Below are 144,179 nucleotides of genomic sequence, written 5' to 3'. Positions count from 1 at the left end.
GGGTCGAGACCTTTCTTCAGACTGAGAGTCGGGGAGAGGGAAACGAGAGATATAGAACAGGTGAATGAAAGATATACAAAAAAGAACAATGATAAAGGGAACAGGCCATTGTTAAAAAGTCAAAGTCAATTTTATTTGTCACATGCACCCGAATGTGCAGTGAAATGAATTTGCCAGCAGCGATACACTCAAAAAGAACACACAATACACAATAAAATTTAACACAAACATCCACCACAGCATTCTTCACTGTGGTTGGAAGACAACAAAGTTCAGCCAGTCCTCCCCCTTGTTCACCCGTGGTCGGGGCCATGGACCCTCCGTAGTCGCCGCTACGGACAGCCCGATGTACAGGCCCTCTCGTCGGGATGATCCAAACTCCGACACTGGGACGGTCAAACACACTCCGCGGCTTAGAGGTCTCGAATCGGCACTTTCCTACCGGAGACCGCGGCTTGTTATAGGCCGCAAGCCGTCGGTCTGAGCTCTTCTCTGGCGATCCCCGCGAGGGATGGTAAGTCTGCGCCACGCCTGCGGGTAGAAGCTCCGCAGACTATAGCCCCATGTTGCCAGTCACCAGGCCAGCAATCGGAGCACTCCTCTCTGGCGACCCCCGGCAAGGGTTCGCCCGCTCCATGATGGAAAGGTCCACTCTGCGCCCGCTGCCGATGCTCCGGGCCCGACTCCGGGAGAGGCCGCTCCAATCCATGCCGTTAGGCCGCTAGGGAGGCGACATGGAAAAAGTCGCCTCTCCGTGGAGAAGGCGACCGAAAACGGTTTCCCCCCTTTTCCCCCCACCCCCCACACCGAGAGACACCCAAACCAACAGTGGACACACCAAAAATAACAAGAAAGTATAAATAACAAACATGCTGCTGGCAGGGCAGCCGACTCGCAGTACCCCCACCGACTAGTTAACTATGAGCTAGGTGAAAACGAGTTAGAAACAAAGAGACTCAACAAGACAACTTTGAAGCAGGTATGACGTGGGATTGAGAGAGAGAGGGGATGCAAGGGTTACGTGAAGTTAGAGAAATCAATATTCATAGCGCTTGGTTGCAAGTTTAGTTTATTGTCACGTGTACCGAGGTACAGTGAAAAGCTTTTTGTTGCGTGCTAACCAGTCAGCGGTAAGACAATACATAATTACAATCGAGCCGTCCACAGATTTATTAATAAAGGGAATAAAGTTTAGTGCAAGATAATGTCCAGTAAAGTCCGATTAAAGGTAGTTTGAAGGTCTCCAATGAGGTAGATAGCAGCTCAGGACCGCTCTCTAGTTGGTGATAGGATAATAATAATAATAATAATAAATTTTATTTATGGGCGCCTTTCAAGAGTCTCAAGGACACCTTACTAAAATTTAGCGATTAGAGGAAAAACATGTAAGCGGAATGAAATAAATAGTGGAGACATGACTAGTACACAAATTAAAGACAGAATTCAAATCAAAACACAATATGAGGCAATTCAAGCACAGATGAAAAGGGAGGGGGACGTGGGGCTAAGGATAGGCAGAGGTGAAGAGATGGGTCTTGAGGCGGGACTGGAAGATGGTGAGGGACACGGAATTGCGGATCAGTTGGGGGAGGGAGTTCCAGAGCCTGGGAGCTGCCCTGGAGAAGGATGGTTCAGTCGCCCGATAACAGCTGGGAAGAAACCGTCCCCGAGCCTAGAGGTGTGCGTTTAAAAAAAAAACTTCTGTACCTCTTGCCCGAGGGGCGAGGGGAGAAGGGGAGGGTGACTGGGGTGAGACTGGTCCTTGATTATGCTGCTGGTCTTGCCAAGTCAGTGAGAATGTAGAATAACATAGAATAGAACTAGTGCAAATGAGTAATGGCTGGTGATGACATACAGCAGGTATGCAAGCACAGTACCCCATAGTCATACAGTGTGGAAACAGGCCCTTTGGCCCAACTTCCCATGCCGGCCAACAGGTCCCAGTTACACCAGTCCCACCTACCTGCATTTGGCCCATACCCCTCAAACCTTCCTATCCATGTTCCTAAATGCTTCTTAAAACATTGGGATAGTTCCTGCCTCAACTACCTCCTCTACCACCCTCCGTGTGAAAATGTTACCTATCAGATTCCTATTAAATCTCCCCTCCCCCCCTTAAACCTATGTCCTCTGGTCCTCGATTCCTCTACTCTGGGCAAGAGACTGTGTGCATCAACCCGATCTATTCCTCTCATGATTGTATACACCTCTATAAGATCACCCCTCATCCTCCTGCGCTCCAGGGAATAGAGACCAAGCCTGCTCAACATCAGTACCCGGTACTAATAGCTAATGCAATTCCAACAGGAACAGATATACACAACTGGTATCATTACTTGGGTTTGGTTCTTTATTTTTAAATGCCAAGAGTCTGAGTAATTTTTTTTCTCTCTAAGTAGAGCTTTAAGGTTTAGTGTGTTGAATATTTGATTGTAGAATTAAAGCCACCTGTTGGGGCCACTCTGAGGTGACAGCAGGGTGGTGTTTGAATGGAGTCGGTGGAGCTGATCAGAATTCAAGCTGTTGCAGGTGTCTCATTCAACTGAAAGGATACTGTGTTTCATCAACACAGTCAGAGCCGGTGGTAATGGACCTCCACTTCTTTCAAGTGTAACTCAATAATGGAGCAATTTCAATTATTTCTGGAGAATCTAATTGTCCATCATGTAAATAGAGTTGTATTTTTAGAAAATCAGATGAGAAATTGGGGGGGGGGAGAGAATTCCATTGAGGTGCAGAGACTCAAATCTGCCAGATTTTGATTTTTTAACCATCGGTAAGCAATAATTACCAGAATGGGTTTAGGAATAAAAGTCCACTTCTGTATTGCTCTGGTAACACTGATCCCCGTTACAAAACTAATCGAGTTTTCTTGCTAGGAAGCTTAATAAGCTTCAAGTGGAATAATCAGACATCCCACTTGACCTTATTCTCCTGCGTGAATTTGGTTCCTCAAAAAAGTTAAACCGGAAAAATTTAAAGGAAATTCTAAAGAAGGATAGCCAAACGTATCGAATGCACTTAGGAAGGAACAAGAGTCGCTGGTTTAAACCGAAGATAGACGCAAAATGTTGGAGTAACTCGGCGGGACAGGCATCATCTCTGGAGCGAGGGAATGGGTGACGTTTCAGGTCAAGGGGGGAGGGGGGGGGGGGGGGGGGAAGCTGCCCATACAAAATATGAGACGCTGTTCCTCAAATTTGGATGAGTGGGGGTGGGGGAGAAGATTTAATAGGAATCAGAGGGGTAACTCTTTCACACAAAATGTGGTGGGCATATGGAACGAGCTGCAGGAGGAGGTACACATCTTTTGGGTATCATACAGCATGGAAACAGGCCCTTCTGCCCAACTTGCCCACGCCAACCAACACACCCTATCCACCTGGTTGCGTTCAGTCCATATAACTCCAAATCTGTCCTACCCACATACCTGTCTAAACTAGTCTTAATCATTGCAATAGATAGATAGATAGATAGATAAAGATAGATAAATAGATAGATAGATAAATACTTTATTAATCCCCTTATTCAGGGGAAATTCTGATGTCCTTACAGCACACTAATAAAAATACAACACAGTATTCATAAAGAAATTCAACACCAAAACATCCCCCCACAGTGATTCCCACTGTGGGGGAAGGCACAAAGTCCAGTCCCCATCCTCTTGTCCACCCATAGTCGGGCCTATTGAGGCCTCCACAGTCACCGCCACGGCGCCCGATGTTCTCGCCGGGTGATGGTACACCAGCGTCGGGAGAACCCCCAGCGGCTTGGGGTGCCAGGAACGGCCGATGGGGATTTGAATTCAATATGAAAGATTCAATAGTGATGGGGATTTGAATTCAAGATGAAAGATTTCACTGAAATTAAATAATCCTAGTCAGACTGTACTTGGGCACCTAACTAGAGCATAATGGTGAGAGGGGGTGTAACAAGGGCTCACGTTGATTGTTGGGGAGATGGCCTCCTTTGACAGTGTTAGGGAGGTAATGTCCCCCGTGTTAAACCACAGATCAGTATCAGGTACTGACCATTTAAAGCTGATGTGGGCAGCTGGTGAAAGAGGAAAAACTTAACCGGATAAAGGACTCGGTCGACATGTTTCGCATTTTCCACTCATGTAGGACAGTCCTACAGTCTTAAAGCTGCCTTAAAGAATTATTACTCACAGGAAACAAATAAATCATTTAAATTAGATTTTAAACATACAGTACACACAAGATTAATTATTAAAGGTGTAACTCAAATTAATCAAATATAGGTTTCAAAAACAAAATAAAAATCCTTTCACAAAGCCAAAGCCAAAGTCCATTTTATCCGTCACATCATACAGTCACAGCCATACAGCACAGAACCCAGCCCTTCGGCCCACCATGTCTATACTTGCCATATAAAGTGGCTGTCAACACTAACCAGGATGGGTCTCGATTCCTAACGGCACCTGTTCCTTCTCTCCAGAGATGCTGCCTGTCCCGCTGAGTTATTCTGTGTCCATATTCCAGACACCTATGAAATTCCGCGAGGGCTTTTGCCCACTGCTTTTTGAAACGCATTTGAAAATTACAACCTGCTGGGTGAATTTACGTCCAGTGTCATGGTCGCTAACTAATTGCAATTGTGTCACAAGATGCCACGCTACGCGAATACCCACGGTAGCAGGTACTGCAAAGAATTCTAACTTCCAAATTAACCCGGGTGCTTTTCCCCATCAGTTTACTAACTCCCTCGGCACATTCTTACGTGCACAAGGTCTTACTGATGATTAAATTATCGTTATTAATTGGCCTAATGAGATGGTTGGACCTTACTCGTCGATGTTCTGTACAAAAGGGTCGTTGCGAGCAGTTGACTTTAAGTTTAGTGAGCTGAATGTCCATCTTCGTGAGTGGTGGTGGTGTTCGTCGGTGTTAGATATGTGTTATTTCGCACAGCTCCGCCGTTATCTCTGGCTAGTGCCTTTGACCAGTTCTATCGCCCTCGCCACTCTCATCAGCTTTTCTGAACAAGAGGCAACTCAGAAGTATGAGAATTATGTTTTGCTTCCTCTACTGAATTCCCTGACCAACAAGGACTACCAGGGCCCCTCCAAGCCGGACATCAGGTACCTGAAGTATATGAAGAGGCTGTACACTGTCTCGGCGACGCAAGATGGGATACCGAAGCGATCCACAGAACACCCGTATAACACGGTGCGGCTACTCACGCCGCGGGCTCTGGCCCGCTCCACACAAGGTGAGATGGCACTTGGATTTTAGCTTTCAAAATTTAAAAAAAAAAATCTTTCACCAGTCAATCTATACTTCAAAGGTTAACACAAAATGTTGGGGTGATTCGGCGGGACAGGGCACATCTCTGGAGGGAAGGAATGGGTGATATTTCGGGTCCTTCTGCCTGAAGATTCTGACTAAGATGTTAAGTTTTAAAGTCTTTGAATGCATGAATGAATACTTTATTGTCACGTGTGACCAGTCGCAGTGAAATTCTGTAGATGGATGGAAATTTGGGTTCTGAATTTGCTGGAGGGAGGGAAGGTGATTGTGATTAGTTGAAGCATCTGGGAGCACTTGCTTGGGGCAAGTTTACATTGTGCCCGCGTGGGTTTACGCCGGGTGCTCTGGTTTCCTCCCACATCCTAAAGGTCCTGGGGGGGAATGGCGAAAACACGAGGGTTGGGGTTAGAGGGGGCAGGCGAGAGGACGGAGGTTAAGGCGAGGTAAGGGAGTAACATTTAAAATTACCAATGGGAGTACTTTAAAAATAAGATGGGCACAAAAAGCTGGAGTAACTCAGCGGGACGGGCAGCATCTCTGGAGAGAAGGAATGGGTGACTTTTCGGACCGAGACCCTTATAACAATTACAGCACGGAAACAGGCCATCTCGACCCTTCTAGTCCGTGCCGAACACGTATTCTCCCCTAGTCCCATATACCTGCGCTCAGACCATAACCCTCCATTCCTTTCCCGTCCATATAACTATCCAATTTATTTTCTGCATCCATTCCTTCAAACGCCTTGCAGCGCCAGAGACCCGGGTTCGATCCTGACTACGGGTGCTGCCTTTACGGAGTTTGTACGTTCTCCCTGTGATCTACGTGGGGTTTCTCCGGGTGCTCCGGTTTCCCCCCCCCCCCCCCACACTTTACAAACTTTTTCACCCAGAGACGACAGGTGCAGGAGTAGGCCATTCGGCCCTTCAAGTTGTGAATCTGTGGAATTCTCCACGGATGTAGAATTCCACAGATTCTCTGTAGAATTCCACAGATTCACAACTTGAAGGGGCCGAATGCAATAGATGCATTCAATAGAGAGTTGGATAGAGCTCTTGGGGCTAGCAGAATCGAGGGGTACGGGGAGAAACATAGAAAATAGGTGCAGGAGGAGACCATTCGGCCCTTCGAGCCAGCACCGTCATTCATTGTGACCATGGCTGATCGTCCCCAATCAATAACCCGTGCCTGCCTTCTCCCCATATCCCTTGACTCCACTAGCCCCTAGAGCTCTATCAAACTCTCTCTTAAAGCCATCCAGTGACTTGGCCTCCACTGCCCTCTGTGGCAGGGAATTCCATAAATTTGAAGGCAGGAACGGGGTACTGATTGTGGATTGTGGTGCTTGCTCGAAGGGCCGAATGGCCTACTTGTGTACCGATTTTCTGTATGTCTATGTACAATGTCTATAGCGGAGTGGGGGGATATGGGGAGAAGGCAGGAACGGGGTATTGATTGGGGATGATCAGCCATGATCACATTGAATGGCGGTGCTGGCTCGAAGGGCCGAATGGCCTACTCCTGCGTCTATTGTCTATTGTCTATTGACTCTTGTTTCCTGTATATCTCTCTCACACACACAGAAGCATTGGAGCAAGATGTGCTGTACGGGCTGAGTCCGGTCACGTCGAGGGAGCAGCTTCTACGCTCGGTGCTGCTGTACTCGGACACCCATTCTGCGTCCTTCCCCATCTTGTGTTCCTGCAATGTCACCGTGCGGAACCCCGACCCCACCTCGGACCAGATGTGCCCCGACGCTCTCCGCACTCACACCTTCCACGTCCAATTCGAGCGCAGGAAGAGGCACGCCTGGGTGGAGGTTGACTTGTCCTCCTTTCTCCAGCCCTATCTGGGGCCCCAGCGGGGGGACCTGCACATGGTCTTCAGCTACCTGTGCACCGGGGCTGGCCCGGCAGCGGCGACTCTGAACCCCAACCTTGTTCCACCCTCCCTGCTCCTCTTCCTCAACGACACCAGTGTCCGCCCTCGCCACTCCTGGCTCCCTCTCCACCTAGCCGGCCAGCCTGGCCCGGAGACGCCGAGGAAGGGCGTCCCCGGCGGGGTAGGTCTGTCGACTCGTCCCCGCCGCCGCCGCCGAGGTCCCAAGGGCGATGGAGAAGAAGAGGCGGACAGCTCCCTGGCTGCCCCTCGCCGTCTCCAGTACCACGACCAGGAGTGTCAGCTCCACGACTTCCGACTGTCCTTCAGCCAGCTCAGGTGGGACCGCTGGATCATCGCCCCCCACAACTACAACCCTCACTACTGCAAGGGCGGCTGCCCGCGGGCGCTGGGACACCGCTACGGCTCTCCAGTCCACACCCTGGTCCAGAACATCCTCTACGAGAAGGTCGACTCCACGGTCCCTCGACCCTCCTGTGTCCCGTCCAAGTACAACCCGCTCAGCGTCCTCACGCTGGAGAGCGATGGCTCCATTGTTTACAAGGAGTACGAGGACATGATCGCCACCACATGCACTTGCCGCTAGGGCCACGCGTCTTCAATGGCTCTTTGCATCTGAAGTTTGGGGCTGTCAAGGAAAAAACCCAACCCATTCTTCCTTGCAAAGCTAAGAAAAGCGCCATGTAAACTATTTTTCTTTCTTTTAAAAAAAAAAAAAAAGTCTTGTTTAATGAAAGTGTAATGTGAAATTCGCAACGTGGAGTACAGCACTCCCAGTTAAGTGTGTTTATTTATTTATTTGATTTTTTGTTTAAGTATCCTAGTTTTTTGACTTGTCTGGGCGCAATGAAGCTGTTTTTTAATGTTTGTATTCGCTGTGTCGAATGCAGAGACCCAAGTGACTGTTTTTTTTTTCTTGGTAGAATACGAGGTTTTGTACACAGAGCACACTTCCCAAATTCTGTAACGTTTTTTTTTAAAAAGGAAAGGAAAATCACACAAGAACGCAACTTATTTTTTTATTCGGGTGAGCTGCCGATGTAATAATTCAAGAATAGAATTCAATGAACGAAAACCCCGCTAGTACTGAGCTTAAACGATAAGTAAACTGCATCATGAGCGCACCATAGACTACATTGGAAGGGGGGAAATAGTTCACACTTGGACTGAAAAGTCCATTCACCTGAAAATATGGAATGATTTGGGGATAATGCTCCACTAGTGGGGAGGTTCTCTCATCGCGACAAGAGAACTTTTTTAAACCGTGTTTTTAAAGATGCATCGACTTTTGTTTTGTTTTTGCACGGGTGTAGTGTCTGTCTGCTTCAAGCCCTGGCGGTATGCTGTGATGTTGTTTTAGTGTATGAACTTTGTTGAACTAAGACTGAGCTTGCTTGGAGGGAAAAATAAATAAATAACAATAGCAAATGATCTTGGCTTGGCCTCGTTCTGTGAGGGGATTGGGAGAGGTAAATATCTGAAAATGCATGCCTTCAATTGTCTCCAGCCTCCTGCAGAAATTCTCCCCCCCCCCCCCCCCCCCCCCTGAGGGGTAGCTCGTCTTTTAAGAGGATGCTGCCAGGACACGAGGGCCTGAGCTTATAGGGAGAGGATGAGGGGTGGTCTTCTCGAGGTGTACAAAATCATGCGAGCATTAGATTGGGTGGATGTGCAGAGTCTTTCGCCCAGAGTTGGGGAATCCAAAAGCAGACATGGGGTTTTAGGTGATTGGGGGAAAAATTTAACAGGAATCTGAGGGGTAGCTTTTTCACACAAAAGGTGGTTGGTGTATTGAACGAGCTGCTGGAGGAAGTTGAGGCACATACTATCGTGACATTTGAGATATTAGAAACATAGAAAATAGGTGCCGGAGTAGGCCATTCGGCCCTTCGAGCCTGCACCGCCATTCAATATGATCATGGCTGATCATCCAACTCAGTATCCTGCACCTGCCTTCTCTCCATACCTCCTGATCCCTTTAGCCACAAGGGCCACATCTAACTCCCTCTTAAATATAGCCAATGAACTGGCCTCAACTACCTTCTGTGGCAGAGAGTTCCAGAGATTCATCCAGAGAAAAATGTTTTTCTCATCTCGGTCCTAAAAGACTTCCCCTTATCCTTAAACTGTGACCCCTTGTTCTGGACTGCCCCAACATCGGGAACAATCTTCCTGCATCTAGCCTGTCCAATCCCTTAAGAATGTTGTACATTTCTATAAGATCTCCCCTAAATCTTCTAGCGAGTACAAGCCGAGTCTATCCAGTCTTTCTTCATATGAAAGTCCTGCCATCCCAAGAATCAGTCTGGTGAACCTTCTCTGTACTCTCTATGGCAAGAATGTCTTTCCTCAGATTAGGAGACCAAAACTGTACGCAATACTCCAGGTGTGGTCTCACCAAGACCCTGTACAACTGCAGTAGAACCTCCCTGCTCCTATACTCAAATCCAGTTCCTTGTACCTCCTCCAACCACCCAACTTCCACCACTCCACAACTGCTTTCTTTCCCTTTCACCCACTATCCCTCTACTTTTACATTTCTCTCTCTATCTCTCTTCCCTCGCCTGACACCTTCCTTATCAGATTCCACCTCCACCCTTTTGTCTCCCCTTCACCTCCAGCATTTGTTACTGGTTTATTAGAACTGTCTCAAATTAATCCCATTAAAGTTAAGTTTCTTTGGTTCAACAATGAAGACTCTGCATTGCCAAATGTAATGTGCCAAAGAGCTTCAGATGAAGATTACTTGATCCACTTGATCATAGAAAACTAGGAGTAGGCCATTTGCCCCTTCGAGCCAGCGCTGCCATTCAATATGATCATGGCTGATCAGTACCCCGTTCCTGCTCCCCCCCCATATCCCTTGATTCCTTTATCCCTAATGGCTAAATCTAACTCTCTTAAACATCCAGTGAATTTGCCTCGTGTCTTCTGTGGCAGAAAATTCCACAGATTCACAGCTCTCTGGGTGAAAAAGTATCAAGGGTACACTCGATTAAAGATCCAGTTGATCGAGGAGATACTTGATTGATTAATGATAAACATAATCAAAGCTACTCTCTGAAGAAGGGTCTGAACCAGAAACGTGGCCTATTCCTTCTCCCGAGACGCTGCCTGTCCTGCTGAGTTACTCCAGCATTTTGTGTCTATCTTTGGTGTAAAGCAGCATCTGCAGTTCCTTCTTACACATTTTGTCTACTCCACTGCACACTAGACAATAGGTGCAGGAGTAGGCCATTTGGCCCTTCGAGCCAGCACCGCCATTCAATGTGATCATGGCTGATCATCCCCAATTAGTATCCCGTTCCTGCCTTCTCCCCATATCCCCTGACTCCGCTATTTTTAAGAGCCCTATCTAGCTCTCGAAAGCATCTAGAGAACCCACATCCACTGCCCTCTGAGGCAGAGAATTCCACAGACTCACCACTCTCTGTGAGAGAAAGCGTTTCCTCATCTCCGTTCTAAATAGCTTAATCCTTATTCTTAAACTGTGGTCCCTGGTTCTGGATCTCCTCAAGACGTGCCTACCTGGAAGAAGTTCTCCTCCTCTTTGACAAGAATTCTGCAAAACCCTCGTTGCCCCACCCCACCCGCTCTCCATCCCTCCGATCACGTTTTCAGCATTATATTTTTGCATATCTTTCATACAGTCACTCTAAATCACCGTGAATACCTCTAGATTCGCTTTCCCGGCTCAGTCTGAGGGTCTTGAACTGAAACATCACCTTTTCCTTTTCTCCAGAGCTTGACCTGCTGAGTTAATCCAATAGTCTACACTTGTTTAAAGATACATTTGACGAAGGACACACTTGAGTAAAGACCTAAGGTACACACAATTGCTGGGGAAACTCAGCGGGTGCAGCAGCATCTATGGAGCGAAGGAAATAGGCGACGTTTCGGGCCGAAACCCTTCTTCAGACTGATGGGGGGTGGGGAAAGAAAGAAGGAAAAGGGGAGGAGGAGGAGGAGCCCGAGGGCGGGCGGGTGGGAGGAGACAGCTAGAGGGTTAAGGAAGGGGAGGAGACAGCACGGGCTAGCCAAATTGGGAGAATTCAATGTTAATGCCATAAGGACGCAAGGACCCCAGACGGAATATGAGGTGCTGTTCCTCCAATTTCCGCTGTTGCTCACTCTGGCAATGGAGGAGACCCAGGACAGAGAGGTCGGATTGGGAATGGGAGGGGGAGTTGAAGTGCTGAGCCACCGGGAGGTCAGGTAGGTTATTGCGGACTGAGCGGAGGTGTTCGGCGAAACGATCGCCCAACCTACGCTTGGTCTCACCGATGTAAATGAGCTGACATCTAGAGCAGCGGATGCAGTAGATGAGGTTGGAGGAGATACAGGTGAACCTTTGTCGCACCTGGAACGACTGCTTGGGACCTTGAATGGAGTCGAGGGGGGAGGTGAAGGGACAGGTGTTGCATTTCTTGCGGTTGCAACGGAAAGTGCCCGGGGAGGGGGTGGTGCAGGAGGGAAGGGAAGAATTGACGAGGGAGTTGCGGAGGGAGCGGTCTTTGCGGAAGGCAGACATTGGGGGAGATGGGAAGATGTGGCGAGTGGTGGGGTCACATTGGAGGTGGCGGAAATGGCGGAGGATTATGTGTTGTATTTGCCGGCTGGTGGGGTGAAAGGTGAGGACCAGAGGGACTCTGCCCTTGTTGCGTGTGCGGGGATGGGGAGAGAGAGCAGTGTTACGGGGTATGGATGAGACCCTGGTGTGAGCCTCATCTATGGTGGCGGAGGGGAATCCCCGTTCCCTGAAGAACGAGGACATTTCCGATGCCCTGGTATGAAATGTCTCGTCCTGGGAACAGACCTACTTTGACCAACTGGATCAACGATACACTTGATTGTCTGAGGAAGGGCCTCAACCCAAAACGTCACCCATTCTTTCTCTCCAAAGATGCTGCCTGTCCTGCAGAGTTACTCCATCTTATGTCTACACTTGATTGAAGATCCACTTGACCATGGGTAGATTGATAGATGCATAGAAAATAGGTGCAGGAGTAGGCCATTGGGCCCTTCGAGCCAGCACTGCCATTCAATATGATCATGGTTGATCCTCCAAAATCAGTACCCCGCTCAAGACAGCCAAGAATGTTTTATTGTCATATAGAACAATGAAATTCTTACTTGCTGCAGCACAATAGAATATGTAAACATATTCCCTTTTCCCGATAGCCCTTGATTCCTTTAGCCCTAACATTAAATCTAACTCTCTTGAAAACATCCAGTGAATTGGCCTCCACTGCCTTCTGTGGCAGAGAATTCCACAGATTCACAACTCTCTGGGTGAAACAGTTTTTCCACATCTCAGTCTAAATGGCCTGCCCCTTATTCTTAAACTCTGACTCCTGGTTCTGGACTCTCCCAACATGGGGAACATTTTTCCTGTATCTACCCCATCCAATCCCTTAATGTGATATGTTTCTATAAGATATCCTCTCATCCTTCTAAATTCCATTGAATACAAGCCCAGTCGACCCATTCTTTCCTCATTTGTCAGTCCTGCCATCCCGGAATTAACCTGGTGCACCTACGCTGCACTCCCTCAATAGTTCAAGGTCCACTTGATCAAGGATATATTTGATTAAAAATCCAAATGGCCAAGCATACACTTGATTGATGAATGACCCACTTGATCAAGATGGGCACAAATTGTCTATCTCAACTCAGTAGATCAGTGGGACAGGCGGCTTCGGTGTGAACCAGCTTCTGCAGTTCACAAATTATAGGTGTAGAATTAGACCATTCGACCCATCGAGTCTACTCTACCATTCAATCTTGGCTGATCTCTGCCTTTTCCCCGATAACCCTTGACCGTTTCTAATCAAGAATTTGTCTATTTCTTCCTTAAAAATATCCACAGACGGCCTGTGCAACCCTCTGTGGCAATGAGCTCCACAGATTCCATCTGATTAAAGAAGTCCTCCTCACCTTTCTAAAAGAGGCCCTTTAATTCTGAGGCTATGACCGCTGGTCCTGGACTCTCCCACATCCACTCTATCCAAGCCTTTCATTATTCTGCAAGTTTCAATGAGGTCCCCGCTCAACCTTCCAAACTCCAGCGAGTGGAGACTCGCTACTGTCAAGTGCCCATCTGCTAACCCACTCTTTCCTGGAATCATTCTTGTAAACCTCCTCCAGACCCTCTCCAGAGCCAGCACATCCTTCCTCGGATATGGGGCCCAAATTTGCTCACGGTACTCCAAATGTGACCTGACCAACACCTTATAGAGCCTCGGCTCTGTAAGGTTCCTTCCTTCCTTCCGATGCATTTGTTATATCCCATACATTTGACCAAGGATACACTTGATTGAGTGAAGACCAAGTTGCCCAAGGGCCCATTTGACCTTGTGAAAGGCTTGGATAGAGTGGATGTGGAGAGGATGTTTCCACTAGTGGGACAGTCTAGGACCAGAGGTCACAGCCTCAGAATTAAAGGGCGTTCTTTTAAGAAGGAGATGAGGAGAAATCTATTTTGTCAGAGGGTGGTGAATCCTTCTGGCATCTGCAGTTCCTTCCTACACAGATGAGAAGCACCCCCTGAAAGAGGCAACACAAGAAGACAGAGTGGTAGAGAAGGCGTGCGCTATGTAAACCTTCATTGGTCGGGCACTGAGTACAACAGTTAGGAAGTGGTGATGCAACCCAACCAGGCTTTGAATAGGCCGGGTTTAGAGTACTGCATGCAGTTCTGGATGACCTATCACAGGAAGGATTTGGGGGGGCTTTGGAGAGGGGGCAGAAGAGGTTTACCCCAAGGAATTGAATATAGGAGCAAAGAGGTCCTTCTGCAGTTGTACAGGGCCCTAGTGAGACCACACCTGGAGTATTGCGTACAGTTTTGGTCCCCTAATTTGAGGAAGGACATTCTTGCTATTGAGGGAGTGCAGCGTTGGTTTACAAGATTAATTCCTGGGATGGCGGGTCTGTCATAGGCTGAGAGAATGGAGCAGCTGGGCTTGTACACTATGGAGTTTAGAAGGATGAGAGGGATTCTCATTGAAACATATAAGATTGTTAAGGGTTTGGACATGCTAGAGGCAGGAAACATGTTCCCGATGTTGGGCATGCTAGAGTCCAGAACCAGGGGCCACAGTTTAAGAATAAGGAGTGAGCCATTTAGAATGGAGACGAGGAAACACTTTTTCTCACAGAGAGTGGTGAGTGTGGAATTCTCTGCCTCAGAGGGCAGTGGAGGCAGGTTCTCTGGATGCTTTCAAGAGAGGCTAGATAGGGCTCTTAAAAATAGCGGAGTCGGGGGATATGGGGAGAAGGCAGGAACGGGGTGCTGATTGGGGATGATCAGCCATGATCGCTTTGAAGGGCTCGAAGGGCCGAATGGCCGAATGGCCTACTCCTGCACCTATTGTCTATTGTCTATTGTCTATAATCTGTGGAATTCTTTGCCACAGGAGGCCGTGGAGGCCAAGTCAGTCGATATTTTTAAGGCACAGATAGATAAATCGAATTTCACTGTGCCTTAATTGGTGCATGCGACAATAAACTGACCTTAAGACCTTGACTTTAAGATATTTGATTAGAATGGGTGTCAGGGGTTATGGGGAGAAGGCAGGAGAACGGGGTTAGGAGGGAGAGATAGATCAGCCATGATTGAATGGCGGAGTAGACTTGTGTTTAAGAAGGAACTGCAGATGCTGGAAAATCGAAGGTAGACAAAAGTGCTGGAGAAACTCAGCGGGTGGAGCAGCATCTATGGAGCGAAGGAAATAGACAACGTTTCGGGCCGAAACCCTTCCGGGTTTCGGTCCGAAACGTTGCCTATTTCCTTCTGGGTTTCATAGAAACATAGAAAATAGGTGCAGGAGTAGGCCATTCGGCCCTTCAAGCCTGCACCGCCATTCAATATGATCATGGCTGATCATCCAAATCAGTATCCTGTACCTGCCTTCTCTCCATACCCCCTGATCCCGTTAGCCACAAGGGCCACATCTAACTCCCTCTTAAATATAGCCAATGAACTGGCCTCAACTACCTTCTGTGACAGAGAATTCCAGAGATTCGCCACTCTCTGTGTGAAAAATGTTTTCCTCATCTCGGTCCTAAAAGATTTCCCCCTTATCCTTAAACTGTGACCCCTTGTTCCGGACTTCCCCAACATCGGGAACAATCTCCCTGCATCTAGCCTGTCCAACCCCACACTCCCTCCCCCTCCCTCTCTCCATCCCTCTCCATCCCTCGCCCCGAAATGTTGCCTATTTCCTTCGCTCCATAGATGCTGCTGCACCCGCTGAGTTTCTCCTGCATTTTTTGTCTACCGGCGGGGTAGAGTAGACTTGATGGGCCGAACGACCTAATTCTGCTCCCATCACTTATGATCCAATGGGAAGTATGAAGAATGGTCTGAAGGAGGGTTTTGGCCCGAACTGTTGCCTATTTCCTTCGCTCCATAGATGCTGCTGCACCCGCTGAGTTTCTCCAGCATTTTTTGTCTACCGGCGGGGTAGAGTAGACTTGATGGGCTGAATGGCCTAATTCTGCTCCCATCACTTATGATCCAATGGGAGGTATGAAGAATGGTCTGAAGGAGGGTTTCGGCTGAAACGTCGCCTATTTCCTTCTGGGTTTCGGACCGAAACGTTGCCTATTTCCTTCGCTCCATACATGCTGCTGCACCCGCTGAGTTTCTCCAGCATTTTTTGTCTACCGGCAGGGTAGAGTAGACTTGATGGGCCAAACGGCCTAATTCTGCTCCCATCACTAATTCTGATCCAATCACCTGATGAGCGCCCTGGAGAGGAAAAGATGACAAATAGTAGTAAACACTGCCCAGTCCATCATTGGCTCTGACCTTCCTTCCATCGAGGGGATTTATCGCAGTCGCTGCCTCAAAAAGGCTGGCAGTATCATCAAAGACCCACACCATCCTGGCCACACACTCATCTCCCTGCTACCTTCAGCTAGAAGGTACAGGAGCCTGAAGACTGCAACAACCAGGTTCAGGAACAGCTACTTCCCCACAGCCATCAGGCTATTAAACCTGGTTCGGACAAAACTCTGATTATTAATAACCCATTTTCTGTTATTTGCACTTGATCAGTTTATTTATTCATGTGTGTATATATTTATATTATGGTATATGGACACACTGATCTGTTTTGTAGTAAATGCCTACTATGTTCTGTGTGCTGAAGCAAAGCAAGAATTTCATTGTCCTATACAGGGACACATGACAATAAACTCACTTGAGCTTGAACTTGAGCTTGACCCACACACCTGGGCAAGGACTCACCTGGAGCCCATCACCTGCCTGCCCCCGCCGCGGTGACGTAGCGTGCGCGGTGACGTATGACGCAGCGTGCGCGGTGACGCAGGGGGCAGGGCGGTGACGCAGGGCGGAGGCGCCGGCCGCCATTGTTGGTCGGGATCAAGGAGACGGGAAGGTGAGAGTTGGGGAGAGGGAGAGGCCGGGCAGCTGACTGGGGCCACGGGGTACAGCGGGGACAGTGGTAGCGGGCGGGGGAAGGGAAGGTGAATGGGTGGAGGAGGGAGAGGGAGGGAGGGAGAGAGGGAGAGAGGGCGAGGGAGAGAGAGAGAGGGAGAGAGAGGGAGAGGGAGGGAGAGGGGGGGAGAGAGAGGGGGAGAGGGAGAGGGAGGGGGAGAGGGAGGGAGGGGGAGAGGGAGAGAGGGGGGGAGGGAGAGAGAGAGGGGTGGGGGGGGAGGGAGAGAGGGAGGGAGAGAGGGAGGGAGTGGGAGAGGGGGGGAGGGAGGGAGTGGGAGAGGGAGGGAGGGAGAGGGAGGGAGTGAGTGAGGGGGAGGGAGAGGGGGGGAGAGGGAGGGAGGGAGAGTGGGGGGGAGGAGAGAGGAGGGAGGGGGAGAGGGGGGGAGAGGGATAGTGGGGGGGGGGGGAGGGAAGTGGGGGGAGGGAGGGAGAGAGGAGGGAGAGGGGGGGAGAGGGAGGGGGGGGGGGAGGGAGGTGGGGGGGGGAGGGAGGGAGAGAGGAGGGAGGGAGTGGGGGGAGGGAGGGAGAGGGAGTGGGGGGGAGGGAGTGGGGGGGAGGGAGGGAGGAGAGAGGAGGGAGGGAGTGGGGGAGGGAGGGAGAGGGAGTGGGGGGGAGAGGGAGGGAGAGAGGGAGGGAGTGGGGGGAGGGAGGGAGAGGGAGGGGGAGGGAGAGGGAGGGAGGGAGGGGGGGAGAGAGGGAGGGAGGGGGGAGGGAGAGAGGGGGGGAGGGAGATAGGGAGAGTGAGGGGGGGGGTGAGGGAGGGAGATAGGGAGAGAGAGAGGGAAGGGGCCGGGATGCGGGGGGGGGGGGGGGGGGGGGGGGAAGGAGCTGGTTACCTAGGGCTGCAGGGGGAGAGACCCCAACACTCAGGCACCGGGGGATTTTCCCGGTTGCCAAACACTTTAATTCCCTTCCCATTAAAGTTCTTACTTACAGCAGCTCAACGGGCCTGTCAGCTCAGTCCACACAGAATTGTAACAATGGTTTTGTGTCGTTCTGTCTGTTTTATACAGAGCCTTTGGACTTGCTTTGGACTGCAGGATGGGTCACGGGTTTGGAAACTTGGCCAGGGTGCGGCACATCATCACCTACACCCTCTCCCCGTTTGAACAGAGGGCCTTTGCAAACTACTTCTCCAAAGGCATCCCCAATTCATGGAGGCGGTTCCGTGAGCATGTTTTCCGCGTTGTGCCCCGTAAGTACCGAGTCCGCGCCCACCAGCGATCCCCGCACACTAGAGGGCCTGTCCCACTTACGCGACCGTTACAGGCGACTGCCGGCACCCGCCATAGGTCGACAAAAATTTCAACATGTTGAAAATTCAGCGGCGACCAGAAAGACGCTACGACTCTTTGGAGACCCCTCACGACCGTCCGTACAGGCGACTCCTAGCGACATGTTGCGGGAGACCTCTCACGAACATAGGAGACTTCTCATGACTGTACAACCTATGGTTGTGAGAGGTCTCCAAAGAGTCGTAGCGTCTTTCTGGTCGCCTTTGAATTTTCAACATGTTGAAATTTTCAGCGACCTATGACGGGTGCCGGCAGTCGCCTGTAACGGTCGCGTAAGTGGGACAGGCCCTTAACACTATCCTACACACACTGGGGACAAATTTAAAATGTTACCAAAGACAATTAACCTACAAACCTGTACGTCTTTGGAGTGTGGGAGGAAACCGGAGCTCCCGGAGAAAACCCACACGGTCACAGGGAGAACGTGCAAGCTCTGTACAAACAGCACCCATAGTCAGGATCGTACCCGGGTCTCTGGCGCTGTAAGGCAGCAACTCTACCGCTGTGTTGCCGTGCAGCCTCAAACCTCATCTACCGCATCCGGTGTTCCCGATGTGGTCTCCGGTGCCACCATGCCGCCCGGATTAAAAACATCCCGACCCAGTTTCACACGTAGGTGGTGCACGGCACGCTCCATGTTGCGGTCTGCGTAAGCTGCCGCCTGCCATGTATATAGTTATATTGTGCTCCTTCTGAATAGAAGTTCACAAAGGGTCAATATACAGTGTTGATAAATTCTCAGGTCATAGGAGTCAAGTCTACTCCGCCATTCAGTCATGGCTGATCTGTCTTTCCCTCTCAACACCATTGTCCTGCCTTCTCCCCATAACCCCTGACACCTGGACAATTAGCATACATATAGAACACCACAGCACAAGAACAGCTCTTCGGCCCACAATGAACAAGTATCACTTATGAACTGAAACACTAACATAGAAAATAGGTGCAGGAGGAGGCCATTCGGCCCTTCGAGCCAGCGCCGCCATTCATTGTGATCATGGCTGATCGTCCCCTATCAATAACCCGTGCCTGCCTTCTCCCCATATAAGAGTCCTAGCCCCATCTACCTGCACTCAGACCATAACCCTCTTATAGAAACATATAAGATTAGTCCATAATCTGTTTATTTGCACTTTATCAGTCTATTTATTCATGTGGGTATATATTTATATCATGGTCATATACTTCATCAGAATAAATAATATTTCCTTTCTCATGTCATACAGTATTTTTAATCTAATAAACTATTTAAACAAAGACCATCTAAGACAAATGTTAAAAGCAGACAAGAACGACCTTTCCATGAGATGGTGCTTGTAATGGTATATGGACACACTGATCAGTTCTGTATTCATGCCTACTATGTTCTGGTGTGCTAAAGCAAAGCAAGAATTTCATTGTCCTATCAGGGAAACATGACAATAAACTCACTTGAACTTGAAAAGCCTCACACACTGCTATCATGTGTGCCTCCACCTCCACCTCCACCAGTACATGCCAGGCCCCCACCACCCACGGTGTAAAAATAAAAATATGTACCCCTCACATCGCCTTTAATCTGTGCTCCTCTCACCTCAAAGCCATGCTCTCCACTCCTTGGTTTTTCCACCCGGGGGGGGGGGGGGGGGGGGGGGGGGGTAGCATTCTGACTGTCTATCCTACTTATGCATCTAATAGTTTTACCAACTTCTAATAATAATAATAATAATAATAAATACTTTATTGATCCCCTCAGGGAAATTCAGATGTCCAGAAGCTCCCAACCAACAAACCCACAGATTCAAAACGAACGCAGACAGAAAATACATAGAATACAATGTGGACACTACCTGAGAGCAATAAATACTTAAAAAGACCAATAATTAACAGTTAAAAATTAATAATTGCAAAATGCATCCCCCTACAGCCTAGCGGTCCGAATTATAAAATCTAATGGCTGCAGGGGTGAAGGATCTCCTGAACCGCTCCGTTCTACAGGGCAGGGAGAGGAGCCGGTTGTTGTTCCGAGTGCTCTTTTGACTCTCCAGAATTATATGGAGGGGATGCCCGGGGTTTTTCAGGATGACCTGCACCTTGTGCCTCATACGCCTCTCAAGCGTTTTCCCTCAGCCTCCAGGGAAAACAAGCCAAGTTTGTCCAATCTCTCCTTGTAGCTAACATCCTCTAGTGTAGCTGCTGCTTTATCTAATTTACCAGTATTATCTGCACATTAATTTTATCCAATTAGCCAACATTCCCTGCATAATGTAAGTAAATGTACTTCACATAGCCAATCTGCATTTCACCATGGCTTTTCACTAAACAACCTCCAGTTGTACTGGGTCGTGGTGAGACCACACCTGGAGTATTGTGTGTAGTTTTGGTCTCCTAATTTGAGGAAGGACATCCTTGCTATTGAGGCAGTGCAGCGTAGGTTCACGAGGTTAATCCCGGGATGGCGGGACTGTCATATGAGGAAAGATTGGAAAGACTAGGTTTGTATTCACTGGAATTTAGAAGGATGAGAGGATATCTTATAGAAACATATAAAATTATAAAAGGACTGGCCAAGCTAGATGCAGGAAAAAATGTTCCCAATGTTGGGGGAGTCCAGAACCAGGGGCCACTGTCTAAGAATAAAGGGGAGGTCATTTAAAACTGAGATGAGAAAAAACTTTTTCACCCACAGAGTTGTGAATTTGTGGAATTCCCTGCCACAGAGGGCAGTGGAGGCCAAGTCACTGGATGGATTTAAAAGAGAGTTAGATGGAGCTCTAGGGGCTCTTGACCTGAATAAGATGCGTTTCCTGTGGTCACAAGGAAATGCAGGTGATGGTTTACCAAGAGAAGACACAAAGTGCTGGAGTAATGTAGGGGGTTAAAGGACATCGGTAGGTGACGTTTCAGATTAGAATCCTTCAGACTGAAGAAGGGTCCCGACCTGAAATGTTGCTTTTCCATGTCCTCCAGAGATGCTGCCTGACCGTGCTGAGTTACTGCAGGTCTAAAATAGGTTTCATGTTGGAAGAGACTGTTCAGTTTAGTTTATTGTCACGCAAGAAGCTTTTGTTGCGGGCTAACCAGCCGGCGGAAGGACAATACATGATCACAATCGAGCCGTCCACAGTGTACAGATACATGATAAGGGAATAATGTGAATAGCGTTTAGTGGGAAGGTAAAGCCCGTAAAGTCCGATCAAGGATAGTCCCAGGGTTCACCGTGACTGTTGCGTTCTTTATTACCTTGCTGATAAAAACATTTATTCTGTTGTGGGGGGACGTTTGTGTTGAATTATACAATATGTTGTGTCATTTTTCTTAATTTTAATTTTTTTATGGATGTACGGAAGCTTAATTATTTTTTTCTATGTAAAGCACTTTGGTCTCAACGCGAGTTGATTTAAACGTGCTATATAAATACATTTACTTTACTTTACTACTTACTTTGATAGAAATGAATATTTCCATTGATCTGAATCAGATTTGTTTTTTTCCCCTCAGCATTTGTGATATCGTACATGGTTTACACCTGGGGCAACCGCGCACACGAATTGTCTATGAAAAAGAACCCTGCCGACTACGCCAACGACAACTAGATTGAGATGTCGCGGCAATCTTCCCTACAGATCTACACAGAGTATTTTCACCCAACAATCTCACCTGCTCACTTGTGGGGGAAACTGTCCAGTCTATTGAAATAAAGTATTTATTATACGCTGTTCCATGTGCAAAATATTATTCCATGTGTAATTAGTGTGAATGTTGTTGATTAGTACGTGCGTCAGGGGTTATGGGGAGAAGGCGGGAGAATGAGGTTGAGGAGGAAAGATAGATCGGAAGCAGCGGAGAAGGCCTCGAGATGGCTCTGGATCAGGAGAGGAGGTCCATGGGGAGGAGCGAATGCCACCTGAACACAAGTCGTGGTCTGATCAACCACAGCTGGGTCGCCTGGGCGAGGGTGTCTGATGTTGAAAGACCCGAAACACCCCAGGTTACATCACTGATGATGTGTTCTGGAGCATCAAGAGATGTATTTTTATCAATCAATAGAATGGATGTTTCTCAAAATTAAATGGGTGAGATTCAAGGGACAGAGGGTGTAAAACTGACAAACTAAGAGGAAACTTGTCGAAGGGATGTTTGCAAACTGGGAGGAAGTGTACAGTATTGATCCTTGGTGGTTAATAATGGCACCAGCATATTCTTGGATATATATATTTGAAATATAATAAGATGGGAATGATCACTTTGATGGCATTGTACTGTGCTGACAACTGTACCTTTATTTTTAATCACGGGGTGGTGAATCTGTGGAATTCATGGCTGTGGGGGCCAAGTCAATGGGTATTTTTAAGGCAGAGATAGATAGATTCTTAGGTACACAAAAATGCTGGAGAAACTCAGCGGGTGCGGCAGCATCTATGGAGCGAAGGAAATAGGCGACATTTCGGGCCGAAACCCTTCTTCAGTCTGATGATTCTTGACAGATAGATTCTTGATTAGTACGGGTCTCAGGAGTTATTGGGGGAAGGCAGGAGAATGGGGTTAGGAGCCTTCTCCCCATGATTGAATGGCAGGGTAAACTTGATGGGCCAAATGGCCTAGTTCTGCTCCTCTCACTTATGAGGACCCCCAGTAGACAGCAGGGATTAGAAGAAATATTTAGATAGATCGCAGAATAATAGGGCTACAGTAGTGGGTAGACAAAATTGCTGAGTTTCTCCAGCAATTTTGTCTACCTTCGATTTTCCAGCATCTGCAGTTCCTTCTTGGGCTATAGTAGTGATCAGGTGCACGGTAGAGAGCATACCGACTGGTTGCATCGTGGCCTGGTTCGGCAACTTGAGCGTCCAGGAGCGGAAAAGACTAGAAAAAGTTGTGACCACTGCCCAGTCCATCACCGGCTCTAACCTCCCCACCATCGAAGGGATCTATCGCAGTCGCTGCCTCAAAAAGGCATCCAACATCATCAAAGACCCACACCATCCTGGCCACACACTCATCTCACCATTGCCATCGGGAAGAAGGTACAGGAGCCTGAAAACTGTAACGTCCAGGTTCAAGAACAGCTTCTTCCCCACAGCCATCAGGCTATTAAACACCATCAAATAAGCTCTGAACTGCACCAGACTATTACTATTATTGCACTATATTTGTTTATTTATTGAGTATGCGTGCATGTGTATATACACACACATTGAACTTTTTTTTTCTCCCATCCGCTCTCGTGCATCAGACGACGTGTAGCTCGCTGTTGGCTTCTGTCGTAGTCCAACATGTCGACAGAATTGGTCGCCCGACCCGTCACAGAGTGCGTCGTGTTGTTTCCTGGGATTGCCAGGCGGAGGCTTCTGTCATGATCCCTTTCTCCCGTTATGTGTTTACATATTGTGTTGTATAAAGTATAAAAGTATAAAGTATCCTTTATTGTCATTCAGACTTCTCAGTCTGAACAAAATAGCGTACCTTGCAGTCATAACATAGAATAAAATAACAGAGCACACACTGAACACAGTTTAACATCCACCACGGTGAGTCTACCAGGCACCTCCTCGCTGTGATGGAAGGCAAAAGTCTTAAAGTTCTTGTTTCTTCCTTCCTTGAGGTGATCCAGGCTTTCGATGTTGTGACCCCCGCCGGGTGATGGTAAGTCCCGCGGCCGAACCTGAGCTCCGCGAACGGGCCGGTCAAACTCCGCAGCCCGGGGCGTACGAAGCTGCCACCCTCCAGTCCAGCGGACGAAGCTGCGGGTTGTTGCGGGTGCTCCGGAGAATCGGCCACCATCCTGTGACCTGCGAGCTCCCGACATTGTCGTCCACTGGGCCCGCGGCCGAGCCTCCGAGGCTCCAAGTCGGGTCGCCGCCGCAACGCCACCACATCTGCGGCAAGTAAGAATCTCATTGTTCTATCTGGGACACATGACAATAACACACTCTTGACTCTCGATAATTCATTTCAACTCGGTGTTCCAAGTAGCAATGTTGTGGTGTGTAAAAGTGGTGATAGGATGAGGCAAAGAGAGCTCTTGTTTTAGTCTCTCATATTGTGGGTAGATTGAGGATATGGCCTTTGGAATTTCAAAGGGGCTTTATATACGTCACATGTTGCAACAACAGTGAAATTCCTTTTACGTATATTTACGCCTGCGGGCGCCGCCATGTTTCTGGCGCCATTTCCACGAGTCCAAAGTCCAGTCGGCTCGCGCGCTCGCTCGCTCCGTCTCCAGGAGCCGTCCCCGTCATCCGACGTCCCTCTCCGGGCCAAAATGCCCAACGTTGGACATTTGCTGATGCTGATATATCGCAAGGAGTAACTCCTCGCCATGATTCTGAAGGAGGCTCTCATCCCGAAACGTCGCCCATTCCTTCTCTCCAGAGATGCTGCCTGTCCCACTGAGGTGCTCAGCAACGGAGGCAGGAAACATGTTTTCAATGTTGGGGGAGTACAGAACCAGGGGCCACAGTTTAAGAATAAGGGGCAAGTCATTTAGAATGGAAACGAGGAAACACTTTTTCACACAGAGAGTTGTGAGTCTGTGGAATTCTCTGCCTCAGAGGGCGGTGGAGGCCAATTCTCTGGATGCTTTCAAAAGTTAGATAGAGCTCTTGGGGATAGCTGAGTTAAGGGATATGGGGAGAAGGCAGGAACGGGGTACTGATTGGGGATGATCAGCAATGATCACATTGAATGGCGGTGCTGGCTCGAAGGGGCGAATGGCCTACTCCTGCACCTATTGTCTATTGTCTATTTTCTATTGAGTTACTCCAGTATTTTGTGTCTATCCTGGCCATGAGCTGCTTGTTGTCTGCCACAGATCAGCATTTACTGCAAACTTAATAAGGCCGCTCATAGTACACTGTGAACAATATGATAAACTAGAGAGGTTGCGGTGGGGGGGGGGGGGGGGAGGGGAGGGGAGAAGAGAGGGGGGTGGAGTGGGTGAGTGGGGGTAGAGGGGGGTGGGGAGTGAGGCCCGGGGGAGTGGGAGAGAGGCCTGAGGTACAGAGAGATGGCGCGCGACGCTACAGGGCAGGAGGGCTGGTTCCCGAACGCAATACTCCCTCACTCCAGCTCCAGGATCTGCTCCAGCTCAGGTCCATTCCGCAGCAGCAGCAGGAACCTCCCCACCATGCGCCGACCCGAGGTCCCCCGAGTAAAGGGTGTAGAGGGGAGGAGGGAGAGGAGGGAGGGGGGGGGGGCGCGACGTTACTGACAGCGCGCATATCCTAGACGGCAGCACGCAGAGCCATTATGACCTCATCAGCCAAAGCCAGACGTTTTTCCCCCAAATTTTCTTAAGATTTGTGAACATTTTGATTAATAACTCGAGAAATAAAGCATGAATTTTTCAGATAAGACGATTTCGGAGTCCACGGGATAAATCTCTACCGGAATATGTAAATACTTCACCGTTAGAGCGTCGTTTTTTCAAGATGTGATTATACACACGCGCGCACACACACACATCCAAGATCAGAGTTTTATAATTATAGAGATATACACATACTCAAAAAACAACCAATAGCAGTGCAATAATAATAATAATAGTCTATTGTAGTTCATGGCTTATGAGGTTGTTGTGTTTAATAGCCTGATGGCTCTGGGGAAGAAGCTGTTCCTGAACCTGGACGTTACAGTTTTCAGGCTCCTGTACCTTCTTCCCGATGGCAGTGGTGAGATGAGTGTGTGGCCAGGATGGTGTGGGTCTCTGATGATGTTGGCTGCCTTTTTGAGCCAGCGACTCCGATAGATCCCATCGACGGTCGACGGTGGGGGGGGGGGGGGGGGGGGGGGGTCAGAGCCGGTGATGGACGGGGCAGTGTTTACAACATTTTGCAGCCTTTTCCGCTCCTGGACGCTCAAGTTGCCGAACCAGGCCACGATGCAACCGGTCAGAATGCTCTCGACCGTGCACCTATCGAAGTTCAGGAGAATCCTCTCTCACATACCGACTCTCCGTAATCTTCTCAGGAAGTAGAGGCGCTGATGTGCTTTCTTGATAATTGCATCAGTGTTCTGGGTCCAGGAAAGATAGTCGGAAATATGGACTTTAATATGTTCCTTTACCTTTGCTCAATCACGTGTGTTATTTTGATGTCTGAAATTGCATTCAGATGAGCTCCGGAAAATGCTTTCATATTCTATCACTTTGTGTACTAATATTTTTTTAAAAACCCACTGCAGCTTTTGTAATTCATATTCAACCCTCGTTATAACCGATCAAATTGATCAATAGGGCAGCACAGTGGCACAGCGGTAGAGTTGCTGCCTCACAGCGCCAGAGACGCGGGTTCCATCCCGACTACGGGTGCTGTCTGTACGGAGTTTGCACGTTTCTCCCCGTGACCTGCGTGGGTTTTCGCCGAGATCTCCGGTTTCCTCCCGCACTCCAAAGACGTACAGGTTTGTAGGTTAATTGGCTTCGGTATCATTGTAAATGATCCCTAGTGTGTGTAGGACAGTGTTAATGTGCGGGGGTCGCTGGTCGGCGTGGTCTTGCTGTTTGTCTGCATTAACCGAGTAAGGGATTATCATCGTATTAGCAAAAACAAACAACTGCAGGTGCCGGTTAGTACACAAAAGGACACAAAGTGCTGGAGTACTCAGCAGGTCAGGCAGCATCTTTGGGGAACATGGATCAGTGACGTTTCAGGTCGAGACCCCTCTCGTCGGGTTCTTGGAGAAATGCTCCATTCCCATCACAACGTCTCAGCAAAGAAAGTCCCTGATAATATTCAGGCACAGGTTGATACAAGTGATTTTTACACAACATTCCAAGACCATAGTTATCAGGCACAGCTGGTAGATTTGCTGCCTCACAGCCCCAGGGTCAATCCTGACCTCGGGTGCTGTCTGTGTGGAGTTTGCATATTCTCCCTGTGACCGCGTGGGTTTCCTCCAGGTGCTCTGGTTTCCTCCCACATCCCAAAGATGTTTGTGTTGGAAACTTAAGGCCATCAAGATTGTGAGGCCAGTATTCTCATTCCAGGTTCTGTTTTCACAGCAGCAGTCGTTGTTCCTTGACTGTTCAAGACTGACTTTCTGACAAAGTTTTTGTAATGTATCATCAAATGTAACCGCTTAAGAAGGAACTGCAGATGCTGGAAAATCGAAGGTAGACAAAAATGGCTGGAGAAACTCAGCGGGTGAGGCAGCATCTATGGAGCAAAGGAAATAGGCAACGTTATCGGGCCGAAACCCTTCTTCAGACTGATGTAACCTATGAGTTTATAAATAAATGCTGTGTAAAGTACTGTAAATAAGATTAGAGCCTCTGTAAATAATTTTTTCGAAACTCTCACTTAAATGGATGGCATATTGTTGAAGATTCATATTTATATGTACAGTGCCCTCCTTAATGTTTCGAACAAAGACCCATCATTTATTTATTTGCCTCTTTACTCCACCATTGAGGATAAATGGGGATCCTGTGGATAGGGTGAGCTGTTTTAAATACCTGGGAGTCCACATCTCTGAGGATATGACATGGACATCACACGCTGCAGCACTCGTGAGTAAGGCAAGGCAGCGCCTTTACCACCTCAGGCAATTGAGGAAATTCAGAGTGTCTCCGAGGATCCTCCAGTGCTTCTACTCAGCGGCTGTGGAAAGCATCTTGTCCGGAAATATTACCATCTGGTTTGGGAATTGCTCTGCCCAGGACAAGAAGGCTCTGCAGAGAGTAGTGCATTCGGCCGAACGCACTATGGGAACTTCACTCGCCCCCCCCTGCAGGAACTATACATCAGGAGGTGCAACTCCAGAGCCAATAAAATCATGGGAGACCCCTTCCACCCCAGCAACGGACTGTTCCAGCTGCTACGGTCAGGCAAACGCCTCCGTTGCCATGCGGTGAGAACGGAGAGGTTGAGAAGGAGTTTCTTCCCGGAGGCCATTAGGACTGTAAACTCCTATCTCACCAGGGACTAACTTAACTGATCCTTTTTCCTTCCGCCCACAATATTTAATATGTAAAAGAATATGTGATTCTGTTTGTTGTTTGTTTGTTGTTTGTTTGTTTGTCTTTTTGCACAAAGTCCGCGAGCATTGCCACTTTTCCTTTCACTGCACATCTCGTATGTGTATGTGACGAATAAACTTGACTTGAACTTGAATTTGAGATTTGTAATAGAAAAAATATCACATGTGGTTAAAGTGCACATTGTCAGATTTTAATAAAGACCATTTTTATACATTTTGGTTTCATCATGTAGAAATTACAGCAGTGTTTATACATAGTCCCCCCCCCCCCCCCCCCCCCCCCCCATTTCAGGGCACCATAATGTTTGGGACACAGCAATGTCATGTAAATGAAAGTAGTCATGTTTAGTATTTTTTTGCATATCCTTTGCATGCAATGACTGCTTGAAGACTGCGATTCATGGACATCACCAGTTGCTGGGTGTCTTCTCTGGTGATGCTCTGCCAGGCCTGTATTGCAGCCATCTTTAGCTTATGCTTGTTTTGGGGGCTAGTACCCTTCAGTTTTCTCTTCAGCATATAAAAGGCATGCTCAATTGGGTTCAGATCGGGTGATTGACATGGTATCTCAAGGATTTTTAGCTTTGAAAAACTCCTTTGTTGCTTCAGCAGTATTTTTTTGGATCATTGTCTTGCTGTAGAATGAACTGCCGGCCAATGAGTTTTGAGGCATTTGTTGGAACTTGAGCAGATAGGATGTGTCTATACACTTCAGAATTCATTATGCTACTACCATCAGCAGTTATGTCATCAATGAAGATAAGTGAGCCAGTACCTTCAGCAGCCTTACTTGCCCAGGCCATAACACCCTCACCACCGTGTTTCACAGATGAGGTGGTATGCTTTGAACCTTGGGCAGTTCCTTCTCTCCTCCATACTTTGCTCTTGCCATCACTCTGATATAAGTTAATCTTCGTCTCATCTGCCCACAAGACCTTTTTCCAGAACTGTGATTGCTCTTTTAAGTACAGGTACTTGGCAATCTGTAACCTGGCCATCCTATTTTTGCAGCTAACCAGTGGTTTGCATCTTGCAGTGTAGCCTCTGTATTTTTGTTCATGAAGCCTTCTGCGGACAGTGGTCATTGACAAATCCACACCTGACTCCTGAAGAGTGTTTCTGATCTGTTGGACAGGCTGCGTTTGGGGATTTTTTTAACTATAGAGAGAATTCTTCTGTCATCAGCTGTGGATGTCTTGCTTGGCCTGCCAGTCCCTTTGCGATTAGTAAGCTCACCAGTGCTCTCTTTCTTCTGAATGATGTTCCAAACAGTTGATTTTGGTAAGCCTAGGGTTTGGCTGATGTCTCTAACAGTTTTATTCTTGTTTCTCAGTCTCATAATGACTTCTTTGACTTTCATTGGCACAACTTTGGTCCTCATGTTGATAAACAGCAATAAAAGTTTCCAAAGGTGATGGAAAGACTGGAGGAAAGACTAGGTGCTGAGAGCTCTCTTATACCTGTATTATGGAGGCATTTAAACACACCTGAACAATTACAAACACCTGTGAAGCCATGTGTCCCAAACATTATGGTGCCCTGAAATGGGGGCTATGTATAAACACAGCTGTAATTTCTACACGGTGAAACCAAAATGCATAAAAATGGCCTTTATTAAAATCTGACAATGTGCACTTTAACATGTGATTTTTTTCTATTACAAATCTCAAATTGTGGAGTACAGAGGCAAATAAATAGATGATGGGTCTTTGTCCCAAACATTATGAATGGCACTGTATTATGCATGAATACAATCAAGCCATGCACAGCAACAGGTTGAGAAATGAGAGAAGTACCAGAGTACAGGATATAGTTTTTCAGTGTCGGAAAGAAAGAGTGAAGATGCTGGTTTAAACCGAAGGTAGACACAAAATGCTGGAGTAACTCCGCGGGACAGGCAGCATCTCTGGAGAGAAGTAATGGGTGACGTTTCAGGTCGAGTCCATCTTCTGAAGAAGGGCATCCACCCGAAACATCACCCGTTCCTTCATATAGTTTTTCAGGATTGCTGAGTAACAGGTTTTGAGAAAAGATTTAAAGTCCAGAATGAGTTCAGTTGGAAGATCAGGACTGTATCCTAACTTGTGGAATGGCTGTTCAGAAATCTGATAACAGAGGGGAGAAGCTATTTTTTGATGGGGGGGAAAAAACACACGGGTAATATCTGTACTGAGACCCCACAAAACTGCACAAAAAAACCTATAAAGAAAACCCCATAATACATAGTGGAATACGAATTTGGAAACAAATAAAAAAAGATTTAAAATTGAATAATATACCACTCTGCCTTCCCATTGTAAATAATCCTTCATTCAAATCATCCTTTATGGACAAAGGTTTCACACGATGGAAAAATTATGGAATCAAAAATATTGGACATCTTTATGGGAAAGGCACTTTTCTTTCATTTCAAGAGTTACAACAGAGTTATGGACTGCACTCAAATAATTTCTTCAGATATCTACAAATTAGAGATTATGTTAAATCTAATACACAAGTCTACAGGAGTAGGGAATCAGAAATTCTTGATGAATGTTTGAACAAGCATCCTAATACTGAAAAACTAATAGCTTATATTTATAACACCCTACTAAACAACGAGGTACCACCAACCGAACCATATAGATACAAATGGGAAAATGAAATAGGTCATCCTATCACGAAAGATATGTGGGACGAAGGTTTACAACAAATACATCAATGTTCATTAAATGCCAGACATACTTTAATACAATTCAAGGTCTTACATAGACTACACTACTCTAAAATAAAACTAAATAGAATCTTCCCACAAATCTCTCCTATTTGTGATAAATGTCTACATCTAGAGGCTAATTTAACACATACGTTTGCAAACTGTATAAAACTTAAACATTTCTGGACTGATATTTTTGAAATAACTTCAGAAGTTATTAATACAAAACTGGACCCAAACACAAAATTAATAATACTTGGAATATCAGAACAAAGCTTAACACTCACAACAAACCAAATAAATTTCCTCGACTACAGTATAATAATCGGGAAAAAATTAATATTAAAATTTTGGAAAGGCCCTACAACCCCCACAATTAATATGTGGATTACGGAAATGTCGGAGACCCTATACTTAGAAAGAATTAGACTTGTCTTAATGGACAAACAAGATATTTTCGATAAAATCTGGGCTCCATTCATTAACTATCTGAAGGGATAGATTGGCACAGCACGAGGACCCAACTGAAACTTGAACTCAGGATCAGATGAAAAGCTATACTTTATAACCTACGAACCTATCTCCATTGATGTACTACAGGTAACCTATTCCACCTCCTCTGTTTTTCTGGGTTTTTTTAATTTGTAACTTCCTACCCTCTCTTTCTCTCTCTTTCTATAAAAAATAAAAACACTAGAAGCAGGTGTAATTGATAATTGAAAATTTTAATAATGTATGACTGATGTATATGAAAAGTCTTTTTACTATAATATGTAACTATACTTTATAATATGTCTACATCTAATTAAAAAAAAAAAAGAAAAAAAAAGAAGCACTGTGGAGAGCATACTTCTGGGTTCCATCGCAGCTTGGTTTGGGAACATCTCTACCCAAGACCGCAAGAAATTACAGGGAGTTGTAGATGTAGCCCAGTCTGTCACACAGACCAGACTCCCCACCAATGACTATCTGCACATCATTCTGCCTTGAAAAAGCAGACCATGCTCCGAGTATGAGTCATCGTGAAAGTGGGACAGGCCCTTAACACTATCCTACATATTAGGGACAATTTACAATTTTTACCGAAGCCAATTAACCTGCACACCTGTATGTCTTTGGAGGAAACCGGAGCACCCGGGGAAGACCCTCATGGTCAAGGGGAAACGTACAAAGTCCGTACAGACAGCACCCATAGTCACGATTGAACCCAGTTCTCTGGCACTCTAAGGAAGCAACTCTTCCGCTGTGCCACCGTGCCACCCTTATCCTCACTTTATAAGGAAGAATAATATTACTTTGGATTCCAGCTCAACTGTGCCAGAGAAAGTCAAGGTACCGCCATTCTTACAGGTGTGGTCAATAATGAAGGTTTTACTGTCCAAAACCTCCTACTTTCAGCAGCATTGACTCACGGCCTAAACTACCATTGTCAACTTTCCGTACTTATGTCCTGACAGCAGTTACTTATTTATCTACTTCTTATGCCCATGAACATGTTACAAACTTAAAGCACACGGCATTGGGGGTTCAGTATTGATGTGGATAGAGAACTGGCTGGCAAACAGGAAGCAAAGAGTAGGAGTAAACGGGTCCTTTTCACAATGGCAGGCAGTGACTAGTGGGGTACCGCAAGGCTCAGTGCTGGGACCCCAGCTATTTACAATATATATTAATGATCTGGATGAGGGAATTGAAGGCAACATCTCCAAGTTTGCGGATGACACTAAGCTGGGGGGCAGTGTTAGCTGTGAGGAGGATGCTAGGAGACTGCAAGGTGACTTGGATAGGCTGGGTGAGTGGGCAAATGTTTGGCAGATGCAGTATAATGTGGATAAATGTGAGGTTATCCATTTTGGTGGCAAAAACAGGAAAGCAGACTATTATCTAAATGGTGGCCGACTAGGAAAAGGGGAGATGCAGCGAGACCTGGGTGTCATGGTACACCAGTCATTGAAAGTGGGCATGCAGGTGCAGCAGGCAGTGAAGAAAGCGAATGGTATGTTAGCTTTCATAGCAAAAGGATTTGAGTATAGGAGCAGGGAGGTTCTACTGCAGTTGTACAGGGTCTTGGTGAGACCACACCTGGAGTATTGCGTACAGTTTTGGTCTCCAAATCTGAGGAAGGACATTATTGCCATAGAGGGAGTGCAGAGAAGGTTCACCAGACTGATTCCTGGGATGTCAGGACTGTCTTATGAAGAAAGACTGGATAGACTTGGTTTATACTCTCTAGAATTTAGGAGATTGAGAGGGGATCTTATAGAAACTTACAAAATTCTTAAGGGGTTGGACAGGCTAGATGCAGGAAGATTGCTCCCGATGTTGGGGAAGTCCAGGACAAGGGGTCACAGCTTAAGGATAAGGGGGAAATCCTTTAAAACCGAGATGAGAAGAACTTTTTTCACACAGAGAGTGGTGAATCTCTGGAACTCCCTGCCACAAAGGGTAGTCGAGGCCAGTTCATTGGCTATATTTAAGAGGGAGTTAGATGTGGCCCTTGTGGCTAAGGGGATCAGAGGGTATGGAGAGAAGGCAGGTACGGGATACTGAGTTGGATGATCAGCCATGATCATATTGAATGGCGGTGCAGGCTCGAAGGGCCGAATGGCCTACTCCTGCACCTAATTTCTATGTTTCTATGTTACTAAATAATGATCAACAGATGGCTTGAATCTTACTTCCCTCATTTGTTTTATACATTTCGTCTGTTACAGCTCTTTGCAATTTTGTTTTAAATCCAGCTCTTTTCATGTTTGTGTGTGAGAGAGCTTGCTTTTTATCCAAATAAAATCAGCAGTGATACCAAAAAAAAACAAAAAAAAACAAAAAACATCTGTGCTGAGACCACGCACTTATTTGAAAAGGCTAAACTATGTGAGGCAGGAGAGAGGCGATGACTCGATAAACCTAAATTGGAGGCCACAATATGATCGGCATCAACTAATCTAATAGGAACATGTGTGTACCCAGGAAGCAGACAGAAGGTCACACACAGGTTGAAGTGAATAACATGGATACATATGAGGAGAAGGATGATAAGCATGAGAATACTTATATATTAAATATATATAAATTATATATTAAAGAATACTTTATTAAAGAACATTTTAGACGATTGATGCAACCTTAGAATATTCACTCCAGTTTTGGCTGATCAAACTGAAATCAATGTTTACAAAAGTATATTCTCTTATTAATAATGAAATTAAAGTCAATATCACTGTTTTCCAGTCTCCGATGCCAGTCACTTTTGTACATGAGGTTGTTCAAATTAAAGAAAGATAGTGCACTAAAATATTCCAAAACATTGACTGAACACCTTAAGGTAAGTCGCAATGCTGCCTTTTTTAAAAAGCAAATTTATTTTTATTTTAGACATTTCCAGGTGTTGTTATATTATTTTATTTTCTAGAATTCGTACAGCAGCACTCAAGCTCAATCACCTGGTGTTGGAAGGTAATTTACTACTTGCCCTTTGATTGTCGATGTGTTTTGCTGTTTAACCTTGAGTTCACTTCATACTCTATCTTGGGGTCATTTTAAACATTTTAATGATAAATTTCCAAAGACAACATTGATGCAAAAAAAAAAATTAGCTGTTGCGATGAAAATGTAATGCATTTTAAACATATATTCTCCAAATAGAAAGCTTCTATTTCCACAATACTTCTCAGAGTTCCTGAGTTAACCTGTATTAACCTGGGACGACAGATGGCACAATGGGCTAAGTGTTCGGCTGGCAACCGGAAGGTAGCCGGTTCGAATCCCGCTTGGAGTGCATACTGTCGTTGTGTCCTTGGGCAAGACACTTCACCCACCTTTGCCTGTGTGTGAATGTGTGTGAGTGATTGGTGGTGGTCGGAGGGACAGTAGGCGCAGAATGGCAGCCACGCTTCCGTCAGTCTGCCCCAGGGCAGCTGTGGCTACAGAAGTAGCTTACCACCACCGAGTGTGATTGAGGAGTGAATTAATAATGCGATGTAAAGCGCCTTGAGTATTAGAAAGGCGCTATATAAATCCCATCCATTATTATTATTATTATTATTAAAACTTTGCTTTACTGAGAGGAAAGATCAACAAACATGCACATCCTCAACAACAGGACTGGGCATCAAAATGCCAAAGGCGCGGCTCAAGCATTGGCAACCATGTTCACCCACGTGCCAGTGGACGAAAAGTTGGGAAAAGAGGATGTACAACGGGATCTGGGGTGTACTTCTTCATCAGTCAAAGAAAGTAAGCATGCAGGTACAACAGGCAGTGAAGAAAGTGAATGGCATGTTGGCCTTCATAACAAGAGTAGTTGAATATAGGAGCAAAGAGGTCCTTCTTTATTTGTACAGAGCCCTAGTGAGACCACACCTGGAGTATTGTGTGCAGATTTGGCCTTCAAATTTGAGGAAGGACATTCTTGCTATTGAGGGAGTGCAGTGTAGGTTCACAAGGATAATTCCCGGGACGGTGGGACTGTCATATGCTGAGAGAATGGAACGGCTGGGCTTGTGTGCTCTAGAATTTAGGATGAGAGGGGATCTTATTGAAACATGTAAGATTATTATGGGTTTATGGGATTGTTAAGGGCTTGGACACACGAGAGGCAGGAAACATGTTCCCGATGTCGGGGGAGTCCAGAACCAGGGGCCACAGTTTAAGAATAAGGAGTAAGCCATTTAGAACGGAGATGAGGAAAAAAAATTTCATGCAGAGTTGTGAATCTGTGGAGTTCTTTGCGTCAGAGGGCCGTGGAGGTCGGTTCTCTGGATACTTTCAAGAGAGAGCTAGATATAGCTCTTAAAGATAGCGGAGTCAGGTGAGATTGTTCCCGATGTTGGGGAAGTCCAGAACAAGGGGTCACAGTTTAAGGATAAGGGGGAAATCTTTTAGGACCGAGATGAGGAAACGTTTTTCACGCAGAGAGTGGTGAATCTCTGGAATTCTCTGCCACAGAAGGTAGTTGAGGCCAGTTCATTGGCTATATTTAAGAGGGAGTTAGATGTGGCCCTTGTGGCTAAAGGGATCAGGGGGTATGGAGAGAAGGCAGGTACAGGATACTGAGTTGGATGATCAGCCATGATCATATTGAATGGCGGTGCAGGCTCGAAGGGCCAAATGGCCTACTCCTGCACCTATTTTGTTTCTATGATATGGGGAGGAGGCAGGAATGGGGTACTGATTGGGGATGATCAGCCATGATCACATTGAATGGCGGTGCTGGCTCGAAGGGCCGAATGACCTACTCCTGCGTCTATTGTCTAGTGATCCACCTTAGCTTCCTCACGAGATCCCTGGCATCACATAAGCCAGCCTTCAGCCAGTTGGATTAATTACATGTAAAAGCAATAAGGTGCGGAACAGTGGCGCAGCAGTCGAGTTGCTGCCTTACATCCCCAGAGAGCCGGGTTCGATCCTGACTACGGATGATGTCTGTATGGAGGTTGTACGTTCTCCCCCCTGACCTGCAAGGGTTTTCTCTGGGATCTCCTGTTCTCCTCCCCCCCTCCCCCCCACCCCACGCTCCAAATACATACAGGCTGCAGGCTAATTGCCTTGGTGTAATTGTAGGACTGTGATAGTATGTGGGGATCGTTGGTCAGCACGGACTCAGTGGGCCGAAGGGACTGTTTCCACGCTGTATCTCTCCAAACTAAACGGGTCTCGACCTGAAACGTCACCTATTCCTTTCCCCCCCCAGAGATGCTGCCTGACCTGCTGAGTTACTTCAGCATTTTGCCTATCTTCGGCATAAACCAGCATCTGCATTCATGTTCCCTAAATAAAGGCTGTAGATCGGGTACTTGGTATTGTGCACTCATTGTAACAGATTGCCAGTGGCAATTCATCTCTTCCCTCCTGGCAAGTTTCCAGTTCAATTCTTACTAGCAAGCTGTACGAGAGTTGTTACCTCACAGCGCCAGAGACCCAGGTTCGGTTTTAGTATCAGCTACTCATATGGCACAGGAATGTGGTTGTACAAGTGATCCTAACTACGGGTGCTGTCTGTACAGAGTTTGTACGTTCTTCCTGTGACCATGTGGGGTTTTCTCCAGGTGCTCTGGCTTCCCCCCCCACACACTCCAGAGGCGTAGATTTGCAGGTTAATTGGCCTCGGTAAAAAATTGTCCCTAGCGTTTAGGATTGTGTTAGTATACGGTGCGATCGCTGGTCGGTGGGCCGAGGGGCTTATTTCCATGTTGTGTTTCCAAAGTTGATCAATTGAATGTGAATTGAGAAACAATACAAGATAATTCACAATAACATATTGACTCAATGGGGTTTTAACTCATCAACGCATTCACTCATACTTTGCCACTTCAAGAGTTAGATTGAGCTGTTAGGGCGAAGGGAATCAAGGGATATGGGGAGAAGACAGGAACAGGGGTACTGATTCTGGATGATCAGCCATGATCATGTTGAATGGCGGTGCTGTCTCTAAGGGCTGAATGGCCTACTCCTGCACCTATTGTCTATGTTTCTGTAACATTTGTGATCTGTTATAAGTGAATGATGTATCCAAAGACAGTGGCATAGATTGGTAAAAGATACTATCCTTTAAGTTACAGCAGAAAGGAAATTAAGTGGATTTTTTTTTAGTTCAAGTTCAAGTGAGTTTATTGTCATGTGTCCCTGATAGAACAATGAATTTTTTGCTTCAGCACACGGAACATAATAGGCATTTACTACAAAACAGATCAATGTGTCCATATACTATAATATATATACACACATGAATAAATAAACTGATAACGTGCAAATAACAGATAATTGGTTGCTAATAATCAGAGTTTTGTCCGAGCCAGGTTTAATAGCCTGATGGCTGTGGGGAAGTAGCTATTCCTGAACCTGGTTGTTGCAGTCTTCAGGCTCCTGTACCATCTACCTGAAGGTAGCAGGGAGATGAGTGTGTGGCCAGGATGGTGTGGGTCTTTGATGATACTGCCAGCCTTTTTGAGGCAGCGACTGCGATAAATCCTCTCGATGCTTTTAAAGAAGTAATTTGATAAATTATTAGGAATGTTCTTGGAAAAAAGCACCAAAGGAAATTTAGCAAGAAAAAGATTGGTCAACAAGCAACAAAATCAATGCAAGTGCTCTCATTTGAACTTGATAGGTTGCAATTGGGGGAGCAAGAGATCAGGGCCTGGGAATATATCGCTTTCAAGGCCAATATTGTCTCCAGCACTCTTCCCCACCACCCCTAACAAATACTGACCTCCTTTAACCCCATCTCTCCATTCTCCTCTTGCATTTCTTCCGAGGCAGGACTAGAGTATTTGTTGATATACTGTACTCTGGAATTTTATTCATAACTGCGGACAAATGTTCCTGTTTTTGACTCAACGGGACCTACATTAGTGAACACATGCTCTTCTCTCTACAAAACAGTGCTGGAGGAACTTAGTGAGTCAAGCAGCATCTGTAGAGGGAATGGACAGGTGGCATTTTGTGTTGGGACCATCTTTCAGACTTGAAATGCCACTTGCCCATCCCCACCACCACCTCTACCTCAACATGCCTCACCTCTGGCTTCCCGACACCCTGCCCCCATAAACAGTCGTACAGAATGGAAACAGGCCCTTCACCTCAACCTGCCCATGCTGAGCAAGGTGCCCCATCTACACTGGTCCCAAGTGCCTGTGTTTGGCCCATATCCCTCTAAACCTTTCATATCTATGTACCTGTCCTAATGTCTTTTACATGTTTAGTACCTACCTCAACTGGCTTATTGCGTTTACCCACCATCCTGTGTGACAAAGTCGACCCTCAGGTTCCTATTAAATCTTTCCTCACTCACTTTGAACTTATGTCCTCTGGTTCTTGATTCCCCTTCCATGGGTAAAAGACTCTGGGCATGAACCTTATCCATTCCCCTCTTGATTTTATACACCTCAATAAGACACTGTTATTCTGTACCTGAAGAGCAGAACTTGAATGTTCCTCCCTTGGTTTTTGTGAAAGAGGTGAGGAAGCATTAACTCATACTTTGCCACAGTTGGTAATTACACCATTTGGAGACTTGTACCGACAATGGCATCAGTTTATGGGTTAAAAAGAGCCAAGTGCCAAGAAGTCTTCGAATTTTACCAGAGAATTCCACAAATTCACAACTCTTGGAGAATTCCCCCCCCCCCCCCCCCTCATCTCAGTTCTAAATGGCCTACCCCTTATTCTTAAATTGTGGCCCCTGGTTCTGGACTCCCCCCAACATCGGGAACATGTTTCCTGCATCTAGCGTGTCCAATCCCTTAATAATATTATATGTTTCAATAAGGTCCCCTCTCATCTAAATTCCAGTGAATACAAACCCAGTTGTTCCATATGACAGTCCCGCCATCCCGGGAATTAACCTCGTGAACCTTCGCTGCACTCCCTCAATGAACTTGCAAAGACAATATTTTAGATATAAAAGATGACAGGTAACAAACATTCTGGAGTGCCAGAAGGTACAGTTTAAGCCAAAACGATGGAATAACAAGTTGTTTTAGTTTAGTTTAGAGATACAGCATGGAAACAGGCCATTCAGTCCACCAGTGATCCCCGCACACTAACACTATCCTACACACACTAGAGACAATTATACATTTATACCAAGCAAATTAACCTACAAACCTGTACTTCTGTGGAGTGTGGGAGGAAACCGAAAACCCACGCTGGTTCACGGGGAGAACGTACAAACTCCGTAGGGACAAGCATCCGTAGTCAGGATCGAACCCGGGACTCTAGCGTTGTAAGGCAGCAACCCTATTGCTGTGCCACCGTGCCGCCCTTAATTTTGAAACAATGACAATAGACAAGATACAATAGGTGCAGGAGTAGGCCATTCGAGCCAGTGGGTTCTACATTATGCAAACATGACCGTAGGAGGTTGGGGCGAAGATAGACATCGTGATTAAATAAGCAGCGACCCGACCCCGGTGCTGTGGCGGTGTTGCGGCGGCAGCGGACCCAACTTTGGGGGCTCGGCCGCGGGTCCAGTGGACGACATCGTCGGGAGCTCGCAGGTCACAGGATGGTGACCTGTTTTTCCGGAGCTCCCGCAACAACAGTTTCGTCCGCTGGACTGGAGGGCGGCTGCTTCGGCAGCTTCGACCACCCCGAGCCGCGGAGTTTGAACCGGCCTGCGGAGCTCGAATTCAGCCGCGGGACTGACTTACTTACCATCACCCAACGGGGTCCCAACATCCGAATCCTGGATCGCCTCGGCGCAGAGGGAGAACAAGGAGGGAAGAGACAAAGACTTTTAAGACTTTTGCCTCCATCACAGTGAGGAGGTGCCTGGTGAACTCACTGTGGTGGATGTTAAATTTGTGTTTATTGTGTGTTTTTGTCATTTTTATTATATGTTATGTCTGCAAGGCACGTAATTTCGTTCAGACTGAAAGGTCTGAATGACAATAAAGCTTACTTTACTTTACATAAATACATTGTGGAGAACAGCGATCCATTTAAACACCACTTCTAAGATTTCCACCTATATTTACCAGAAGGTCCATGCAAGCTGGGTGCCCCTGTTACAACAAACACACAAGCTGGTCAGCATTTGAAAAATTTATTAAAGAAAAATCTCACCGGAAATTCACTAAAGTTAACAGTCTGCATTATACAAAGCAAATCTACTTTTCCTGACAGAATAATAAGAATCTGAGGTTTTCTTTATACATTGTAAATATGCGAATTCCATTTTACTTAAAAATATGCAACTTGTGACTAAAGTTGAAAAATACAGAGCTGAGCTGCAACAATCTAGATTTACTAAAAACCTTTTTCCATTATGATGGAAAATATATAATTTTTACAGAAGCCAAAAGTTCAGGTTATACAATGCTTTACTTGCCTGAAACATTATCTTACAAATACTTCCCAATGCAAATGCCTCACCCACGACCGAGGCAATCTCTGCAGCACTTTCTAAAGGGACAAGGTACTGCATACTGCTAAAGATGGCACCATGTTAGAGAACATTGTCCGCAGCTACAAAAGAGCTCTCACTTACTGATTTAACTACCGTATCCAACATTTTCAAGTGTTATAAATCATATGTAAACACGGCAATTTGGAGCTTAAAAAGAACATTAGAATGAAAAATAGACAATTTCCCATTAATTCAAAGGCATGTTTTTGCAAGTTATATACCCTAAATGACACTACCTTTATTTCATAATACATTTATTTGATAGGATTAACACTCCATGAACATATATCATTCACATAAAGCAGGGCCTGAAAAACAATATGTTAGTAATTGTGTGACTACATTATTCCCCCCCCCCCACCTCCCCGCCCCCTCCCAAGCAACCTGTCCATGACAGATAAGTTTAATGAGGGTGGGGCTAACATGATGATTGGAGGTAAGTTGGGGGTGGCGACTAGGTACAAACATGAATCAATTTAACTTGGTGTGAAATGTTCACTTTCAGTGACTCTTCGAATTTAAAGCAAAAAAAAAAAAGCCCACAGGCAAATTGAGAACAATGATTTGGTGAGATTAAAAACACTGATCGGGACTGATTTCCACAACGTCTTTACAGGAAGATAGAAAAGTCAGGTGCATACTCGCATGGTCATAGTTATCTCATTTCCCTTTTTATTTACTGATACTACAGTTTGCTATCATACTTTAAACCCAAATGCTCAACGTATAGCCAGCAATTCATTTGTAGCTCAAGTCTGAAATTAAAACAAATCAGGTGACGAATGAACAATTGAAATCTGTTCGTCCAAAAAAAAAAAATCAAAAACAAGTGATAGGGAAGCATTAGAATGGGAACAATGTGCTAAAAAAGGTCGAGATGACCCGGATATCTACAGTAATAAATACTATAAAATATTATAAGGTCAGTTATTTCTATCAAATAAACATTTATAATTAGAAATACACATACATTTAAAAACTTGATATTCCATGGCAGACATCATAACAGACACAAGCCTATTACACACCTTCAGTATTAACATCAAATACGCAGTTCGAGACAACGGCAAATGGTTGTGACCATTTGGGAGTTTGGCTGAGCGTGTGTGTGTGTGTGTGTGTGTGTTTGACGATCTCTCCATATACCACTGTTCCGGAAGACGCTGCTCGTCACCGTTTTAAAGGATGTTTCGCACTGTGGGGCAATATATTAGCGGTTTCCACAGAACGCACAAAAGGAGAACACATTACAAAAAACAGATTCACTTTGCAAGTATTAGGCTATAACAAGTGGCACTCATTTTTTTTGTTTGTTAAATACACAAAATATCATTTGTTTGACTTCTCCGATGTGTGCCAGAAAACACAAAGGCATTTCGGCAGTAACAGATGCGAGGAAAAGCAGATTGCAGAGCCGTTCCTCGTCGCTCCATTTGATTGGAACCTCTACGAATCTTAAAAGTTGCCATTTCTTTTAAAAATATACTTCTGACAAGCCCTATACGCAAGATTAAGTCAATAGTGTTGAAAGGGATACTGTTAATTAGGCGTGACCTCACAATCAAGCCCACCTTTCCACGGAGATGGGGGTATTACAGAACAATTAAAGTCTTCCTGGGAGAAGGGAAAAAACTAAAGCCCTTGTTCATGCTGTCCCCCCCCTCACCCCACACTCTGTCGCATCCATGCGCTCTCAATACTGATGCCACTTCAAGTACGTCATGTGGATTTGCAGCAGGGAATCCATTGCAGAACATTACAAAGCAGCAGACGGAACACATTTACAGAATGTGTCCTCAAAATAAAATAAATACATAAATAAAATGGCCCAATTTAGCAAAAAACAAATATCCCCAAAATAACCCCCCTCCCCAAATAAATCCATTTTTGCCTGTTTAAGTTACTTAAACATTTACTGACTAATCTAGCCAATGTAATGTTAAGATTACGGCAAGTGTGAGGTTTCGTTTTTTTTTAAATTGGCAGGATAGGAATAGTTTTAAAATAAAGACTTGCAGGCCTACATTGGATTTTAAATAATTATTGCATTAAAATAGATTCTCTATTTAGGACAAAGAAATACAGGACACTATATTTCCTTAGGTCACCTGGCTGCACCTTAAGTCTACTTAAAAATGCTTGCACCTTTTCCCAAATGTTGGTTTTTTTTGTGTTTACTCTCACAGAAAGAGATCCCACCTCTGGTTCACAAAGCAGTGTAGTCATTTTGAAAGACAGAAGAGGCATGGATTCCGGGGCAGATGTGGTCACTAATTGTAGCAACATACAACAACACAGAGCCAAGCTGGAAAAACAACACAACTCTTTAAAATTACACAATTTACACGGATTTAGTGTCTGATGCAGCACCTTGTAATCTAACTGAAAATGTATGCTTAAAATCAGGGGGAAAAAGACAAGAAATGTATCAGGCACACTCAGTGTGTTTGAAGTGGCAGATTCAAATCTCCCAAAAGAGATCAGTACAAAAACCATACAGAAAATGTAAAATTGCTATATACGGTTTCAGTTTTAAAGAAATGCAATGCAATTATATTTGAACAGAAATCGTGCAGCTCTGAAGCATATTCGGCGTACTGGTAGCTTGCGGTTTTTCCATCTCTTGAACCTAACACATAGGAATTCAATTACAGTTTTAAAAAGTAGTTTTCCACTCCGTGGCAGGTTGTGAAACTAATCCAGTTAAATGCAAAGCAAATACAAATCTCGCTGTGAAAAGGTGTCAATTCATTTTCTTTTGGGACAATGCACGTTTTTAGTGCACTCTCGTGCTATGTACACAAGGTGGAATCAGATGCCTTCCCAGTGAGGGTGATGAGCAGAAGTTTACGTTGGTGAGGCCAGGAGCTGCTATTCATTTGTCAGACTGGTGACTGTGAACCTTGCGAACGCTGTACAACCTCTGTACACGACAGCATGCCTTCTATACAAATGTTACACTTGATCATCTTGGACAATTCAGTCAGCCAACACTCAACATTCAAAAATGAATGCAGTAAAAAAAATCAAAAAAAAAATCCCACCTAATATCTTAAAATGTTTGTCGACAAAAGATCCATTCATCGTTACGCTATATTAACTGTGCTGGAAAATTGATGCTGTTCATAGAACTGTGTACCATAGATACAGCAGCATGATTCTCCTCTTCATCGAAAGTAGTACATGTCCCAATAAGGTCATACTATTTGATCCAGAAACAAGATCTGGCTTTAAACATGCAAACAGTCTCACAATTAATATTTCTTTTTTAATATACCCTGTGATAATTCCTGATTCAGCCAAGGAACTGAACAGTATTTAAAGGTTGGTGAAACTCCTTAGAATAGCTATGAACTTATTTGGTAACATCAAACAGAATAGAGAATCGATATAAAATATAATGCACCCATTGTAGAATCCATGCAAGTTAACCTGGGTTTTTCTTTCAAAGCAGTGATTGCTTGATTAGTGAAATGTAAAAGGCGCAAGTCATGGTATGCATGATTACGAGACTCTCGACTCTAACAAAAATTAAATGATCCTGCATAATAGGAACAAAATTCCCAAAGTTCTAAGGTATCTGTGAGGAAATGTAACAGAAATGTTAAAAAAATGCTATTTGCTTTTTTTTTTTTAAATCAGAAAGTTATGTTACTAGGTTCAAAAATAGTTTCATTGGTAATATATCATAATTTTTTTTGTTCTGTAAAAGGTCAGGAGCCTATTTACAATTAGAAAAAACGTGGAAAGAGTGACATGACGTAATTCTGTGACAGTAAGAAAAAGGCAGATTTTTCCGGTCTTCTGTCCAACTTTTTTCCCCCCCCCCCGAGCTCACGGTGACAGATTAGCATCCAGGCGGAGCCAGTGTAACCCCTGGCGACTGTAGCGCACAAGGTCAGTCATACTGCTGCTGTTGAACACCAGCGGGTGCATCGCTTTGTCCAGCTCCACAAAAAAGTCTGCGGACAAACAAACAAAAATCTTTTCACTGACTTCATTAAGCAACGTTTTTTGTTCTAAGTATATTCAGAGCGTAATAATAATAATGGATGGGATTTATATAGCGCCTTTCTAATACTCAAGGCGCTTTACATCGCATTATTCATTCACTCCTCAGTCACACTCGGTGGTGGTAAGCTACTTCTGTAGCCACAGCTGCCCTGGGGCAGACTGACGGAAGCGTGGCTGCCAATCTGCGCCTACGGCCCCTCCGACCACCACCAATCACTCACACACATTCACACACAGGCAAAGGTGGGTGAAGTGTCTTGCCCAAGGACACAACGACAGTATGCACTCCAAGCGGGATTCGAACCGGCTACCTTCCGGTTGCCAGCCGAACACTTAGCCCATTGTGCCATCTGTCGGACGGAGTGTAGAACAGACCAGTGCAGTGCAGTAACAAGCCCTTCGGCTATAATGTCCGTGCTGAACGCAATACGTTTTAAGATACAGGAGCTTAGAATTAGGCTACTCGGCCCATCGAGTTAAAACAAAGTTTGTTTCATTCAAAATGAAACCTTTTCAATCTGCATAAATTTGACCTGAAAAAAAGGATGTTTCATAGGAGCAGAATTAGGCCATTCGGCCCATCCAAGTCTACTCTACCATTCAATCAAGGCTGACCACCCTCTGACTGAAGGGCCTGTCCCACTGTACGAGCTAATGCAAGAGATCTCTCGAGTTTAAAAAAAAATCAAACTCGTGTTAAGCACGTAGAATGTGCATTGCGGGTACGTCGGAGCTTGGGACGTCTCTTAGCGGCTCGTAACGCTAACGGCAGGTACTCAGGAAACGCGGTAAGCTCGGGAAGACTCGTGAAAATGTTTTCAACATGTTGAGAAGTGTCCACGAGAGCCCCGAGTACCCACGAGTGGCTATTACCATTATACTCCGAGTTTGAATCAGGGGAAACTTGAATTAGCTCGTACAGTGGGACTACAGCCCCACAAAGAAATTCCTTCTTATCTCCTTTCTAAAAGTACATTTTATTCTGAGGCTATGGCCTTTGGTCCTCGACTCTCCCACTAGTGGAAACATCCTCTCCGCATTCGCTCTATCCAGGCCTATTTCAGGATAGTTCACGGAGAAAGCATGAAGATCTAATGCAACGTAGACGCGCTAGAAATGCGCGGTCTTTGACTATACCTTTGTTCTCTTTACCCAGCTGGTCAGCTTGATCCCACACTTCGGTGGCGAAGAGGAAATTGGACGTAACTTGAACGTAACTGGCTGCCATCTGGTGGATTCTCTGCGGAATTGTGACGGAGGCAGAGGAACTGCTGGAAGAAGTGCTACTTCCGGAGGAATAGGTCCCGGTATTCCCCGGAGAAACCTTGGGAGACACTGGGGATGGCGTGCCAGCAGCTTTGCTACGTAATAAGAGAAAAAAAAAAATTATTAAAAAAGATTCATACACCACCATAAAACACAACATACTTTCATGTTCAAATGATTCAAGGATTTTTTAAATACACTAATTTTGTTTTCCTCTACTTCATTTCGCCTTCCTGATCCTGTTGACTACACAGGTTTTATTTTGAATTTAATTTAAAAAATATTAACTGCTGTCAATTATGGCCATGAATGATAGAAATTATCAGCAGCTCACTTGATAAGGAAACAACTTCTCAGCAACTCACATAATGGACACAAAGTGCTGGAGTAACTCTGCGGGTCAGGCAGCATCGCTGGAGAATATGGATAGGTGACGTTTCGGGTGGATTCTTCTTCAGGATGGAGTCAGTCAGAACCCCGCAAGTACTGTTTTTGTTTAAAACCTACTTTCCGACTCCTTAAATTCCCTTTGTTGGACCTCAACGCCCTGCCGCTGCCATTGGTACCAATATGGACTACGATTTATGGCTGCTCACCCTCCCCTTTCTGAATGTCCTGTGCTAGACTAGAGACAGCCTTGACACCAGCACCAGAGAGGTAACACTCCACTCTCTAGTCTCGCTGATTGCTACAGAAACGTTTCTCTGTACTCCTGACTATCGAGTCCCCTCTCACTACTGCTGGTTTGGACGTAGCCCCATCCTGCTGTTCAATAGAGACGGACAAAGTCCCATAGCCTTTCCCCCCCGTAACCCTTTAGACTTGGGGGATACAGCGCAGAAAAAGGCCCGTCGGCCCACCAGCGATAACTCCACGCACTCGCACTGTCCTCCACACTGGGGACAACTTAAAATGTTACCAAAGCCAATTAGCCTGCAAACTTGTACGTCTTTGGAATGTGGGAGAGAAACAGTGAGGAAATCCCACATGGCCACAGGGAGAACGTACAAACTCCGTACAGTCATCACCGGTAGTCAGGATCGAACCCGGATCTCTGGTGATGTAAGGCAGCAACTCTACCGTTGTGTCACGGTGCCGCTGTCCCGCACCTTATTGCTTTTACATGTAATTAATCAGACTGGCTTCTGTTATGGCAGGGATCTCGAGAGTAAGCCAAGGTGGATCGTCCACTGGCACGTGGGTGAACATGGTTGCCAATGCTTGAGCCGTGCCTTTGGCATTTTGATGCCCAGTCCTGTTGAGGATGTGCATGTTTGTTGAGCTTTCCTCTCAGTAAAGCAAAGTTTTAATACAGGTTAACTCAGGAACTCTGAGAAGTATTGTGGAAATAGAAGCTTTCCATTTCATAGAATCATAGAATCATAGAAAGTAGGTGCGAGAGTAGACCACCAGTTCCGTCGAGCCCGCACCGCCATTCACTCATGGCTGAACACCAAACAGACACACTTACCCACAAACAGTAGACACAAGACACAGAACACAAGACACTACCCTCCCCTTTATACCGCTATCACCCCTCTCCACCCCAAGAACCGCGTGATCTCCTGGGGGAGGCAAAAAACCGGATAAAAACCCAGGTCCAATTCGGGAAAAAAATCCGGGAAATTCCTCTCCGGCCCCAATCCAGGCGATCGACACTTGTCCAGGAGATCACTCAGGTCTACTATACTAACCATACCTAGGTCCATATCCCTGCCCTCTCCCCGTAGCCCCTTATCCCCTTGGCAGCTAAAAAACCATCTATTTTTGACTTAAATATATTTAACGTTTCTGCTTCCACTGCTCCCTGGGGCAGTGAATTCCACAAACTAACCACCCTCTGGGTGAAGAAGTTCTTCCTCATCTCAGTTTTAAAAGAGCCCCCCCTCACTCTGCAACTATGTCCCCTAGTTCTAGCCTCCCCGATCATTGGGAACATTCTCGGTGCATCCACCCGATCAAGGCCCCTCACGATCTTATACGTTTCAATGAGATCGCCTCTCATTCTTCTAAACTCCAAAGAGTAGAGTCCCAGCTTACTTAACCTTTCCTCATATGTCAATCCCCTCATTGCAGGAATCAATCTTGTAAACCTTCGCTGCACTGCCTCCAGGGCTAGTACATCCTTTCTTAAGTATGGACCCCAGAACTGTACACAGTATTCCAAATGAGGTCTCACTAATACCGTGTACAGCTGCAGCAAGACCTCCGTGTTTTTATACTCAATCCCCCTAGCAATAAAGGCCAAAACTCCATTGGCCTTCCTGATTGCTTGCTGCACCTGCATACTGACTTTTAGTGATTCATGTACTAATACCCCTAGATCCCTTTGCGTTGCATTACAACGCAGCTCCTCCTCATTTAGAAAATAACTTGCCCTATCATTTTTTTCCCCAAAGTGAATGACTTCACATTTATTAGTATTAAATTTCATCTGCCAAGTTGTTGCCCACACACCTAGCTTATCTATATCCTTTTGCACTCTTCCTATCCTCCTCATCCCCTACTTTCCCTCCCATTTTCGTATCGTCCGCAAATTTTGATATATTACACTTGGTTCCCTCCTCCAAATCATTTATATAAATTGTGAACAACTGGGGTCCCAGCACCGACCCTTGCGGAACCCCGCTAGTTACCGGTTGCCATCCTGAGTATGAACCATTTATCCCCACTCTCTGCTTCCTATTCGTTAGCCAATCCTCTACCCATGCTAATATATTACCCCCAATCCCATAATTTTTTATTTTTAGCAATAGTCTCTTATGTGGCACCTTGTCAAAAGCCTTTTGGAAGTCCAAGTATACCACATCCACCGGTTCCCCTTTATCCACCCGAGTTGTTACTTCCTCAAAGAATTCGAGCAGATTCGTTAAACACGATTTCCCCTTCACAAAACCATGCTGGTTCTGTCTGATGAAGTCATGTTTATCCAAGTGGCCCGTTAGTGTTTCTTTAATAATTGTCTCCAACATTTTACCCACCACCGATGTTAGACTAACCGGTCTATAGTTACCCGCCTTCTGTTTACTTCCTTTTTTAAATATAGGTGTTACATTGGCCATTTTCCAATCCACTGGGACCGTTCCTGCCTCCAGGGAGTTTTGGAAAATTATCACCAATGCATCCACACATTTGGAGAATATATGTTTAAAATGCATTACATTTTCATCGCAACAGCTAATTTTTTTTTTTGCATCAATGTTGTCTTTGGAAATTTATCATTAAAATGTTTAAAATGACCCCAAGATAGAGTATGAAGTGAGTTCAAGGTTAAACAGCAAAACACATCGACAATCAAAGGGCAAGTAGTAAATTACCTTCCAACACCAGGTGATTGAGCTTGAGTGCTGCTGTACGAATTCTAGAAAATAAAATAATATAACAACACCTGGAAATGTCTAAAATAAAAATAAATTTGCTTTTTAAAAAAGGCAGCATTGCGACTTACCTTAAGGTGTTCAGTCAATGTTTTGGAATATTTTAGTGCACTATCTTTCTTTAATTTGAACAACCTCATGTACAAAAGCGACTGGCATCGTAGACTGGAAAACAGTGATATTGACTTTAATTTCATTATTAATAAGAGAATAAAATTTTGTAAACATTGATTTCAGTTTGATCAGCCAAAACTGGGAGTGAATATTCTAAGGTTGCATCAATCGTCTAAAATGTTCTTTAATAAAGTATTCTTTAATATATAATTTATATATATTTAATATATAAGTATTCTCATGCTTATCATCCTTCTCCTCATATGTATCCATGTTATTCACTTCAACCTGTGTGTGACCTCTGTCTGCTTCCTGGGTACACACATGTTCCTATTAGATTAGTTGATGCCGATCATATTGTGGCCTAAAATTTAGGTTTATCAGGTCATCGCCTCTCTCCTGCCTCACATAGTTTAGCCTTTTCAAATAAGTGCATGGTCTCAGTACAGATATTATCCATGTGTTTTTTCCAATCAAAAAATAGCCTCTCCCCTCTGTTATCAGATTTCTGAACAGCCATTCCATAAGTTAGGATATAGTCCTGATCTTCCAACTGAACTCATTCTGGACTTAAGATCTTTTCTCTAAAACTGTTACGCAGCAATCATGAAAAACTATATGAAGGAACGGGTGACGTCGAGACCCTCTTCTTCAGAAGAAAGGACGTCACCCATTCCTTCTCTCCAGAGATGCTGCCTGTCCCGCTGAGTTACTCCAGCATTTTGTGTCTACCTTCGGTTTAAACCAGCATCTTCACTCTTTCTTTCCGACACTGAAAAACTATATTCTGCACTCTGGTACTTCTCTCATTTCTCAACCTGTTGCTGTGCATGGCTTGATTGTATTCATGCATAATACAGTGCCATTCATAATGTTTGGGACAAAGACCCATCATTTATTTATTTGCCTCTGTACTCCACAATTTGAGATTTGTAATAGAAAAAAAATCACATGTGGTTAAAGTGCACATTGTCAGATTTTAATAAAGGCCATTTTTATGCATTTTGGTTTCACCGTGTAGAAATTACAGCTGTGTTTATACATAGTCCCCAATTTCAGGGCACCATAATGTTTGGGACACATGGCTTCACAGGTGTTTGTAATTGTTCAGGTGTGTTTAAATGCCTCCATAATACAGGTATAAGAGAGCTCTCAGCACCTAGTCTTTCCATCACCTTTGGAAACTTTTATTGCTGTTTATCAACATGAGGACCAAAGTTGTGCCAATGAAAGTCAAAGAAGTCATTATGAGACTGAGAAACAAGAATAAAACTGTTAGAGACATCAGCCAAACCATAGGCTTACCAAAATCAACTGTTTGGAATATCATTCAGAAGAAAGAGAGCACTGGTGAGCTTACTAATCGCAAAGGGACTGGCAGGCCAAGCAAGACCTCCACAGCTGATGACAGAAGAATTATCTCTATAATAAAGAAAAATCCCCAAACACCTGTCCGACAGATCAGAAACACTCTTCAGGAGTCGGGTGAGGATTTGTCAATGACCACTGTCCGCAGAAGGCTTCATGAACAGAAATACAGAGGCTGCACTGCAAGATGCAAACTACTGGTTAGCTGCAAAAATAGGATGGCCAGGTTACAGTTTGCCAAGAAGTACTTAAAAGAGCAACCACAGTTCTGGAAAAAGGTCTAGTGGTCAGATGAGACGAATATTAACTTATATTGAAGTGATGACAAGAGCAAAGTATGGAGGAGAGAAGGAACTGCCCAAGAATCAAAGCATACCACTTCATCTGTGAAACACAGTGGTGGGGGTGTTATGGCCTGGGCATGTATGGCTGCTGAGTGTATGGTCTCAGTACAGATATTATCCTTGTGTTTTTTCCAATCAAAGATAGCCTCTCCCCTCTGTTATCAGATTTCTGAACAGCCATTCCATGTTAGGATGCAGTCCTGATCTTCCAACTGAACTCATTCTGGACTTTAGATCTTTTCTCTAAAACTGTTACTCAGCAATCCTGAAAAACTATATGAAGGAACGGGTGACGTTTCGGGTCGAGACCCTTCTTCAGAAGAAGGGACTCTACCCGAAACGTCACCCATTCCTTCTCTCCAGAGATGCTGCCTGGCCCGCTGAGTTACTCCAGCATTTTGTAGGTAGCTTCGATTTAAACCAGCATCTGCAGTTCTTTCCGACACTGAAAAAACTATATTCTGCACTCTGGTACTTCTCTCATTTCTCAACCCATTGTTGTTGTTGCTGTGCTCGGCTTGATTGTATTCATGCATAGTATTATCGGACTTGACTGGATAGCACACAAACATTTCTTGCTGTATTTCGGTTACTATAATAATCAATCAATTGTAAATATGATCATCCCCTATTCTGCAACTTATGTAAGCTGGACATCCAGCACAATCTCCTGGCTTGTGATCAGAATGCTTTGGCATTGTCTTATTTAGGGCGAGTGGAGGAGATAGCATTAAATGGCAAAAGCCCAAATGAGTCAAGGCACGGGGAAATTACCAAAGATGAAAATGGCTAGGTAGAAGGTTTTAAAAATAAGCGTTGTTAATTCAAACTACATCATTTTATTTTTGCTGATTGCGGGCAAGATTGTGACAGGATAAAATTTGCACGATAGCAAGAATGATGATTCTGCTAGATTACACCTACCACAAAACAGCCAGCTTCTTGTCTGCAGCTGTTGCATCAGGTGCCATATGATTCTTTAACTTCATAGTGTATCTGAAAAATAAAAATAAAAAACGTGTTGAAATAATTCACTGAAGGCGCCCACAACTCAAATGTCACTGTACCTTAATCGGTACACGTGACAATTAAATTAAACCTTGATGTTACTTGGTTTTGCACGACTGTGCGTGTCACTCTGTTATTCAGCATTTACTCACTTGATAAGTTCTACAGTCTCAGCATACATTGGGAAAGGAGATTTGGCTTTCTGAGAATTGCGTTCCAAAGCATTGCCGCACTCAATGAAAGATACCACAGCATCAAGATAATACACTGCTTTTTCAAACCTGTCAGACTGCAAAAACAGAGCGGGTTCAATAAACGGATCAAAAAAATTAAACCAAAAAAAAAGCCATGATTCGGGGAAGGTGCAAATGTTTATTTCATACCACACTAAAACAGAGAATGCAACACCTACATAAAAAAAAAAAAGTGCACCTTACTTTAGGAAGGAAAACAGTCACGAAAAAGAACGGAGTTACATTAAGGATGAAGGCGTAGATGAAGATACAAGGCATATGGATAGGAAGGGATTAGCTGGCTGTCAGCCAAATTCAGAGTTTGTTAAAACGTTGGTGGGCAGGGAAAGCAAGGCAATAAATAGAACAAATATATTTTAGATGAAGTTATATTTAAAACTCATTGTGCAGTACTCACCAGTGCATCTGCATTGTGCTTAAGTTTCTTTGCTTCCTGAAGGTAATGATCTGCTGAATGTAACCTGAAAACATTGCAGACAAGTAATTTTTTTTGATATTCAGTTCCCAAGATTCAAGATTCAAGAGAGCTTATTGTCATTTGTCCCAGATAGGACAATGAAATTCTTGCTTTGCTTCAGCACAACAGAATATAGTAGGCATAAATACAGATCAGTGTGTCCATATACCATTGAATATATATGACATACAAAATTCTTAAGGGGTTGGACAGGCTAGATGCATGCAGGAAGATTGTTCCCGATGTTGGGGAAGTCAAGAACAAGGGGTCACAGTTTAAGGATAATGGAGAAATCATTTAGGACCGAGATGAGAACAACATTTTTCACACAGCGAGTGGTGAATCTCTGGAATTCTCTGCCACAGAATGTAGTTGAGGCCAGTTCATTGGCTATATTTAAGAGGGATGTGGCCCTTGTGGCTAAAGGGATCAGGGGGTATGGAGAGAAGGCAGGTACAGGATACTGAGTTGGATGATCAGCCATGATCATATTGAATGGCGGTGCAGGCTCGAAGGGCCGAATGACAATGACAATTCTGAACAATGACAATAAAGTTTGAATCTGAATCTGAATGGCCTACTCCTGCACCTATTTTCTATGTTTCTATATATATACACACATAAATAAATAAACAGATAAAGTGCAATGGGCTATTAATGTTCAGAGTTTTGTATGAGTTGAGTTTAATAGCCTGATGGCTGTGGGGAAGTAGCTATTCCTGAACCTGGATGTTGCAGATTTCAGGATCCTGTACCTTCTACCTAAGGGCAGTGGGGAGATGAGTGAGTGGCCAGGATGGTGTGGGTCCTTGATGATGCTGCCAGCCTTTTTGAGGCAGCAATGGCACCACCTTGGAGCTTGATGAAGAACATTCATAGAAAATAGGTGCAGGAGCAGGCCATTCGATCCTACGAGCCAGCACCGCCATTCAATATGATCATGGCTGATCATCCAAAATCAGAACCCCGTTCCTGCTTTCTCCCTTGATTCCATTAGCCCTAAGAGCTATATCCAACTTTCTCCTGAAAACATACAGCGAATCGGTCTCCACTGCCTTCTGTGGCAGAGAATCGCACAGATTCGCAACTCTCTGGGTGAACTTTTTTTTCTCCTATCTCAGTCCTAAATGGCCGACCCCTTATTCGTAAACTGTGACCCCTATTTCTGGACCCCCAACATCGGGAACATTTTTCCTGCCTTTTGCCTGTCCAATCCCTTAAGAATGTTATATGTTTCTATAAGATCCCCTCTCATCCTTCTAAATTCCAGTGAATATAAGACCAGTCGATCCATTCTTTCATCATATGTCAGTCCCGCCATCCTGGGAATTAACCTGGTGAACCTACGCTGCACTCCCCCAATAGCAAGAACGTTCTTCCTCAAACTAGGAGGCCAAAACTGCACACAAAACTGCACACCAGGGGCGTGGTCTCACCAGGGGCCTGTACAACTGCATAGGACCACCTTGCTCCTATACTCAAATTATTTCACTATGAACCAGGCTGATCATCCAGAATCATTCAATTCTTACAAAAGTCATCGAACATATTTATTGTTGTTGGTTAATGCTAACAGCAAAAGTTGATTTAGAAATGATACATTTACGGTCACCACACCAACTCAATATATTTAGTGAATAAATTAAAATTGAACAAAATAATTGTAGATTTGAATGATATATGTAAAAACAAATACAATTAAGCAAGCTAATTTTGAAGGAGTACATATCCTCCTATCCATTTTCATTATCTTTCCACATCTCCCACTATTCATGGGTGGAACTGCAAGTTAGAGTTCTGTTCTACATTAAGATGGTCACCAGACAGTTGCCCGAGAGCAATTCACCATTAACGCTTTTTACAGCCTGAAACTATTGTTAATCATTTAGCAAAAACACTCATCTTGCTGCTGTTATTGCCAATCAAAAAAAAAAATAAAAGTACAGGTCAGGCCTCATGCACCTTTCCCCCCCCCTTCCAATCAATAGTAAAGGGCCCGTCCCACTTTCACGACCTTTTTTACTCGTGGACATTTTTCATCAGGCTAGAAAAACGCCCCGACCTACTTGATGCCACGAGTACCTACGACTAGCATCACGACCTACTTACGACCATGCTACGAGTATGAGTCAAGGGCAAACTCGGTAGAGGTCGTGAATTAAGTCGTGAAAGTGGGACAGACTCTTAATTCTCACGATACAATCCATGGGAGGGGAAGGCGAGAGCAGAGCTGCAGCAAGTAGATCAGATGCGGTCAAAGGATCTGACCACTTTGGCCACGGGAACCGTGGTTCAGGAAAGACATTTCAAGAGGTACAAGTGTGGAAAGTCTCATCATTGGAGCAATTATGTCGGAGATGGGCGACTTTGGGGATTGGAATGGATTCCTTGTCGGAGGAAGCATAGTCAAGATAACGTTGGCAATCTAAAGCTTGTAATGGACGTTTATGGCTAACCTATCTCGTGATAGAAATGGAGAAATCCAAGAAAGAGAATAGTCAGAAGAAGGCTCCCGACCCGAAACGTCACCCATCCTTTTGCTCCAGAGATGCTGCCTGACCCACCGAGTTACTCCAGCACTTTGTGTCTACATTCAGAGAAGAGTCAGAGATGGACCACGGGATGGCGAGAGCAGGGTGACAATTGGTAGAAGTAGTAAAGACGATGGGGTTTTCTTTTTTAAGTTCCAGGGGAAAAGTCATGGTTGAGGTCTGAGCAGGAAATGCACGATGGAAGGGCCTGAATTGGCCACGTTGCAGACCTGGTTTGAAGCTCACCACTATTTTGTTTTTGACATGCAAAACCAAACATAAACCTGGCTCGGGGCCAGATAAATGAGAGGAAGAGGCAGAAAGGCCAAAAAGGCATTTTTTGACATGACAATATTGTAATTTTTCCATCATTCAGGAGCATAACATTTCTGTCTGTCTGGTACTGAATGTCAGACAAATGGTTTAAACAACTGTGGACAGTAGAAGAGTCAATGATAATATCGAAGAGGTGGAGAAGCTTATGTGGACCGGAGATCCTGAGAGCGATGCCGTCTGGAGCTATGCTACTTGCAGGGCCACCCATGTCGGTAAGGTCGTGTGGGAGGTCTCTGACAAAGAGCCAATCCAACACAAGACCTCAACGGTGGAACAGGCGGAGGACGATGGCTGACCTTAGTGGAGCGTCACAACGGCTGGGAAGGCGGATGAAGAATGCAGCAGAAAAGGGTCTCCGGTCGTCTTGGATTCCATGCCACTGGATCTCGACCCAGGTCTGTCAAGCACCGTGGGGTGGCTGTCTGTGCACCAGTCTCCCCACGTTAAACAAAGTCACACACAGGCGTCCTCCATATAGGGAGCAGCACCCTGGAGACACCCTTGGTCAGCCACGACCGAAGGGGGCCTAAGGAAGTGCTTGGGATTTGGCAGGGTATGTGGAGAAACTAAAACCGTTTACAAATGCCCTTTTACCCAGAGAGTTGTGTATCACCCAGGAGAGTTGTGAATCACCCAGAGAGTTGAGAATCTGTGGAATTCTCTGCCACAGAAGGCAGTGGAGGCCAATTCACTGGAAGTATTCAAGAGAGTTAGATTTGGCTTTTAGGGCTAACGGAATCAAGGGATATGGGGAGAAAGCAGGAACGGGGTACTGATTTTGGATGATCAGCCGTGATCATATTGAATGGTGGTGCTGGCCTATTTTCCTGCACCTATTTTCTAAGTCTAACGGAGCAACTTGTGAATGAGAAATAGAGCATCAAGGCTTGATGCACTGGGGAAAGCTGAGGTGACGGGCACAGGAGAGGGGCAGCTGGTGCCGGGCAATTACAATACAATACAATACAATACAATACAATACAATACAATTCAATTTATTGTCATTTGGACCCCTTGAGGTCCAAACGAAATGTCGTTTCTGCAGCCATACATTACAAACAAATAGACCCAAGACACAACATAATTTACATAAACATCCATCACATTGCTGTGATGGAAGGCCAAAAAAACTTATCTCTCCACTGCACTCCCCCCCCCCCCGATGTCAGAGTCAAAGTCAAAGCCCCCGGCGGGCGATGGCGATTGTCCCGTGGCCATTAAAGCCACGCCGGGTGATGCAAGGTCGCGCACCGGGTCTTTGTGTTAGAGCGTGCGCTCGCAATCCCGCGGCCATTCCAAGCCGCGCGGGGCGGTGCTGTAAGGCCCCGCTCCAGGAGCTCTTCAACCCCGCAACTCGGGCGGGAGAAGTCGCCGTTGCGGAAGCCCCGCAAAGCGGTCTCCCTCCAGGGACCCGCGGGCTCCCGGTGCCGCCCGCCAAACCCGCAGTTGCAGCCACCGAATCTCCGGGGGTCGGGTCGCAGCAGCGTCCACCACAGCTCCACCCGCTCTGGACTCGGCCAGCCCCGTGACGGTGAGGTGAGTAGTCGGCACCAGAGCCCCCGGTCTTCCTGTTGGAGGCCGCTCCTCGTTGCAGCCCCAACGACAACGGAGACCCGACAAAGAAAAGGTCGGGTCTCCCGTGCAGGGAGAGATTTAAAAGTTACCCCCTCCCCCCCACCCCCCCACACACATACCCCAACAAAAAATAACAAAAACTACATAAAAACATAGACATAAAATAATAAAAACGCAGACGGACTGCAGAGGCCGCTGCTGACGAAAGTCGCGCCGCCCACCGAAGTTCTATCATTGTGACTGGATACATACAGGTGCAATCATGCTCCCTGGAGCCCGAAGAGGCTATGGTGTGGTCAGCAAAATTGGGGTTACAAGTTAGCCCACAAGGAAGGGTTTTGCCATCAATCAGAAAGGATCTTGTCGGAGACCATCACTACATATATTTCAGTATTCTGGAGAAGCCAGGATTCTGATCGGAGGGATGCAAACAAGGAAGAGCAGAACAAATTTGAAATTTGCTTTGAATTTGCTTAAATATTTGCTCACAAGCAGCCATGAAAAATGTCACTACGGATGGAGACAGGATGGTTATTACCGGTGATGCGGTGCGTTGCTTGGAACGCAGTTACTATACCAAACATAAACTGAACGGAAGGTAGACAAAAATGCTGGAGAAACTCAGCGGGTGCAGCAGCATCTATGGAGCGAAGGAAATAGGCAACGTTTCGGGAAACGTTGCCTATTTCCTTCGCTCCATAGATGCTGCTGCATCCGCTGAGCTCCTCCAGCATTTTTTGTCTACCTTAGGTTTTCCAGCATCTGCAGTTCCTTCTTAAACATAAACTGAGTGGATTAAGTTTGTACTTTCATTTTAAGTAAAGCCAATCTGTTTTCATTTTTATGAAACTGCCCTTTTTGCAAGTGTTTTACAATATTTCAATTTAAATCTGTAGATTACCAGGGGAGGTGACCAGTGCACTTACCGATCATCAAAGCTCAGCTTGGGCCGCCTTGACTTCAAACCATCTCCTGATGGTGCAGATGACTGCAAAGCACTCGAGGAGCTCACTTGAATTTTTTCCTGTGACTGGATAAAACAAAACCAATTGAACACTGAATCTCAATAATATCACTACTGCTGCGAGATGTTTTGAAATCTGATTAGAAGATTAAGTTCTACTCAAGAACAGGTTTGTTGAACAGATGGACTTCAAGAATTTTAGCGTCGATGAATCTTTTCACCGCATATGCATGGGACTAGCTGCGTAGTTGAGGTGGTTGAGTCAGGTGCTATTGAAAGAGCTAATAGTCAAATCTAAAATTCAGTCGTTCTTCTACAAAAACATGATCTAGTAAAACAAAAGAATGGCTCGGTGCCAAGTCTTAATAACTTTGTAAATTATATGGAACACAATATGGAGGACTGGTTGTCTTTTCAATAAAGACATTAAGATGGCAGCCTGCAGTAATAACAAGTGCTTCATTCAAGGCCATAAAGAAGCCAAGATTGAAAAGTAATAACTTGTTATTGGATGAGCTTGATTTGGACTCAGCTTTCTTATACTCTGAAAGGCTACAGAAGTCTTTCAGTCATGGCGTATTCAGACTTGGTAGGAGTGGTTTACTGATAAGAAAAATGTATAATTGTGCTAACTTTCCTTTGTTCTGTGAGTGGGAGCCCGAGAAGCACTGAGCAACGTTTGTGCTCATTGTAGATCTCGCCACTCCCGTCTGACGAATCAATTAAAGATTGCCACGGTTTACCTTTAACAGTTTTTGTTGCTATCTGCTTTTTAAGAAACGAACTTTGACACTATCACAACTTAAGAAACATTTAGACAGGTACATGGATAGGAATGGGATAGAGAGATATGGGCCAAATGCAGGTAGGTGGGACTTAGTGTCGATGGGGCATGTTGGTTGGCATGGGCTAGTTGGGCCGAAGGGCCCGTTTCCATGATGTACGACCCAATGACTCTACAACATTAGCAGGTTAGGCAGAAAACTATATTTCTACACCTGCTAATGTGTCTAACTTTAATTTATTGTCACTCCAGATGATGATTTCACACAAGTTATTTGACAGCCATTCATTATCAGTGTGGAAGGATCTGTGCAGGGTGGGGTTTAATGCACTAATCAAGATAACCTAGATTTTGTATTTACTAATTTCTCTCTCAAAGGATTTACATAAATGTTTTCTATGGAAATAACTAGTCCTACAGCCAAGTGGCAGCACAGGACCTCAGCCGCCTTCTCTGCATTAGAAATCGAAATAAAAGGATGCAAAGGATCCAGTAACGCTTGCTCTTTCAGGTCACACCATTCCCGTGCCAGAGGTGACCAACATTCCCAGAACAATTGCTACACAATTTGGTCTGATTTATTCTTTCACATGTCCCAAGTCAGATGCTCTGTTGCTTTAAGAGGAACTTTTGGCTTCTTGCCATTGACATTGAGAACCTTAAGGATTAAGTTCCTGTAACATAACTGCTCTTGCCTTTCATAATGTTATTTGCAGGAGAGAACTGTTGAAATAACTTTTTTCTGTTGCAGTGTACTCTGCAGCTATATTTTACCAATGGAATTCAACAGAGAACAATGGCAGGGACAAGTTTTGCAAAATTAGACTGAGGAGCAGAATTAGGCTTTTTGGTGCATCGAGTTTGCTCCGCCATTCGATCATGGCTGATCCATTTTTCCCTCTCAATTCCATTCTCCTGCCACCATCTCCCCAGATCCTTTGATACCATTACCAGTCTAAAACCCATCATTCTCCGCTTTAAAAATGTGGCTTCCTCAGTCATCTGTGGCAATGAATTCCACTGATTCACCACCCTCTGACCAAGGAAATCCATCCGCATCTATTTTCTAAGATTAAATATTAAAATCAAAATTAGTTTGATTAATGTTTAATCAATAATGTTTTATTACTAATGTTTAATGTTTTATGTGTCGTTCCTAACTGTCACTGTATGTCATGTTGTCACTTGCGGGCGGAGCACCAAGGCAAATTCCTTGTATGTGAATACTTGGCCAATAAACTTATTAATTCATTCATTAATGTTTGATAAAGTGATAGTTGTACAATCGTATGGTGCCATGTTGCTGGAGTCAAAAGTGGATCTGATTAACCTAATTACCTATTTTTTGCCCTTTCATAGATCTAAGTTTTGCTTTCGTCAACTTGAGTACGCAACCTCATTAGAAACATAGAAAATAGGTGCAGGAGTAGGCCATTCGGCCCTTTGAGCCTGCACCGCCATTCAATATGATCATGGCTGATCATCCAACTCAGTATCATGTACCTGCCTTCTCTCTATACCCCCTGATACCTTTAGCCACATCTAACTCCCTCTTAAATATAGCCAATGAACTGACCTCAACTACCTTCTGTGGCAGAGAATTCCAGAGATTCACCACTCTCTTTGTGAAAAATGTTTTTCTCATCTCGGTCCAAATAGATTTCCCCCTTATCCTTAAACTGTGACCCCTTGTTCTGGACTTCCCCAACATCGGGAACAATCTTCCTGCATCTAGCCTGTCCAATCCCTCAAGAATTTTGTACGTTTCTATAAGATCCCCCCTCAATCTTCTAAATTCTAGTGAGTACAAGCCGAGTCTATCCAGTCTTTCTTCATATGAAAGTCCTGACATCCCATGAATCAGTCTGGTGAACCTTCTCTGTACTCCCTCTATGGCAAGTTGTAAGGAAATGGGGGTTAATATAAGATAAAGACAATTCTTTTCACCACTCGGATTGAATGATGGCATAGAGTTACTGTGAATGCAGAACACTGGATAGACTGAAAACACCTCAATCATTGAGTGGAAAAGAGCTCCAGAGCTCCAGTGAAACATGGAAAATGGAGTGGAAAATGAACAGACTTTTGGGAATAGCACCATTGCCATAATGTAGAACCTTGCGGCACATTGCCATAATGTAGAAAGAACCTTGCGGCAGTGACATGTACATAAACTCTGAAGCTGAAAATACAATGACTCACTCGGTTTTCCTTTGGACGCGAGGATGTTTTGTCATCTGTTTTTTTATGCTTGGAAGACGAGGAGTTACTTTTGCTGCTATTACTGCTGCTACTAGTCTGCTTTGGGTTACCATTCTTGCTCTTTGAGGTGGAGGTTGGATTGGCAGTTCTTCGACGACTTGGGTGTTTATGCTCGGTTTTGGGTGTTTTTTGTCCAACGCTTGCAGATGGAGATGGCGGAGGCAGCTTTTCTCTTTCGCCAACTGGTTTTGAAGAACCCCTTCAAAACAAAGTGTCAGGATGTTAAATTCCAGCCTACCATTTTACCTTACGGCAATAAAACTGATGAAATAAAATCACCAATAGTCACATCTAAGCTTGTACATTGGTGTTCCAAAAGCTTTCCTGAGTAGTTTCATAGAAGCATAGAAAATAGGTGCAGGAGTAGGCCATTCGGCTCTTCGAGCCTGCACCGCCATGCAATATGATCATGGTTGATTGTTCAAAATCAGTACTCCGTTCCTGCTTTCTCCCCATATCCCTTGATTCCTTTAGCCCCAAGAGCTCAATCTAACTCTCTCTTGAAAACATCCAGTGAATTGGCTTCCAATGCCTTCTGTGGCAGAGAATTGCAGATTCACAACTCTCTGGATGAAAATGTTTTTCCTCATCTCAGTCCTAAATGGCTGACCACTTATTCTTAAACTGTGACCCCTGGTTGTGGACTCCCCTAACACCTGGACCATTTTCGCTGCATCTAGCCAGTCCAATCCCTTAAGAATTTTATATGTTTCTTATATATGTTTCTACAAGATCCATCTTATATGTTTCTTTATTCATTTTAAATCAGCAGTGCTGGGGATTGATTTCCTCAGATACATTTGATAGAAAATGACAGATTGTTAAGGGGGATGATGGGGCAATTGGAGAGAAAAGAAATTCCAATTCATATGGATCAATGATGGTTGTAGACATGACAAAATGCTCAGTGCTGCCAGTGGTGGAGGTGGAGTTTGTGGTATTTAAGAGGCTTGTTGATAAACACAAGGGTATGCAAGGAATAGAGAGATTCGGATCACAGACAGAAAGAGATTAGTTTAACTTGACATTGTGTTCAGCGTGGTCAATGTGGGCTGAATGGCCTGTTCCGTACTGTTCCGTATGCTCCATCATTTTCTGTTGTGTAGTAAATAGCATGTTCTATTCTATCAATCTGCTTAAAGACATTCAGGAAACAGATTTAATTTGACAGTAAACACTATTGTGATTTAGTTTTGGAGATACAGCGTGGAAACAGACCCTTCGGTCCACTGAGTCCGTGCCGACCAGCTATCCCCGTACTATCCTACACACACTCGGGACAATTTGGCTTTTTTTTTTAAACCAAAGAGAATTAACCTATAAACCTGGACGTCTTTGGGAGGAAACAGGAGCACCCGGAGAAAACTAACGCGGTCACGGGGAGAATGCACTCCGTACAGATGGCACCCGTGGTCAGGATTTAACCTGGGTGTCTGGCACTGTAAGGCAGCAACTAAGGAAGGACATTCTTGCTATTTAGGGAGTGCAGCGTAGGTTTACAAGGTTAATTCCCGGGATGGCGGGTCTGTGGAATTCTCTGCCTCAGAGGGCGGTTCTCTGGATACTTTCAAGAGAGAGCTAGATAAGGCTCTTAAAGATAGCGGAGTCAGGGGATATGGGGAGAAGGCAGGAATGGGGTACTGATTGTGGATGATCAGCCATGATCACATTGAATGGCGGTGCTGGCTCGAAGGGCCGAATGGCCTACTCCTGCACCTATTGTCTATTGTCTAACTCTACCGCTGCACCACTGTACTAGTACTAACCTACACATTAGGGACAAATTGCAGGCCAAATAACCGCGAAATCTGCGTGTTTTTACCTTTCGATTGTCGGGAAGGGCGAGAGCAGAAACAAGTCTGGTGCCAAATAGGGTGGCAAGATAAACTAATCACTTCTGCCTGCACTTGCCCAAATCCTCCGTTCCCTGCATATATACACCTATAATATCGCTGATTACCTCGTACACAGGACCCGTCTACAACATTGCAGAATCTCAACAGGAGTCAGATATACATGAATCTGGAAGAAGCTAGGATCTGTGGGTGTCAGCACAGAAGACAGGAGAAAAAGACTACTTTCCATCAGATGGAGTGGGAGCAGGTTAACAATCTTGTGTAGTGGTGAAGTACACAGGGTGGACTCTCAGGCACAGTTGGAAGGGACATCAGAGGAGTTAAACTACCTGCAGGATGGTGCCACACTATTGTATGCTGTGCTCAGATGAGGACAAATGCAAAATAAACAAAATAAAACAGTGGAAAAGATGAATTAAAAATAAATAAATTCAACTCAAAATGTATCTGCATATAGATGATTAAAATGTCACCTGTTAAATCACTTTGATGGTTTCATGACAGAAATATACTCACTCTCTGCTAATGGATGGTTTGTGGTTAGAATTTGTCCTTTCTTCCGTCTTAGATTTCTTGCTGTCACTGCTCTCATTTTCAGCATCGTTCTGAACAAAGATTCAAAACAGTTGTCAAAATCTCAACCTTTCACAACTGGCATATTTTCACGAATTACATTTAAATTCCAATAATAATATCATCCCAAATTTGGAGATCATTTGTTGCATTTCACTTCTATTTCAGTAACATGATCAGGTCTGTGAAACACAAAGTCAAGACTTCACATAACTAAATGCAGTGGTTGTAACTTTATACATTCTTAAATTCAAAACATTATCGTTTCAAAACGAAGCTTGCTATGTATCTGGTAATTTAGTTTTAGTTTAGAAATACAGCATGGAAACAGGCCCTTCGAGTCCACAACGACTATCGATCACCCATGCATACTAGTTCCATGCGATCCCACTTTGTCATGCATTCCTTTCGGGGCAATTATAGAGGCCAAATAACCTACAAAATAGTTTTGGCAAGTTGCCAAACCTATTCAGACTGGAACTAAATGTGCCAATGAAACATCTGAAATAGCACTGTGCTGTAACTCTGACTTCTTAAGGGCCGGAAGCGGGGGCCGCGCGGAGGTCGAGTGAGTGACGTGAAGTTCGAGCGAAGTCCGCGGGAAGTTCGCGCGTGATGTACGGCGTTGAGACGCTGCGTATGCCTGTCGAGGCGGTGCGTACAGCCTCAATGTGGCTGCGGGCTGGCAGGCCGTTCCCACGTGGAAACTTTGAACACTTGGCAGTTTTCCAGAGCCCCGCGCGATGTCGGGACCAGCTCTGCACAACTCCATACGGCTCTGGCGATCGAAGAGAGACTGGGCCCGCGAGGCCATACTGCTCAAGCGCTTGCCGCATGCAGTCGCATGCTCATGGGACAGGCCCTTTACGCTAGAGAAATGGCTGAAAGTTACACAAGACGATTCATATCGGAGCAGCACGGCGGCACAGCGGTAGTTGCAGCCTTACAGCGCCAGAGACCCGGGTTCGATCCTGACTACAGGTGTTTGTCTGTACGGAGTTTGTGCGTTCTCCCTGTGACCATGTGGGTCTTCACCGGGTGCTCCGGTTTCCTTTCACACACCAAAGATGTACAGCTTTGTAGATTCATTGGCTTTGGTAAAGATTGTAAATTGTCCCCAGTGTGAAGGACATTGCTGGTGTACGGGGATGTATCTCTGAGCTGATCAAAAATGTCACTGTTCACAATCAAATCGCTTAATGTTTAAAAGCCATTTAAAAATTATTGGTGATTACAGTTTCAACACATTTCCAGTGGAAGAATGGTTTAAACACGATAAATCAGGGAAACAGGGCAGCACATAAGGTCAGTAATGAACCCGTAACATCATGCTGGCTAATGAGGTTTGAAAGCAGCCTCACTTTCCAGCTCGACATCTCGAGTCACCAGGTTAAGACACATCCATTGTTCATTTAGGTACCATGTGAGTGTAATTAGTTCAGCCCCGAGGGCACAAGCAGCCCCTTGTGAGGTGGGGTCACTGATTTGTGCTACATGGTACACCTCAGCTGCCATCAGAATGTGTACATAGTCCATGACGTGTCTAAGACTAATGATGCCATGGGGACTGAAAGCACCCAGTAGATATGATTTCCGGGCAACTCACAAGGGAAAACACTATAGTTGCTTTACTGACATTATAATGGCTGCCATTTGTAGCAATGTTATGTGGTAGGTCAATGGGTGAACAGTGGCCTAAAATGAAATGGATCTCGCAGAACTGGGTCTCTGCTCATCCCTCTGCAACTGGATCCTCGACTTCCTCGTCCACAGACCACAGTCTGTTCGTATTGGTGGAAATGTGTCAGCCTCAATAACAATCAGCACGGGAGCACCTCAAGGCTGCGTACTCAGCCCCCTGCTGTACTCACTCTATACCCATGACTGCGTAGCGAACCACAGTGCGAACTCCATCATCAAGTTCGCTGACGACACCACTATTGTGGGGCGTATCACTGATGGGATGAGTCAGAGTACAGAAGAGAGATCGAGCAACGGTCCATATGGTGCCAGCGCAATAACCTGGCCCTGAACACCAGCAAAACCAAGGAACTGATTGTGGACTTTGAAAGGAGTAGGAGGGGGACCCACAGCCCCATTTATATCAACGGGTCGATGGTTGAAAGGGTCAAGAACTTCAAATTCCTGGGGGTGCACATCTCTGAAGATCTTTCCTGGTCCGAGAACACTAACGCAATTATCAAAAAAGCTCATCAGCGCCTCTACTTCCTGAGAAGATTACGGAGAGTCGGATTGTCAAGGAAGACTCTCTCTAACTTCTACAGGTGCACAGTCGAGAGCATGCTGACCGGTTGCATCGTGGCTTGGTTCGGCAATTTGAGCGCCCTGGAGAGGAAAAGACTACAAAAAGTAGTAAACACTGCCCAGTCCATCATCGGCTCTGACCTTCCTTCTATCGAGGGGATTTATCGCAGTCGCTGCCTCAAAAAGGCTGGCAGTATCATCAAAGACCCACACCATCCTGGCCACACACTCATCTCCCTGCTACCTTCAGGTAGAAGGTACAGGAGCCTGAAGACTGCAACAACCAGGTTCAGGAATAGCTACTTCCCCTCAGCCATCAGGCTATTAAACCTGGCTCGGACAAAACTCTGATTATTAGCAACCACTTTCTGTTATTTGCACTACCAGTTTATTTATTCATGTGTGTATATATTTATATCATGGTATATGGACACATTTATCTGTTTTGTAGTAAATGCCTACTATTTTCTGTGTGTTTAAGCAAAGCAAGAATTTCATTGTCCTATACAGGGACACATGACAATAAACTCACTTGAACTTGAACTTGAAATGGATTTAGAGGGAAGGAAAATAAATGTGCAACAAAGAAAATTGAGAGTCTAGAATGGAAAACACCAAGGCCCCAAATCAGCAGATGGCTGATCAACAACTATGGATTGCCAACCCATAGCCTTCAAATGGTACAGGTCCACCACCAATTGTCCAGCACCCTTGGTTCCAGAGCCTTTCTGGATTATCCATTTTGCCGGACCAACCTCCGAGAGGAGTCCAATGGATCCGGAGTGGTCCGCCCAGGCCGCCAGGATGCTGAGATACTGGTCCATAGAGTCGCCCACAGAAGTCGGCTTTGGGAACGGATCTGCCGGTCGCAGCCGGCAAATTCCACCCGCTGATCGGCACAAAAGTCTGATGAGGTTGCGATCAGCTGCCTCACCCGACCTACGCAGCATATTTTCAGGGGGGCTTCCGGAGTGAAGGGGAGGGATATTAAAGATGGAGGGCCAGTTGCCGGAAAATCAATGGTGGACCTGTACTAAAATTGAAGGTAAGAAATTAAAAAAATGCTATTCAGCTAAAATATTTTTCTCACCTTAATCAAGATTTACTTCGGCTTCAACTACTTGTCATTATAAACATTTAAAAAAAAACCTAGTTTTCTTTATCGATTGCAAGATTAACGATTTTAATTAGGAAGAACATTGAGAGCGAGAAGAATGACAAGAATGGATTAATCACAAGTGATGCGTAGGAACTGCAGATGCTGGTTTGAACCAAAGATAGACACAAAATACTGGAGTAACTCTGTGGGACAGGATACATCTCCGGAGAGAAGGAATGGGTGACATTTTGGGTCGAGACACTTCTTCAGATTGATGTCAGGGGAGAGAGAGAGATACATAGATAAGGTAGTGTAAGGTGTGAAAACTGCACAAAGCAAATGGAGATCAAGGAAAATGTAGAATAGATCATTGTTAGCTGGGATAAGTCAACAACAAAGCTAAAATGTAGTCAGAGAAAGTCAAGAGTGGTTGGAGAGCTGGGAAGGGGAATTGAGAGAGAGAGGGAAAGCCATGGTTACTTGAAGTTAGAGAAGTCAATGTTCACACTGCTGGGGTGTAAGCTGCCCAAGCGAATATGAGGTGCTGTTCCTCCAATTTGCGCTGGGCTTCTCTCTGACAATGGAGGAGGCCCAGGACAGAAAGGTCAGTGTTGGAATGGGGGGGGAGGTAAGGTGTTTAGCAACTGGGAAATCAGGTAGCTCTAGGCGGACTGAGCGGAGGTGTTCAGCAAAACGATCGCCGAGCCAGCACTTGGTCTCGCCGATATATTTGAGTCCACACCTGGAACAGTGGATACAGAGGATGAGGTTGGAGAGAAGCTAGAAATGAAAAATATATAAGGAGGACTGGAGAGAAAAAGAGGAAAGGTCTATGATGGGGTTGACGTAAGAAGTTGAATGACACAATGTGATGGGTAAATATGGCGGAATCGCCATTGAAAGGGTATATTTCTGAGGAAGTGCAAGATGATGAAAGAAATCTGAAATACAAGGAGAAAAAACTGAATGCTGGAAAATGGGAGATACATAACCAGAATGGCTAAAAGTTTGAAGACACTAAATTCTGGAGTATCTCAGTGGGTCATGCAGCATCTAGGGGTGACAGTGGCACAGCAGTAGAGCTGCTGCCTTACAGCGCCAGAAACCCAGGTTCGATTCCAACTATGGGTGCTGTCTGTACAGAGGTTATACGTTCTCCCTGTGACCGCGTCGGCTTTCTCCGATGATCCGGTTTCTTCCCACACTCCAAAGACATGCAGGTTTGTAGGTTTATTGGCTTCTGTAAATAGTAAATTGTCCCTAGTGTGTAGGATAGTGCAAGTGTGTGTGGGGTGATCGCTGGTTGGCACAGACGAGGTGGGCTCCACGCTGTATCTCCTAAGTAAAGCAAACATGAATAGGTGACGTTTCGGGTTTAAGCCACGATCCAAAACGTCACCTATCCATGTGCTCCACAGATGCTGCCTGACCAGCTGAGTTACTCCAGCACTTTGTGCTCGTTATTGTCTAAACCAGCATCTGCAGTTCCTCATTTCTTTGGTGAGGCGTTGTCGAAGTAAACTTCTAGCCCTTCATTTTGAAGGTTGTAAAATGAGGCGTTGTTTCACGGGAGTACATTGCACTTGGTTGGAACCAGGCAGGAGGCTAAAAATAGAGTACAGGGCAGGAGGAGAATGACTCAATTAAGGCGGCAGGCATCTGGAAGTTCAGGTGTGACTAGAACACTCCAGTTCAGTGAAGCAGTAATTTATTCATACTATTTCCAAAATACAGCATTTGATTGTGACAATCCAGTCACCGATTCAATAACCAGATTGTGACAGAGAAAGCCCAACTTTCCAGCTGCCTGACACTTCAATTTTACAAGGTAGACAAAAATGCTGGAGAAACTCAGCGGGTGAGGCAGCATCTATGGAGCGAAGGAAATAGGCAACGTTTCGGGCCGAAACGTTGCCTATTTCCTTCGTTCCATAGATGCTGCCTCACCCGCTGAGTTTCTCCAGCATTTTCGTCTACCTTCGATTCTCCAGCATCTGCAGTTCCTTCTTAAACACTTCAATTTTACATCCCATTCCCCACTCTCAATCTCCAGCATCTTACAGCTTGGACACAATATAATCTACTGAAGCAGCATCTTGGCCTGAGGACACAATCAATTGAACAATTTCAGGTATTCAGCCAACCACTCCTGCACTCATATCTCTCCGCCTGGCTTCACATTTTGCATTTCTATCCTTATCAGAGTCGTTTTTCTTCCCACCCCTGGCTTTTGATAGGTATCTCTGCCAAACCCCCACCCCACCCACACTACCAATCACTATCTATTCAGATCAGTCTGAAGAAGGGTTTCGGCCCGAAACGTTACCTATTTCCTTCGCTCCATAGATGCTGCTACACCCGCTGAGTTTCTCCAGCGTTTTTGTGTACCTTCTACCAATCACTTGCCAGGCTTTGTCCTGCCTCCACCTCTCTACTAGCTTTCTCCCCCATAATACAGTCTGAAGGGTCCTGACCAGCAACGTCACCTATCCATGTTCCCCAGAGATGCTGCCCGACTTGCCGAGTGAGGTACTCCAGCACCTTGCACCCAGCATTGCACCTCATACTTCCAGCGTTAATGTTTCTCCTTAATGATTTTCAGATCTCATTAATCGCCTCCCATTTATACTCTTTTCCAGAGACTTTCACCAACCTCTTTCAACCAATTGTACCATTAAAGGGCCCGTCCCACTTTCACGACCTAATTCACAACCTTTTTTTACGCGTGGACATTTTTCATCATGCTAGAAAAAACGCCCCGACCTACTTGATGCCACGAGTACCTACGACTAGCATCACGACCTGCTACGACCATGCTGCGAGTATGAGTCAAGGGAAAACTCGTCGTGAATTAGGCCGTGAAAGTGGGACAGGCCCTTTACTTCAGTCAACCTCTCCCGTTCTTCCTGCCACAAAACGTCCCCCTTTTCACCAATTTTGTTTCTCATTTTTCTGGTTCTGATGAAAGACTATCAACGTGATATAATCACCACACCACTAGTGCTGCCTGGCTTGCGGAATAGTTTCATCGGAAAGAAAACCCACAAAGTGCCGGAGGATCTCAGCCGGTCAGGCAGCATCTCTGGAGGAATTGGATCAGCGACGTTTCGGGTCAGGACCTTCCTTCAGACTCAATGTCAGCATTTTGGTTTTGCAAGAACCATGGTCGACTATGGTTCTCTACTCTTCCCTCTTTCAGGTTGAAAAACAAAAAAATGTAACTTACTTTGTGTTTCCGTTTGACTTTGTTGGACTTTTTCTCAGCGGATTGCTTTGGAGTGTCATGCATGCGTTTGTCTGAAGAGATCTCCTTGTCCATTTGGGGCTGCTTTGTCTCCTTGTGAGGTGATTCCGGTTTCCTAGATAACAGACTTAAATCAATTCTGACAATGAGTGAAGTAATGTTGCGATACTTGTCGTCGACATCACTCAGTGGTGAAAGCAGTTCTTTCTCTTCCATAGGAGAGAAAAGCCTTTGCTGGAAAATGGTATCTTCCCCGTCAATGCAGGGTTTATGGACAGGAGTCCTGTTATTCTCAGAATACTTTGGAGTTTGGGACACAGGTGGAAGTGTTTCACTTTGCTCAGAGTCAGAGGACGACAAGTCTGTTTGAACATGCTCTTTTGATTTCTGGGCTGTTTTGGTGACAATCTTGTGTTTCCTTTCAGTCATTGCCCTTGCTGACGACTTGGATTCTCGCTTAGTGCTGGGCTTTCGTGAACCTTTCGTAGCAGCTTTGTGATGGTTGGCAGGGTTAAGGGTTGCCCGGTTGGAAGTCGGCTCACTTTCAACTTTCAGCCCGCCCCTTGGCTCCTCGGTCACCGTTGGTCTCTCTGCTTTCTTGGGCTGTTTTTTACCGACCGTTTTCCTCTGCGTGCTGCCATCACTCTGAGCCGGCGACTTCTGGCGACCTCTGGTCTCCGACCCTTTCTGTGTATTCCTCGAATCTCGCCCAGGCGTGACTGCAGTCGCATCCTTGGACCCACCCGGGTCCTCGTACGCGGCGCCCTGATCTCGACTCTCCTTCTTGTAACTGCGACCCTGTGATGATTGAATGTGACTGTCCACAGACGAAGCTGGTGAAACTTTGTGCGAACTCACTTTGTTGAGCCAGTTGTCTAGCTGCCACTTACTTGAAGAAGGTGGAGGATCGGGCTGGAACAGAAAAAAAAAAAACTTTAAAAACATTTGTAGACTTTGCTTCACAAACATGTGAACACCTATAGGCCATGTCCCACTGTGCCTGTACATCCCGAGTTAAAAAAAAAAAAAATCAAACTCGTGGTAAGCACGGAGAATGAGCGTAGCGGGTACTTTGGAGCTCGGGGACATCTCTTAGCAGCTCATAACGCTAACGGCAGGTACTTGGGAAACGTGGTAAGCTCGGGAACATTTTTTCAACATGTTGAAAAATGTCCACGAAAGCCCCGAGTACCGACGAGTGGCCATTACCGTAAATCTCCAAGTTCAAATCAGGGCAAACTCGGGAGAACTCTTTGAATGAACTCGTACAGTGGGACAGGGCTTTAAAGCATTCTTTTTGAACTCAAGATACCATGATACTCTTTTGTCAAATACTGCCAAACAAGGCCACAAGGTATCGCTGTTACCTTTTTATATAGATAACTAGACCAAGGGCAGACCCGTTGGGTCTGCTCCCCCAACGCAGCCGTTCCCTACCCGTAGCCCCCACGGGAGACTTGGCTCATAGCGGCTCAGGAATGAGCAGTGCGGCTGGTTTTAAATGGCGTCTTTGAGGCGAGATGCGGGCGCCAGCAGCCGTTATGGCCGCTGGCCAGCAGGAGGCGACAAAATGAGTGAGTGGGGGGGGGGGGGGGGAGAAGGATTTAATGAAAAATGTGGACATAAACATAACGAAATCAAATGAGTGGATAGTTGGAATGAAAAGTGAAATGTCTACCGAAATGGCTGCTTCTATGGGTGAGAAGCCAGTTTATTTTTGAAATATTGGGGGGTGGGGGGGAGAATGATTTGATTGAAAAGGTGTACTTAAACACGACGAAATGTAATGAGGAGCAGATACTTAGAAAGAAAAGTGAAATCTCTACCGAAATGGAAAAGATCTCGGCGATTGTGCGTCTGGATTCGGCGTGGCAAGGAATCAAAGGAAGAAATGCAGCCGGTAGCCGTACATGTAAATGGATCCATTCCGATTGGACATCTGCGAGCATCGGCCATTCCGATTGGACATCTGCGAGTATTGGGCATTGTGACATCACACGATGGAACGAATCGAAAGGCAGAAAGGCAGCCGGATGCCACAGAGTTTTATATAATAATAGATGGAATGAGAGCAATAAAGACTGCAATATATTATTTGGATGAGGGGATTGAAGGTTCTGTGGCAAAGTTTGTGGATGATACGAAAATAGGTGGAGGGGCAGGTAGTGTAGAGAAAGCAGGGACTCTGCAGAAGGACTTGGACAGGTTGGGAGTGGGCAGAGAAGTGGCAGATGGAATATAGTGTAGCAAAGTGTGGAGTCAGTCGTGCATTTTGGTAGTAGGAATAAAGGCATAGACTATTTTCTAAATGGGTCGACAATCCAGAAATCAGAGATGCAAAAGGACTTGGGAGCGCTGGTGCAGGATCCCAAAAAGTAAATCTGCAAGTTGAATCGGTAGTAAAGAAAGCAAGCTCAATGGCAGCATTTATTTCAAGAGGGCTTGTGTACAAAAACAGGGATGTAATGCTAAGGCTCTATAGGGGCTGGTCAGGCCGCCTTTGGAATATTGTGAGCAATTTTGGGCACCGTAACTGAGGAAGGATGTGCTGGCTCTGGAGAGGGTCCAGAGGATATTTACAAGAATGATCCCAGGAATGAGTGGGTTAATCTATGATGAGCGTTTGTCGGCACTGGGCCTGTACTCGCTGGAGTTTAGAAGAACGAGGGGGCACCTCATTGAAACATTCAGAATAGTGAAAGACTTGGATAGAGTGGATGTGGAGAGGATGTTTCCACTAGTGGGAGAGTCTAGGACTAGAGGTCATAGGCTCAGAATTAAAGAACGTTCTTTTGGGAAGGAGATGAGGAGAAATTTCTTTAGTCGGAGAGTGGTGAATCTGTGGAATTATTTGTCAGTCAGTGGATATTTTTTAAGGCAGAGATAGATTCTTGATTAGTACAGGCATCAGAGGTTATGGGGAGAAGGCAGGAGAATGGGGTTAGGAGGGAGAGATAGATCGACCACGATTGAATGGCGTAGACTTGATGGGCCGAAGGGCCTAATTCTATTCCTATTCCCTATGACCTCGTATTCATAATGATCATAGCGCCATAGAATCACACAGCAAGGAATGAGACCTATCGGCCCAACTTGCTCATGCTGACCAAGAATCCCCATTTACACTAGACCCGCCTGCCTAGCTTTTGCCTCTGTTCCTTGAAAGCTGCCCAAATATCTTTTAAAAGTTGTTAAGAGTACCTGCCTCAAGTACCCCCCAACGGCAGCTGGCCCCCATATACCCACTACCTTTGTACAATCCTTGTCCAAAATGAAGCATTTCTTTCCAGACATATTGTGTTAGCCAACTGACTAGGGCAATGCCAATTTAATCTAAACTGGAAATAGTTTAAAAAAAAAAAAGTTTATGGGGAAACCAAGACACTAGCTACAAGATAGATACAACAAATGTTGGAAATACTCAGGTCAGTCAGCAGTGGTGGAAAATTGACACCATTTTACAATTCAGAACAATGACATTTCAAAAGGATCACCTACACCATTAAGTCTTCGGTTTAAAATATGACAGACTGCATATCCAACCGCAGTCCGTATTACAATCTCACAGATACACAAAAATGCTGGAGAAACTCAGCGGGTGCAGCAGCATCTATGGAGCGAAGGAAATAGGCAACGTTTCGGCCCGAAACGTTGCCTATTTCCTTCGCTCCATAGATGCTGCTGCACCCGCTGAGTTTCTCCAGCATTTTTGTGTACCTTCGATTTTCCAGCATCTGCAGTTCCTTCTTAAACACAATACAATCTCACAAGTTTGACTGGAGGCTGCAATCCCTTACATGAAGGCTAAAATGGTTCTAAATGAGTCACAGCTAATTTATAGTTGGAAATAACAACCCTGCTCACGTTGTGGAAAGCTTGCGGCTGCCATGCACCAGGTTGAAGGAAAGGGAAAGCATGACCGTGCCACTGGATGGTTATAATTCCACGATGGCACAGGTTCGATCCTGACCTCGGGTGCTGTGTCTGTGTGGAGTTTGCATGTGCTTCCGGTTTCGATGATTAGTCATTGATACGGATTCACCGCATCCATAACAGTGCATCCATGCAAATTAGACAGGCAGTGTGACACAGCAAACCGTTTTAGATGCTCAACAAAATTCTCGAGAAGAAAGCGAGTCAGGCAGCACCCTTGGAAACAGAGACTATTTTTTTTCAGGTCAATAACGTTTCATCCTTTAGGGGAGATCTAACGCCAAGGACCCTTCTACCCCCCTTTATTTAGAAAGTGGACCATTCTGTTAAAAGCTGCGTTTGAGACATTAATTCAGTGCCTCCATCCACAAGTGCTACCTGGCCCACTAAATATTTTGAGCATTTTCTGTTTTAAGTGAAGTAATGTTCATGGAAAGACTTTGAATATCTTTGCAAGGTACATGAAAATTACAACCAGCATTTTACATTACACAAACAGGGTTCTTCTTTACGTGTATAAAAGATCGTCGAAAATCAAACTCACGACTTACGTCTGGAGAACTAGGTGCTGGCTCATTAGCTTCACTGTCACTCGAGCTACTCTCACTTTCTGAATCAGATCCAGAACTACTCTCAGACCCACTGTGGCTGCTCGAGTCAGCCCTCGGAGGCTCCAAACACTCATTGTTTTGCTGGGCAGGTTCAGAACTACTAGAAAACAAAAAAAAAGAAAACCATTCAGGAAGGCAGAAACTTCACAAAGTTGATATAATGTCCTCTGCATAAAAGACCACGTACTGCAAAAAAATTTAAAAAATGAATTGCAAATATGCCATGCATGACTGAACATATTTTACAAAATTATCATTGAAGAAAGCAAACTTCAAAGGAGCCATGTTTATATTCACAATAATGAATAGATTGTGCAAACATTCTGCTGCCTAAACAACAATTTGCTGGATAAATTATCAATGTTCCGCATATTTTCTATGTAAAATCGCCTGAAACTGTCAGAAAACCATAACTGAAGGCGTGATTAGGTATCAGTACAAAAATTTGGATTTATTTGCTAATGCTCACACTTCTTTATCTTATGCTTCTGATGTTATCATAGTTTCACTAAATCTATTAGCAGATGGCTTAATCACACATTGTAAAGTGGCATGGATTAAATTAATCCAAAGCTTGTGATGATTGACATTAATGTAGACAAGCACTACTTACCCTTCTGGAGTAACCCTTGCAGGTTGTTTCCCCGAGTCCTAAAAATAAAGTACAAAGATACTCATAAAATGACGATAGATCTATACTATAATTTCTTTTAACACATTCTTAAACTCTTTTGCAAAAGAGGAAGTCAATTCTTTAGAGGCATCGTTAAATTCAGTCAGATTTGTGCACTTGCAATGTAGATTCAATTAGCTTGGATTACTCCCAAAGCATCATTATAGTGTAACATAGCATCATTATAGTGTAACATAGCATCATTAGAGTGTAACAAAGCATCATTATAGTGTAACAAAGCATCATTAGTTTGATAATTTGCTAGGTTGGACCTAACAACATAAAATCACATACTATTAGTACATATTTTCAATTTATTGTAGTTTGTTCCTCCTTTCTTTGCTGTCCGCTGCAAGTGATCCTTTACACACTGTTGCCCTTGCTTCCATTAACTCTTGTCTTTATATCTTTTGTTACAATGACAACATTTTCACCCATTAAATCTATCGAGCTTTTGGTGAGTGAAAAGACCATTCAGGGAAATTTAACGGAAAAACAAAACGTGCTCCAGGAGCCAGTCACAAGTTATATATATATTTTCTGGCAAGTTCATCTAAAAATGTGATGTTATATCAATGTCAGTTCTCGCACACAACAAATGCTGGAGTGAAGGCAAACCTGGTCTGCATCGCTGTCTTCACTGCTGCTAAGTTTGAGGTCCTCTTCCAACACTCTACACAAAATAAAAACAGAATTCCCATCAGCACCAGAGTATATAGCAAGTCGTGTAGACTGAAACTGATCTTTATGGACAATGTTTCAATTTTAATTTTACTTCCAAACTCAGAAGAGCAAGTCGGGTCGGCGGTAGGTGCCGGAGGTTAGACACGTCGCCACGAACAAAGGGAGACCTGACATAGGGGAACCGCCGTGCGGGAGAACAAAGCAGGACCTGGCGTGAAGGGGCCGCCTTGAGGGAGAACAAAGGAGGGCCCAGTGTGGGGGGCCGCTGAGAACTAAGGGGGGGGGGGGGGCCACAAATGGAGGAAGTCAATTCTGTCGAGGCATCGTTAAATTCAGTCAGATCTGTGCACTTGCAATGTAGATTCAATTAGCTTGGATTACTCCCAAAGCATAATTATAGTTTAAAATAGCATCATTATAGTGTAACATAGCATCAAAATAGAATACATTGTAACATTGTCGGCGCCCTTTATGTGGCAACACTTTGCATACCTTGGGTGTGCAAAACAAAGAATGCCACTTTGATTTCAGAACAAACCCCCTGAAATATAGTATACTATAGTGGAATACAAGAGAACACAAAAATATATTTGTTGATAAGTTGACCAAATGTTCAGACTTTTTGGCCGGCATCAAAAAAAAAAATCAGAAACTGATTAAACATCCATTCAAAGAGGATAGAAGGTAGACAAGGATCAGTCACAATCCATGAAATACCCAAGGCTGCATTTCATTCTCAAAGACAAAAGGCAGAAGTGGGCTCGACTGAGTAAACAGGATTATTTTAAACTGTTTGTACGGCTGATACCACTAACAATACAGCAAAAGCTAAATGGTACTGAATACTAAACCATTAATTAAATTAAACTAGTCAGTTGCATTGATCAGATTCTATTTAGAAATCTGTTTATTTCCCCTTGAACCATCATCAATTAATACCAAAATTAACACATTTAAAATTCATTACGAGGGAAAAATTAGAAAATATGGTAATATTTACTAAAATACACCATGCCTCTGTTTATATTCTATGATAGTCGTTGTCAGGAGGGGGTTCTTGTGAAATTAGGTGATCCCCTGCAGATTTGTAGATTTTGTTCAAAGAAATAACATCCTATGGAAAAAGATAAGCTTTATGGAGGCAGTCACAGCAACTACAGTAACAAAACGAACGCAAATAGAATATAGACTATTCTATCAAAGGAGATGACAAAATTTGAACAGGTAGACAAAATTGCTGGAGAAACTCAGCGGGTGCAGCAGCATGTATGGAACGAAGGAAATAGAAACATAGAAATTAGGTGCAGGAGTAGGCCATTCAGCCCTTCGAGCCTGCACCGCCATTCAATATGATCATGGCTGATCATCCAACTCAGTATCCCGTACCTGCCTTCTCTCCATACCCCCTGATCCCTTTAGCCACAAGGGCCACATTAACTAAATATAGTCAATGAACTAGCCTCAACTACCTTCTGTGGCAGAGAATTCCACAGATTCACCACTCTCTGTGTGAAAAATGTTTTTCTCATCTCGGTCCTAAAAGATTTCCCCCTTATCCTTAAACGGTGACCCCTTGTTCTAGGCAACGTTTCGGGCCGAAACCCTTCTTCAGACAGGAGTCTGAACAGGGGTTGTCTGACATGCATAATCCTAGCTCAGCGTATTTATTGTGTTCCCCTCATTTCCTGGTCTGATTTGAATGGGGATAATTTGGGTGGTGGCCTTTTATCTTGAATGGAAGATAGTTACTATTGCATTCCTGTGGCCTTGTAGCAACTAGAAGTGGTAGGGGAATGGGTGACTGGACAGGGACATCCTCCACATGTCTGGATAGATGCTGCTACAGCAACACTCAAGGAACACAATCCATGGTAGACTAAAGTGCTGGAGAAACTCAGCGGGTGCAGCAGCATCTATGGAGCGAAGGAAATAGGCAACGTTTCGGGCTGAAACCCTTCTTCAGACTGAGGACAGTTGAAGACAAACTTGTCTATTCAATTGGCATTGCACCAACTCTATCTACCACTGGCAATTGTGACCAATATGTACACATCTGCAAATCAGGCTGCAGTTACTCACTTTCAGTACACTTTCCGAAGCCTAGAACTCTACTGTCAAGGGCAAGGTCATAGAAAGATCCCCCTTCCTGCAGATCCCCCTCCAATACAATGTACTTTCATATTCATTGGTTCTCAATCAGGGCATGTCGGAAAGACCCAAGGCTTTCCACCATCTTCTAGGACAACTAAGAATGAACGTTGCCAGTAATACCAACCTTTGTCATCAATAGAGGTGATAATATTTTGAGTATTTCGTTGGGTATAAAGGCTCTTTGCAACATGCTGCAGGTGTGAAAGTCCACGCTGCTGCCTTCTGCAAGCTCATACTTCTGATGCTTTTTTTTTAACATCGACTTTAGTTACACAGAACGGGAAAAACACCACAGATAAGTGGACAGATAAGTAGCAGGCAATTGATTTCCTTCAGTTTAGGCCTTCAAAGTATTTTGGAATGACACTGCCTTCAAATGACACTGTCTCGCAACAGAATTCATGCAAAGAGTTACCAATGAAAATGTTAATTCCAAAAAGAAACAGATCTGTCTATCTGCATTATGACCACTGCACGGTCCACATTACCTATGTATCCAACCAGCATTTGCTCTAGATAGCATTTGAACACTCACACACCAAGTTGGAAAAGTCACGGCTCAATAGGAAACGTGAAAAGAATGGTGTGCAGGATTGGCCAGGCTATTTGATGCGATCCCTCTTAATACCCCAACTCGTGTATAAAATCATGAGAGGAATTGATTGGGTAGATGCACAGAGTCTCTTGCCCAGAGTGGGGGAATCGAGAACCAAAGGACATGGATTCAAGGTGAAGGGGAAAAGATTTAATAAGAATCTGAGGGGTAACATTTTCACACAACGGGTGGTGGGTGTATGGAACAAGCTGCCAGAGGAGGTAGTTGAGGCTGGGACTTTCCCAACATTTAAAAAACAGTTAGACAGGTACATGGCTAGGACAAGTTTGGAGGGATATGGACCAAGCACAGGCAGGTGGGGCTAGTGTAGCTTGGGACATGTTGGCCGGTGTGGGCAAGTTGGGCCGAAGGGCCTGTTTCCACACTGCATCATTCTATGACTCTGTGTTGCTTTAAAAATGTTATAGTATTATTATAAATTCTCCAGTGAACTTATACTTATGCAGGTACTAGGAGCATGATGAGCAACCACCCTATGAGTCAGATGCTGAACCATTGGAATTTCTGAATTGAATAGTGGATTATCAAGAGTTACACGGTGTGGGACTGCCCCATGACATCACAGTGGAAGTATGGTTACCCTACGCGTCACTAATTTTCCAGTAACCAGCAGTTCAGAGCAGGCACTAAGGCAGCGATGAAGGAACTCCCAGACCAACAATGGGCCAAACTGAATAGTGAAGACATCAAGTTTGGTCCAAGCCACATCACAACATGCAACGAAAACACAAGGATCAAGGCATACAAAGCCTGTTTCGTGTAACAATTCTATTTGTAGTAGACTTACCCTGAAGGAGTCTGGTCACTTTCTGAGCTATTTAAAAAAGAAAGAAGGCACTAAGTTATGCAACTTAGAAATCACATTACGAGATAGTTTTTTAAAGCTTAAGAGTATTTAAAATCTAGAGTATAAACAAATGAATAAACTGCAAAGGATTTTTGGCCTCGTAAATTTTAAAAGCGATCTTACCCAGCAACAACAGTAGCATTATCGACATTTACAAACCTAGACTGGTGAACAGCATGTTACAGAGTGTGTGAAATAACACCAAAGCTTAATGATGTCAAAATCCAGGCTTCATGATGACAAATCTTATGTTCATAAGTCAAAGGAGCAGAATCAGGCTATTCGGCCTATCGAGTCTACATTGCCATTCAATCATGGCTGGTCTATCATTCCTTCTCAAGACCATTCTTCTGCCTTCTCCCCATAACCTTTGACACCCTTATTAATCAATAATCTATTCATCTCTGCTTTAAAATACTCAATGACTTGGCCTACACAGTCTGTGGCAATTAATTCCACAGAATCACCACCCTCTGACTAAAGAAATTCCTCCTCATCTCCTTTCTAAAGGAATGCCCTTTGATACTGAAACTGTGCCGTCTGGTTCTAGACTCTTCCACCAGTGGAAACGTCCTCTCCACGTCCACTCTATCCAGGTCTTTCACTATTCAGTAAGTTTGAATGCGGTCCTCCCGTCAAACGCTCATCATACGTTGACCCAAACATCCCCGGGATTATTCTCGTAAACCTTCTCCAACGCCAGCACATTCCTCCTCAGATACGGGGCCCAAAATGGCTCACAATACTCTAAATGCAGTCAGACCAGTGCCTTAAAGCATTAGCATTACATTCCTGTCTTTATATTCTAGTCCTCTCGAAATAATTGCTAACATTGCATTTGTCTTCCTTACTATTGATTCAACTTGCAAATTGATCTCTTGGGAATCCTACACCAAAGTTCTTTGGCCTGTGGATGCTTACTGTAGATGTGGTCACCAGGGATCTCAATGGCTTCCATCAGCTAATATTGACTCCAGCTGCAACATATTTACAACCGGTCTTACCTGTCTAAAGGAATTAAACTATAATCGTTAAGTATAAAGCTAGGCTATTGCCGTTAACTAACCCCAGACACTGCATTTGGATATTTAAGTTGCATTCAAATCCCTTGTTCAACTCAGTCGAGTAACCTCCCCCCAATACATTATCAGTATCATCTCCTCTGGGGAAAGATGGTGGTGGGAAATCACCACTGATTCAAAACATAAAAGACCAGCCATGAGACCATGACTACAAAAGGTTAAAGTCTGAATCGTCTGCCATGAATGACTCACGACTCCTCATATCGTTACACCATCCATACAAGGGGTGGCAAATTACTCCATTAACCTGGAGGAGTGCAATCCAAGCATCCAAAAGCTTCATTTCATCATCGTTGAAACACACGGCATTCGGTCGATGCTGGCCAAAAATGGCTTTTAGTTTAATTCCACTTTCGGATTTTGGTCCCTAGTTTTGCAAGTTATTAATCTTCAAAAAGCTCGCCCAGGTGGTTCTACAAGTTTTGCTCCCATCACTCCTTCAGGCATTCACTGGATAAATTAATTTCTCAACTCCTGTCAAATCTGCCCACATGTTAAAGTAAAAACAAAGTCCCCAGTTAATGAGGCCTTTGCGAAAGAAAGTGTCTTGTTTATATCCAGCCTGATAAAACTAAACACTACCCTAAACATTGAACCCATCTTCCTTAACTTTCTAGTTACTGCTGCAATCCAAGGCTTTTCTTTATCAGCGTCTCCTTTGACTGTCCTTCCAAATGGGGGATTGCAATGGTCAAGAGAGACACAAAAAGCTGAAGTAACTCAGTGAGACAGGCAGCATCTCTGGAGAGTAGGAATGGGTGACGTTTCGGGTCGAGACCTTTCTGACGAAGAATGGAAACATCACCCATCTCTCCAGAGATGCTGTCTGTCCCTCTGAGTTACTCAAGCCTTTTGCTATCTTCGGTTTAAACCAGCATCTGCAGTTCCTTCCTACAAATTGCAATCAGTCCGAAAACTGCGCCCCCATCCCTGTCCTCCAGAGTTGCTGCCTGACCCGCTGAGTTATGCCCCTGTCCCACTTAGGAAACCTGAATGGAAACCTCTGGAGACTTTGCGCCGCACCTAAGGTTTCCGTGCGGTTCCCGGAGGTTTTTGTCAGTCTCCCTACCTGCTTCCACTACCTGCAACCTCCGGGAACCGCACGGAAACCTTGGGTGGGGCGCAAAGTCTCCAGAAGTTTCCGTTCAGGTTTCCTAAGTGGGACAGGGGCGTAACTTCAGCACAGTGCATATTTTGTAAACCAACATCTGCAGTTCCTTGTTGCTCCTTAAAAATGGTACTTGTCTAAATCCTGAGACAATAACCAAATAAAACTACTTCGAGGGGGGGGGGGGGGGGAGTAGGAATAAATAAAATTTCCATCTGATACGTCATTATTTGCCCCCTTCCCTAACCACATGCTCCAAAAACAATTAGCACAACGCCAGGTTCTGCAAGCAAGCACCAACTGGATTTGTATTGTTGAGTTTACAACAAATCCAGCTTCACAGACCAAGGCCTTCTGCAAATTGCACGTTGTTAAACTCTATCCTTCCGCCCGGTAACAAAAGCTAAATGACAAGCAATACCCGCTCTGCCCCCTGTGTGTGTGTTGAACTTGTAAACCTAAAGGGCCTGTCCCACTTGTGCGATTTTTTTTCCGGCGACTTGCTGGCACCCAGTCATAGTCACAGCAGCAGGTCGCCGAAAATTGTCAAAATCCAGCGGCGACCAGAAAAAGGTACTACTCTTTGGGTGACTACTCACCCAGACTACGCAGCACCTAGACTATGGAACAGCATCCCTCTTCCCATCAGAACTGCCCCCTCCATCAACTGTTCTAAACTTTTTTCTACTCACAAGCCTTCCTTGAGGTCCTCTGAGGGAGCGCTGTATGTATGTATTTATGTGTGTAATGTTGATCTATGTACCACTGTATGTAGCATGTTAGTACCTGCACTAATGTAAAGCACTTTGGTCAACAAGAGTTGTTTTTAAATGTGCTATAGAAATAAAATTGACTTGACTTGACTGCTCACGACCATACAGGCGTCACCCCCGCGACACGTCGCCTGTATGATCGTGAGTAGTCGCCCAAAGAGTCGTACCTTTTTCTGGTCACCGTTGGATTTTCAACATTTTGAACATTTTCGCCGACCTGCTGCGACTATGACGGGTGCCGGCAAGTCACCGGAAAAAAAATTGCGTAAGTGGGACAGGCCCTTAATGCTTATAACAGGACACCATTTTTTCTTCCAGAATGCATACAAAAAGCTTTCCCCAATGAGCAGAGAAATGAAAATTACTTACCATTTTGTTTGAGGATGGCTGGAGGTTGACTTTGGTGCTGAATTGTACCTCTCTGCAATTAAAACCTCGATTAAAATATATATTTGTTTAATCACCACCATAAAATTTAAAGCCTATTATGCGCAATAAATTTGCACACAATTGAAAGATGCCAGACTGTGGCTCCATTAGTCTTAGTGAATATACCAGGAAGTGGATGAGCCACGAACTATAGGCTCCAGTTTCAATGCCTGAAGAAAGACTGGATAGACTCGGCTTGTACTCACTAGAATTTAGAAGACCGAGGGGGATTTATAGAAACTTACAAAATTCTTAAGGGGTTGGACAGGCTAGATGCAGGAAGATTGTTCCTGATGTTGGGGAAATGCAGAACAAGGGGTCACAGTTTAAGGATAAGGGGGAAATCTTTTAGGACCGAGATGAGAAAAACATTTTTCACAGAGAGTGGTGAATCTCTGGAATTCTCTGCCACAGAAGGTAGTTAAGGCCAGTTCATTGGCTATATTTAAGAGGGAGTTAGATGTGGCCCTTGTGGCTAAAGGGATCAGGGGGTATGGGGAGAAGGCAGGTACAGGATACTGAGTTGGATGATCAGCCATGATCATATTGAATGGCGGTGCAGGCTCGAAGGGCCGAATGGCCTACTCCTGCACCTAATTTCTATGTTTCTATGATCTGTATTTAATTAATTTGACTCAGCTGCATTGATATTAGAGGTAATAAAACTGGTCTCAATAACTTGGAAACTACTTTTCTCCTCATAGTTCTCATTATCGGTCACTATCTAATGACTTTTGCTTTGCAGCCACTGTGTGATCTGGTGCAGCCTTGTTGTTCTCTGTGGTTCAAAAGCTGCTCACTCAAGTTAAATTAAGGAGGTGACAGTTCTCAATATAGATTACATGCTTTTAGCTGCTCAGCTCAGAATCTAACAGCATGCAGATGCTGTGGAATCTGGTTTAGGTAGAAAGAAGCATGTGTGGAATCAGGAATGGCAGAGGAAGGGAAGACACCGGTAACTATAAGAGGGGGAATGGTAGTTCCTTTGGTATTCCCAATTTATTTTTGGTAGAAGAGGCTATCGACTAGCAATAATTATAATCAAACGAGCAGCGAGCAGCTTGGTAATGAAGATCATTCAAAAACCAAATGGCCAATAAGTAGTATTGCTTGTGGAGTCAGCATGTCACCGATTCAAGAAACATTTTTGGAAACTAAATAAAGATGAATTCTATTAAAAGTGTAAGGCCAGCTGAAAATATTTTGAATGGGGTCTAGGACTTTGTATTTTCAACCTTTACCACTGCAGTCTTCTAACTGATACTTTAGTAGTTATGATGAGAAATAATCATGTCCCGCATATTGAGGATCAATCACCCTCATCACTAAATTCAGGACACGCTTGGCTCCGTATATATGCATCTCCTATAACATGGCTTTATTGAACACAAATTGACAATTATCTTGTTGTTGTGTGGGCATCTCTTTCAAAATGATTAAAGAGATGGAGGCTGAGTCTATATGCAGTTCAGTTATGAAAAGTATGTTTCTCTAATACTTTTCGGTTGTTACAAAGAATAAGCACAATGTCTGATTATCTTTCGTGCTTCTCAAAACATGAAATCGGAATTCAGTATTTGATGTCAGCTTGGGTATGGAAAAAAGCTTCACCCATCCCATTGATCCAAGCCAGATAAAATATTCTACTGATGGGAGGGTCACACCATGTAATGAGAGCATTTCATTTAAAATAGCTTGAAATACTTACTCTGCCCTTGTACACTGTAGTTAACATGCTGAGATTCCTAAAAAATAAAAAGACAATATAAAATGTGAAATGTACTGCAACAATAATGGGCCGGAAATGGAACAGACTCCTCTTTGACCAAACTTTAATACATACCCTGCAATCTACTGTCATTCAGGAGACTTTCAGAATGCACTTTACTGTCGAGATCATACACATTTTGGCTGGGATTTTTTCATAAAGACCATGAAAGAATTCTAGAGGCACGGCAACGTTTCATTTAAAATGTTACAACTTTGGTGAACAACATTTCTAAACTCGGCAACATGAACTTTCCACTCACCAAAATCTGTCAATTCTGAACTTTAAAATCCTAAAAGAGTTACAATGAACTTTGGATGCAGACTAGAATCTTGTCAGTGGGTGGGGAAGAGCAGCTACAGGTCAAAAAAAGGATCAGATGCAGCATGGAAACAAAGGAAAACGGAGAGAAGAAACACACACCAGTTAATTCTAAGCTGCAGTAATTTTCAACCAAGATGGAAAGTAGCAGAATTTCTTCAAGCTGATTACCGAGATAGTTTTGTACTCTTAGCATCTTAAATATAAATGGATATGTACACAACATTTAAATATTGATGTTTCCTTCAGTCATAAATTAGTAGAAATATTCAGAATGGTAGATATATTGATACTCAACTTGGATATGACAATCAAAAGCTGTTCAAAATTACTCAAGGTTAAATTTAAACATATTAGATTTGAAAGTTCACGTTAAGTTTAAGGTTTGACAGGTTGCATGCAAAGAATTAACCACTAAAAAAGGATACGAACATACTCAAGTTCAGTGTCATTGTGAATTCCTCTGCAATGCTTTTCTTATGACCTACAATATGCGATTCCTTTGATATTACTCCTTTTTCTTCTTTTTCCACAGCATACATCCACATCTACATTATTTCTTTCCTCTCCTACATCATACAACCCTCATTTGATTCCAGGTTCACATATTCCATTTCCGTGGAGGCAAATACAGATACCTACCTTTGTTGGAAATGGAAATTTTGATGGCTCAGCCTTGCATGGTGTGTGAATTGCTGTCAGGGGTGGTGGCCAGGAATGAGTCATCTCCTACAGCACACAGAACGCAAGAGGTCAGAATTTTATTCCGTGTGGGATAGCAACATGATAACACCGCACAACAGGTTACTTCAACAAGAATTGTTTAACATTTTTTAAACGGAACACAACATATATGTAAATCTATAACTATCCCCATTTTCCATTGTAAATTCTGTTGCTCGTTGCACAAATCAATCTATAATTACCCCCTGCCATCAATAACCATGCTACTGGTGCAATTTTACAACCTGAATATGCGTTACGGATTCCAATGTTTGTAATGGAAATCATAGACACAACTTGGGCAATGCCAACAAATCTCCCGGTATTTATCCAGACTAGATCCAAGATGGCGCCCAACCCCGACGACCGTGTGCCAGGCACAGAGGTGGATCTGCAATCACGCATTCTAACCGCACTGAATCCAAAGAATATAGCTGGCCTTTGACGTTATGATAAAGATCAATCAAACTCAGAATAACGTGCAATCATACTTAGATTATGCAGTTCCACGATCTCTAGCTGCATTTTTATCATAACATAGAAAATAGGTGCAGGAGTAGGCCATTCAGCCCTTCGAGTCAGCACCGCCATTCAATATAGAAACATAGAAACATAGAAATTAGGTGCAGGAGTAGGCCATTCGGCCCTTCGAGCCTGCACCGCCATTCAATATAATCATAGGCTGATCATCCAAAATCAGTACTCCGTTCTGGCTTTTTCCTCGTATCCCTTGATTCCCTTAGCCCTAAGAGCTAAATCTAACTCTCTTGAAAACATCCTGTGAATTGGCCACTGCCTTCTGTGGCAGAGAATTCCACAGATTCACAACTCTCTGGGTGAAAAAATTCCAGCACATACAAGCCCAGTTGACCCATTCTTTCGTCACACGACAGTTCTGCCATCCCGGGAAATAACCTGGTGAACCTACGCTGCACTCCCTCAATAGCAATGATGTCCTTCCTCAAATTAGGAGACCAAAATTGCACACAATACTCCAGGTGCGGTCTCACCAAGGCCCTGTACAACTGCAGTAGGACCATCTTGCTCCTAAACTCAAATCGTCTCGCAATGAAGGCCAACATGCCATTAGCTTTCTTCACTGCCTGCTGAACCTGCATGCTTACTGATGTACAAGCCCACCCAGGTCTCGTTGCACCTCTCCTTCCCCTAATCTGACACCATTCAGATAATAATCTGCCTTCCTGTTCTCGCCACCAAAGTGGATAACCTCACATTTATCCACATTATACTGCATCTGCCAAGCTTTTGCCCACTCACCCAACCTATCCAAGTCACCCTGCAGCCTCATAGCATCCTCCTCGCAGCTCACACTGCCACCCAGCTTTGTGTCATCCGCAAACCTAGAGATGTTACATTTAATTCCCTCGTCTAAATCGTTAATATTTATTGTAACCGAGACTTGCGGCACCCCACTAGTCACTGCCTGCCATTCTGAAAAGGACCCGTTAATTCCTACTCTCTGCTTCCTGTCTGCCAACCAGTTCTCCATCCGTCAATACCCTACCCCCAATACCATGTGCTTTAATTTTGCACACTAATCTCTTGTGTGGGACCATGTCAAAGGCTTTTTGAAAGTCCCGGATACACATCCACGGGCTCTCCCTTATCCATTCTACTTGTTACATCCTCAAAAAATTCCAAAAGATTAGCCAAGCATGATTTCCCCTTCATAAATCCGTGCTGACTTTGACCGATCCCATCACTGCTTTCCAAATGCGCTGCTATAACACTGCTTTAATAATCGACTCCAGCATCTTCCCCACTATTGATGCAAGGCTAACTGGTCTACAATTCTCCGTTTCCTCTCTCCCTCCTACGAAGTAGAGACCATTTATGATAGGGCATGGATTTTTATTATAATTAACAAAGCATATTTTCCATCCTTCATTCCATTTGGTTTAGTTTGTTTTAATGACTCAAATGCTGGTCTGCACCAAATCATGAAAGATCAGCAAAAAAATGGGAAAACAGAATCACCAACTTTAAAGGAATGTTAAACCATTCTCACAGGGGGGATCGAGCTGGGATTGCCAACCTGTTGCTAACTATATTTACCAAACTGCCAGGAAGACTGGAACTTCAGTGCAACTAAACTGGATAAATGCATCATCAGCTCTTTACTGTGATCTGTATGGCTAAGTTTGATCAAAGCAGCGTGCTGGCTTAATTGGGTAGCAGCGGGAATAGCGTAATTTCCCTCAGTACTGAGGAATGGGGAAAACATGCCCATGCATGTAGAACAAGTGTAAACATTGTGTGGTCTTGCCACAAGAGAAACCAACCAAGCAACCTGCAGGCACTTAAATGAAGAGGGAGACAGATGAAGCATGTGGCCAAAATAATCAAGGGGCTTCTAGTATTGTATCATTATTCATTATGATCATTACTCCCAAGAATAAAACAAGGACTTTGGAAAATAAAGGAATAAAAGGGGAAAGATAAAAAAAACATGTCAAGTGGACCAAACAGTACAGTTTAAAGTAAAAAAAAAAAAAAAAAAAATTGTGCACAAAATGTATTATGTTGCATATCAGGATTAAGATGTATGTACAATGCTTCTAATTTAAAAACAAGTGGCCCAAACAGGTATTCTACTGTCCATAATCAAAACGAGACATACCTTTAAAATCTCATCCACACAACTGGCGTCACCGGAGACTGAAGACTGAAAATTTCAAGAAGAAACCAATGTGATTTTTCTCACTATTATCAACGTTTTCTCACTATTTCACATCTGTTATACACTGACATTGCCACCAAACCACTAAGAATATGATTAATGCTAACAAAATAAAATTAGATTAAATATAATTACATTTAAAAACGGCGGGAAAAAAAACAAGCTTCCCCTCCTCCCTCTGAGCAGATACTACAAGCATGGTACTACAAACATGGCAGTTCAGGCAGTATCAGTTAACATTGCAGGTCAAAGACTACATTCGATTTTTGTTCTGGTATCCGTTTCTCTTTCCACAGAAGCTGCCCGACCCGTTTCCAGCACCTGCAGATTTTTGATTTTGATTTTCTAATTGACAGAACTTTAAATACCATCCTGTCTTAGAAATATTTCACTGATTCTTCATTGAAGTGGAATCTAAATTTTGGAATCGTTTCCTCAACTGCAACGTTGGGAGTATCTTTACGAGAAGGACTGTGGTGATTCACCGGGGCATCCCATAACCTCCCATAACAATATGACGGGCAATAACTGCCTGCCTCCATGCTCAGAGCCCAAAAAATGAATGAAGCAATATTTATTATGTATCTCAAGTCATGACGCTGTCCAAAACACAAACGATATATTTGAGGGAATAATCTACAGACATTAAGATCCCTTGTATTTCATAGTTCCTGCAAGATTAAAATAACGATTCTTACATTCAATCATTTCTAAATTGCCCACTGTTTGGTATTTTGGCTAAAGAGTGAGCAAACAGTCGCTATGTACACTTGTTTGATCACATCTGCATTAGCTAGATGCTGTAGAAGAGAATATCTCGGAAACATTCAGGTCAGGGCAGCAGTTCCAAAGTAGAGCATCTAATATTTTAGATACGAGTCGACTGTCAAAAGCTGAAAATGTTTACACATTAAATGAGGAATTAAGATTCCTCTTTTCCATTGTCTCCCCCCCAGATCTCCATTTCAGACCTTAGTCACTCTTTATTCCTAGAGCTATAGCGGCTCTGAACCGGCCCTGCTGAGTGCCCCCCACCCCCCCTGGACTGTCTCCCTCGGATGGTCACGTCACAAGGCTTATTTATTTATTTTACTTTTCTCTTACATCGGTTGGAAGCTGCATACTAAATCTCGTTGCACTGACGTGCAATGACAATAAAAGATATTATTATTATTATTATGTCTAAGAAGGAACTGCAGATGCTGGAAAATCAAAGGTAGACAAAAGTGCTGGAGAATCTCAGCGTGTGTGGCAGCATCTATGGAGCGAAGGAAATAGGCAACGTTTCGGGCCGAAATGTTGCCTATTTCCTTCGCTCCAGATGCTGCCGCACCCCTGAGTTTCTCCACCACTTTTGTCTCCCTTCACTCTTTATGTCAGTGTTTTGATGATGGTTATTTATTAATACAGAATAATATATTAATATTAAAATACAGAAAACTTATTTATCTGGTATTTATGCAGCGGGAATTCTCATGCAACAGCAATTTTTCTCTAAGAGTATTAAGCAATTTTGTAAAACGTTAAAAAAAAATGTAATATAAAGGTTTACAGTCAAGCTGTCCAGAGTGCAAATAAAATTGCAATGTAAAATCTTGTTATTTAAAACAGTGGTTCATAACCTTTTCTAGCTCATGGCCCCCTTGGGATCTTTTAATTTTTCTGTGGCCCCCCCCTGACATTACTAGCGGAAAAAAAGTACTTCAATATTATAATACCTTCCATAACAATATCAGTGTCTATTAATTGCACATATATTCTCTTTTATTCTATTCCACGAACATCAAAAATATTTCAACTACATAGATTTAAATTTATTAGAACTGAAATTTAGGAGGGTAGCTCTGTGGCCCCCTTCATTGAACCTGTGGCCCCCTAAATCCCAAAATTTTTCTGTGGCCCCCCTGAAATTTGCCATGGCTCCAGGTTGGGAATCAGTGATTTAAAAGGCTAAAGATATGACATAGTTGGGACATTTATTCGAAGGCTTGCACACATAATGCCACAGCATGGTATTTTGAGCAATTCTCATGCAACTGCCACTCTGTTCCCCAAGGATGCCGAATGCCCGACAGTACAACAGTCTGCCTACTGGAATAGCTTGGCATTTGCTTTTGTACCTGGTTGAGCACAATGCTGAAAACAGATATTATTGCTTGATTGCAGCTATTACTACTGTTAACTCTATCAAAAATAATTTAACACTATGCAGTAGAGAATTAAAACAAAAATAATTTCAGTAAAAATCAACAGTTTTATGTATTCACTCATGCGATATTCCAACGATTTGGGAATAAACTCAGAATCTGGCATAAACAGAAGAATATTTTATCGCTTCTTTCTTGTCAGGGCATCAGCTGGTGGCATTGTTTTTTACTTGGATTACAAGGGACACAATAGCTGGTAATGACAACAATTTGTGATCAGAACGAATATGGTGCAAGCAAGGAGGAGCTTTAGATTATAGTTTACAAAGAAGGGGCTATTTTATACAACTGTGGAAATGCAATCAAAAGAACAAACAATGAAATGTTCAATTGTTCTTACCAATACTACATTAGAAAGCCTACGCGGTTATTTCATTTAGTGTGTACAAAGTGGGGTACGAAGGAAGTGATGACTTGATTATTGCACAACTTGTAGAATTCCAACTCTGGGTTGGACGACAAAAGCTGCACCTCAACTGAAATATTCTATTTTATTTAATCATTTACTTAATGGCTTGACTGAAACAGCAGCACAAGGGTCATATTTTGATTTTGTTTACATAGTTACAAGAAGTAAAACTTTAATACTCTGGCACAGTCCGAACATTGGTGGTGTCAGACTATTAGATGTTCCCCATTATTGGACGTCATTTCCATTAATACCACAAGGGACATTAACCTGACTTTTTTTTCTTCTTTTCTTTTCTTTTCAAGACGTGACAAGGCCTTGCATCCTGTGAGAACTGGTAAGGTTAATGGGGTCCCCGGCAAGTGGGGTAACTGGATGCTGCGGGATGGCATGAGAAGTGGGGCCCCAGTGAGCAGGAACGCAAAGGATGGGGGTGCAGGGGTGGGCGCCCAGAAAACTAGGAGGATGATGCATGGCACAGGAGGTCAGGAACCAGCAAGCTATAAGGTAGCTGGGTGAAAATGATCTTAGTGGCCAAATCCTGGACTATCTTGATTTACAAATTTTACAGCGTGCACTTTAAAAAGTATTAGACTCCAATGTATCAAAAAGATAGATGTGCTCTAATTAAATGGAGATTTAGGCAAGAGATTCACTGTAGATAGCCTTATTGAGTGTTGCCAAGAGCTGTCATGAATGATTACTTAATACACAGTTGACAATGTGATCTGACAGTTAAACGGTAACAAACCTCTCCAAGTCCTTATCATTGCTCTATCCAGAAGGGAGAAGGTTAATTAACAACCCATTTCTATAAAGATGTCTATTACACAAACAGCCCAAGAGATGATTTGTTGCAATAAACGGTGGAGGAAATATTTGCCACAAATCAGGGAGACAGGAAAAATAGATTGGAAAGCACAGGACAGAAACGATGGAGTTCTCAGGAACCGCTGAGGGTTAGCTCTCTGCAATATCAAAATAGTACATTCATTCTGTGCTTTCAATTAGCAAGCGTTCAACATTCTTCATCTCCTTGCACGAGCTGCAGTCAGTGCTTGATGAGCTATTCTATGGAACTGGCATCGATAACAAAATGAGAATTTCTATATTCGACAAACCCGTGACATAGAAAATAGAAAACAGGTGCATTCGGCCCGTCTGCACATCTAGTCGTTCCATCAATAACATTTAAAAAAACTCTGTAATTACCAAAAACACTTAAACCTCATTCTACGAGACTGCCCTTTAACACTATGGAGAGTTTCATGCAACTTCAGCAGACCAACAGTAATATTTTGAATCTTCTGAATCAAACTTTGAGACAATTTGCTTACCTCCACTGATTGAGATGGGATTTTCAGTTTTGAAAGTAGCACTTTGTTGCCGGACTTCATTTCAGCCAGACTGCTCCCATGAGGCTGGCTACCATAATGCTCAGAAGGAATCTTCGGTTCTACTGATTCATTAGGTGCTTGATCCTGTCCATCCATGGGCCTTACATATGCAGTGGGCTTCTGTATCATTGAGCTGGGCTTGGACATCAATGCAGGAGTGAAAGATTGTGAAGTATGCTGCCCACTAGCAGGAAAAGTATGAACACGTGACGGAGAGTCCCAGGTAGCATCCAGGTCCCGGGGAGATTTTGACCGATGGCGCTCTTTACTATGGTGGTCACTTCCTTGAGACCTGGAATGACTAGAACTTAAAGATGAAGAAACTGCAGGTGGTTTTGCCGGACTGACTGAATGGGACTTTGAGTGTTCAGATCCATGTTGCCCACTTCTCTTACGATTGCTACTGTGTGAATCACGGTCGTGTCGCTGGCTGCTGCCACTCCCAGTATTGCTGCTGCTACCGCCATGTCTTTGGCCACTGCCATGGCTGCTCGGCAACCCCGAACTTGATCTCTTTTGTGACTGCGATGAAGTACTAGGGGCAGAAGTTGCTGGACCCACTGGAGTCCACTTACTGCTTTGGTGAGATGCACTGTGTCTATGCTCTGTAAAGAAAGCTTGATCAGATTTCTCATCTGTAGTTGATGAAACTGTCCCTTTGGGTATGTCAATGAACTTTTGAATAGGTCTGTCTCCTATATAGTCTTTCATTTCATCATAGTTTCCCAACATGCTCTGGATTTTGCTGGAAAGTTTATCTTCTGTTCGCCCCTGTTTTGCAAAAAAAAAAATTTTAGTCGACTTCGAGTGTAACAATGACATTTAATCATAAGGCTGTACCATTGTGAACAATGACAATAGCAGGTATGAATAATTATGTCCATCGCTACTTCAAATGAAACTGGGGCAATGTCAGGACTCAAAGGATGATAAATCATTAAAGGGTCAGCATGGTTTTTAACGTAAATTGTGTGATCTGGTTAGAATTTATTAAAGAGCATTGATATTGGATATCGGAGTGATGCTTCTGACGCTGGCTGGGAGATAACATATCCACGATCTCAGGCATTTTGAACATTTTAGTGGGAATATTTGCTTCCCGAGTTACTTAGATATTCATTTTTGTTTGCACGCTATTATTTAAAATACATAATTGAGTTTAGGAGCATAAATATCTAAGCAACTCAGAAAGCAAACATTCCATTTCAAATATCCGAAATATTATCTCCCAGCCAACTTCAGAAACACCGTTCCCACATCCACCCACTCCTCGGGTAAATCTAAAAAATATCAGGGTAAAGTGGGGAGGGGGGGGGGGGGGAATAATCAACTTTGGAAATTCTGTAGGGGACAGTTCCTCAAAAAGTTAAATTCTTAGAAAATAAAATAGGAAATTTAGGAAAACCTATTTCAAAAATAGTTGGTAGATTTAAGCATTACAGCCAAGTTAAACAAAAATCATTTTTCTGAAATGTAAATTTCCATGTGCAAATCAGGATTTGATTAGTACAAACTTTAACTGCTTAATCTATAATTTTTAATTTATGAATGCTGAATTCTGCTTCCATCATGGCTCAGCTTACAGAGCCAATTAAATTCCCAAGGGCAGATAACTAGAAAACCATAAATCTCAACATGTAACTGCAGTGTTTAATGGAAATCATTTCTCCCGGGAAAGAAAAACCTGCAAATTAACTCAGTTTGTGTAGGAAGGAACTGCAGATACTGGTTGAAACCGAAGATAGACACAAAATGCTGGAGTAACTCAGCGGGACAGGCAGTATCTCTGGAGAGAAATGTAGTTTTAAGTTACCCCAGCATTCTGTGTCTATCTTCAGTTCTCTCCAGAGATGCTGCCTGTCCCACTGAGTTACCCCAGCATTTTGTGTCCATCTTCAGATCTCTCCAGAGATGCTGCCAGTCCCACTGAGCTACCCCAGCATTTTGTGTCTATCTTCGGTTCTCTCCAGAGATGCTGCCTGTCCCATTGAGTTACTCCAGCATTTTGTGTCTATCTTCGGTTTAAGCTAGCATCTGCAGTTCCTTCCTACACAATTAACTCAATTTCTCAGTTTCTCAATTTACATTCCCAGTTTCTCAGTTTACTCAATTCCTTTAAAAAGGCAAAGCCCTTACTTTCCACCGAAATGAAAGAAATTGCTAAACCTGCAGCAGAATTTGCAGTGCAACTGTTGGGGAAATACAACAAGCTAGTGCTCCATCAGTGGACTCGGAGTCTAACGCTGTAAGAGGCCTGTCAAAAACCTTAGGATCTCCACGTTTGTGAGCGATCCTCAAACCGGATCAGATTATCAATCTGGCCTTTCTCTCCAAAAGTTGTGCCCAACAGCTTTGCTATTTGAGTTCACTACTGAATGATGCAGAATTAAAAACAAAATCAGCCATCCCTTTCATGTTCAGAATCAATCTTGAGATAAGGTATCTAAAGAACAGAGAGCAACTTGTAGTTGCAGTTTAAATTGATGGATGAGAGAAATGTCAAATGTGATGGTGGATTGCCCTTGGCACAGCAAGTATCGCTGGATTATAAGACGCAGGGAAATTTACAAGTGCACGGAAAATATAGTCAGTGCAGAAAAGATTAAACTTATCAGATTCTCACAGGCAAGATTTCAATTTCCAGTGTTTCCAGCAGGTTTCCCCAATCACTGCTAAATGTTTCCACACACCATATTTCTAAGTGAACCACGGTAGATTAAGCACCTCGTGGCATATGGAAACTACACGAATATGGTGCATTTTTTTGGTAGCTAAAGCAAAAACCATCTTAACAATAACTGGGAGTTACTGACCAGGTCAACCTCAGATTTGGTTTTTGTCAAAAATGATCAATTTAGAGTCACAAAGGAAGAGGACAAGTGACTTTGAATCTTGCCCTCGCTAAATGATTTAAGGATAATTATTAGCTTTGCTCACCCATATTTACTGTACCTGTACTTTATACGGCTCAGCAAAGAGAGGGGAATTTCCAGGGAAAGTCTCTTCATTCTGCTGAATTCCTTGATTTCTCCGCTCTCGTTCTTTCATTCGTTGTACATTTCTATCTTCACGGTTCATGTTGCTGCAAAGAAAAAGCAGAGCCAGCTATCCGTTAAGGGAAATGTAGAGGGCACGTGAAAATGTTTTACAACCTTCAATTTGGCACGTTCGTCACATTTTACACCAGCATTCACATTAAAAAGCTTATTCATCGACCTACATTTGGAAACAGTTGGTGTTAAATTAAGCTATTCCTTGCCTATTTAAACCAGAACTGAAACGTGCTGAGAGCAGCCATCAGGATAATAATTTGGCTGCCCTCTATTACATTCAGATAAAATAAGACATACTCCTGAGATTCCTTGCCATTTACATTAGAGAGATCTCCCAGAAACCGCATTGTGCTGCGACCTCAACCAATTTAATGGGAATTAGAAGTTTGCAAAAATGAAACATGTGGGGATAGTATGTCCCCTTCTTTAAAAAATACTTCAGCATAGTTTAGCAAGTTTTTAATTTTAAAAGGGTGGCCACGTTATTTAAAAATTTTAATTTGAAAGATTTAATTCATATTTTTGATTCCCTCTTTCTGTTAGAGGTATTTCAAATTCATTATTCTTAAAAACCAATTTTTAAGCTGGCACAGTCAGTTAAGAGGCTAATGACTAATTTCAAAACTTATAAGTCTGTGCGAAAGAACTGCAGATGCTGGTTTAAATCGAAGAGAGACACAAAATGCTGGAGTAAAGCCTGAAGAAGGGTCTCGACCCGAAACGTCACCCATTCCTTCTCTCCAGAGATGCTGCCTGTCCCCGCTGAGTTACTCCAGCATCTTGTGTATATTTTAAAAACTTATATAAGGATGTTTCAGGGGGAGTGTGTTTCTTTTGTGTGCTGCTGAATGCTGTTTCAGTTTCAGTTTCATTTATTGTTACAGTTCATTGTCAGGTACAGTGAAAAACGTTTGCTGCGTGCTAACCAGCCAGCAGAAAGACAATACATGATTGCAATCAAACCATTTACAGTACAGATACATGATAGGGGAATAACGCCTAGTGCAAGGTAAAAGCCCTGTCCCACTGTACGAGTTCATTCAAGAGCTCTCCCGAGCAAAGTCCAATCAAAGATAGTCTGAGGGTCACCAAAGAGGTAGATAGTAGTTCAGCACTGCTCTCTGGTTGCGTTAGAATGATTCATTTGCCTGATAACAGCTGGGAAGAAACTGTCCCTGAATCTGGCGGTGTGTGTTTTCAACAGATCCGAGGGGAGTTGAAGATGATCATAGTTAAAGTAAGAAATGCTGCTGTAGGAATAGGGATTTAAGTGTGGAGCGAGTGTAAGACAAGTTTGTACATCTGTCTCTGGGGCCAGCATACAAATAGTCACCTGGGTCGGACACCATTGTTCTATCATGAACTCGGGTGCTGCTGTGTGGAATGTGCTAACCTTTTAGAGTCCAGAATGCCGTAGGTTTGCAAGATCAACCTGGCATCTGAAACAGCTAAGGAGAAGCTTAGGGCGTTACATGCCGCCGAGTTCCCTGCTTATGGGGGGGGGGGGGGGGGCTCTCACCTACGCGACATTGGCAGCAGAATGACCTATTCCAGTCAAATCAATATTCGCGGGGTAATCAACATCCCTATTTCCATCAGTCCACACAGTGGGTGGGAAGATATTGTCATTGTAATTGTGAAATGCGAGAAACTGCAAACGCCAACCATTGAGAGACAAAAATATTAAACTATTCAGCACCTTTGAAAGTAGATAAATTGCCTTGTAAGCAATAAACTAGAAACACTCAGCATGACAGCTGGGAGCTATTGCAGAGAGGTCAAACATTTCTTGTACCCTGACCCTCAGCACTGTGCTCAGTCCCTGTGCACCCATGTAGCCAAGTATAACACCAACACAATCTTTAGGTAGCCAAAAATGCTGGAGAAACTCAGCGGGTGAGGCAACATCTATGGAGCGAAGGAATAGGTGACGTTTCGGGTCGAGACCCTTCTTCAGATTCAACCTTTCAGCTCACTCATGAAACTGCTGTTATTGACATGATCTACAACAATGCTGAGACGAAGTTTAGGAAAGAGATTGAAAATCGAATGTCATAGACAGTAGACAATAGGTGCAGGAGTAGGCCATTTGGCCCTTCGTGCCAGCACTGCCATTCAATGTGATCATGGCTGATCACCCCCAAATCAGTACCCCGTTCCCGCCTTCTCCCCATATCCCGACTCCGCTATCATGGTGCCAGGGTCACAGCCTAGCCCTTAGCACCAGTGAGGCACAAGAGTTGGTTGTGACCCAAGGAAGCAAGAGATGAACACAACCCTATCCTCATCAACAGAGCTGTTGTAGAGACGGAGACAGCTCCAGGTTCGAGGCAACTCCATCACCAGCAATTCATCCTGGTCCCTTCATGCGGTGATCAAGAAAGCGTTTCATTGTATTTACTTTCTTAGGCATCCGAGCAGATCCATGAGGATTCTCCCAAACTTCTCCAGATGTGCTAAACTAAGTATTCTGACAGGATGCATCCCAGCGACGGTATACTAATGCTCTGCTCTTGATCATCTGAACCTGCACAAAGCGGTGAACACAGCCCAATCCATAAAAAGATCACCTTTTCCTTCCAGTTCATCTTCATGGGGCATTGTATCAGGAAGTGTCGTCAAGGGTTCCTGCCACCCTGACCGTTCTCGTTACTCTTCTATCTTCTGGGAGAAGATGCAAGTGCTTGAAAGCTTGGATGTTCAGAGTCAAGAACAGCTTTCCTATTGCTATTGGACTCCTCAACTAACTCCCTCTCACATCTCAATCCCAGAGTTGCTGCCACAACTTTAGATCTTTGACCGCTGGCCTGCAGCCTACACCAACCTGAAGCTGCGGTCTCCGGTGGGGAGGCAACAATTCAGGACATACCTGGACTTTATCTGGACTTTGCCTTGTCTGAACTTCTGGACGCCTGCAGCGGAGGCTGCGGAGGGTTGAGGTCCCGACCACGGGGGAAAATGGAGGAGGACTGGCCAATTTTTGTGCCTTCCACCACAGTGATGAATGCTGTGGTGGATGTTTGTGTTAACATTTTTAATTGTGTTTTTGTGTGTTCTTTTTCATTGTACCGCTGCTGGCAAATTAATTTCACTTGCACTTTATGTGCAAGTGACGAATAAAACTGATATTTGATAAATTGATAAACTTTCTATCTCACAGCTTAAATTCCTGTGTCAGGATCACATTTCTTCCCACCCAACTCTTTGTAATAATACAGACTATGGCCTCTTACTGCTCTCGCCAATCCCTTCCAGAATGTTCCACATCCGCTCCGAGATATCCTTGACCCTGCCACGTGGGCAGGAACACCCAAAGTTACACCTTTAGAAAAAAAATAGAAAAAGCCGTTTGTCTACATGTTTTCACTCTATGTTGAGTTCTTCAACTAGATCCTTCCTCAAGATATATGCTACATTTGGGCACACTATGGGGCAAAGTGATACAAACAATTCTGAAATGTGTGCCAACATTTTTTGTAACCATTATAGAGACAGGTATAGATCACTGATGATTAAATCCAGCCACTTCGTCAAACAACTTATTTGTCTCATTGCCCTCATCTCACAGAGATGGTTCAATTATTGAAGATGTCTGAAGAAGGGTCCCCACATGAAACGTCACCTATCCATGTTCTCCAGAGATGTTGTCTGACCTGCTAAGTTACTCCAGCACTGTGTGTCTTTTTGTGTCCTTAACCAGAATCTGCAGTTCTTTGTTTCTACACATTGGCTGAATTAGCTTGTGCCTTTTTCCCCCCAGCAAGTATTCAAAGAATTCTATGTGTTTAAGAAGGAACTGCAGATGCTGGAAAATCAAAGATACACAAAAATGCTGGAGAAACTCAGCGGGTGCAGCAGCATCTATGGAGCGAAGGAAATGGGCAATGTTTGTCTGAAGAAGGGTTTCGGCCCGAAACGTTGCCTATTTCCTTCGCTCCATAGATGCTGCTGCACCCGCTGAGTTTCTCCAGCATTTTTGTGTACCTTCAAAGAATTCTAAATGGCTTGCGTTCAAGTTATCACAATTTACTTGCTGGCATCTTGATAAACAATACCAAATGCTTTGGGAACAAGTCTCCTCCAGATTAGACAAAGGTGCCAATGGCAGCTTGGACTCGGAAGTGAAATGGAAATATTAACAGTTTCAAAACAAATGCTCTAAAAATTTCAGAATTTTACTATTCTTCCAATGACTGCAAAGCAAATGAAATAATGCCAGAAGAATAGAACTAGGGGATTTAGCTTGACGCTACACCATCCATTCTTTGCAGGATTAAAAGCACACATTGCTTTCAGGCAAAGATAATAGTTAATATCTGGAGACAAAAGAAGAAGTATGACAATATTATGGCGAAACATGAAATGGAAGGACGTGGGCATAATGGAAGGACGTGGGCACGTGGGCAGTTTGCACCCCAGCGGCTTGAACATTGATCTCCAATTTGCTGTTTCCTCCCCTTCTCAGCTCTCCCTCAGCCCTCTGGCTCCTCCTCTACCTTTCTTCCCCCCCCCACCCTGCATCAGTCTGTAGAAGAGTCTCGGCCCGAAACGTTGCCCATTTCCTTCGCTCCATAGATGCTGCCGCACCCGCTGAGTTTCTCCAGCATTTTTGTCTACCCTGGGCATAATTATATCAGTGTTCAGAGACTGGATTGAAAATGTAGTCAAAGTAAAAGCATTCTATGGAGTTCAGCCAATTTGGATGTTAACTACACTGGTATTTGAGACCTGCGCGCTGATCTGACATTGATTAGAGTTATAGCTTGAAACCAATTGTAGAATAATAATCTTTATAATAGATTAATTTATTTTGGATTGTGCCCTCAAGTTTTCATCCCCCTGCACACACCATACTGTTAAACTGTCGCAAGCATGAATTTAATTGCTTCGCTGTCAGTACATATGACAATTAAACACTCTTGGTAGGATGCTTAGGTTAGTTACTGTTAGTATTTTCTGTATCTTTTCCCCAGCTTGTGGGCGGGTTTATATATTCGTAGAAGGGGGTGTAGATTTTAGAAGGGGGTGTCTAGATTTTAGAAGGGGGTGTCTAGATTTTAGGAGGCTAGCGCAGACTCGGGGATTGGGATTTCAGTTTAGCCTCGGGGGATGGCGAGAAAAGAGTGTTTTACCACGAGACGCCACACTCTTACAAGAAGACACTCTCACACGATTATATACGACACGGATGGTACAGCTAGCAAGAACGGAAAGTCATTAAATATTTATTTGTTTGGTATTACTTCAATAAAAGACCAATTAATCAAGAAACAACGACAGGAAGATTCGCCTTTGCTATCTGTTAGTGCGTAAATTATATCTCGACCACATCCCCGAGTAGTAACGGTAACTAAAAGTTGAAAAGTTTAGACATTGCTGTTACACTCTTAACACTTGAAACTGTGGTACCTTTGCTGTAACTTTAGCAATGAAAATGTACCTAACAGATCAGGAAAGAGGCTGTTCCAGAATGACATAACACAAGGAATGGTTATACAGTGATTAAGTTGCCAAACTAGTAACCCAGGAGGTTTGGATTAACAATCCAGAGACTAAAATTCAAGTCATACTACCATGAAATTAAAGATTCTGGAATTGAACTTGAGGGTAGGTGATCGATCAGCTGTAGCACTTGTCCCCATGACCAAGCCCAGATTGTTAAATGTTCTAGGAAGCCACAAAACATTTTTCACAAGCACTTTCATCGGAAAGACTGTGGCAGTTCAACACAGAAAATGTGTTAAGTAAAACTCAGGAATGATAAACAAGAGTCACTGCAAAGAGGCAATTCTCACAGAAAGAAACAAGAACAAAATGGCAAAATGCACGGGCTTGGAATGTGACGAGATATAATTACAGGCAAACTAGAGTACCGGGCATCCTGGAAAGAGGCATTCTTACGTTGGATAATGCAAGAATGAAACCGTGTGTTTGGAAACAGAGGCAAAATTCTGGCTGGTTCAGGAGAAGCATATGGCTCACATCCCTAACACTGTGGAAACAAAACAGCATCAGGCAGGATAAAATGATCACCAGGCATGTTGAATTAGGACAAGACAGTGAATCCAAATGCAGAGTGTAGAGATTGTGTTCAATTATGTGGTTTCTACTCATGAACCACAGCATGCTAAATGAACAATTTGCAAAACAAATGCTGTAAATATATTATATTAACATGATTTTTGTCTCCTTTTCATCTTTCACCTTTTCATCAAATCTCACCAATGTATTTATGACTACAATATCCTGTTGTGCTGCAGCATTGCAATAATTTCATTGTCCTATATGGGAAACATGACAATAAACTCTCTTGACTCCTGACTCTGTTCCTTTCTCTCAATTTGACCTACTGTAGCTTTTCACTGAACGTAGCCATGCTTTGTTTCAATTATACTAAAAGCCCTGTCCCACGGTACGAGTTCATTCCAAGAGATCTCCCGAGTTTGCCCTGATTCGAACTCGGAGATTTATGGTAATGGCCACTTGTCGGTACTCGGGGCTCTCGTGGACATTTTTCATCATGTTGAAAAATCTTCACGAGTCTTCCCGTGCTTACCTGCCGTTAGTGAGTCTTCCCGAGTACCTGCCGTTAGCGCTAAGAGACGTCCCCGAACTCCGACGTACCCGCAACGTTCATTCTCCGTGCTTACCACGAGTTTGATTTTTTTTTAAACTCGCGAGAGCTCTTGGAATGAACTTGTACCGAGGGACAGGGCTTTTAAGGAGGTGAGATTCATTACACAACAAAAGCTTTTCACTGTACCCTGTTACACGTGACAATAAATTAAACGGAAACATAATAAAATTTCTCCACAACTCCGTAATGGATGCTTTTGTGATTACTACAAATAGTGAACCCAAGACTGGTCCTTCTCCACTGATAGAAACATTGTCGCTTGGTCTATTCTAGAAAAGACCTTCATAATTTTGGAAAGGCGCCCTTAGTCTATTCTTCTACAGAAAAAGAGGCCTGTTAAAATTGTACCTAATGGGCAAAATCCATCAATTTTGGTAACATTCCGATTTTCTCTCTTTTGAATCATAGAGTGGGTGGAAATCAGGAGAGATTCAATGACATTGTTGGTAGGGGTGAAAGCTGAAAGAGCAGAGAATCAGAATGGTTATACAATAAATGGGAGGCCAATTCGCCCATCGTCCATACTAGCTCTATGTAAGAGCAATCCAGCTACACACCCCACCAGTATCCTCCCCATTGCCCTCCAAATTCCTTTAATTATGGAGGTCCTTTTTAAAAACTGCAATTTAATCTGCTCCCATCATTATCCCTGTCCATGCAATTTAGATAACCACTTGCAATGCGTTGTTCCGCTGAGTTACTCCAGCATTGTGTTGTCCCGCTGAGTTACTCCAGCATTTTATGAACGCTACCCATTCCTTGTCTCCAGGGATGCTGCCTGTCCCGCTGGGTTACTCCAGCATTTTGTGTCTATCTTCAGTTTAAACCAGCATCTGCAGTTCCTTCATGCACACTCGCAATATTTAAACCTATTTCCCCTGTTACTTTTTCCAATCACCTTCTTTCCACAATTAGTTCTTGATGCCTCAGGCAAGATGACGTTTTCTCCTCCTCTGCCTGTATCCATCATTATTTGAAATACCTCAATGTCATCATCACATAGCCTACTCTATTCTAAAGTGAGAACTCTAGCCGAGAATCATGTAGAGGAACAGCTTAGAAGCTGATCCTTCGGCCCATCAAGTCCATGCCAACAACTGTACTCATCTATACTTGCATCTTTTATCTGCAGCCTTCTACACCTCAGTAATTCACGTGCTTCTCAAAATGTTTCGAAAATGCTGTGAAATTATCAGAAACTGAAGTCCTTCTTTCCCGAAATCATTCTACTGAATCTCCTCTGCAAATGTAAATTTTCAGTCTGAATTAAGGATTTCAACCTGAAACGTCACCTATCCATGTTCGCCAGAGACACCCGTTTGACCCACTGTGTTACTCGAGCACTGTGTCATTTTTCTCTAACTGGGATTGACCCTGCACTCCATTATTAAATGAACAAGAATGATAAGTTTGCAATATTCCAGTTCTCGGGTATCACCTCAATCATTAGATCGTAAAGCAAAGCTCGGTGCTGGGGCCCCAGTTATTTACAATATATATCAATGATTTAGACATCTCCAAGTTTGCGGATGACACAAAGCTGGGTGACAGTGTGAGCTGCTATGAGGATGCTATGAGGCTGCAGGGTGACTTGGATAGGTTGGGTGAGTGGGCAGATGCATTGCAAGTGCAGTATTATATGGATAAATGTGAGGTTATCCACTTTGGTGGCAAGAACAGGAAGGCAGATTATTATCTGAATGGTGTCAGATTAGGAGGAGAGGTGCAACGAGACCTGGGTGTGCTTGTACATCAGTCACTGAAAGTAAGTATGCAGGTACAGCAGGCAGTGGAGAAAGCTCATGATATGTTGGCCTTCATTGCGAGTGGATTAGAGTTTAGGAGCAAGGAGGTCCTACTGCAGTTGTACAGGGCCCTGGTGAGACCTGGGAGTATTGTGCGCAATTTTGGTCTTCTAATTTGAGGAAGGACATTCTTGCTATTGAGGGAGTGCAGTGTAGGTTCACCAGGTTAATTCCTGGGATGGCGGGACTGACATATGATGAAAGAATGGGTCGACTGGGCTTGTATTCACTGGAATTCAGAAGGATGAGAGGGAATCTTATAGAAACATATACAATTCTTAAAGGATTGGACAGGCTAGATGCAGGAAAAATGTTCCCAATGTTGGGGGAGTCCAGAACTAGGGAACACAGTTTAAGAATAAGGGGTAGGCCATTTAAGACTCAAATGAGGAAAAACATCTTCACCCAGAGAGTTGTGAATCTGTGGAATTTTCTGCCACAGAAGGCAGTGGAGGCCTATTCACTGGATGTTTTCAAGTTAGATTTAGCTCTTAAGGCTGAAGGAATCAAGGGACATGGGTAAAAAGCAGGAACGGGGTACTGATTTTAGATTATCAACCATGATCGTATTGAATGGCGGTGTTGGCTCGAAGGGCCTACTCCTGCACCTATTTTTCTATGTTTTCTATGTCTATGTTTCTATAACTGGAGGAGATAACTAATTAAAACTGAAGCACAAGAGAATAAACAGTGCTGGAACTGTGAGATACAAAACTTGGATACAATGGCTAATTATTTGAAATTATTGAATTGAGTTCTGAAGGACTTAAAATGTCAAGTCAGAAAATGAGATGCTGATCTTCCAATGCACTTAAGTTTCTTGGATCATTTAGGAAGATATAGACAGATGTCAAAATTGGAGTGTGCTGATGAATTAAAGAGATTTTTAGATCGATGAATTGCATTCAAAGTAAAATGTAGAATTCAGTAAATATGTTTAAATGCCAAGTTTTAACAGTTAAAAATTGGAAATACCCAGCTATTATCAATCAGGCAACTGAACCATCCCACCAACAAATAGAGGCAGCCCTGAGCGACTACCTATCTCATTGGACGATCACTGATCGGATTTTACTGGCTTTATCTTGCACTAAACGTTATTCCCTTTACCATGTATGTGTACACTATGGATTGGTCGATTGTAATCATGTATTGTCTTGCCACTGACTGGTCAGCATGGAATAAAAGCTTTTCACTGTACCTCGGTACATGTGACAATAAATTAAACTGAAACTCAGATTGCTAATGAATAGCAGTACTGAACCAGTCAATTCAAAAACAAGGTAGCCAATCCAGTAATGAAAAACCAGTTGCACAACTTCAGACAAAATGCAAGATGCAGAGCACATTCGCGAGCACGATGAATAAACACATTCCCTTCAATTATGTAGTGAGATCAATCAGTTCTAGAGTTCGCATTGTTCCTTCCAATATCTTCGGTATTTTGTAACTACCTTGCAACATTCAGTCGCCCTAAACATACCCAGAAGTTAAAAGTAAAATTGAGGATTGTCTATTATAACTTACATCAAACCCCTGTTAAATCAGTGATATACACATATACCAGGAATTATTTCAGCCTATTTATGCAGTAGCCCGATCAGTTATCTTCAATACCATGCTTAAAATGGATATCAGAAAAATGTGAATTCCATGCTCGTCATAAACAGTTCAAAATTTGGGACCTCCATGATAGTCAAGTGATCTAACATCAAAATCCTACAGAAGCGAATGCAGCAGCTCTTCTGGTGCACTTTGTCAGGAACGCAAAGCTCTCTTTCGAAACAGGAGAGGTAAAAATTCCATCAAGGCAAAGATTAAACAATGCAAACAGATGAAATCAGCTTGAACCTCGTAATTAAACAATAGCAGACCAAATAGCTCTCATCTAACTATCTCCTAAGACAAAAACATTCCAAACAAAGTTGGGCGTCTGGTTTGCAAAAAACTGACTTCAGGAATAAATGGTGGATCTGGACAGAAAAATGGCAGGTGGATTTTTAATCTAAATCAGTCTAAGGAATGCACTGAGAGAGAAGTAACAAGTGGAACAAAGTAAATGGGAGAATATGGAGACGGGCAAAGGCACAGCGGGACCCTTGAATCCATGGACAATTTGCAAAATAATAGGGCAAGACGGCTTGAAAATATGATATACTTTCCTTTATTTATTATGGCAGAGAATATGAAAGCAAGGAGATTGTGCTATAATGCTTGTTAAGGCCATGTAACAATGTGAATTGATGCAGAGAGATGCTGGAACAAGCAATTTCAGCTTCAAGGAAATTCTGTAAGGGCAGTTATTTTTCTTGAATAGAGGGGGCTCAAGGGAGATAAAGATGCATATAATTGGGGAGTAAATAAGAGAAATCCATTTATCTGTTAGTCTAGGTCAAGATTAGGGAGCACATATGAGGGTGAAGAAGGAGAAAATAATTTCTAGAGAATAGCAAGGATGTGAAACTCACTGCCTGGAAGGTCTCACCATATTTTAGAATGGGTATTTGAGATCCCGTTCTTAAAGCCATTGGTCAAATGCTGCAAAATGGAATTAGAACAGTTCTACACGTTGGGCAAACACTGGCAAAAATGAAACTCGACTGGGATTTTACTTAAAAATGAAAGAATTTTCATGAAAGTAATGTACATTTGAACTTCCAATATTAAAACTGTACACACACCTATTCCAAAGCCTTATCATAAGATCATAAGTGATAGGAGCAGAATTAGGCCATTCGGCCCATCAAGTCTACACCATTCAATCATGGCCGATCGATCTCTCCCTCCTAACCCCATTCTCCTGCCTTCTCGCCATAACCTCTGTACAAATCAAGAATCTATCTATCTCTGCCTTAAATATATCCACTGATGGCCTCCACAGCCTTCTGTGGCAAATAATTCCACAGATTCACCACCCTCTGACTAAAGAATTTCCTCCTCATGTCCTTCCTAAAATAACATCCTTTAATTCTGAGGCTGAGCTCTAGTCCTAGACTCTCTCACTAGAGGAAACATCCTCTCCACATCCACTCTATCCAAGCCTTTCACTATTCTGCACATATCAATGAGGTACCCCCTCATTCTTCTAAAATGTATATTCTTATATTTTATATACTTACCCAATGTGCCAAGTAATAGTAAAAGGCTTCCGTGATCCAATCACATCTGTTCTATTTCTTTTTAACAAAAAAGGAATATTTGTCTTCAGCAGCCTTAAAATAAGAAACCCAGCTATTCAAGGAAAGGGCTACAACATTTCTGAATTTAAAAATATAACCAGATGAATACGGCAAATTAAAAACCAAGCTCAACACATTTAATCCTGCACCTTCATGCGCCTTCACATACAAGTCTCTCACATTCACATTTCTCCATGCCTTAATCAAGTGGCCACTCCCTCTTCAGCGGACCCACTATAAATAGCCACACCTATAAACACAATGTACCTGCTGAGGTTATCAACTAATCTGTCAGCTAATCCAAGAACATCCGCAAAGCAGAAAATACATCCAGATTTGTCCTAGACAATACCGCACAAGAACTGGCCCTTCGGCCCACACAATCTGTGCTATGATGACAAGACCAAATCTAAACCTGCCTAGTCCATGAATATCCATATGCCTGGCGAGTAGTTTGGAAAACACCACTACTGTATCGGCCTCAACCACCACCCCCGGCAACACGTTCCAGGCACACACCACACTCTAAATAACGCATCTCCTTTACACTTTGCCCCTCTCACCATAAAACTATTCTCTCTAGTGTTTGATCTGATCGCCTACTTTATCTGTGTATCTCATAATTTTATACACTTCTACCAGATCTCCTCTCAACCTCCGGCATTACAGAGAAAACAATCCGAATCTGGCTAACCTCTCTGCCTGTAGCCCCTAATACAGGCATAATTCGAGTAAACCAATGCACCCTTTGCAAAGCCTTCACATCGTTCCTGCAAAGGGGTGATCGGAACGGCATGCAATGCTCTAAATGCGGCTTAACCAATGTCCTATAAAACTGTATCATGACTTCCTGACTCTTACACTCAATGCACTGACCAATGTAAGCAAACATGCCATATGCTTCTTTACCATTCTATCCTTCTGTACCTCAATAGAGGTAAGGGTTATATATATATGTATATATATATACACATATGTGTGTGTGTGTGTGTGTACATATATATACACATATACATACATACATATATATATATATCCGCCTTGCATTCGATCTCTCAAAGTGCAACACCTCACACTTGCTTGGTTTAATCTCCATTTGTAATTTCTCCGGCAATTGTTGTAGCTATCTATATCCCGCTGTATATTTTAATAGTGACGGCATCAGTACCTGTATTGGACATCCCGCAGCATCACTCTATTTCGGGTATTAACATGCCCCGTGCATGGGTGTTAAAAAAGTCTCTCTCGGGTGCAAATACCAGGGAATCTAAACAACCCCCATCAGGCCTTATATCTTACAAAGGAAGGATGGGCAGCTACCGTATCATCGCAGTGACAACCACTTGTCTTAAGCCGTAAAGGACACTTCTCAAGCTGTGAAAACCACCACTCTGATCACAGGCCACTGCCAAGCCAAGTAAATGGTTCCCTGCCTGAGGTGACAAGAAGGTTTGGTGCAGCACTCCGCTCAGAGGAGGCTTGCTGCCAACGCATCTGTGGAGATGTTGGCCAAGCCAGTACGCCCGACATGCGGTGCTACCCGTCTGCACAAATGTCGAACCTCTATCGCTATTGCGCATACTCCACGACTTCATATCACCTACAAACTTACTAACCAACTCAACATTATAATAAATGGTTCAACCCTAAACATCACCTATACATGTTCTCCCGAGATGCGGCCTGACCTGCTGTGTTACTCCAGTGCTCTCTTTTTTTGGTAAACCAGCATCTGCAGTTCCTTGTTTCTACTTATAACAAGGGCAGCACAGTGATGGCAGTGGTAGTTACTGCCATAGAGCACCAGAGACCCAGGTTCGATCCTGACCACGGGTGCTGTCTGTACGGAGTTTGAATGGTGTCCCTGTTATGGTGTGGATTTTCCCCAGGTGCTCCGGTTTCCTCCCACATTCCAAAGACATGCAGGTTTGCAGGTTAATTGGCTTCCGCAAATAGTCCCTAGTGTATAGGATAGAACTAGTGTATAAGGATAGACGCAAAATGCCCGAGTAACTCAGCGGGTCAGGTAGCATCTCTGGAGGAAAGGAATAGGTAACATTTCAGGTCAGAACCGCTCTTCAGACAACATTCTGTACTGGGATAGCAGGTCGATGTAGACTTTGTGGGCTGAAGGGCTAGTTTCCATGCTGTATCTCTAAACTAAACTAAAGCAAATTTGGTTAAGTCACAATTTTCCTTCAGCTAGCCAGCTTCTTGAAACAGCCTTCCATTAATACTGCACACAAAAATGCAATGGCATTCCAAAATGCTTACAGCTTTCAAAAGAATGCACTTCAAAAGAACTAAGCAACAGAGGCTAATGTGCAAATATATATATTTTTAAATGGTTCATCAACAATCACACAGATATGTTAGCAAAAGGTCGAGGATATGAAAGCAGGAGAAAAGCAGAAGACATTAAATTAACTGACTTAAGGATGGCATGGTCATGAAATGGCCAGAACGCACAGCCACAAACCACATGAGTATGAAGTTGTTTATGTTTGATGTGAAGAATTGAGAGCCAATAACATTAAAGTTGCAGAGTGAGCAGAGTGCTTGCACACAAATAAACCGTTTTAACACAAGATAGCATCAGTGAAACTTCAGACTAACGTTTTTGGTTTCATGCCACATGTGTACGAATTGAGGGATAAATATCAGCCTAGCAATGAGAATCAGACTCGATGACAAATCTATCCATGTTCCATAGTTAGGGCCCTGTCTGGATGGCCAATTATCAAGAATGGTCTCAGAGGCCTTTTATTGTATCATGTACCAATTAAAGTACAGTGATATACAAATTACCATGCAGCCATACGGTAAAAAAGCAACAAGACAAACAGCTACATACAAGTTAACATAAGCATCCACCACAACAAATTCCTCACATTCCTCAAGGGCCTGTGCTACTTACGCAATTTCTTCGGCGACTTGCTAGCACCCGTCATAATCGCAGCAGGTCGCCGAAAATCTTCAAAATGTTGAAAATCCAGCGGTGACCAGAAAAAGGTACGACTCTTTGGGCGACTACTCACGACTATACAGGCGTTGCCGCTGTATTTTCACCATTTTTTAAATTTTCCGGCGACCTGCTGCGACTATGACGGTGCCGGCAAGTCGCCGAAAAAAATTGCGTTAGGGTGACAGGCCCTTCACGGTGATGGAAGGCAAAAATTGTTTCATGTCATAGTCATAAAGTCATGGAATGTCTCAAATTTGTTTGGTCCAATTCAAAAAATTAGAGATCAACTTTGTGTCGTAATTCTACTGTTGTGTCTATTCTATCACAGGGGGCAGGAGAGAAATTTAAATGGCATTATAACTCAGATTCAAATTCTAGGGTGGTGAATCTGTGGAATTCATTGCAACAGGTGGAGGCCAAGTCAATGGATATTTTTCAAGGTGGAGATTGACAGGTGTCACATATTACGGGCAGAAGGTAGGACAATGGGGTCGAGGAAATGATATATCAGCCATGATTGAATGGCGGAGTAGACTTGACGGGCTGAATGCCCTAATTCTTTCCTTATCTGGAAATCGTGTGACTTTTCACTTTCTGCCAGTTAGTGCATAGGCTCTGGCTGTGTGCTCACATTTCCTCACACATCCTGAAGGTTTGCAAGATGATGGGATAATTGACCTTTGCAAATTGTGTTACAAGAGTGATAGAATCAAGGAAGTTTTGGGAAATAATAAAATGGGAGATTCGTATAGAGTAATTGTAAAGGGATGTTTTGATGATGTGGGTTTAATTTGCTGAAAGTCCTGTTTGTGCTGTGTTATTCTAAAATGTTGGCAGATGGTGAACATAATGATGAATAAAATAGAAAATAATTTTATATTTAGAGTATGTAAAATTACCAAATTAAAGGAACGAATAATTAATGCAAAAATACAGCAAGCAATTATTCAACAAGGTGCACATCAGCTTTCTTTGCAGGTACCTTGTAGTATATTGGGAAGGTAATAAGGCCAAAGGCGAGGAGGCACTTTGGAGTACAGCTCAACTATCTACCCAAGGAAGAGTACTTGTTTTAGAAGGTTGTATCATAAGATCATATGAGATAGGAGCAGAATTAGGTCATTCGGCCCTCCAAGTCCACTCCGCCATTCAATCATGGCTGATCTATCTCTCCTTCCAAACCCCATTCTCCTGCCTTCTCCCCATAACCATCGACACCTGTACTAATCAAGAATCTATCTATCTCTGCCTTAAATATATCCACTGACTTGGCCTCCACAGCCTTCTGTGGCAAAGAATTCCACAGATTCACCACCCTGACTAAAAAAAATTCCTCCCCATGTCCTTCCTAAAACAATGTTCTTTAATTTTGAGACAATGACTTCCAGTCTTAAGACTCTCCCACTAGTGGAAACGTGCTCTCCACATCCACTCTATCCAAGCCTTTCATTATTCTGTACGTTTCAATGAGGTTCTTCTATATTCCAGCGAGTACAGGCCCAGTGCCATCAAACGTTCATCATATGTTAACCTATTCATTCCTGGGATCATTCTTGCAAACCTCCTCTGGACCCGCTCCAGAGCCTTCCTCAGATACTGTGCCCGAAATTGCTCACAATATTCCAAATGCGGCCTGATAGAGCCCCAGCATTACATCCCTGTTTTTGTATGCAAGCCCTCTTGAAATAAATGCTAGCATTGCGTTTGCTTTCTCTACTACCAATCCGACTTGCAGATTAACTTTTTGTGAATCTTGCACAAGCACTCCCAGGTCCCTTTGCACCTCCGATTTCCGGAGTCGCTCCCCATTTAGAAAATAATCTATGCCTTTATTCCTACAACCAAAATGCACTACTCCACACTTTGCTACACTGTATTCCATCTGCCACTTCTCTGCCTACTCTCCTAACCTATCCAAATCCTTCTGCAGAGTCCCTGCTTTTTCTACTACCTGCCCTTCCACCTATTTTCGTATCAACCGCAAACTTGGTCACAAAGCCTTCAATCCCCTCAACCAAATCATTAATATACAACGTGAAGAGCACCGATCCCTGTGGAACTCCGCTAGTCACTGGTAGCCAACCAGAAAAAGCCCCACATTATTGCCACTCTTTGCCTTCTGCCATCCAGTCAACCTGATATCCATGTTAGTATGTGCACTTTAATACCATGGGCACTCATCTTCCTTATCATCATATGTTCACCCTAATTTTTGAGATAAGGGGGATGCCCAGTGAAATGAAACAAAACGGGGCTATATTCCCTCTATTCTCTGCAATTAAGAATTATAGAAAATAGACACAAAAAGCTGGAGTAACTCAGCGGAACAGGCAACATTTCTCGAGAGAAGGAATGGGTGACGTTTCGGGGTCGAGACCCTTCAGGCTGGTTAGATACGGGAAAATTACGAATTATACTTTTTTGTCAAATTGGATCTCATGGTGAATGTTGTGGTGCATCTCACACTGTTGTGGAACTGAGACTTTCACCTTGAGAATGTTTTTTTAAATGGAGAGGGTTAAAGATCTTTAATTATTCACCCCCGAGTGGTGTTAGTGAAGTTTCTATTACAGGGGGACTAAAATAATTAAGGAATGATGGAATTGGGCCAAGAAATAGCTTTGGCCAGATCAATCATGATTTTATTGAACAGAAAAGTTGACTTGAGTGACCATATCATTTTCTGATTTGAAATCTCAAGCTAATCTATATTAAGTTAGTGGAAATGCTGTCCAAGCCATTCCCCTCTTCTCTTTATTCAATCCGTAACATGAAACTGCATTAGGTGTAAATCCAATCTGCAATCTGTTGATCTGCAATCTTTCTTCAGCGATCAGCCAGCTTTTCTCAACTGACGTTGACAAGTAATAAGCCAATACATTTAATAGTATGTGGTGCATAGGTTTCGAAATGAAAGCGAGGAGCCAGGTATTTCAGGAGGCACCTTTATTTATGTCCTTCCAGGTTGTAGGGAAGTCCACGAGAGAAAGATGGCACCCAAACCCTTGCCTTTAAACCCTCTGGTTGAGGGCTGCCTCTGGACTGAACCATTCCCGTGCCAAGGGGTTTGACAGTTAGAATGGCCCGACACAAGTAATATTTAACCAAATGTTTTTTTTGTACAAGGCTGGACACTTTTGAATATAAAAGGCAAGATTGAGTGTAACAAACTTGATAAACTAAATGATTCCGCATTTTATTTAAATGTAGCATTTGACAATCAAAGTTCTGATGTAAAATTAAGAGATGCCTGTTTATGAACATCAAAAAGGCTTTGTTGTAAGCATACCAAAGCAGATGTACACGCTTATTATTTCTCAATTTTGCCTTTAAATATGATGTTTGGAAATAGCCACACTTTAGGCATTTTAAGAGAGTTTCAAGTGCATCACTAATCAGAACAGTGGATGGTTTTATTTCCATGACAAAAGCTGTCATTCACATTGTGTGTGAAATGCTCTGCAGCTGTAAACTAGAGTAGCATACAGTGTACCTCCATAATGTTTGGGACAAAGACCCATCATTTATTTATTTGCCTCTGTACTCCACAATTTGAGATTTGTAATAGAAAAAAAAACCACATGTGGTTAAAGTGCACATTGTCAGATTTTAATAAAGGCCATTTTTATGCATTTTGGTTTCACCATGTCAAAATTACAGCAGCGTTTATACATAGTCCCCCCCATTTCAGGGCACCATAACGTTTGGGACACAGCAATGTCATGTACATGAAAGTAGTCATGTTTAGGATTTTGTTGCATATCCTTTGCATGCAATGACTGCTTGAAGACTGCGATTCATGGACATCACCAGTTGCTGGGTGTCTTCTCTGGTGATGCTCTGCCAGGCCTGTATTACAGCTATCTTTAGCTTATGCTTGTTTTAGGGGTAGTCCCCTTCAGTTTTCTCTTCAGCATATAAAAGACATGCTCAATAAGCAAAAGCATGGGATTTGTCAAGGGTCATTCAAGAAAAAAAGCAAACTTAGCGCTATATAAACTGTATAAATTATTAACTACTCTACCAATGAATTAATGTAGAATTCTGTCAACTCAATAGCTTCCTTTCTTGTTCTGCTGTTCACTCAATACTTGCAAAGTCCCAGTTCTAGTTCAGTTCATTAATCTGCAATTATGAGACATTCAAAAAGTCAAAGAATTTATTATTTTCATTTAATCCTTAATGTGTTTGCTACTGGAAAAAGAACATTTTACTTGTGTTTGAAACATTTTCTTATCTTTACTCATAATTTATGTGTAAATATATATTTAATCTGAGGCAGGTAGCGACTGTATCAGTGTGATGCGAGCTGATGCTTTACCTACAGGCGGTGTGAATGTACGGTGAAGGCAGGGATCGGCAACCTACGGCCCACGGGCCTGATCCGGCCCGTAACCCAAAATCATCCGGCCCGCTAGCGTATTTTTTTAGTGACTAGAATGTTGTTTTGCCATCAGTGGTACCTTGCCCAGAGTTGTCCCAGTGCTCGGGCAAGGCAACTCTCTGGGATGGTTTTACATTGTGAAGTTCGCCGAGTTATTGATCAGAGTGAACACCCGCTCCTGTGGACACGTCTCACTGTGGAGTCTGTCACAGACGGATTCCACCGCCTGTTGGTCAATAATTGGATCAATCTCCTGAACTAGTGGCCGCGGATCTAGCGGCGTGTGTTCTTTCCGAACTGAACTCACTGTGGAATGAATCCATTAAGAGCGCCACTCTGCTGCCAGATTCTAAGTTGTTCGTGCCTTCCCTCTGGAACTCCCCTCGTCCCCATCAGATGCCGAGTTCCCAGAGCCCTGGTTAAACACGGCCAGTCACGGTTAAGTCTGTGAAACCGGCCCCATCTGAGACGGCGGGCAGGATTAACGAAAGAAAGGACCATTACGCCTACTGTAGCGGGTGGCTGTTCGTGAGGAGTGTGAGACAGAGAGAGAGAGTGGAGGAATGTGGGGCAAGATTTAATTTCTAGTGGCATGTAAATGATGGACCCACAAAGGTTGACACTGCAACGGCAGTAGCGAGAGCCTGTTTCAGTTTGTTTATTTTCAGCTCTTAAAAAACAAAAACAAAAAAATCACCGCACTTACTGCCGATCTTACATACTGCCATTGATAAAGTTACATTGCAAACCGCAAGGAGTGAACAAATCCAAATATATCACAGAAAACTAAAAGTTTGTTTGCCGAAGTTCGTACCAGTCACACCAATCACTGCAATGAGCGTATAACTGTTATACCAGTGTCTCAAACTAACTGCTGTGTTCAGTAGACAAAATATTGATTAAAGCAGTTAGTTTGAGACACTGGTTTAACGGTTATACCCTCCGAAGCATAAGGCAATAAAACACCGAAGCACAAGGCAATAATACCAACAAAATCATGGTAGTTTTGTACAAATGAACCATATATACACCTAGTTAATAGTTTTGAAAGCAGTATTTTTTTACCTCGAAGAAGCAAAACTGGAAAATACGGATTAAACACAGGTCTGTATACATGCATCAGCTCAGCTGGTGAGAATGTTTATCGCAAATGACCTATGACCTGGACACGCGCAGTTGAAATACCAAACTCGCTTATCAAGAGTGTTTTATTGTCATGTGTCCCAGATATGACAATGAAATTCTGACTTTCAGGTCGGGCGATTGACTTGGCCACTCAAGAATTGCATTTTTTAGCTTTGGAAAAAACTCCTTTGTTGCTTTAGCAGTATGTTTGGGATCATTGTCTTGCTGTTGAATGAACTGCTGGTCAATGAGTTTGGGGCATTTGTTGGAATTTGAGCAGATAGGATGTGTCTATACACTTCAGAATACATTATGCCACTACCATCAGCAGTTGTATCATCAATGAAGATAAGTGAGCCAGTACCTTCAGCAGCCATACATGCCCAGGCCATAACACCCCCACCACCGTGTTTCACAGATGAGGTGGTATGCTTTGGATCTTGGGCAGTTCCTTCTCTCTTCCATACTTTGCTCTTGCCATCACTCTGATATGTTAATCTTCATCTCATCTGCCCACAAGACCTTTTTCCAGAACTGTGATTGCTCTTTTAAGTACAGGTACTTGGCAATCTGTAACCAGGCCATCCTATTTTTGCAGCTAACCAGTGGTTTGCATCTTGCAGTGTGGCCTCTGTATTTCTGTTCAAGAAGCCTTCTGCAGACAGTGGTCATTGACTCCTGAAGAGTGTTTCTGATCTGTCGGACAGGCTACGTTTGGGGATTTTTTAAATTATAGAGAGAATTCTTCTGGCATCAGCTGTGGAGGTCTTCCTTGGCCTGCCAGTCCCATTGCGATTAGTAAGCTCACCAGTGCTCTCTTTCTTCTTAATAATAATAGTAATAATAATACTTTATTGTCATTGTAAATATATACAACAAAATTTCAGGCGCACTGCCCGAGCGGAGCTCCAACGTATCAGATAAATAATGACAATGAAACCAGTCACAACGGCAAGAGAAACGTTGTCAAGTCAGAATGTGCAATATTTCACAGTATATTGACCCCAAGGCCATCACCATTCTGAACTCTACACTGACTACACACCCCCCATAGCCAATACCCCCCATAGCAGTACACAATATTGGCTATGGGGGGTGTGTATTCAGTGTAGAGTTCAGAATGGTGATGGCCTTGGGGTCGAAACAGTTTGTTAATCTTGTGGTGTGTGAATTGATGGACCTGTACCACTTTCCTGAGCGCAGAAGGGCAAACAAGTGATATGCGGGATGAGATGAGTCCTTTAGGATGCGTTATGCCTTTTGCAGGCAACGAGAGCTATAGATCTTTTCCAGGGCGGGCAGATGTGTGTCGGCGATCTTCTGGGCTGCGTTGATGACTCTCTGCTGAGCCTCCTTGTCAGCCGCACATGTGTCAGGACACTCTCTACGGAGCAACGGTAGAATGACACTAGCAGCTGTTGTGGCAAGTTGACTTTCCTGTGTGACCTTTCGGAAGTAAAGCTCAATGTTTAAGAAGAACTGCAGATGCTGGAGAAATCGAAGGTAGAAAAAAATGCTGGAGAAACTCAGCGGGTGAGGCAGCATCTATGGAGCGAATGAGTGGGTGACGTTTCGGGTCGAGACCCTTCTTCAGAAGAAGGGTCTCGACCCGAAACGTCACCCATTCCTTCGCTCCATAGATGCTGCCTCACCCGCTGAGTTTCTCCAGCATTCTGGTCTACCTTAGGAAGTAAAGCCGTTGTTTGCCTTCTTTACCAGAGCGTGTTAGTTGACCACCTGAGATCTGCTGAGATGTGGGTGCCCAGGAACCTGAAACTGGAGACTCTGTCCACAGTCTGAAGAAGGGTTTCGGCCCGAAACGTCGCCTATTTCCTTCGCTCCATAGATGCTGCTGCACCCGCTGAGTTCCTCCAGCAATTTTGTGTACCTTCGATATTCCAGCATCTGCAGTTCCCTTTTGAAGACTCTGTCCACTTTCTCCGTTTAAGTGCAGTGGGGTATAATCACCCTGCTTTTTCCTGAAGTCAATGATGAGCTCTTTTGTTTTCTTGGTATTGAGTGCTAAGTTGATTTCTGAGCACCGGCCTATTAACCTCTGTACCTCCTCCCTGTAAGCCGACTCATTGCCCTCAGTGATCAGCCCCGCCACTGTGGTGTCATCTGCAAATTTAATTATGGTGTTCGTGCTGTGGGTCGGTATGCAGTCATACGTATAGAGAGAGTAGAGGAGGGGGCTCAGCACACAGCCTTGTGGAGCTACTGTGCTGAGTGTCAGAGTGGGGGAGTGGTGGGGTCCCATCCTGACTGACTGTGGCCGGCCATTAGGAAGTCCCTAATCCAAAGGCAGATGTTGTGTTCGAAGCCTAGGTGGGGCAGCTTTGAGACCAGTCTACTGGGTATGATTGTGTTGAATGCAGAGCCGTAATCAACAAATAGTAGTGGTGCCTCTGCTCCCCGTTGTTCTAGGTGAAGCAGTACAGTATGGAGGGCAGTGGCAATGGCGTCATCTGTTGATCTGTTTGCTCTGAACGCATATTGGTGTGGGTCCAGGATTGATGGGAGAGCGGCCTTGATATGCTTAAGGACCAATCTCTCCAGGCACTTCATGGTTATTAGTGTTAGTGCAACCGGCCTGCAGTTGTTGAGGTAGGTTATGGCTGTCTGCTTCAGAACGGGCACTCTTTCCGATGTTTTTAGGCATGTGGGGACCATGCATTGTGCCAGGGATTGATTGTAAATGTTTGTAAATATGTCAGTTAACTCATCAGCACCCGCCCTGTCTGAGAACCCGTCCTGGGACGGAATCAGTCTGCCTTCCGTATGTTAACATTCCGGAGTGTGTGTGTGTGTGTGTGTGTGTGTGTGACATCAGCAGTCTGTATGATGAGTGTCTGGCTGTTGGGAGTTGGAGCTGGAGTAGTGGGCATGACTGTCGCTCTCCTCTCATGGCAGCCAAAGAAGTGGTTGAGCTGTTCTGCCAGAGAGGCACTGTTGCTGGCAGATGAGTTGGTATTGTTTTTGTAGTTGATGTGCCATATACCTTGCCTTACGCGACGGGAGTCTGTTGTTGAAGTGACTCTCGATCCTTCCCTTACAGGCTTCTTTGGCGTTCCTGATGCCCCACTTCAGGTCGGACCTGGCCGCACTATACAGCTCTGTGTTGCAGCACCGAAAAGCCATATTGCGGGCTTTTAAAAGTAGTCGGCCGCCTTTGCTCATCCATGGTTTGTTCCAAACAGTTGATGTTCCAAACAGTTGATTTTGATGTTCCAAACCGTTGATTTTGGTAAGCTTAAGGTTTGGCTGATGTCTCTAACAGTTTTATTCTTGTTTCTCACATAATGGCTTCTTTGACTTTCATTGGCACAACTCTGGTGCTCATGTTGATAAACAGCAATAAAAGTTTCCAAAGATGATGGGAAGACTAGGTGCTGAGAGCTCTCTTCTACCTGCATTAAGGAGGCATTTAAACACACCTGAACATTTACAAACACCTGTGAAGCCATGTGTCCCAAACATTATGGTGCCCTGAAATGGGGGGGACTATGTATAAACGCTACTGTAATTTCTACATGGTGAAACCAAAATGTATAAAAATACCCTTTAACAAATTCTGACAATGTGCACTTTAACTTTCTATTACAAATCTCAAATTGTGGAGTACAGAGGCAAATAAATAAATGATGGGCCTTTCCCCGAACATTATGGAGAGCACTGTAGACACCAATCATGGCAAAGACCTTTCTTTTTCTAACATTTGTACAAAGATCTGTTTTATGAATTTAGTCACAGAAGCGCAAAATTATTACACACATCTTGTGATCAACTGTTCAACAGAATATCCTTCCACACCGGGGAAACTAAATGCAGATAAGATAACCAAGATGTCAACCCCTGTGCATTGGTATATTTTTGATATTTTTTGCTCATCAAAAAGATATTTCTCACATTCTAACTCATTATTGCCCTTCACAAAACATTCAGAATACTTTCCATTCAGAGAAACTCATCTTTCTCAACAAACCTTTAGTTTGAACATTAACGTTAGCCCTTGGTATCATTCTGTTCCCATTAAAGTGAGAGCTGCCAGTAACACGAGCTAATATCCAAACCAGGAGGAAGCAAATAGCATACAATGGGATAGAAAAAAAACAACAAGCGAGTGGATAAGGTGGTGACTGAATCCATAGAATTAGGAAAATGTGAGGATGTTCAGTGTTTTGACCTCTGCAACCAAGGAGAACTCCCTTGGAGTTCTTGCATTGCAGTCCAACTAGTGTGATTTTGGAACTGATAGATGCTCAATAAAAGCAATGAGACATTTAATATTTTGCGAGGTACCAATAAAATAAGTGTCATGGGGTAGTTTCCACTGGCTGGGAAGTTTAGAACGCCCCAACTTATGCAAGGGGTATGTTCCGTAAACCATTACATAAATCAGATTTTACGCAAGTCGAAAACACCTTAAAACTAGGTAGAAACTAAAATGCAGATGCTGGTTAATATACAAAATGATGCAAAGTGCTGAAGTAACTCAGCAGGTCAGGCAGCATCTCTGGAAAACATGGATAGGCGACATTTTTGGGTTGGAACCCATCGGTGGCCCAATTCTGCTGTTACTCCAGCATTTTGCATTGTATAACCTTAAAATCACTGCTGCAGCCTCCTCCTTCTCCCATCACTTTGTCTACTCTGTCTCCCCCCCCCCCCCCCCCCACTCCTTCACTGCTTCAGTAACGGGTTGAGGATGCAGCCGGCGGCAAATGGTGGAGGAGGGAGAGGACAAAGCAGTGGGAGGTGGTGGCGGCGGCGGCGGAGTGGAAAAAGTGACGGGTAGATGTGGTGGGGGGAAGCGACAGAGGGGTGAGCGGACAAAGCAATGGCCGACAGGAAGAAGCGGCAGCTGGTGAAAGTGGAAGGAGCCTCATGGTGACCTTGCTGGTCCTGTCGGTGGCCTGAAGAAATCTCTGTTGTCCAGGGGCGACAACCTGAGCCGCATCAACTAGACGGTGCGGCGGCTGGAGAAGGGCTCACTGGTGCATCTTGCGGAAGATGTCAGCGACTCGGCCGGGAGTTGGTTTCCTCCGCCTCCCTTGATCTCACTTGCCTTCCCAGCGTTGCATCGACAGTGGCCGAAACTGGAAGTGCTGCAAGCCCAGTTGATGCTTTCTATACTTATGAAGCTGATGGTAAGTCCTTCATCCTCCCATTGCAATAACAATTGTTTACATCAGTGCGAGTTTATGCAAACCACCTATGATGCAAGTCGGGGAGTGCCTGTACGATCTCAGAATTAGAGCTGGCTGTATAGAACGGAGCCAAGACAAAGTCAAAGGCAAACTCTGACGAAGGGTCTTGACCCAGAATGGCACCCATTTCTTCTCTCCAGAGATGTTGCCTGTCCCTCAGAGTTACACCAGCATTTTGTCTATCTTGACCCAAGACAAAGCTTCCTTCCAAATCTGTGCAGTTCTATACATTCTGGATCTTGAGCTCTTAAGCATATTCAAAGGTGAAATTAATACGATTTTTGAAAACACAATCAGCTGTATCTTTTGCAGAAGGTCAAAGGCCCATAAAATTTATTCCAACTGCCATTTAAATTCTTAAACTGATGCCAAACACAGAAGAGGTGACGCTTCGGAGGATAATGAAAGATGGAGTTTGGGAAGTGACAATAGAGCCAAATGAAGGCACTACCAGCAAAACAGGAACAAAGCAGGGGGAAGATAAACTGATGGTCCATGCTGGAAAAGCTGCCTGTTGAGCCAAAGACTGTGAAACAATACACAAATATGTTATACCAGTGACAAATACATTTAGACAGCAACATAATATTTTGATGAAAAGCAAAATATGACATGAAGAGAAATAGCAGGAAATATTCAGCAGGTCAGGCTGCATCTGCAAGCAAGCTTACGGTCGTAGTCTTCATGAGAATAGGCAGATGATCTATCACTGACCTGAAACATTACCTCAGCTTCTTTCTTCATACATATCACCCAACTTTGTGCATTTCCAGCATGTTCTGCTTTTACTTTGTATGGAAATTATATTTATATTAGAAAAATAATTGATTGATTTTCTTTTTTATGTCTTGCTTGCAGTCTACACTTTGCTGGCTTGAACTTTGCAGTTAGAATCAAGAGTTGTACAGTGCTGAAACAGACTCTTCGGCCCAACACGGCCATGCCAACCAAGTTGCCGAATTAGAAACGCACATAACAGTTTCCAGCACACGAACAAGCGAATCAACTCAATAGATCATTGCCAATAGATAAGCTCCACATAAACGGCCATCTCCCATTATACTTCAACTCAACTGATCAATACCGCATCTAAAGAACATAGCAACTGTTTATGCACAACGACAAAAACCTTCGCTCCATAAATCCTGCCGCACCCGCTGAGTTTCTCCAACACCTTTGTCTACCTTCAATTTTCCAGCATCTGCAGTTCCTTCTTAAACACAAAGGTAAAGAAAAAACGCAACCGTATCTGGAACTGCATCATCCATCATTTACAAAATGACATTTAAGAAAAACCAATTGATGAATTGATAAATAGCATAAGACGTAATATTTCAATGATATTATATTGAATTTGCTTGCAATATCATCGCATCACAATTGATATCTGCAGATATCCTGTTGAACAACAACCACAAAGTATCTCATAAACTGATCAGAAGCAATCCATCGTGAGAGATTTATATTTTTCAAAGCCGATTAAAACTTAACTTGGTACAAGGAAACATTTGCTAAATTAGAAAGTTCAAAGAAAAAAACTTTTGAAACATTCACTCGAGTTCATGTCTTCAAGAAAAATTGGGGGAAAAACAGCAGTTAGTGGTATGAATAAGATCAAGCATCTTGTTCACTAAAAGAAAATCACTAGAGTAGTGTGGACACATGTCGCACCTTCAATACCTTCAAGCAGGCAGAGGAAAACGATAAAAGGTAATAACATTTGGTTAATTGATCTCATAAGAGTCAATAATCTAAAATATTAACTGTTTTCTGCCCACAGACAATTGTCCTGCAAGTGCTTTAAGTGTGCTTTTATTTCAGGCTCCCAGGATTTGCAGTACTTTGCTTTTACATTGATCTCAGCTGATGTAGGTCACAGTTTGTGCTAACCCACCACACAAAATTGTCAAGTGGATGAGCTATTAATGGGAACCCACATTTTCTGGAACCCAGCTCATTACAATTCATTTGCAAACAATACTTTCTTCCATGTAAAATGTATATAAAAACAAACTTAAAGCGTCAGATTCACCTCTTTGAAATTAAAATGTTTAAAATGTGGCAATGTTTCTGGCAGAAAGAACATTTGTAGAATGATCCCACAACCTATAGGGACAGACCACAACCTTAATTTTATTTGCGAATTGTAAGATTGCTGCGTAGACATTTTTCAGTCTTCTGACAAATATTTTTCACTTGACAATATTTTATCAAAAGCTTTTCCTCCCAAAAAGCAATACTAAGCGGGCAGGCTTCCTACATTATGTTTTCCTCTGGTTACTTAACTCATTTAAAATTAGCAGTACTCAAAAGTAAACAATTAATGTAATGAGCATATGATGAGCGCTTGACAGCACTGGGCCTATACTCGCTGGAGTTTAAAGGTTGAGGGGGAGGAGATATCCTTGAAACTTACAAAATAATTAAAGGCATAGAGTGGATGTGGAAAGGATGTTTCCACTGGTGGGAGAGTCTAGGACCAGAGGTCATGGCCTCAGAATTAAAGGGTGCCCTTTTAGAAAGGAGGCGAGGAGGAACATCTTCAGTCAGAGGGTAGTTAATCTGTGGAGGCCAAGTCAGTAGATATTTTTTTTAAGGCAGAGATACACAAATTCCTGATTAGAACGAGTGTCAAGGGTTGTGGGGAGAAGACGGGAAAATTGGATTAGGAGGCAGAGATCAGCCATGATTGAATGGCGGAGGAGACTTGATGGGCCGAATGGCTTAATTCTACTCCTATAACGTGTAAGTGTAAATTAAATAAGCACATTGATATGTGTGTTAATAGTTTTTTGTAATCTTCAACCTGATTAATGTGGATTAGATTCAGAGCATCAGCCCCAAACTAAAATAGGAATTTGATTACTGTGTATTTTCCAGCTGGGCTACCCAATTCTTTAATTTGATATTAAATAACTACATTTCTACAAGCAAGGATTACAGGTTATTAGTTTTAGATTTTTCTTCTAGTTATATTTTGCAATGTTCTACATAGAGCTCAAAGTGATTTTCAAAAAAGGCAGCTACCTGGTACTAATCAAGATGAAATATAGGAATGATAAGGCAAACCACCAGAACAAAGTACAATGGCGGACATTTAAATTCTATGGTGCATTACTAACTAGGCACACACTGCATCCCTGGGCATAGAACATTGAAATCTATTTCCAATGTGGACACAATATTACACTGAAAATTGCATGTTTGATATCCATTGTGGCTGCACTATGCAAGACAGGTTGCACAGACTAGTCTGGCAGAGCGATGACATTATTAGATGCTTCAGTTGATGGGTCAGGGTTGAAGGAAAGAGGAAAGAAAGCACAACTGGTGGAGTTTTTTGAGAATAGGAAACCATATTGGTAGGTAACGTTAAGATAGAGCTCTTAAAGATAGTGGAGTCGGGGGATATGGCGAGAAGGCAGGAACAGGGGTACTGATTGGGGATGATCAGCCATGATCATATTGAATGTGCGGTGCTGGCTCGAAGGGCCGAATGGCCTACTCCTGCACCTATTGTCTAAACAGATGAGATGTTTTAACCAACCACAACTCAGTGGTGTCACTATTCTGAAGGCTATTGGTTCAATTAAAAGCCCATTGGAGAATCGCGAACAGGAGCCAAAAATATCCCAACAGCAGGATGCGATGGCAATGGGCGACAGTTTTTGTAACTATAAACTTGCAGCCAATGGTGATTTATGTGGGTTAGTTTATGACCTGCTGCTGTTTGTAAAAACAATATGGACATAACAATCTGCCCATGTAGAAATGAAAGTAATGCACTTGGGGAGGAACAGAACAGCAAAGACCCTTAAAAAGGTACATCAGATTAGTGCTGCTCCAGTTCAAATCAACCTTCTCATAAACTAACCTCTTCATCCCAGAAATCAACTTTCATTTCAATACAACCAGTAATGTTTTCACAAAGACATTCCGCAAAATGCATGCAAGACAGCTGTAGTCAGTCTGCATCACCTGAAGCTGCCAGGCAACATGGTTGCTGGCTGATAAATAGAAAGCGTTTTAATAGATTATCTACAAGGGGTGCAGAATCTTCAAGTCTCTAAGGGGTTTTCACATAATGTATGACATCACACTACTTTATTAGCCTTTGCAAAGTCCAACAGTGTCAGGCCTCTTTCAAAGATGGGAGAAACACTGGCCCTCCCTTCAAAACAGTAGTAAACAGTGATAAAGAACACATTTCAAAAAACAAGAAAAACATTTAAAGTGAACAAATTAACAATATCAGATGACAAGTTATGAGTTTTCATTCATGCAGTCAACTTCAACTAATTACAACGTAGCTTTGTACAAACAATGGGAACTATTTTACTACATACTGATTTGGTGTTAGAATGATTTTTTTTTTAAAGTGGCCATGTTAAGGATCAACAAGCTTTACTGTTTCTTGTACAAAACTCTAAGCCTCAGGTAAAAATGGCCCAAGGGTATATTAGAGCTATATATAACACAGTAATTTCCTACCCTGTTCTAAAAGGAAAGCATTTTATAACAAAAGGTTATAAAAAAATATATAGTTCAATTGTACAATATAATACTTAGTTTTAGGATTTATTAAAGATTTCAAAAGCTTTAAGGAATTGAGGCAATTGAAGAATTGTAACTATTGTGGAATTAACAATGCTGTTTAAAAAGTTTGTTCTCAAGAATCCACTCTCTATCCTGTATTCAGATTTTATGTGCATCATCATCTTGGCTCACATTGCAGATGCGATACCGCACAAATAAAAACTTCATGATAATACTGTACATTCAAAAATGTCCCATGATAACAAAACTAATAGCTATCGAATGTTCCATCAATTTAGGTAATTCCAAGATACTTCAGTGCATTAGTAAAATGCAAAGGGCATTTTGTAGTTTATCCTAGTAGACGTTAATACTCCCTTAGAATACAAAAGTTTCGTTTCTCATTTCAAACCTAATACGAAACCAGGTGCAACTAATTGAACTGTAGATGTTGATCACACTACTCATCTGCTAAACCAAGACGAATAGATAGATATCTACTGAATCCAGCATTTGCTTCAGATGAAGAAAATGGATCCCAGTTAAATCAGTGGCTTGCCTAGATAAACCACGTCCGAGTTCGAGAGATCCCATTTTGTTATTGGCACATTAACACATTTCACAATGAACAACCTTCCGCATAAAAAATATATTTTGCAAATAATAACCAAGGCGAACTTAAAGGGGAAAAAAAAGGTTCAATTCCTACGTGCATCTCTTCCTCCAAGAGGAAAAAAAAGAGCTTGGTTGATGTCTCCTATTGCTGCCAACAATCCTGACGCTTGACAGACATCTTTATTAATGGATTTGTAGTTCTTCACGGCTCTACTTAATAGAGTTATTGGTCGGGGGGAGACAACTCCTCCCGGGATGCCAAGTGCTGTTAAAACGCAGAGCCACTTTCTTCCACACCGGCTTTTGAACAAAAGGGTTCGGCCGACGTGACGTCGCATTTACTAGAAATGTTTTCAGGGAGGAAAAAAAGGAAACCAACACTAATTTTCATTCGCCATCTAATTCACCGGAAAGCAAAAGGCTGGAGGAAAAAAAAAAGTGGAAATCCCCTTTACAATAATCGGTCTGGATTAAATAAAAAGTAAAATCCAACACCCTTACATCGATTCTCAGCGTTGGGGTGGGTTGTTTTTGAAAGGGGGTAGGAATCAGATGGATTATTATAAGAATTTAAAAAAGGGGGTGAGGGAGGGTTAAGAGTGAGGCCTCGGTCCCTCGTTAAACGAGCGGCCGGGCGGCGGCGTCTCCAGCCCGGGGGAGTCTGACACGACAGGTCGGGGGAAGCAGAAGAAGCCGCTTGCTTACCTTCAGTGCTGTCCCAGGCCCCGAGCCATCTTGCACATCCACGCAACTGGAAGAGGGGGATTACAGGGCCGGCCAGGAGAGGGGAGGGGAAGACAAGCCGGCGGCTCCCTTGCCCTACCGCCACCTCAGATGCACCGCCGCCGCCTCTGCTGTTGCTGCCGTCGTCGTCGTCGTCTCCCCCCGCCGCCGTCGCCGGCCGTCCACGCCCATCGAACCGATCGCGGTGCAATCAAATATTTACAGACGTGCTTGTAAGGTGGGAGTGTTTTTTTTTCAGGAAATAAAACCAGTGTGTGGAAGTCGGCGTGGAGCTGGAGCAGGAGCGGCGGTAATCAGGCGGACGCCATTTTAGGAACCCTCCTCCCCTCCCTGAGCCCGAACAGCTGGTAACCAGGGAGGGGTCACGTGACGCACGCTTGGCCCGGGAGAGGGAGGGGAGGGACCCGGCTCGTCACCGCTCCATATACGGAGCGAGATGGGGAGAGCGGAGCACGTGACCGCCCCATATACGGAAGGAGGTGGGGGCGGAGCACCTGGCAGCCCCATATACGGAAGGAGATCACGTGACCGCTCCATATACGGAAGGAGGTGGGGGCGGAGCACCTGGCAGCTCCATATACGGAAGGAGGAGATCAGGAAACAGGAGCACGTGACCTCTCCATATACGGAGCAAGAGAGGGGATCAACGCACGTGACTCTCCCTTGCACGGAGTGTGCGTCTGGATGAGCACGTGACCGCTCCATATATGGAGAGAGGGCCCAGAGAGACACAGCGTCACTGCACCAGGGGGATACCTGAGGAGGGAAAGCTGTGTGGGACACAAATCTCTCCAAGACTCTTATACTGACTATTTGCAAAGCACTTTCCGCCCTGAAATCACCGTCAAAACTCTTAGGGGTGGGCCCTGTCATACTTTTGGAAAAACAAATGACTTTTCCACCGATTAGCAACAGTTTACGTTTATGACTGTATGCACGTAAATATATTTATTTATTGCTCATATTCTATGTCGCTCTTCTAGGGAGATGCTAACTGCATTTCGTCGACTATACTGTACACTGCACAATGACAATTTGAATCTGAATTTAGGTGCACACACCTAATACAATTAAAACAAAATAAATTCATCAACACTTAGTCCATAATTCAATTTTTATTTCCTGTACAGGCGCAACAGAGGTATCCTGAAAGTTTGGTAACTGCAGTTGTTTGCACACAAGCTTTTGTGAAGCGAGTTATAAAAACAGTATTCCAATTTAGAAAGGGAGCCTTTTTCTGGCATATATAAATTCCACATTTTCCACAGCCAAGTGAGATTGCAATTGCATTCAAAGATTGAGGATTTTGTCAGAGTCCATTGTGGAAATTGTACCCAAGCTGGAATAACTCAGCAAGTCAGGCAGCATCTGGAGAACATGAATAGGTGACTGTAGGAAGGAACTGCAGATGCTGGTTTAAACCGAAGATAGACACAAAAAATTGGAGTAACTCAGGCAGCATCTCTGGAGAGAAGGAATGGGTGACGTTTCAGTCTGAAGAAACCATCACCCGGGTATTCCTTCTCTACGGAGATGCTGCCTGTCCCGCTGAATTACTCCAGGTATGTGTCTATCTATGGATAGATTCAAGATAATTTATTGTCATGTGTTCCAGATAGGACAATGAAATTCTTGCTTTGCGTCAGAATATAGGAGGCATATAGAATATAGATAGGTGACTGTTCAGGCCGAGTCTCTTGTTTTTACATATTTTTGTGGAAAAGATTATTGTTGAATGATAAATAATTATCTTAACATGAAATTTAATTTGTTTCACCAAAACAGGCAAGTCATGCACCGACAAAATTCGGATTCGGATTCAATTTATTGTCATTGCACTTTTCAGTGCCACGAAATGGTTTAGCCTGCAGTCATAACATAGAATAAATAACAAACACTCAACACAGTTTAAAGTCCCAAAGTCATTGTCTCTTCCCTCCTTGCTCTCCCTCTGCTCTAGGTTTGTAGCAAGTAATGTAAATACACATTATATAAATTATATAAGCAGCATTACCAGCATTATTACTAGCTTTGTCAAGATTTTACATTGAAATGTTTGCCCTTTTTCTAGCATAGTATGAATATATTACTTGATGTTTCTTTTCTCTCCAATATCAATGCCGTAAATACGTTTTGTGCTTTCATAAGAAAAAATTGTTTTCAGGACACATTTTCCATGGTCAAGTGAGGTAGCACTTGCATTCAAAGATTAGATTTTGTGATGGTTCATTGTGGAAATTGTACCCCAAAACGGCTAGAAAACTGTCTTAGTATTTTAGTATCCAATTAATCTTGACAATAACCATAAAAGATACTTAAAGTTGGACACTCATCCTGGTGCATTATGCATAGGTCTGTATATATTCCCAAAGTTGCAAGCACAGCATGATAATAGCAAGAGAATATTATTTGTTTAAGAAGGAACTGCAGATGCTGGAAAATCGAAGGTACACAAAAATGCTGGAGAAACTCAGCGGGTGCAGCAGCATCTATGGAGCGAAGGAAATAGGCAACGTTTCGGGACGAAACGTTGCCTATTTCCTTCGCTCCATAGATGCTGCTGCACCCGCTGAGTTTCTCCAGCATTTTTGTGTACCTTAGAGAATATTAGTTGTCAGCTGTTGCTTGAGCGACTAAGGGTTTGACTTAAAAAGAGTAAAGCTATTATAATAAAGTGGGGTCAAGGAAAGAGCGTTCACGTCGCGGCCCTGTTTCCACCAATCTTTCCACCACCACGCACGAGAAGCGCAAGACAGACACCATTGCGTGCAGATGCCGAGAAGTGCGTTCAGCTCTGTCAGAACAACTTCTAATCTTGTGTGTGGAATCAATAGGAAGATAAAGTATAATTCACAATTTTTGTTTTGACTAGAACTCTTATCGTCATCTTCACAGTTGACATATATTACATTCCTGTTCACAAATGTATTGATTTTTATACTGGCAATGTGAAAAAAATCTGCCTGTGCCATAAAGTCAGGGAGGTCAAATGTCAATTGACCTCGAAAACAAAACTAAAAAGGAGAAGTTACATCAGTGGGATAACAACATTCACATTTCCCCTCATAAATGCCACTCAATAAATCAGCTTGAATTGAGGTTAGCTTCAAGAGAATTACCATGAACACGTCTAAATGAGTATCGCTCAAAATTTCCAGGAAATCGTTTGTAAGCACATTTCTACATACAAGACAATATTTATTACATTGAATGCAATCTTAAGATTGACTTTGAGAATTAAATGTTATTCTTTCCACCTGTCACAGTTTCTGGTGTAATCAGTTATCAATAATTATTTCACTGGATGCCTTAACATCCATCCATTCCACTGATGTAACTTCAGCCTTATAGTTGTGTTGCCCATTCTTACTTGACATTTAATCTCTTCCTGTCTTTATTGCAATGGCAATAAAGGCTGCAAACTACTCTTTGATTATGACCATTATTGGTGCGATATTTTTTGTTTCTTGTCCACTCAAAGTGCTTTTAATATTCAATATTTAGTGTGGAGAGTTTATCTTGTATGAAATGGGTGAACCAGGCGAGTCTGTACTCATTGAAATTACAGGAAAGAGAGGTGACCACATTGAAACATACTGGAAAAATGTTGAGGAAGTATCCTCTTGAGAGTCTCGGACCAGAAGACAGAATCTCAAATCTTTTGTCCACCTAAGGAAGTGTGAGTCTTTGGAATATACTAACTGTGAATAAAGTCTGGAAACTGAAAAGACATACGTCCTGAAGCAAGCTTAGGTATCTCACAGCAAAGGTCACGCCAAAGTTGTATCTATGATAAAATAGAGCTTGAGGGCAAGAAGCTTAGGTTTGAAACTAATGTTGTAAAAGACAATAACAAAGATATGAAGACATGGTTACTAAAATGGACTGGGAACATAGATGAGATGGTAGTCTATCAGTGGGAGATATTTAAAGAAAGACTTAATTCTCAACATTGATACTTTATTTTGAGCAATTAAGGCCCTACAAGAGAGAAGATTGATCAGTGGTTAGCCTAAGCACCAGGCCAAACAAAGGCCAAAATTAGCAGCAGGTGAGAAAATCGGTAAATTATAAAGAGGATAAAAATAAATTGAGACAGCAAACTGAAAAAAACAAAACAAAAACAGCAAAAGTAAGAGCAGCAGAATTAACTGATCCCTTAGAGAATGATGTTGGGGAATTTGTAATGGGAAATAAGAAAATGGCTGAGTGAACAAATATTTTGTTACCTGTTTTCACCATAGAAGACACTAAAACATCCCAATTAATAATAGATCCAGAGCAAAAATGATGGAGGAACTTAAAACAAATCAGCAGAGGAAAATAACTAAGCAAGACAAAAGCTGGAGTAACTCAGCGGGACAGGCAGTACCTTTGGAATGAAGGAATGGGTGACGTTTCAGTTCGACACCCTTCTTCAGACTGGTTAGGGATAAGGGAAATTAGAGATATGGACAATGATGTGGAGAGATAAAGAACAATGAAATAAGCTAATGGAAATAATGGCTGTCAAGTCTCTCGGCTAAGTCATAAGAAATAGTAGAATTAGGCCATTCGGCCCATCAAGTCTACTCCGCCATTCAATCGTGGCTGATCTGCCTCTCCCTCCTAACCCCTTCTCCTGCCTTCTCCCCATAACCTCTGACACCCGTACTAATCAAGAAGATAGGGTCTTAAATGAAGTAGCCAGAGAATGTATTCATTGTGATAGTTCAAACTTCAAACCCTGGAAATGTTCAGGAAGACATCTCCAGAGTATGAATGTCTAGAAAACACAAATGCAATCTCCCACATTCAAGAGAGGGAGACAGAAGACTACGTTAGTTTGTTTAATATTTGTCACTGTGAAAATGCTGGAATTCAGCAGGTGAATGGTCGTTTAGAAAATATTAAATGTATTATTTATTGGAGAGAGCAAATAGATTACAAAAACAGGGATGTAATGCAGAGACTTTATAAGGAGATAGTCAGACCTATTTGAAGTATTGAGAGCAATTTTGGGCACCATATCTGAGGAAGGATGTGCTGGCGCTGGAGAGAGTCCAGAAGAGGTTTACAAAAATGGTCCCAGGAATGAGTGGGTTAACATATGATGAACGTTTGACAGCACTGGGCCTCTACACGCTGGAGTTTAGATGGATGAGGGGGGACTTCATTGAAACTTACTGAATAGTGAAAGGCCTGGATAGAGTGGATGTGGAAAAGATGTTTCTACTAGTGGGAGTGTCTAGGACTAAAGAAATTCCTCCTCATCTCCTTCCAAAAGGAACATCATTTTATTCTTAGGGTGGTTTTATTCTGTGGAATTCATTGCTACAGAAGGCTGTGGAGGCCAAGTCAATGGATATTTCTTAGGCAGAGATAGATAGATTCTTGATTAGTACGGGTGTCGGGGGTTATGGGGAGAAGGCAGGAGAATGGGGTCGAGAGGGGAAGATAGATCAGCCATGATTGAATGGCGGAGTAGATTTGTTGGGCCGAATGATCTAATTCTGCACCCATCACTTATGAACTTACTCAACAGGATCAAGTAACAGTTTCCAATTAATCTACCAACTTGCACGTCATTAAGATATGGGATGACAACTGAAGCACCGGAAGGAAACCCACAAAGCCACATAGAGAAGTTCAACTCTACACGTAGAGAACCCAAGGTTAGGATTGAACTGGTGTTTGCTGACGTTGCGAGGCAGTGACTCCACAAACTGTAGACAGACACAAAGCTGGAGTAACTCAGCGGGTCAGGCAGCATCTCTGGAGAGAAGGAATGGGTGAGATTTCGGGTCGAGATCCTTCTTCTCGACCCAATAGGTCACCCATTCCTTCTTTTAATGTCTACCTTCGGTTTAAACCAGCATCTGCAGTTCCTTCCGACATTCATAGAAAACATAGAAAATAGGTGCAGGAGTAGGCTATTCGGCCCTTCGAGCCTGCACTGCCATTCAATATGATCATGGCTGATCATCCAAATCAGTATCCCATCCCTGCCTTCTCTCCATACCCCCTGATCCCTTTAGCCACAAGGGCCACATCTAACTCCCTCTTAAATATAGCCAATGAACTGTGGCCTCAACTACCTTCTGTGGCAGAGAATTCCACAGATTCACCACTCTCTGTGTAAAAAATGATTTTCTCATCTCGGTCCTAAAAGACTTCGCTCTTATCCTTAAAATGTGACCCCTTGTTCTGGACTTCCCCAACATCGGGAATAATCTTCCTGCATCTAGCCTGTCCAACCCCTCTACAAGCCTTGTCCACTGTGATGAGGAAGATGGCTGAACTTTATTGCCTTCCCTCAGTGGGAACGTTGATTCCGCTGTGGGGGGGATGTTTATGCTAAACTCTATCGTGTATTGTGTTCTTTTTTATTCGTATGGCTGTATGGTAACTCAAATCTCACTGTACCAATTGGTGCATGTGACAATAAAAGTAACGAACTTGATATCACTATTTTGATTGCAATCACAAATCTTCTGCTAGCTGGCAGAAGTTTAGGAGCAAACCCCCTCTCATAGTAAGCATCTCTGGTGAAATCTCACTTTCACATAATTGTGCTGAAAGATATTTTTTGCCAAATTTCTGCCTGCATTTTTAACCCTTCACTTTTGATGACCCACACCATCCTGGCCACACACTCATCTCCCTGCTACCTTCAGGTAGAAGGTACAGGAGCCTGAAGACTGCAACAACCAGGTTCAGGAACAGCTACTTCCCCACAGCCATCAGGCTATTAAACCTGGCTCGGACAAAACTCTGAACATTAATAACCCATTATCTGTCATTTTGCACTTTATCAGTTTATTTATTCATGTGTTTTGTAGTCAATGCCTATTATGTTCTGTGTGCTGAAGCAAAACAAGAATTTCATTGTCCTATCCTATAAACTTGAACTTGAACTTGTGCACAAGCAAAATTGATCAGTCGATTCTCGTGTTCACATTGACGGCCAATTGGGAAGAATGTGTAAATTCTGCAATTGATATCTATTATTGGCATGGAGTTCCACCAAAGATGATAAAGAATTTAAAACGAATGTTCCACGTGGCCTTTCAGAATCTTTTAGAAAAAACAGCTTTTAAAATCTGTCAAAACTTAAAAACACTCTGATCATCTCACTTGTTACAGATGGATACAAAATGCTGGAGTAACTCAGCGGGACAGGCAGCGTCTCTGGATAGAAGGAATGCGTGATGCTTCGGGTCGAGACCCTTCAGACTGAGTCAGGAGAGAGGGAGATACAGAGATAAGGAAGTGCAGGGTGTGAAAACAAGTCAATGGGGACGGTGATAAAGGAAAATGTAGAATATACAGAGATAAGGAAGATGGATCAACGATCTTTTTCACAATTGATGATAAATTTAAACATATAGACAAACACTTTAAACATTTGACGTAGACATTTGACAAGGAGCTGCAGAACCTGGTTTATAAATAAACGTGCTGGAATAAGTCAGAGGGTTAGCAGCATCTCTGGAGAACATGGATAATGATGTTTTAGGTCGATACCCTTCTTCAGACTTTAAATGTTTCCTTTGGTTTAAGAACTCAAATTGAAAGGTTTACTGATAGATAATCTATTTTAGCTCACAGACACCTCTTGTGGAATGCAAGGTTTACCAGGATTCTGGTTATTTGTACTCCATATACCAAGTGAAAAGACTTCATGATTCAAATTGTACTTAAGACATCTTAACTGAAATAACAAACTACATTCACTGCACAAGATCTTTTTAATTCCTGCCCTGAATAACAATTAATTATTCCCACAGGAGAGAACTCTATAATCGATTACAAATTAGGATATGGAGCTTTTGTTGAGAAACTGCCAAGTGTGGATTTAATAATTCAATATTGCTTTAAAAAGTAATGCTGTCAATATTCACATTTACAGTCTTATCTTTATTTAAAACGAGAAAAGAGCGTAAATTTTAATTTATACACACTGAAGTAACAATTGGCTTTTAAAATGTTTAACCCACATTATATTATAATACTGGCAACACTTTTTTTTTTTTTAAGTTTATACATTTATGAAAAATCTTCTTTAGATAAAATGAAACTTTTAAAACAGCCACACTGTTCTAATAGCTTAAAAGTATTGCGAAGTACATTTACCAAGCTGATGATCCAAAGATGAACAAATCAAGATATGACATGACATTTTTTAAAAAGGCTTGTGACATCTAAAATTAATGATCAGCCGTTGATATCTGCTTTAATATACACAGATAGCTGTAATGGTGTTGAACCAAGACAAGCAAGTTACATTCATCTCATACAATTTCTTCTGATAAGTTGATAATGTTTGAAGATTATTATCCAGCACTCCAACTAGAACAGATTCAGGGTCCTGTGAAAACTAACATTTCTGGCTCACAGGACAATAAGTCAAATTTGGCAAGTTTCCCGAAATCTGGTTGAAGCTAAGGAACTGTACCTCGTCCACGATGTCTCCTCTCAGGAGACCCTTTAAAACAATGCTGACGTTAACAAAAGCAAACTGGGATATATTGGCATATAACAATTACCAGTACAGACAACAGACAAAAATCCTCTAATATGGTACATTTTCTATGAAATAACAAGTGACAGTTTAAGTATATGATATGTCAAACCAATGTAGATTATTCATATTATAACATTGCTAATAAAAGCATTCATACAAAAGAATAGCAAATGAGGAAGGAAAGAAAGATTCTGATGAAGATACTCCTTGAAGCATCGAGTAGCATTTGAAATATGGCAATAGAGACTGTGATGTTCCAAATGTGACAAAACAATATTTGGGTATTTTACAAAAGCTGTATAATGCACTCGATTTGTCATAGGTGCAAGAATCCCCACAAGTAGCCCAAGTAGCAGACTGCTACAGCTCATGTGCATGTTTAAGAAAGACTGCAGGTGCTGGAAAAATCGAAGGTAGACAAAAACGCTGGAGAAACTCAGCGGATGAGGCAGCATCTATGGAGCGAAGGAATAGGTGAAGTTTCGGGTCGAGACCCTTCCTCAGAATGATGTGGGGGTGGGGGGTGGGGTGGGGGGGGGATGCGGGAAGAAGAACATGCCCAGCTCATGTGCATCCTGCTTTTTCTTTAAACTGGTGGTTTGTTGTAGTCAATTCCAAAGTAAGTTGGAGTACTACAATGTTGGAGAAAAATAATGTCAGCCTGAAAAATAATGAAGGTAGGAAGGTAGATGAAAGAGAATGGAAGCTAGGATTGCTATAATTTAGATTTTAGACATACAGCGTGGAAACAGGACCTTCGGCCCACATAGAGTCTGCATCGACCAGCGATCACCCCTTTCACACTAGCATTATCTTAGATACAAGGGACAATGTATAATTCTACTGAAACCAATTAACCTACAAACCTGTACGTCTTTGGAGTGTGGGAGGAAACCGGAGCACCCGGAGAAAACCCATGCGATCACAGTGAGAGTGTACAAACTCCGTACAGACAGCACCTTTAATCAGGATCGAACCTGGGAATCTGGCGCTGTGTGGCAGCAACTCTACCGCTGTGCCACCCTGAAAGTGGAAATCATGTTGCCCATGTTGTGTGGATATAAACTACAAAACACACAGAACTGCAAGCGTAACCTCCTATTAAATAAGTTGAAAAGCTTTTTTTGTTTCTGTTTTGAGTAAGAATGACCGAATCACAGCTTCATGGTGTGCAAAAAAAAACATACAATTTGTGATTGTCCAGGACAGAAAGGTCAGATTGGGAATGGGAGGGGGGAGTTGAAGCAACCGGGAGCTCAGGTAGGTTAAGACGGACTGTGCGGAGGTGTTCAGCGAAACGATCGCCGAGCCTGCGCTTGGTCTCGCCGATGTACAGAAGTTGACACCTGGAACAGAGGATACAGTAGACGAGGTTGGAGGAGGTGCAAGTAAACCTCTGCCTCCTGGAAAGACTGTTTGGGACCTTGTATGGAGTCGAGGGGGGAGGTAAAGGGACAGGTGTTGCATCTCCTGCGGGTTGCCGGGGAAAGTACCCGGGGAGGGGGTGGTTTGGGTGGGATGGGATGAGTTAACCAGGGAGTTGCAGAGGGAACCGTCTCATCGGAAAGCAGAAAGTGGTGGGAGATGGGGAGATGCGGCCAGTAGTGGGATTCAGTTGAAGCAGGCGAAAATGTTGGAGGATTATATGCTGTATACGACAGCTGATGGGGTGGAAGGCAAGGACAAGGGGGACTCTGTCCTTGTTACAAATGCGGGGAGGGGGTGCAAGAGCGGAGCTGTGGGATATCGAGGAAACCCTAGTGAGAGCCTCATCTATAATGGAAGAGGGGAACCCCATTTCCTAAAGAATGAGGACATCTCCGATGCCCTGGTATGGGAAACCTCATCCTGGGTGCAGAGGCGGCGTAGACGGAGGAATTGGGAGTAGGGGATGGAGTCTTTACAGGAAGCGGAGTGGGAAGAAGTGTACAACAATACAATACAATACCGTTTATTGTCACTTGAATCTCAAATGAAGTTCAAAGGAAATTTGGTTTAGTCTAGATAGTTATGGGAGTCAGTAGGTTTGTAGTAAATGTCGGTCAATAGTCTGTTTCCTGTGATGGAGACGGTGAGATCTAGAAACAGTAGGGAGATGTCGGAGATGGTTCATGTGAATTTGAGTGCAGGATGGAAATTGGTGAAGTTGATGAAGTCAGTGAGTTCTGCATGGGTGCAGGAGGTAGCACCGATGCAGTCGTCAATGTAGCGGAGGTAGAGTTTGGGGATAGGGCCAGTGTTCACCTGGAACAGTGATTGTTCGACGTACCTTACAGAGTGACAGGCATACCTAGGGCCCACCTTGGATTTGGAGAAAGTGGGAGGAGTCGAAGGAGAAGTTGTTGAGGGTAAGGACCAGTTCTGCTAGGCGGAGGAGAGTATTGGTAGACAGAAATTGGCTGGTTCTGCGGTCAAGGAAGAAATGGAGGGCTTTAAGACCTTTCTGGAGGGGGATGGAGGTGTAGAGTGACTGGACCTCCATGGCCTGGAAAACAGAAGTAATTGAGGAGACAAAGAGCGAGTGAGGTGTCTTGGATATAGGTAGGGAGGGATTGGATGGGGGAGGGGGGTGGGGAAGATAGGATGGAGTCGAGGTATGTGGAAATTAATTCAGAGGGACACGAACAAGCAGAAACAATGGGTCTGCCAGGACAGTTCTGTTTGTGGATTTTGGGGAGAAGATAAAATCGGGCTGTGTGGAGCTGGGGAACAATAAGGTTGGAGGCTTTAGAGGGCAGAGAGCCGGAAGTGATGAAATCAGTCATGGTGTTTGAGATTAAGGCCTGGTGCTCGTCTGTGGGGGGGGCATGAAGATGCTGCAGCACTGCATAATATGAAAGATAGTACCACATATCAATCCTAAGTCATTATTTATGGTTCTTTGTTAAAATATGCCCGCTTAGAGTTCCAGATAACTGTGAAGTAAGCGATCTTGGAGGAAATAACCCCCCACAATAATTCTTTGTTTTTACTTCTACATTTGGATTCAAAAATATTCATTTCAATTACACAGTGGAAATGGAGCTACATGTACGGGAGTTTTTGTTCTAGAATGGGATTATTAGAGTTACCGATCTCTGACGCAGGTGTGCTTTCAACAGAATGCCAGCAATAAATGTCAGAGACAACAATATATGGCACCTTTATAGATATATGCCATTCAAAAGTAGCACACATGCATTTAATAATTCCTCGTATGTTGCAAAACATACTTGGCAAATAAAGTACTATTCGGATTACGATTCAAGGAGTACCATGTCTATAACTATCAAACATGACAACGTTTATTTCTGGAAAAAAAAAATCAACTTAAAGAAACGTAGAATCAAAGAACTGTAAAATGGTAGTCAATATAATTGCAGATAGCCAGTAACGATATTCAACGATGTATGCAGCTTTCCTCAGTTACATTTCTCTTCAACGTCCCACAGATGCTCAGTTCATTCAAAACAAATACATTTCTGTTCCTTTACTATCTCAATAACTAATTAACGAACAGTAAAGTTCCCAGTTAAATTCAAAATCACAATTATAAAGTTCAAAATCACAGCAATTTTGTTGACTAAACAAATGCACCTCTATTTAATTAGATGTGCTTTCTCCTTAAAACAAACAGAGGCATACAAATCAAATTTAAAAAAAAGGGAGATGTTTAAGAAAGAACTGCAGATGCTGGAAATATCGAAGGTAGGCAAAAATGCTGGAGAAACTCAGCGGGTGAGGCAGCATCTACGGAGCGAAGGAATAGGCGACGTTTCGAGTCAGGGTCTCGATCTGAAACGTCACCGATTCCTTCGGTCCACAGATGCTGCCTCACCCGCTGAGTTTCTCCAGCATTTTTGTCTAGCCTTTAAAAAAGGGAGATAATCACATTTGGATAGGAATAATGGAGCTAGACTTAATTTGGAGTTTATAAAAATGAATTTAACAATAGTATGCATTACAACAATGAAATATTGATAGCCTTCTTGGAGTACTTAGTGGACAAGTTTGGGAACACATCTACAATATCTGAAGAGTTTTGATAAGATATTTCACGATTTGACAAAGTAGTAACCAGATAGCACACATTTAAGATCCTCCAAAAGAATAAAGAGGAGGTTGACTTTTTTTTTGTTGTAAAAATATACACACAGGCTCATTGCTATATAGAATATGCTAACAAATGGCAGTGAATCTGCAGGCTATAGCTGCATGAATAGGTGAGGATAAATAATCCTGATATTTGGGAGGGAAGAAATGGAAAATTTGAGAGGTGGGGAAAAATGAGGCTAAATAGATATTTTGAGTCAGGTATCCCCGGCATTTACTGGGACATTTTCAGTTTTACCAAATGTGCATTTCCCCATTGTTGGAGTACCATGACTGCTTAAACATTTGCATGCTGACCCATTAACATAAGAATCTGCCTAACGAAAAATTACTGTGCACTACATTTAAAAAAGGACAATATTCACTGTAAAAGAAATGGACCAAAGATTAAATTTGCAGACAGGCACATTTGAAGGTCACAAACATTAGGCATACACTTCACATTTGATTCATAATTTGTCTATGTGGATTCTTCTTATAAGGAGCTAGTTTCTTTTTTAATTAGTTACCTTAAAAAGATACTGTATCAAATTGAAGGGATGCTTGCAGACCAGCTTAGATCGAGATCGAGATCGAGAGAGTACAGTCACGATTTCAGCCTCTTTTTTGGTGGTTCCTCATCCGAGCTGCTCATACTGCTGCTGGAACTAGAGTCAGAGTCGGAATCCGAAGATGAAGTTTCACTTGATGAAGAAGTTGAGGAAGACGAGGAGCTGTCGGTTGACGAACTGTCTTCGTCGCTGCTGCTGCTTCCTGATGTCGAGGAGTTGGATGATGTTTCACTGTCTGATGAAGAGTCGGTTGAAGTACTGCTGCTGCTGCTGCTGATGCTCTGGGACCTTGTAATGAAAGTGAATACAACAGAAATTGAATTGATTGATTGAAAGATTCCCACTGTGTGCACGCCGACCATTGATCGCCCTGTAACCCCAGTTCTGTGTTATCCCACTTTCCCCATCCACTCCTTACACAATGTAAGCAATTTATAATTAACCTATCAACCGACACGTCTTTTGGATGCAAGAGGAAACTACCCGGAAAAAACCCACACATTCACAGCGAGACAGTGCAAACTCCACACAAGCAGCACCCGAGCTCAGGCATCACTGTGCTGCCCACATATATCGTAGAGCATAGAACACTCTTTATCTGTACACTGTGGACAGCTTGATTGTAATCACGTAATGTCTTCTCTATGGATTGTCACCTTGTCGTGGTGGAGAAGCTTGTGTGGACCTGAGATCCTGAGAGCGATGCCGTCTGGAGCTATGCTCCTGGTAGGGCCACCCATGGCGGTAAGGTCAAGGGGGAGGTCTCTGACAAGGAGCAATCCAACCAAGACCTCAACGGTGGAACAGGCGGAGGACGATGGCTGACCTTAGTGGAGCGTCACAACGGCTGGGAAGGCGGATGAAGGCTGCAGCAGAAAAGGGTCTCCGGTCGTCTTGGACTCCATGCCACTGGATCCTGACCCAGACTTGTCAAGGACCGTGGGGTGGCTGTCTGTGCACCAGTCTCCCCACGTTAAACAAAGTCACGCACAGGCAGGCGTCCTCCATGAGAGGGCAGTCATACTCGTTTCGCGTGGCCGCCGATAATGAATCACGTGTATTTCCTTTGACTGGCCAGCACGCAACAAAAACTTTTCACTGTAACTCAGTACATGTGACAATAATAAATGAAACTAAACACAAGAACAGGCCTCTTGGCCCACAATGTCTGTGCTGAACATAGTGCCAGTACAAACTCTTATCTCTCTGCTAATAATCCATATCCCTCCATTCCTTGCATATCCAAAAGTCTCTTAAATGGTTATTCTTATTATAAAATCATATCCAATTTTTTAAATGTCACCCATTCCTTCTCTCCAGAAATGCTGCCTGTCCCGCTGAGTTACTCCAGCATTTTGTGTCTATCCACAATTTAACAAAATCATTATTGGTCTTTTACCACGATACCCACTTTGCTGCACTAGCCCCACATCCCTCAAGTTCGAAGTGCCTCAGACATTTGCAATGGCTGGGGATTCTGTATTCATTTCCAATCACAAACCAAACCAGGAACATGGATTCTGTATTCATTTCCAATCACAACCCAAACCAGGAACATGGATGAGAGGAGACGACCTCATCTTAAAATTACCCCTTTGTACAAAGCATTCAGGTAACTCTTCCTGTTGCCATCTCCAATTAATGAACCAAAAGCTCCTCTCCAGAATGGAGGAGGGGATGTCTGCAACGGGCCTTTGTGGACAGCTGCTGCTGGGACTGAAAAATGGCACCACAATGCCACCTCTTACATATGGATTTGGTGGGCTGTTCTGTACATTCTGTACTGACCGGGGCAATCGTGTTTATGTACAGGGATAGTCTTGCTGATCTGCATGCAAAAAAAATATTTCACTGTACCTAGTACACCTGACAAAGAAACCATTGACCAAGAAACAAAGTCTAACTGCAGACATGTTTGGCCTAGATTATACTGGCAAAGAGGATCTCCCATCTGCTGCTACGATGTATAATTTGTCTCGCCATCTTTACTGTGTAATAATTAAATTTAAATAATTAAGGCCCTTTCAATCTGTTTATAGTCAGGGCTGCCAACATTGGGTGAGAGTTGAGAGTGAGAAATTGCGAGGTCGCGTAGCGACCGAGGGGGGGGGGGGGGGGGGGAGGGGGGTGTGGGGGGGGGTGTGTGGGAGGGGAGGGTGTGGGAGGGGGGGTGTCCCTCCTCCCACTGTAGGGAGCTTTTGTATTTTTCAGCTTGAAATTGTGCAATCTGGTGCATACTGTAGCGAGTCTTTTAACTTACACTTGAATGCAACATTTATGCTCAAATTAAATTAGGTATGAATAAGGTTAGGCTAAATTACATTCCTAATTACATTCCACAGTAGAGCCAGGCTGTGATCAACAGGTGCAGCACATGAATGACCTTAGTATATTGATGTATGGAAATCAGATTATAATTCATGCTGTTATGCATATATTGAGAGAAACAAAAACATACAAACAATACAAGAGGAGTCAGACTTCCATCACTGTTCTGCACAAATAAATCAATCAACCTTACCCTTTAACTATAGAAACAAGATGAAAATAATGCCACATATTCAACCGTGTATGGTTCAATGAAATTAAGATATGTAAACCATATACATGGAAACAGGCCCTTCAGCCCACCAAGTCCACACCGACCAGCAATCTACCATACACCAGTTGTATCCTACATACCAGGGACAATTTACAGTAGCCAATTAACCTACAAACCTGAACTTCTTTCAGATGTGGGAGAAACCGGAATATCCAGAGAAAACCATGTGATCATAAGGAGAATGTACAAATTCTGTATAGACAGCACCCGTAGTCAGGATCAAATCTGGGTCTTTGGTGCTACAAGGCAGCAACTCTAGCGCTGCGCCACCGTGCCACCCCATTAAATTATTTTTTCAGTAATATATTTATTATGGTGTCAAGTCAATAAAGATGAACACATGATTCTGGTTTCTGCCCTTAGTTGGATAACGCACATCTCCAGTCATTGTGTTTTATGGCTGGTTTTCAACCTTTTCAGTCTGAAGGTCTCAACCCGAAACATCACCTATTCTTTCTCTCCAGAGATGCTGCCTGTCCTGCTGAATTATTCCAGCTTTTAGTGTCTATCTTCAGTTTAAACCACCATCTGCAGTTCCTTCTTACACTCTTTGTTAAACGAAACAGGTTCTATTCTCATAATATTATTCACCTCAACTAAGTATTTTCTTCACCTCCGTTGCTGCAGAGAATACAATCCGAGTTATCAAATCTTTCTTCAAAGTGAAAAAAATTCCAGCCCTGCCAAATGTTGATAAATCACCCCTGGATCGTCTCCAGAGCAATTGCACCCTTTCTACAGTGTGTCATAGTCTTACAGCATGGAAACAGGCCCTTCATCCCAACTTGTCCATGCAGATCAAGATGCCCCATCTAAACTAGTCCCATTTATCCGCATTTAGCCCAAATCCCTTTAAACCTTGTGTGTGCCAGTGTGTGTGTGTGTGTGTGTGTAAGGGTGTGTGTTAGGTTGTGTGTGAGAGTGTGTGTCAGTGAAGCGGCGACAACACCCGGAGTGAGCGGAAACTTGGCGATGTCCGGGGAGCATCTTCCTCTCCCCGCCTCCCCGGGAATGCGGGCCGGCCCAGGTGCTCTGGGTTCAGCTGGGGTCCGAGGGAGGTGAGGGACAGTCACCCAAAGGTCCGGGGGAGGTGAGGGACAGTGATCCCGGGGTCAGACATCGGAGCGGCGCCTTAGCCGGAGATTCATCCCCGCGGCTCCAGAGGCGGCACCGATGCACCCACTCACCCGGTCGGTCCGAGCCGGGCCGGGGTTAAAACTCCGGGCTGTGGACATGGCGGCCGTCGGACACAGAGCCACCGCAGGTGAGGGTGGGAGGTGTGAGCAGTGCCTGTGGGGAGAGGGGGGGGGGGTCAGTGTGGGGACCACCGCCGTGTCTCACCTATCACACCATCTGCATGGGAATGTGAATGCGGGTGAGACAGCATCCATAGAGCGGTATCCAAAATTACTGGAGAAAAGCTTGAGTCTGAAGAAGAGTCAAACTCAGACATAGATGCTGCCTGACCCGCATTCTATGTTTCTATACTGGAGTTTAGAAGGATGAGGGGGATCTTATAGAAACATGTAACATTATAAAAGGACTGGACAAGCTAGATG

At 43.5% G+C, this 144,179-nt stretch overlaps 4 protein-coding genes across 8 annotated transcripts in view; 2 read left to right on the top strand and 2 right to left on the bottom strand.

The window, feature by feature from the left end:
* gdf9 (growth differentiation factor 9) overlaps positions 1 to 7,858 on the top strand; it is a 10,149-nt gene extending 2,291 nt beyond the window's left edge. Inside the window, exons 2-3 of the mRNA XM_033030064.1 lie at positions 4,954 to 5,232; positions 6,851 to 7,858. Of these exons, the coding sequence (XP_032885955.1) occupies positions 4,954 to 5,232; positions 6,851 to 7,752 (1,181 nt within the window). The 3' untranslated portion in view covers positions 7,753 to 7,858. The remainder of the gene's footprint in view (positions 1 to 4,953; positions 5,233 to 6,850) is intronic.
* Positions 7,859 to 16,479: 8,621 nt separating this feature from the next.
* On the top strand, positions 16,480 to 21,625 carry LOC116978227 (cytochrome b-c1 complex subunit 8). The gene is made up of 3 exons (XM_033029222.1): positions 16,480 to 16,573; positions 17,646 to 17,827; positions 21,408 to 21,625. The coding sequence occupies exons 2-3, from the start codon at positions 17,674 to 17,676 to the stop codon at positions 21,500 to 21,502; spliced, it is 249 nt and encodes an 82-aa protein (XP_032885113.1). The 5' UTR covers positions 16,480 to 16,573; positions 17,646 to 17,673; the 3' UTR covers positions 21,503 to 21,625.
* An 18,488-nt stretch (positions 21,626 to 40,113) lies between these two features.
* Positions 40,114 to 127,210, bottom strand: aff4 (AF4/FMR2 family member 4). Of its 5 annotated transcripts, none has more exons than XM_033029216.1 (22): positions 126,831 to 127,210; positions 95,569 to 95,698; positions 92,557 to 93,387; positions 88,544 to 88,588; positions 85,822 to 85,908; positions 84,799 to 84,835; positions 83,031 to 83,082; positions 79,639 to 79,665; positions 76,019 to 76,073; positions 75,341 to 75,378; positions 74,668 to 74,827; positions 70,166 to 71,095; positions 63,519 to 63,607; positions 61,087 to 61,345; positions 58,063 to 58,166; positions 52,635 to 52,698; positions 52,136 to 52,272; positions 51,900 to 51,971; positions 49,221 to 49,314; positions 49,090 to 49,133; positions 45,644 to 45,867; positions 40,114 to 44,454 (listed from the first exon to the last, which is right to left on the bottom strand). In XM_033029216.1, the coding sequence occupies exons 2-22, from the start codon at positions 95,692 to 95,694 to the stop codon at positions 44,327 to 44,329; spliced, it is 3,603 nt and encodes a 1,200-aa protein (XP_032885107.1). In that variant the 5' UTR covers positions 95,695 to 95,698; positions 126,831 to 127,210; the 3' UTR covers positions 40,114 to 44,326. The 5 variants fall into 5 exon arrangements, with proteins under 5 accessions (XP_032885107.1, XP_032885108.1, XP_032885109.1 ...); XM_033029217.1 differs by having other exon boundaries at positions 74,668 to 74,824; XM_033029218.1 differs by lacking the exon at positions 126,831 to 127,210 and having other exon boundaries at positions 95,554 to 95,697.
* A 12,281-nt stretch (positions 127,211 to 139,491) lies between these two features.
* zcchc10 (zinc finger CCHC-type containing 10) overlaps positions 139,492 to 144,179 on the bottom strand; it is a 16,732-nt gene continuing 12,044 nt past the window's right edge. The window contains exon 4 of the mRNA XM_033029221.1: positions 139,492 to 140,306. Within this exon, the coding sequence (XP_032885112.1) occupies positions 140,054 to 140,306 (253 nt within the window). The 3' untranslated portion in view covers positions 139,492 to 140,053. The remainder of the gene's footprint in view (positions 140,307 to 144,179) is intronic.

The sequence above is a fragment of the Amblyraja radiata genome, chromosome 11 (genome assembly GCF_010909765.2).
Source record: "Amblyraja radiata isolate CabotCenter1 chromosome 11, sAmbRad1.1.pri, whole genome shotgun sequence".
In the NCBI taxonomy this organism is placed as follows: Eukaryota; Metazoa; Chordata; class Chondrichthyes; order Rajiformes; family Rajidae; genus Amblyraja; species Amblyraja radiata.
This window is presented reverse-complemented; position numbering and strand designations above follow the sequence as displayed.

Excerpts from the sequence above, each read along its gene's own strand:
- LOC116978227 (XM_033029222.1), top strand. The coding sequence starts at position 17,674 with ATGGGTCACGGGTTTGGAAACTTGGCCAGGGTGCGGCACATCATCACC. Across the intron at positions 17,828-21,407 it reads TGTTTTCCGCGTTGTGCCCC|CATTTGTGATATCGTACATG; the intron begins GTAAGTACCGAG and ends TTTTCCCCTCAG.
- aff4 (XM_033029216.1), bottom strand. The coding sequence starts at position 95,694 with ATGAACCGTGAAGATAGAAATGTACAACGAATGAAAGAACGAGAGCGG. Across the intron at positions 74,828-75,340 it reads GCAAGGGTTACTCCAGAAGG|TAGTTCTGAACCTGCCCAGC; the intron begins GTAAGTAGTGCT and ends TTTGTTTTCTAG. Across the intron at positions 52,273-52,634 it reads AGCACAATGCAGATGCACTG|TCTGACAGGTTTGAAAAAGC; the intron begins GTGAGTACTGCA and ends CTGTTTTTGCAG.